The sequence below is a fragment of the Lissotriton vulgaris genome, chromosome 8 (genome assembly GCF_964263255.1).
Source record: "Lissotriton vulgaris chromosome 8, aLisVul1.2, whole genome shotgun sequence".
NCBI classification, from domain to species: domain Eukaryota; kingdom Metazoa; phylum Chordata; class Amphibia; order Caudata; family Salamandridae; genus Lissotriton; species Lissotriton vulgaris.
In genome coordinates, this window is record NC_141696.1 from 761,896,074 (window position 1) to 762,040,252 (window position 144,179).

Below are 144,179 nucleotides of genomic sequence, written 5' to 3' on the forward strand. Positions count from 1 at the left end.
TGCCAGGTGGTTTGGAATTGTTTATTTGATTAGTAAGTTATAACCTAGTAGTGTGATATTAGGTGTGTAGGAGAATAGAGTACAAGGTTAATTAAATAAAAACATGATTGAATTCCTTTTTGTGTTATATGTTATCAGTATTTTAATGTAATTATCTTTTTGCGTGGTTTTATTTATTTTTGCTTAGGTAATTTTGTTTAAATAATATTTGTATTGATTTATTTATTGGTGACATGTTGGGTTTTTTAGGAGAGTGGGAATAGTTTAGTTGTTTAAAAAATGTAAATTTTTTAAGTTGTTTATTAATGATGTAAATTGTTTAAAAAAATAGTTAATATATTATTTAAACAATTGGTTATTATTTGTTTTACCTGTTAAATTGATAAATAGATTATTGATGACGCCCATTATTTAATTGTTTTATAGCTTCATCCTTAGGTATTGCGCACTATTATATTTGTTGAAATATATTTTATGTTTTTTTATCTAAATTTAGTTTTATTTAATTGATGAGTGGGAATAGTAAACCTTAGCCATCCCAAGGGCAAACTTTTCCCTACTGTTGCTCAAGTTCGAAAAGGAATAGTAATTTTGACCCCTCCAAAATCCAACACATACCTACTATTGCTTACGCTGGAGTAGAAAAAGTAATTCTGGCCACACCAAAGTCCAACACTTTCCCTACTGTCGTTCATTTTGGAGTGATAATAGTGCGTCTGACCCCTCCATACTTCAACACTTTGCCTACTGATGGTCAGTTTAGAGTAGGACTAGTAAATCTGACCCCTTCCAAGCCCAGAACTATTTCCTCTAATTATGTTTAGCTTTATCATTTTATTTTTTTAGATGTATCTGAAATATATTTTTGAGCTTATTAAAAGGTATTTTATTTCTATTGTTATTTTTATTAATAAATATTTTAGTTATTGCGTATGTTAATTTGTAATACTTTTTCATATTGGTGTTTTAATATTCTGTATTATTAGTATTCTTCTGTTATTATTTATATTTATTTGATAATTGTATTTATTACATGGTTATTTGTTTACATTTATTTTCAAACTTATAGTATTATATTAGATTTTTAAGAGACAGCATGTATTTATCTATTTTCCATGTAAACTGTAAGCTTTGGGTATCTTTAATGATCTCAGCAGAGGCAGGCCAACATGTGAGCAAACTAAAAGCACTGTATTGTCAGCATTGTTGCAACACTTGGATCTGCTGAGGACCTAATTTAGCAGCCTATGATTTAACATTTGACCCTGCACTAATCAGGTCAGCAGTGAGGAGACTTAGAAGTAGGGAAGCAACCACTCACTCCTATTTTAGTCTCCTGTTGGTGGCAAATCAATCAATCAATCAATCAATCAGGGAATTTGTATAGTGCACTACTCACCCGTTAGGGTCTCAAGGCGCTGGGGGGTGGTTGCTACTGCTCGAACAGCCAGGTCTTGAGTTGCTTCCTGAAGGCGAGATGGTCCTGTGTCAGCCGGAGGTGGGTGGGGAGGGAGTTCCATGTCTCCGGCAGTCACTTTGCGGACACGTGGGATGGTGGCAAGCGCGAGGCTGGCGGAGCGGAGCTGGCGTGTTGGTGTGTAGAAAGCGAGGGGGTTGTTGAGGTACCTGGGGCCCACGTCGTGGAGAGCCTTGTGTGTGTGGGTGAGGAGTCGGAATGTGATTCTCTTGCTGACGGGGAGCCAGTGCAGATTCTTCAGATGGGCGGAGATGTGGCTGTGGCAGGGGACGTCCAGGATGAGTCTTGCCGAGGCGTTCTGTATGCGCTGTAGTCTATTCTGGAGCTTGACTGTGGTTCCGGCGTAGAGGGTGTTTCCGTAGTCTAGGCGACTGGTGACGAGGGCCTGGGTGACCGTCTTCCTGGTTGCGGTGAGTCAGAAAGTGAAACCCCACACCAAGCTTCAGCCTGACCCATGTCCTCATTCCCCATTATTGTATCATAATTGCTTTGAGAAACACTGATGAAATACCCTAGGAAGCCAGTATGAGACAGAGTAGACCTCTGTCCAGGGTTGTAGAGATGGTGTTGTAATAAATAAAGCAAACAAAGAGATGTTCTTTAAGGATGAGGATAGACGTATATGCCAACATGGCAATCACTAGTACTTTCTTAATTGTGCTACATTGAGCCCTTATACCGTCTGATAAAATGTTAGGGGTTTTCTTGTGTTAACCCATTTTTCATGTTCTCCAAAAGGAATGTGAGAATAAAACATCTGGCTTAGTGCTGCAAAGTAGAGTTAGATAGTAGTTGCCTCTTGTCAGGCCCCATTCAGAAAACTATGGGGCTGGCAAGGCCTACTGGACCACACCTGTGTGAATTGAGGCTTTTACCACTGCTGTCCAGGGGCCACCCGCCATGTCACTGCAAAATGGGCGTGAATCCCTTCCCAAACTTGACTTCCAGTGATAGTAAGGTCAAGCAGTCACAGACTTCAGAGAGATTAGTGTGGGCAGCTACTCAGACTCAGTAATAGACATCAACCCTCAGCAGCACAATAAGATCAATGGCTAACCCAATGATTTTATTTGAATAAACAACAAGTACTTTTTACATAAACAACATAGAATTCCACTACATGTACAATATTGCAGAGAAACTAAATTTACGGGTATGAGTCTTTATGGTTTCTGAGCCATTTTCCAGCTACCTCAGCTACCCCTCCACCAGTCCTTTCTGGGTCCCTCTAATTGTATGGATTTTACTGCTATCTTCATCATGCTTAAACGAGAGATGACAACCTTGTATCTTCAAGAGGCATCCTACAGGCCTGTTTATGACTTTGGTGGGCCTCCTGCGAAGCACCACAACAGCGCTTCACAGAAGGGCTGACAAAGCCTTTCTCTCACACCACCCGCTGGATTATGACTGTAATCCTTGGCAGGTGGATGTGCTGTGGTGGTCCCATGGCGGTGCTTATACAAGGCTCATAGGAGAGGCTTAGAAAGGCACCTCCGTCTGACCTTTGCAGTATGTTCATACAGTGGAAGAATGCACCAGGTCATGCATTCCATCCTGTCCAAGAGCTGGGGGGTGCAACAATACAGGGGGGGCACAAAATGTACCCCTTGCATGCACCCATATGTACAGAGGTACAAGGCCTCATTGCCTCCCTTTTCATGAACAGGCTGGCGGTGAGGCACCACCAGAATATTGCAGCCTCTGACTGCTGTGCAACCGCTGCAGGATCACAGATCCCCTGCGGTTGCAGCAGTCCTGTGTGGTACAACTGCCAAAGTTGTGATATGGCGGGTGAACCACCATTCTGGCGGTCCATGGCCACCACCATGACTATGGTGGTCTAATCGACCTTAATAGTCGTAATTAAGCTCGTAGTCTTCAAAACTGGTCCCGGGCCACCAGCACACTTTAGCAGTGCCACGGTCTTGCAGTACAATGGTAGTGCACACGGGCCACCAGCAGGCACTTATCCCTGCTTTGGTTGGGTCTATCATTCCGGTACATCGCTCCAGATGCTGTGGTAGCTATGACAGAGATAAATGACAAAGATTGCACTGCCGTGTCCAATAGTACTACAATTACTTCAGCACAGTTGCCTTGTGAGCCTCTATTATAGGGACTAGGGTAAATTATGGCAGTCCCTTCATTATCAGCTTTGCCTGCAGGGTGGGCTTTACCTTTCCTTGCTCACAGGCAGTATGTCTTGCCACCCAGGGCAGTCCAGTAATTCCTCCTTCAGATCAGACTCTAGGTTATGTTCCCTCACCATTGGTGAGTTGGCTGTCAGTGCGACATCATTCATTGGCTCCTTAGCAGTGTCTGAGTACTCTGAGGAATACCTTCTCCTTGGTAGAATAGATCAACAATGAGCACAGAGTTCCAATCTTTATACCAATTTCACTGATGAAGGATGTGTATACCAAGTATAGTACCTCAGTCGTCCTTTCATGTGTTCTATCTGGGACACATTCCAGCTGGCAAGACAGACCTCAGAACCCCCAGATATGGCACCAGCCCGCACTAAAACAGATGTAATGGCTGATCGGTGCTAGACTTTCAACTTCAGGAAAGAAAATACTCAGGACCAATAGCGCCTGCACTCATTTCTGATCGCCCTTGATTCAAATCTCTGCCAAATAGCCGTGGATCTCTTTTTGTCTGACGCGCCCTGCGCGGCAAAGATTATGTCTTACCCAGACTCAACAGCTACAAGCATCTGACCATACAGAGCCCCACTCTATAGAACAGAAATTTACTGTGCAATGCCCCTGTTGTTTTAACCTGTGTGGAGAATATACCTATATGTTATCTTGTTATGTGTTCTCCTTGGCCCTGAGGAAGGTGACATTGTCACCGAAACGTACGTCGGCCCAGCATCCACAAATTTGGATATAGTTTGGTCAAATCTACACAGATCAATTTCTAAACTGGTAGAACCACCTCATCTAGGTTCTTTTTGCAATCTACCAAGTACACCTTTTGGGTCTCTCTGTCTTATTGTGTCTAGTTTGTTTCCCAATGTTTGTTAGGAATGTTTTTTAATAACTATGATGGTATGTATGGTATGAAAGTGTGTAAGTGTGAATGTCAGGATTGAATATATTGTTAGGGGCACTTTCTCTTAATTCAAATTGTTTCACTTTTGTATTTTTTCTGTTTACACCAAATGTCTTTTATACTATGGTGAATTTCTGTATAATATGTTAACTGACAAAATGAAATATGCAGATGCATAAAAAAATTCTATAAATGATACAAAGTATATATAAAAAATAAATAAAAATATGTTTTGATAATACCTTCAAGTGTTAGCTTTCCTCTTTGACATCCTCCTCTGTATAAAGATTGTTTAAGATTTACTCTTGGTCAAAAAGCAATATAGGTCACTATCAGAGGTATTTCGCATATGTTGTTCGATCAGTAATGGTAGAAAACACTTATTCTGAAGGGAAAGGGGCAGCAAGTGAAATGGTCATCCTGCAAGGACAATGGAATCAAGTACGCCATTGCCAGCCAAAGCAGATTCCTCTAGGAGACAGGTAGAACAAAGAGCACTGAGGACAGGGTCCTTAGCTGACTCACGTTCTGACTTGAGGGTGTGGGAATCCCCAGTGAGAGGCCCTAGGGAAAGGATGATGGGAAGTAACAGTCAGGAAGTTTCAGGGAGTCAGTCTGTCTCATGGAATTTGATGGAAGGAAACCATCGGGAAGATCAGGGTAGTGAGAATGGAGAGTCGAGTAGTATGTCGAGGGACAATTAAAACTGATCTGAGGGCCAAGGTGCTGGATGTGGTGAGATTAAAGGCAGAAGCGGAGGAGATTATCAGTGGCAATTTGCCTTTAGACAGGATCGAACTATATGAGCCGGATGAATTGTTGCTTGTGGTGAAAGATGTAACTCACAAGGCAGGGAAAGCACATGAGAAATTGACAGAGTTGGCACAGAGGTATGAGGTGGATTTGTATAAAACTAAAATGTTACTGGAGAATGACGATTCTCCAATTTTCATGCAGAGAGAATCTTGATTTCATTAAAGACATACGGAGGCTAACATTATGCAAATACTTTTATTTGCTGCCCAACATTCAGCCCTTTAAAGAATGTTATAACATCACAGTAAAATAGAACTTTAACAACAACATAATAGGACAGTGCACACTCCCATCTTCCTCTTTTATTCGCTGCTCCTGACACAGCTAAGTATTCCTTTTATATTGACAGATTGATTTACTTGGTGTATAGCCTTATTGATAGTCTATTGTTAATACTTCGTTTTTTATAAAATGCTGTATATTGCCTTTTATTGATTTCTTGTCATTTCCTATGTTGATTACCTTTGTTAATTAACTAACTGACCCTTTCTTTCAGCTGCCATCTCCCCTGTCCAATTTATGGCGGGGAATGGTTCATATACCTTTATCTTTTCGATCGCTTTCCGATCGAGTTAATTGTCTGATTAGCATTTTGTTTTGTTTCTTTAATGTAGCCTGAAATGGGAATTAGTGTTTTAAATATCCCGGTTAATGTGACGGTACCTCTAACTGTCTGGGAGACACTCCGTTTACTCCAGAACAGGAAGTGGAGATTTCGGAAGCTTTTTGGCAAATCTTACACCCTTCGCCTCTCTATCGCGTCTCCTCGCAACCAGACAACAGCCGGATCAAGAGACACGAGAGCGAGACTCTGACAAGAGACGCGCGTCTGTCTAAATGCGTCTTTCCATTAATGGGAGGCAAGTGACGAGGGGCGCGTGCTCTTAGCAACGCGTCTTTTGTTCCATCTCGGCAGGTTACTGTAGTTACGTGTCAAACCCCGTAACGGTGCCTGCCGAGCCGGAGCTTCTCTCGTCCTCTTTCTAAACGATTTTGATCATGTTTAATCATTTTATACCACCCGGGGGCCGTTTTAGGTAACGCGCAAGAGCCTATTTATGCTCAAACAGCCTTAAGACAGCCTTAAGCAGCACTCAAGGAGATTTACCTCTCCAAGTTAACGTGAGTAAACCTTAGTTAAAGGACAGTATATGAGTGTATTTATATATATAGAGAGAGATATATATACATACATGGAGATTAATGCGTCAACACCACAACAGCCCCGTGAGGAGCTTTTGGGTGAATCCTTAAAAAAATGTATTGGACAGGAACTTAAGTCTTCCGTTCAGGAAGCTGTCAGTGCCGCACTAATTAGGAGGAAGCGGACTTCTCCTGTGAAGGAGATTTATTTCTCACTCTCGGATGGAGATTCGCCCTCTACCTCTGGCCATAAAAAAGTTTCACAAAAGAAAAAGCATACGAAGGAGGCATTAACTCATGCAACTGAGTGTGGTAGCCCTCGCGCTACAATAGATCATGGTGTTCTCTGCAACACAAAAGAGAGAGCCCACTTCCTTGGGGCAAAGAGGAGAGTTGTCCTTAGCGGCATGAAAGATTTGAGTAACCTTTACGGTACAAATGATTTTGACAATCCATTTACTCACGGTGATTATGAAGATTTTGAAAGTTCGGAGTTCGATGAGTTTGTTTTCGACCCTCAGGATACCCTAGAGGATCTTGATGAGGATCCGAACCATCCGTCTACTTCGACCTCTATTGTGAAAGATCCCCTTGGGGGGGAGATGTTTAACCCATCTAACATCCGCCATCCTCGGAGCAGTGAATGGTGGCCCATGGAGCACGTGGGGAAATATTTATCTCAAAGGGTTAAGAAACCCCTAGATAGGGAAACACGCAATTTGTTGCGTAATGAATGTCCTCGTCCCTCTTCGGAGGATAAAGTTTGCAACACCCCTAATCTGGACCCAGAACTGATTACCTTCCTGTTTAAGTCTGGCAGAGACCCTAAAAAGGGAATTGAAAGGTGTCTTAAGCAATGCCAAGACAAGCTACTGGATTTACTTGGTCCTTTGTCAAAAATTCTGGACATGACTGAGGAAGCTAGGAGTAATAATACTCCGGTCAACATCGATCTACTTAGGGGCTGGTCCCAGACAGCAATCTGCTTTATAGACAATGCAAATGCTAACCTCATCGCTGAGCGTAAGAAAGCGGTTTTTCTGAAGATGAATCCTAAACCTGCAGATCTATCTACCAAGGAGGATTTGAGTGACACCAAGGGTCTTCTCTTTGGAGACAACTTTGTTAAGTCCTTGGGCAACTACGTTTCGACCTTTAATACCTTTAGTAGAGCTCAATCGAGCATGCGCAGGGTCTTTGGGGCCCGCCCACTTTTTGGGAGGGCCGACAGAAGGGGGCAGTCTGCCGGCTGTGGCGCATATCGGTCCCAATTCTACCCCCAAGAGAGAGGCTCTTTCCGCTCAAGAGGCTACCGCTCAAATTAAAACTCCGATCTCCAGCGAACAAGGGGTGCGAGATCTTGTGGCAGAGGCAGAGCTCAAGACCAAATCTTCCAAGGTAAGTTCGGAGTCTTCTTTCCCACTAAAAGTGGTGGGAAGACTAAAACTTTTTGCACACAATTGGTTGAGAGTTACTCAAGACCCCTGGGTCTTAGTAACTATTGTTGGTTTCAAGATAGATTTCTGGAAAAAACATTCCAAAAGAGAGTCCCAAGAGAATTAACTTTAGATTCAGAGAATACAAAACTGATAGAGTTGGAAATTTCACAAATGTTAGAGAAAGGCGCCATTCTGAAGATTCCTTTTTCGAACATCGCAGAAGGTTTTTTAAGCACTATATTCTTGGTCAAGAAAAAGGAGAAAGGTTGGAGACCTGTAATAAATCTGAAATCCCTGAACAGCTTTTTAACCTACAGACATTTCAAGATGGAAGGTATCCATCTTTTAAGGGATATTTTACAAGCCAAGGACTGGCTGGTAAAGCTGGACCTAAAGGACGCTTATTTTACTATCCCCGTGGACGTAAATTGTCAAAAATACCTTTGTTTCACTTGGAAGGGGACTCTTTATCACTTCCAATGTCTTCCATTCGGCCTGTCCTCAGCACCATGGTATTTCACCAAAGGTGCTCAGACCAGTGGTCAGCTACCTCAGGGAAAGAGGGGTTCATCTAAATATTTACTTAGAGGATATTCTCATTATGTCTCAGGAAAAGGTGGAAATTTTGAAACATCTTCAAATGACTGTAGACCTCCTGCAAGATCTAGGGTTTATCCTGAATACGGAAAAACCTATTATGGTTCCCACTCAGGAACTGGAATTTCTTGGTTTCCAGGTAAATACAATCCTCTCCAACCTGATGCATCCTCACAAAAAAGTGGCAAAGATAAAGAAATTTGTTTCCCTTGTCTTATCAAAAGATTTGGTTTGTCTGTAGGACCTAGCCAGGGTTTTAGGTCTGCTATCCTCTTCTATCTAGGCTATTTCCCCCGGTCCTCTCCACTACAGTGGCCTTCAGAGATTGAAGGCTCACGATCTGAGGAAAGGACTTTGGTACGAGGACTTCATTCCCCTATTGGAGGACGCCCAAGAGGATCTTCTCTGGTGGCTGAGGAACCTCCAGGCCTGGAACGGGAAAGCTATTTTCGGGAACATCCCAGATTTTACCCTGGAATCGGATGCGAGCAAACGAGGTTGGGGTGCTCGCCTAAACAATTTGGAGACAGGCGGGAGATGGTCCTTAGAGGAGCATCCCTCCATATAAATTCTCTAGAAATGTTGGTGGCCCTGAACGCTCTCATGAGCTTCAAAGATTTATTGAAGGACTCAAATATCCTAATCCGTCTAGACAACTTTTCTGCAGTTTCATATATATATTGCTTAGGGGGCGCGAGCTCCAAGATGCTTTCGGATATTGCCAAACAGATTTGGTATTTTTGCTGGAATTAAAAGATTACTCTCAGGGCAGAATTTATTCCGGGATTCCAGAATCTGAGGGCAGATTGGAATTCCCAGTTTCTGCACGATTCCAGCGACTGAAATTGAATCCAACAATTTTCGCTCTAATAGAAGAATTATGGGGTCCAATTCAGATGGATCTATTTACCAGCAGGTTGATATATGATCTCGATAATATTGGAATACCTTGCCAAGTTTATATTTTTGGAGGCATGCAGTCTCAACACATGTGATTAAGCAGCAGGATTATACAGCATTTCAGAAATACTCTCAGAGTATTGAAAAGAATATATTTACAATATAGGAGGGGACCAGCGATAAGGGTTGATCCAGACTCTGTGAAGCCTTGACGAAGCCGTAGGTGTCTTGAACCTAGGCGAAACGCGTTGGCACAAGGAGTGGACTTTGTGGAATAAAAGACTTCTGTCATTAAACATCATTACTGTGGAGTGGAATTTTGGATTTATAATTTGCAATTGCATTGAATTTTCTGTGTGCTCCGAGACTTTGTGTTATATGTAGAGGCGGATATTGATGGTCACCCAACTACCTTCTTGGTTGACAATGGTGCTACTCATTCTACTGTGATATCTGCAGTTGTTCCTAACTTACCAGTCTCGGGACAATTGAATCAAGTTGTAGGAGTGGCGAACAGGAAAATGACTAATCCTCTGATTGAACCAATATCTGTAAGAATAAGGACCTTTCATGATCAACACCAATTTGTGGTATGCGACTCAGGTCCGGTCTGTCTGTTAGGTCGTGACATTTTGTGTAAATTGAACTGCACCATCTATTGCACGTCCAAAGGAGTAGAGCTGCAGACTAGTGATGTGGTAAATGAAAATATGTGCATAGAAGAACTTCCTATGTTAACAGTTGAGGAACTCCTGCTCAACCTGAGAGACTCTGTCTCTTTGGACGTATGGGATTTCATAGGGAAGAGATAGGACTGATCAAGGGAGTTAAGCTAGTTAAGATCCAAGTCAAACCTAATGACAAGTTTTCAAGAACATCTCAGTGTAATCTGTCACTGGAGAATTAAACATGTGATTGAATCTATGATCGAACAGGGAATTCTGAAGAAGATAATGGGGAGTCCATATTACTCACCAATCATGGATTTGCAGATACTGGGTGGGAAGTATAGGATTGTGAAAGAACTGCAAAATGGTCAACAAGATTGTGTTCCCATGTTGTCCCGTGGTACCGAATCCATCCGTGAGCCAGTTCCAGATCCCATATGAAGCTGAATGGTTCAATGTGATTGATCTGTGTCAGGAATTCTTTTCGATACCACTGCATCAGGAAAGCCAGTTTTTGTTTGCCTTCCGGCTGGAAGATCGTGTGCTAACATGGTGTTGTATTCCTCAACGGTATATGGAGAGTTCATCCATCTTTAATCAGCTGTTGAAAAAGAATCTTGGGAGTCTTGTACTGTCGCAGAATTTGGTTCTCGTACATTACATTGACAATCTTTTAATCGCGCCTGAGACTGAGAATGCTTTTTTTTTGTCCTCATTTTTGGGATCTTTTTGTACAGCTACAGGGTAACCTCTCACTAGACGCCCTCAGAGATAAGGTAAGAACCTTGGCTTGATACCAACCATTGCCAAATTTTGCATGAGTTACGTACCTCTGATTCCAGCCCCGTTAGAACTCATTAAGCAACGTGATCGCGTTGGTTAAATCATTGGACACCCCTTCCTGACCTACCACCTATATGTATCCCAGAACTCCCAGTGCTTTGTGCGCATGGAACTCCCTCTGATCTTCTCCAAATTTCTAAAGTTTTTTTACTGAACGATCCAGTCCTCAACCTTCGGAGGAGAGGGAAGAATCCAATTTATACAAATCTCGCGTCTGGCAATCAGGATAAGTATAAACAAAAGATATTTCAGATTTTTTGTTAAAATCGTGATAGACTCCTTAATATCCAAGATACCAAAAATAACATTGAAGGCTCTTACCTTAATTGTCGTGTTTAAGCTACTTTCAATGATCTTACCAACTTCACTCCAGAATATATCTAGGTGATGACATGAGTGAAACATGTGGATGTCATTTGCTTCCCTCTCGCCACATTTTGGACATTTCTTGGTCACCTGGGCATTCATTTTGGACAATTTTTTCAGGGGTCCGGTACGATCTGTGCAAAGTGAACAAATGATTTTTCCTAAGAGGTGTAGAAAAAATAATGTGCCATAAAAAAGTGCAGGATACTTGCCAAGTTTGCTGCAAGTCTTGAGCCGGGTAAATCTTCTTCCACAGAAGATCTGGAGTTTCGTTTCCACTTTCCTTCTTCTCCGCTAAGGGGCAATACCACTTCAAAACTTCTTTCTTCCCAAAGCCTTTATGCAGTTCACCCTCTAGGTTCTCAACTTAGTCTGGCCACGTCTTTTGATCTTTAGACCAGCTAGCCAACTGGTAGAACTTGAACCTAGGTATTTCGTTCTTCGTCCTTTGTGCTAACTCGTCCCAAGGTTTTAATTCCCCATCATCCAGTAACTCTCCCCACTTGGTAATCCCTGCCCTTTTCAAAGATTGTGCTAGTGAGTCTTTCAGGCAATCGGGGGTTCCTGGAGAGTTCCATATCGGTGCTTACAGACTGTAATACGGGAATCGCCATAGCTTCCTCATGTCGGACCATAGTTTAAAGGCTGATCTTGGCACCTTTAATCTGATTTTTTTTAAACTTTTGATGGCCGAACTTGTAAAGGCAGTGGTCATATTTGGTTACTGCTTTCCAGTAAGGAGGATATGACTCATATTCCTGAAAGAGATGCCTTATGTTCTTAAAGTGGAAGACTTTATAATATGACATAAGATCTGGGCTAGCTATCCCACCTTGGTTTTTTTTCTGGGTCAACCTCTTCCAGGCTATCCTAACACCCTTAGACACCCAAATGAAAGAATTTATCTCACCCTGTATTTTCTTTAAGCTCCGTGAATCAAACTCCAGAGGTCTTGTGTTAAAAACAAAAGTAAATTTTGGTAGGAGAGCCATTTTTATTACATTAGCTCTCCCCATAAACGTAAGAGATAAGTAACTCCAAGACTTCAATAGTTTCCTCATCTCCTTAGCTTTTAGATTCAAGTTTACCTGGGGATATCATCAGTATTCTCCAAGACTTGGATCCCCAGGTATTTGATTTTCCTTTTGAAATCAATTTGTGGAGCAGACATGTTCCAATGCATTACCTCGGTTTTATCGTGATTTATTTGATAGCCAGAAATTTCCCCAAAACCTAATAATATACTGCTTATGTTATTAAATGACATATTTAGATTATTCAAGTAAATCATCAAATCATCAGCATATAATGCAACTTTTAGGTCCCAGTTATTGAAGCTAAAGGGGATAATTTTTTCAGACATCCTAATCATGTTAGCAAGTGGCTCTATATATAAATTAAACAGATGGGGGGAGAGTGGACAACCCTGTCTCGTGCCTCTTTTTTTTTTAAAGCTGTTTGAGGTACTGCTATTAATGAGTACTTTCCCTGTTGGAGCCGAGTATATATTAGCTATTACACGTGAGAGGTTTTGATCTAAGTTATTTTGTAAGATCACTTTTTGTAAATACAACCAGTTAACACGGTCAAATGCCTTGAGTGCATCAAATGTAAATAATGCTAAGGGTACCTTTTCTTGATTTGCAATGTCTATGGCTTCAATCAGTTGGTGTGTGAGGTCATGCAGCTGTCTCCCTTTAATAAAACCCTTCTGATCCTTGTGAATTATTTTGTCAGATAAAGAGCCCAATCTTTTTGCTAAAACCTTGGTAAAAATGTTGTATTCTGCGTTAAGAAGCGAGATTGGCCTATAAAATTCACAGAAAAGGGGATCTTTACTAGGTTTTAGAATCAGGCTGATCGTCGCCTCATTTCAGGATTTAGGGATTTGGAGGCCCCCAGAAAGATAGTGTTAAAAAGCTCAGTTAAACTAAACGCCAGAGAGTCCTTCAAGGATACATAGAGTTCATTAGGTATAGCGTCGGGGCCAGCTGCTTTATTTATTTTAAGATGATTATTAGCGTCCAGCACCTCATTTACAGTGATATCTATGTCTAGTCTCTTACAGGACTCTTCATCTAGCTTTGAGACACATGCTTTGTTTAAGTATGTATCTACTGCTGTAGGTGAAGGTACTAGATCCTCTTTATACAGAGGCTGAAAAAAGTACTCAAAGGCTTGTTCAATACCTGCCTTATCCTCTGTTATTTGTCCCACGTTTCCCTTATGAATAGCTGTGATCTTGTTTCTATTTGAATCCGTCTTAAGCTTCCAAGCTAGCAATTTACCGCAATTTTCCCCAAATTCATAATTTGCCAAAGTGCTAGCTTGCCATTTTCTCCTCATATTTTCCTCTAGGTCTGAGGAAAGCTCTTGTTTCAGTTTCAATATTTCATCAATTAAGCTATTATGTTCTTCCTCAGAGGTTATGACTTCGAACCTGGCTTGTCTGTCTAATAAATCAGCCTCTATTCGAGATGTTTTAAGTTTCTTCGCTTTGTTTTTACCTATCGCTATGCCCGCTTGTGTACCTCTAATAAAAGCTTTATATGCGTCCCAAGACTGAGGATGCTTGTAGGATTGATACTGTTGCCTTATTGAATCATCTAGCAGAGAATGGAGACAAGGTGTCCCTGAACAAGTTACAGTACTGCTTACCCGAAGTTCAGTATTTGGGTCATAGAATAGAAAAAGACAAAAGGAAGTATCACCAGATCGAATTGAGGCGATTATGAAAATGATGTTGCCCACCACACAGTAGGAAGTCTGAATGTTTTTGGGAATGGTTGGATACTGCTGTCAGTGAATCCAAAATGTTTCCTTGAAGGCGAAGCCTTTACAGAGGCTGACGCACAAGGATGTTAGTGATCCAGTACTGTGGGATCAAGATTGCCTGGTAGCATTCTTGGAGTTGACACAGGATCTATGTCGTGCTCCAGCTCTGGGGTGCCAGACCATAACAAGTCCTTTTCATTGTTCTGCTATGAACGAGAAGATTGTGCTCTGTCAGTCTTAACTCAGAGTCATGGAGGAGTCTGTAGACCAACTGCCTATTTCTCAGATACTTTAGATCCAGTAGCTTCAGCGTTGCTTGGATGTCTCAAATGCGTTGCTGCAACAGGTGTCAGCATTGAAAGATGTGAAAATATTGTGATGGGTCATCCACTTACAGTTTATGTTCCACATTCAGTTGAGCTTCTGATGAGAGCCAAGACGCAACATATGACAAATAACAGACTTACACGTTATGAGCAGGCTATACTTGCCTCGGAAAATGTTACTTTCAAACGATGTACTGTTTTAAATCCTGCTACTTTAATGCCTGTGTCTAATATTGCTGATGAAGAATGTGAGGACCATGACTGTCTCGATGTGACTGAATTTTGTACCAAACTGAGGCCTGACATTGTAGATGAACCTCTACCTGAGTCCAATGAAATCTTTTTTGTAGACGGTTCATGCTAAGAGACAATGTAGGTCACTTGAGGGCAGCATTTGCTGTGTGTACCATTTCTGGAGTTGTGGAAGCTGCTTTGTTTACAGGGAATATACTCCACATAGGTAGCAGAAATCAAAGCTCTGACTCGAGCCTGTTTGGCTGCTGAACAAATTAAAATCACCATTTACACCGATAGTCAGTACAGGTTTGGTGTGGTTCATGACTTCGGACAGCTATGGTTACATAGAGGGTTTCGTGCGTCATCAGGATCTCCCATTAGGAACGGGAAATAAGTAAGACAATTGTTTGAAGCTTTACAAGGTCCTCGAGAAATTGCGGAGGTAAAATGTACAGCTCATAGGAAGTGACTTTGTCTCTCTAAGTAACAAGTATGCAGATGAGGCTGCACGTTTTTGCTCTGAACAAGGGTGCATACTTACTGGAGATTATACAGGAGAGAGCCCAGAAAGAACCAAACTCAGCATGATGTTAGCTATGGCAGACACCTGGGATGAGCTCAAGTGTCTGCAGGGCAGACCTCAGAAGAGGAGAGAGCTGAGTGGATCAGAGCAGGATGTGAAATAGGAGATGAAGGGATTTGGATTTCAAATGATGGTTGAGCAGTGTTGCCAGATGATTTATTGAGCCCTATGGCAAGACAGATCCATGGAGCAGTGCACCTTGGAAAGGATGCTATGGTGCAAGTGTTCAGGCAGATGTGGTATAATCCACGGTTTCCAGTGTTTGCTTAAACAGTGTGTCGTAAGTGTGTCACATGTCAGCAGATGAATGCTGGAAAGAAGACTGGTTGCCTTGAGTCATATAGGGAGGTCTGGAGGGCTTTTCAACAGAATACAGCTTGATTTTATTGAAATGCCTAGGTGCAATGGCTTGAGTTATGTTCTGGTTGTGGTGTGTGTTTTTTCACGGTTGGTGGAAGCTTATCCAACGAGAAGGTGTGATAGCCTGACAGTAGCAACGTTGTTGCTTAGGGAGCTGATCCTGCAGTTCGGATTTCCAACTTCATTGCAGTCGGATAGAGGATCACATTTCCACAGTGAAATCATGAAGTTACTTTGTGCTGCTTTGAACTTTGATCAAAGGCTGCATTGTAGATATCAACCGGAGGCTTCTTTGATCATAGAAAAGATGAATGGGACTTTGAAAATGAGGATGGCAAAAGTGTGTTTGTCTATGTCTTTGAAATGGCAGGATTCCTTGCCCATGGTGTTGATGAGTGTTCACAGTACACCAGATAGGAGAACAGGTCTTTCACCACACGAAATGCTGATGGGGGGGCTATGAGGTTACCAGCAGTGCCATCGACAGCCTTGATAAACATCACAGATGATCTGTTCCTTAACTATGAATGAATGAATGAAAATAGATTTATTGAGCGCAACTAAACCCAAAGGCATCAAGGCGCTAAAGATGGTAAAACTGTTTGGTCAGAAGGAGTGGGAGCAGGTTACTGGTAAGCTTCCTGAAAGAGCCAGGTCTTAAGTGCTTTGCGAAAAAGGGCATGGGAAGTAAGCTCCTTGAGGTCATCAGGTGGAGTGTTCCAGATTCTGGGGGCGAGAGCTCGAAAAGGCCCTTCTGCCCCATCTGGTCTTAGAAACTCGAGGAACAACAAGCAGATTTTTGTTGGAGGAGCGAAGTGCCCTGCCCAGGACATAAGGGGACACAAGTGACCGAATTTCTTCGGGCCCAGTGCCATTCAAGGCACAGTACGTAAGGGAAATTTATTTATTTTATTTATTTTAGCGATTTCTACAGCGCCTGGTGACCCAAGGGTATCCCCGCGCTATGTAACTTGAACCTATTGAGACGGGAGGTAGTCGAAGGGTGTTACTTGGGAAACAAATGGGTCTTAAGTTTTTTGCGGAACGCAAGGAAATTGGATTCCAATCTGAGGGCCAGAGGGAGTGCGTTCCAGCCTTTGGCCGCCTGAACGGAGAATTGACGGCCTCCCGTGCGGACTTTTTTGAATCTGGGAATGTGGACTCGATTCTCATTTTGCGATCGTAGCACTCTGGTTGCTGTATAGGGTGTAATCATGTTGCTGAGGATCGCTGGGCCGGAACCGTTGTAGAGCTTGTGTGTGATACACATTGCTTTAAAGTGCACCCTTTGGCGAACAGGGAGCCAGTGCAGGGTTTTAAGGGCTGGCTTGGCAGATGTTCTGGAGGGGGTGTTGGTGATCATACGTGCTGCCGCGTTCTGTGTCCGCTGGAGTTTCGAGATGGTAGCCTCGGGGGCTCCCAGATAGACTAGATTGCTGTAGTCTAAGCGGGACAGCACTAGGCCCTGGATAAGGAGCTTTCTGGACATAGGAGGGAGTAGGGGCAGGATTTTACGAGTCTTACGCATGAGCCCAAAACATGTGCCCGAGGTTTTGGTAGCCTGGGTCTTCATCGTGAGTTGTGGCTCTAGCCACACCCCGAGTGTTTTGATTTCAGATTTGGGGGGGGGGGATTTCACCGAACACATCGGGCCATATCGTGGGAGGGATAGTTGTCCATTGCTTACCGAGTAACATTACCTCTGTCTTTGTCCCATTCAATTTCAAAGATGATTCGTTCATCCAGTTGTGGATGTTTATGAGGCAGTTAGTCAGGTTTTCAGGATGGTCAATCAGCTGGGACAGGGAGACGACTAGTTGGGTGTCATCGGCGTAACTCACCATTTTGATGTTAAATGGTGTTACCACGTCCTCGAGGGGGGCCATATAGACATTAAAAAGCGTGGGGCTTAGGGAAGAGCCCTGGGGGACGCCGCTAGTGAGTGGGAGGGTGGATGAGTGGTGACTGTCATCCCAGACTTGAAAGGTGCGTCCTGTAAGATAGGATTCGATCCATCCGATAGCTGTCCCGGTAAGTCCTGCTTTTGCCAGTCTGCTCAGAAGGACACGGTGGTTGACCGTATCGAAGGCTGCACTTAGAAAGGGCTTTAAATGTTATCCTTGCCTGCATGGGGAGCCAATGCAGGTTCTTCCTGATGGCCGAACCTGAAGAGTGTTTCGGGGCATCCATGACAAACCGGGCGGCTGCGTTTTGCACAATCTGAAGGCGCTGGACCAAGCCGATGTTAATGCCTAGATAAAGTGCATTGCAGTAGTCCAGCCTGGAGGCTATAAGAGCCACTGCGACCTGTTTGCGGGCATCTTGTTAAAGGTAGTGGGTGATTTTTCTTAAAATCCTCAGGGCACCACAGCAGGTGGAGACTGTCCTGCTGACCTGTTTCTCAAGGGAAAGAGTGGTGTCCAGGATAACACCCAAATTACGGGCGGAGGGGAGGGCGTGGGGCAAGTGCCAAGGGCAGGGGGCCACCAGTCCATTGACCAGATCTGGTTTGGTTCCAAAGATGAGGACCTCGGTTTTTTCCCCATTTAATTTGAGGAAGTTCCTGACCATCCAATCAGCGATCGCCTCCATACAGTTTTTGAAGTTACAAGCTGTAATTTCCACAGATTGTGTAATGGAAACCATGATCTGCGTGTCGTCGGCGTAGGAAAGAACTTGTAGGCCAAAGGACCTCACAAGCCTGGCGAGTGGGGCCACATAAATGTTAAAAAGAGTAGGGCTCAAAGAAGAGCCCTGGGGGACCCCACACTTCACAGGCTTGATGGGAGAGATGAAGTCGCCAAGCTTTACACTTTGCTGCCGTTGGTCAAGGAAGGATGTGAGGAGGCTCAGGGCGGGGCCATCTACATCCGTACTGCTAAGACGACTAGCAAGGATAGATGGGGAAAGGGTGTCAAAAGCAGCGGTTAAGTCAAGCAGCACCAATAAAGTTGGTTGGCCACTATCAACCTTGGCCCAAATGCTGTCGACAACAACAGTGAGTGCTGACTCGGTGCTGTGTGCCTTTCGGAAGCCATGCTGAGAGGGGTCTAGAGTGCTGGAACTGTCAAATAAGGCACTCGAGTGGTGGTTAAGGTGTGCCTCCAGGAGTTTGGCAGGGGCAGGGAGAAGGGAGATGGGACAGAAGTTTTTTAAAATCCCCGGGTCTAGTATGGTCTTTTTCAGAAGGGGTTTGACAATGGCCGTTTTCCACGTCGAGGGATAAACCCCTTCAGAGATGGCTAGTTTCATTACCTCGGCAAGAGGGGGCATAAGTACCTGTCTACATTCTTTCAAGATTTTCACAGGACAGGGGTCAAGTGGGGATCCGGACTTAAGCCTGTCCAGGAGCGCACTAAGGTGATCAAGGGTAAGGGGGGGGGGGAAATGGGTGAACCGAGTGGAGAGCTCGGTAGCTTGATTTTCCAGAGCTACGGCAGGAGAGAGAGGGATCACGGGGTGGAGATTGAGGTTGAGGGTTTCCAAATCAGTGTAAATATCCAAGATTTTTGTGTGGAAATAGGTAACTATTGCAAAGGACTGGCTGATGTGGTCCATTCTGTGTCTCACCAGGGGGAAGCTGCAACTGCCCCAACCTCGAGAAACCTCTGCCATGACCTGTGTCTGGGCGATTGGGTGCTTGTCCGTAAGCACGTGAGGAGTGGTCCATATCAGGTGATCTTGGTGACGAATACGTCAGTGAAGTATGAAAGGTTACCGAACTGGATACATGCCTCCCACACTCACAGAGTTCCAGAAACCCTAGAAGAAACAGCCCCTTTTGTAGAAGAAAATCCAGCTGTGGCAATGGGGCCACTTGAGAGGGCAAGCCAAGCTGTGGGGGTTGCTTACGAAGCTGGTCCGCCAGAACAGGCTGAGTAGGGTTACGCTACACAAGACCCAGGTATTGACTCTGAGGGAGAAGGTAACATTGAAATTGATATAGAGTCAGACTCAGCTGAAGTAACTAGTGTGCAAGTTGGTCGGGACAGAGGAGGAAAGCTGAAGTCATAGATGAATCGTGGCCTGGGAGACGAGGAAGGCTGAATCAGAGACTAGCTCGTAAGAGAGATCTTGCTCTTGTGTCAGAGACTTCAGAATCCAAACTGAGTGAATGAGAGCAAGCTCAGGAAAGTCAAGGAAGTCAAGGAGAGTAAGAGTGACTTGTCAAAAATACACTACCCAAGAGTCGATCTATATGGTAACAGATGCAAGGAGTACTGGGGACCGGAAGACTGAGGTCTTCGCGAGTGATCAGCAGAACGCCTAAGTTGAAAATCGAGGTGGGGCTGATAGTTCCTGGACTGGAGAAAGTGGGACTGTTGACAATCACTGTTCTGAGACCTCTAGTCCTGAGCAAGGTGTGGATTTTAATCCTTCAGTAATTGTCTTTCGCGACTTTTGCTTATCAGTCACCTGCTCAGGAAATGCTCGCTGGATTACCCTTCTTGGCATTGATAGGGGACCATGAAGTACACTCATCCATCAGCAATATTGTTGTTTGCCGGCCTGTCTGAACAAGACATTGAAGCAGGCACTGCCATGAACAAAGAGACATTTCTTGTCACCTGTCTTTCACCTCACTGCGATTGCAAATACAAACACTGTCCACGCCGAAGTTTGGAGCAAACAGAATTGGGATGTTAGACTATCTAAGGTGGAATCAGAGATAGCAGCACTTTTATCTACCAACAATGAAAACTACTGCTCAATGCGACCATTATGTTACTGCGTTAACTGCTTCCAGTAGGTACAGCATAGTTCATGTGGGACTTGGCAGTTTTGGCAAACAGATGCACTGAACGACTGGCCACCTGACTGTGCTCCACCTAGGCCACCAACAGAAGTCATACTGGCACTTGCCTGGCACAACAATGCAACAAATCTACGTTATTATGCATATTGAGATGTCAATATGACTCTGCTTGGAGCCTTCATTGAGCAACCCCTGACGAAGAGCCCATATTGCTCGAAATACATTGGGTGGAATAATATGAGCTACTTCTTTTTGAATGTTTTGCATACACGTGCCACTGTGAAAAGTCTGGATGGACAGCAGGAGGCATTTGAAAATGTTCAAAAGCATCAACGTGGAACTACGCTGTCTCTGCAAGTGATTCAAAAGCATTGATTAACTTTGGAAATAAGCATTGGAATATTATTGGTTTACTTTGAAAAATGTGTAAAGAATGATTTACCATGAGGAAAAATTCCTACATTAAGCAGTGCGACGGAGAGGTGCGCCATATCACGTACCTGTTTTGCACACTTATGTATTTCACAGTGGACCTGAAGTTAAGCATTGCAGCAGCGCCTTGCTGCTGGGTGTGCGCGCTGTTTCAGCGTTTATAGCGTCATATGCTATTTTTAACTGCCCGTCTTGTATTTTATTTGAATATTGTTTACTTTCCCCTGGTTTTAGTTACTGGGTCTCTGGCCACTCACCTGCACTATAATTCTGGCACCCCACCGCTGTTTAGCGGGTCCGGTTTCCGGGGAGGCAGTGGGCAGGGAGCGCCATCTTTGTGCGGGAGGGGAACTGTGGGCGCCATCTTTGAGCGTTCTTGCGCTCAGGGACAGTGGGAGCTGCCTATTTAAGGCGGAGTATCCACCGGGACAGTCTGGCACAGTGGACCTGAAGTTAAGTATTGCAGCAGCGCCTTGCTGCTGGGTGTGCGTGCTGTTTCAGCGTTTATAGCGTCATATGCTATTTCTAACTGCCCGTCTTGTATTTTATTTGAATATTGTTTACTTTCCCCTGGTTTTAGTTACTGGGTCTCTGGCCACTCACCTGCACTATAATTCTGTCACCCCACCGCTGTTTAGCGGGTCAGGTTTCCGGGGAGGCAGTGGGCAGGGAGCGCCATCTTTGTGCGGGAGGGGAACTGTGGGCGCCATCTTTGAGCGTTCTTGTGCTCAGGGACAGTGGGAGCTGCCTATTTAAGGCGGAGTATCCACCGGGACAGTCTGGCACAGTGGACCTGAAGTTAAGTATTGCAGCAGCGCCTTGCTGCTGGGTGTGCGTGCTGTTTTAGCGTTTATAGCGTCATATGCTATTTTTAACTGCCCGTCTTGCATTTTATTTGAATATTGTTTACTTTCCCCTAGTTTTAGTTACTGGGTCTCTGGCCACTCACCTGCACTATAATTCTGTCACCCCACCGCTGTTTAGCGGGTCCGGTTTCCGGGGAGGCAGTGGGCAGGGAGCGCCATCTTTGTGCGGGAGGGGAACTGTGGGCGCCATCTTTGAGTGTTCTTGCGCTCAGGGACAGTGGGAGCTGCCTATTTAAAGGACTCCTCTCAACGCGCAGCGGTGACGCGCAGCGGGAGTGCCTTCTCTGCACCTGAGTCGCGCCAGAGTCCCGCCCGTCTGCGCTCGTCCGCGTCTCGGAAGCCGGCGAGGTAGGCATGTAGTAATTTTGCTGTCCTGTAGTTTGTTGTATGGTGGTTAAGACATATCAGCAGTTCCGATGCTCTCTTATTCTTCCATTGAGCTATTAGCGCTATGAGGATCTATTTCCTCCTGCCACCATGTTTTCCCAGGAGGTCGCTCGCTTAGAAAGGGTTGCGCTGGCTGCGGCTGGAATATGCCGAAGCGGGAAGGTTTCCCGCCTGTATCCACATCACCACGTGTTCTTTGTCACCTGCTTAACACCAGATCTCTTAGTAAACATTCCATTGACATCTGGAATTTGATATCTGACTCTAAAACCTTGTGTCTGTTCCTCACAGAGACCTGGCTTAGTGAGTGTTCTGGCCCTGATATTGCCACTGCTGTCCCTCCAAATTACACCATCTACAGGAAGGACAGAGTGGTTGGTCGGGGTGGTGGTGTAGCAATAGTTGTTGACAAGAGTCTCTCTTGTTCGACATTCCCTGTGGATAACATCAAGGGTAGTGAAGCCTTAGGCTTCACTCTCAAACTTTCTCCCCGTCAAACTTGTACAGGGATTATTATCTACAAGGCACCTGGCCCTTTAGGTTCCTTCTTTGAGGACCTTCAGGCGGCACTTTCTGTACCTTGCCTGAGATCGGAGCATTGTATCCTATTGGGAGATTTCAATCTCCATATGGACAACACTGTTGACCCCGATACTATTAAGCTCCAAGACATAGTCTGCCCGCTAGGGCTGTCCCCTTTCATTTTTAGCCCGACTCATATCAAAGGCCATACGATCAATCAGATCTTTTCCACTAGGTCTATCAAGGCTTCTCCACTGCTTCCTGTTCTTTGGCCAGACCACTTTTTAATAGAATTTTGCATCTCCATTATAGCCATGCCCATTGTTAGAGGAGCGAAAGATACCAGAAGGTTGTCACAGCCTTTTCATCGAGTCACGGCAGAAATGCTTTCTGCCGCTCTTGGCCAATATCCCTGCCTCCTATCAGGTGATCTGGAGCAAGATATTGAACTGGTCCAGAAATGTCTCGAAACTAGGTTTGAGGAGTTAGCCCCTGGTAAGCCAGGTAACTCGGTGGGTAAACACACCTCGGCCCCCTGGTTTACTCCTCTTCTTGGCAGGATGCGTCAGGACTGCAAGAGGGCGGAAATAGTCTGGAGGCGCTTGTATGACCCAGAAGATAAAACTTAATACAGGGAGTTAATCCGACTCTACCATAAGCAAATTTTGGATGCAAAAAAAGCTTATTTGGAACACAGAATTGACGCAGCAGATAGTAGGAGTAAAGACATTTTTAGAATTGTACAAGAGTTTATCTCTCCTGCCCGAGCTCTCCTAATCAATCTCACACCGAAGTCTGGATCAGCCAACTCAGTGAATTCTTTATTAATAAAATCAAGCTTATCCAAGGCTCCTTCCCTAGAGCGGGCATTAGCTCAGGTGACTGTCATCTGACTCCTACGCCTTTACTGGTGAAGGAGACAGGACCTCTGCTTTTGGATTTTCCTTCCATCTCTCATGCTTCCTCTCTCGACCTCCTGACTCGACTTAAATCAGGGTCGCCGCTCGATTCCTGTCCTGCTACATGCCTTGGGAGAGTGGCGCCAGCAATTAACACCTTGCTCAATCCACTGCTCAATGCCTCCCTGACATCTGGAGAGGTGCCCATGGCCTGGAAGCACGCCCTGATTCTGCCGCTGTTAAAAAAACCAACATCAGATCCCCTTGTTCACGCAAACTATAGACCAATTTCCCTCCTTCCCTCTCTGGCTAAGGTGATTGAGAAACACGTGCACCTCTCTGTTTCCAGCTTCATTGAGAATAACAACATGTTGCACGACTCTCAATCGGGTTTCCGTGCGAATTACAGCACGGAGACAGCTCTTTTAGAGATTACCGATGCCATTCGAGAGACTTTGGATGGAGGAGGGAAAGCCATCCTGGTCATGTTGGATTTGTCGACGGCGTTCGACACCGTCCCCCACGACGGTCTCCTTTCAAGACTCTGGGAGATTGGTTTTCGGGGGACAGTGTGGAAATGGTTTAAGTCATTTCTAACCAACCGCCGACAAGTGGTCTGGGCACCCCCATTTTCCGCTGAAATGCCGCCGCTGAAGGTGGGGGTTCCTCAAGGGTCCATCCTGAGCCCCACCCTTTTCAATATCTATATGGCCCCTCTGGCGGCGGTAGCGGAAACATTTGGTGGCCAGATCATATCCTATGCTGATGACACCCAGCTACTTTTCACGTGTAACAAGGGTGAAGATTTTGACAGCGGTCAGATCAGGGAATGTCTGGAAGCCGTGTTTGAATGGTTTCAGAGGCATAGTCTGAAGTGTAATTCGGACAAGTCGGAGTTGCTCTTTTTCGGAAGTCATCCGGACCCCGAGTGGAAGACTTGGTGGCCTCGTGACATGTCACCACCTGAGGATCCCTCGCAAAAAGCTAAAAATCTGGGTGTCCTATGTGATGTTGATCTTTCTTTTAGACCCCAGATTGTAGGGCTGACCGGAAAGTGCTTCGGCATTTTGAAAATGCTGCGGAAGTTTCTTCCCCTAATATCCCTCCAACATAAAAAAATCATTGTTCAGGCCTTGATAGGCTCGCGTCTCGATTACGCGAATGCCCTCTATCTAGGCCTTCCGAAATATCTTCTAGCACGTTTGCAGGTCGTGCAGAACTCGGCCGCTAGAGCCATCTTTGGTCTACCGCGAAGGGCTCGCGCATCGGAGTTGCTGGAGAGACTTCATTGGCTTCCGATCGCCAAGAGAGTCACTTTTAAGATCTTGACTCTGGCTTTTAAAGCTCTCCACTTGACCGGCCCTAAGTACCTCCGGAAGCGGATGGCTTTCTATGCTCCCAGGAGGTCTTTAAGGTCCGCACTACAAGCCAAAGCAGCTGTTCCCCATCATTAGACGTGCTCGTACTGGAGGCCATTCTTTCCGGTATTTGGCCCCTCGTTGTTGGAACGAGCTTCCCTTTGCCTTGAGAACTACTTCTAACCTGCTCGCTTTTCGAAAAGATTTGAAGACGTGGCTTTTTGCCCAGTAATTTTGTGCCGCCATGTGTAGGGCGTTGTGTTATGTACTTTCCTTCTATCTCTCTTTGCCAAAGCGCCGGGACACTCCATGGAGTAGCCGTGCGCTATAGGAGAGCTCTTCATAACATAACATAACATAACATAACATAACTGTACAGTTATCATTGTCCCGTCTATCTTTACCACCGCTCAGATTTCAGCATCCAACGATGACCGAAACTTCCACCCAGGATGTCTGTCCTTCATGATAACAGGTGTTCCAACTTGCAGATCGGGCTCCTGCGACTGACGACGCTGGCTAGCTTTGTCATTGGTGGTTCTTCTCCATAAGTGAGTGCTTCAACATCCATGTGTGTAGGACTCCACTCCGCATCAGCTAGGATACTGTCCTGTGTGGTGTCTCTCAAATTCTAGGTTTGCTGGAGCAGAGTTGGTGGCGCTGTGAGGGATTTGCCTATAAGCTCAAAGAAACTCATGCAAGCAACATTCAGCATCCTCTCCAAGACCAAAGCAAATTCTCAAGGCCTGTTCTAGTGTTTGCATAAAGTGCTCCACCCCACCCCATGGCATGGGGTCCCTGGGGGTGATCTTTCTGTGACAAATGGCCAGAGACTCCAAGTACTCCTGAAAGTCACACCGCTGGAAAGGTGGTTTGTTGTCTGACATCACATCATCAGGAAGGCCCATTATGACCCACATTTTTCGAGTAGGGGCTTGACGTGGGAGAACTATGTGGATGGCACTCGCTCCACCATTCGAAATTTGGAGGATAATTCAATGACCGCTACAGTGATCCGGCCATCCGGGATGTGCACAGGGAGATTCCATTTCAGACAATGCCCAGGTGGCATAGGGTACTGGGACCTACTATTTGTCAGACCCTTCTTGCATTGGAAGGGCCCCCAAACCAACTGTACTGGCACTTACAACCAGCTCCATCTTTCTCTGGGGTTGAAATTAGCCATGGTGACCTTGTTGAGGGTGGCTTTCTGGTGGACCAGAATGCTTTGCCAGCAGCTAGACTCCTGTCCCAGGGAACGGTGGTGTGCATGAGAGCCCTGAGTGATTCTGACATTGTTCTATGATTCAGAACGAATCTCCTGTAGTATGTTGCAATGCCCAATAAATTGCAGACTTCGGTGGGGTTTTGTGTTACTTTCACTGCCCAGATTTCAGTTGCCGTCCATGGATCAGCCTGGAGTCTTTCTCGTGAAACGAGATATCCAAATAATTCTACTGAGTTCTGGCAGAAGGAACACTTGCGTTTATGTAGCATTCAATTTCTGTCAGCGAGTCAGCAAAGGGTGTTTCTCAGGTGAGCATTGTGCTCTTCAAGGCTCTCAGAATAGATGAGGATGACATCATTTAGATTGATAACACCTCGTAATCCAGAGAGAGTTTCTTAGATGACAATCTGGAACACATCTGCCGCTGATGAAATTCTATTCGTTTTGGTAGAGCGCGACAGCTGCCCCAGCAATGAGGCGTCCCGGCGGCGGCGCTAAGAACTAAAGATCCTAGCCTGAGCAGGGAGAAACCAAGGCTGGAGAGAGGCTTTACAGGCAAGGGAATAGGAACGTTTTCACTGCTTTCCGGAATGCCGGTAGGCTGTCAATGGAGCGAATGTGTTGTGGGAGGTCATTCCACAGTTTGGCTCCGAGGAACCTAAAGGAGCGGCCGCCCATGCGGCTGAGTTTTATGCGTGGGACGCATAGGAGGTTTTGGTTGGAAGATCTTAGGTTCCGTGACGGCGCATAGGGAGTGAGAAGGGGTCGAAGCAGAGGAGGGGTGTTGAGTTTGAGGATTTTGAAAGACAAAATGAGGGTCTTGAATTTTATTCTAGAATCAACGGGTAGCCAGTGTAATTTTTTGATGGTCGCTCTGGCAGAGCATCTGCGGGGTAGGCCGACCAGAGTTCTAGCCGCAGAGTTCTGCACGCGTTGGAGCCGCGCTATCTCACACTTGTTGGCACCAAGAAAGAGCACATTAGCGTAGTCCAGGCATGAGAGGATGGTGGCTTGGATAATGAGTTGGCGGGTTTTAGCGTTGAAAAAGCCTAGTATATGGCTGAGGCTTCTCAGCAAGCCAATGCAGGTGCCGGCAACCTTTTTGGTGTGAGACCGAAAGTTGAGTGAGGCATCCATCCAAACGCCTAGATTTTTTACTAGGGTTTTGGGGGGAGGGATGGTGCCTAGGGAAGACGGCCACCAGTACTCATTCCAGAGGCTGGTGTCTTTGCCAAGGAATAGCACCTCTGTCTTTCCGCCGTTAAGTTGCAGACAATTCATTGTCATCCATTGGGCGACCGCAGAGAGTCCGTTTTTAAAGTTAGAGGATGAGCTGGAAGGGCCTTTTGAGAGAGCTATGGCCAGCTGTGTGTCGTCGGCGTACGACACTAATGTCAAGCCCCATTCTTTGGCCACTGCCGCCAAAGGCTGGACGTAGAGATTAAAAAGGGAAGGGCTCAACGCAGAGCCCTGCGGAACTCCCTGAGCAATGGGGTGGGGATTGGACAGGAAGTGGGGGGCGGAGACTCGAAAGGACCTGTTTTCGAGGAAAGATCTGAACCAATCCAAAGCCTGCTCAACTACTCCAAAGGTCTCCAAACGATTTAGAAGGATGTTATGAGACACCGTGTCAAAGGCCGCGCTGAGATCCAGAAGGATCAGCGCAGCACTTTGACCGGCATCTAAGATCGTTCGGAGATGCTCTGTGGTGGCTAGGAGAGCAGACTCAGTGCTATGGCCTGGTCTAAACCCATTTTGTGATGGGTCTAGAATGTTGTTTTCGACCATGTGCTGGGATAGAGCACTGTTGACATGCGCTTCAGCGAGTTTAGACAGCCATGGAAGCAGGGAGATTGGACGAAAGTTCTCCGGTTTGGATGGATCTAGGGTGGGTTTCTTGATGATAGGCGAAACCCACGCTTGCTTCCAGGCAGATGGTACACACGCTGAGGTGAAGGAGAGGTTCAGGATGGTGGTAAGTGTCGGTAGAAAGAAGTTAAGTGATTCTAGGAATTGAGCCGGGCGCATAGGGTCCGCAGGGGAACCAGATTTAACTTTTTTGCAAAGTCTGATGAGGATATCATCAGAGATTTCCGGGATGTGAGTCAAGGTCGAGTAGTTGGGGAAAGGGGAAGGATTGCTGGTAGGGCTGGGGGGGTGCTGAGGGAAGGAAGTGTAAATTTTCTGTACCTTATCAACAAAGAACCTGGCAAGGTCTTCGCATTGTTGCTCGGAGGAGATACTCGGGAGGGGGGCTTTGCTGCTCTGAAGTTCTTGTACGAGCTTGAAAATTTCTTTAGCAGGGGTGGGACTAGATTCGATCTTGTTGGAGTAGAAAGCGGTCCGTGCAGCAGGAATGGCTTTGTGATACGTTTTTTGTAAAAGTAGGTATTTAGTTTTATCTTCTACGTTGTACTCCCTACGCCAGAGGCGTTCTGCCTTTTTGCACTCTTTGCGTAAGTTTTTGAGAGTGTCGTTGTACCAAGGGTTAGAAGGGGAGTTATGACCTTTTGCCCATTTGGCAGGAATGAGACTGTCTAGTCCGCCCGTGATCCACTCATAAAACGCACTGTAATTAGCGTTGATGTCAGAGTTGGTGTCAAGGTGGAAGTCCCCTAAGGTCGAGTGGAGGGCGTCGCGAGATAGTTTATGCCATTGTCTTTTTAGGCGACGGGGCGGTGCCGTGTTGTGCCTGCTTTTATTGACCGGGATGGCCAGTTTAATGAGGGAGTGATCCGTCCATCCCATAGGAAGGGGTGTCTCTGAGGTGAGTTTCTCTAGGTTTGAGAAAACTGGGTCTAGGATGTGACCAGCAAGGTGGGTTGGAGTGGAGATAAAGGAGTTGAGTTGTAGTGCGGAGAGATCTGCAAGGAGTGTTTTGATCGTAGAGTCGTTTGTTAGATCAAAGTGAAGATTGAGATCTCCCAGGATCGTAAAGTTAGAGCTTTTGGTTATTAAGGAGGTTGTTGTTTCAAGAAGAGCCTCGATGAATTTTACAGTGGGGCCAGGTGGACGGTAGATATAGAGACCAGATACAGTGAAGTTAGGGTTTATAATAATTTTAAACTGGGCGCTTTCACAGTCTGGTAGATCTTCCTTAGTAAATGAACAGGAAAACGTTTTTTTATAGATTATAGCGATACCGCCTCCTCTTCCATCTCTGTTAATTGTCGACATGAGATAGTCATCTGGCAGCGTAAGGTTGGGAATGGTAGAAGTGCCATCCCGTAACCAAGTTTCACAGAGGAAGAGGATGTCAGGATTTTCGTCCAGGATAAGGGTATTGACCTCAAGGTGGTGTCTAGCTAGCGATCTTACATTGAGGTGAAAGATCGTAATGGAGGTGGTTTTCTCCGATGCCTGGAGCTGTCGAGTGAGGTGGGGTGTAGCAGTAGTAAAGCTGCAGCTTTGACATTGTAGGCATGTGAGACCGGGCTTACCTGTAGTTTTAGCGCAAGACCGTCCGGGGTTCAGGCTATGTAGTAGCTCGCTATCATAGGAGAGGGGTTGTGACAGAGTTAGGCCAGGGGAACTGGCGAGAGGCGATGACTTGGCGATGACGGGCGCAGACGGGCTTGCCTTAGGCGCGCCTTCGGCGCGCAAACGGCGCTCCCGCTGCGCTCGTCCGCTGCGCTTCCTGCCCTGGCACATAATGAAGAAGAAGGAAGGGGCGTGGCCTCAAGGGGGCGTGGCTAGCGAGCACGCCTGCGATGGCGGCCGCTGGATGTGATACAAACAATTGCCGTAGCAGCGCTCAATTGGCTGCGTGGCAAGAAGGTAGGATGCCAATAATGGTCAGCTTGATACAGGTTATTCAGTCAACACAGTAAAAACAATTTGTCAAAGTTTTAAAAAAATCGCGTACCTCCAGAGCCCGGCTTCCGCCTCAGGTCTGGGATCTGATTTCTGTGGGTGTGCTTCCAGGCGGCGCTTATAAGGGCAGGGGGCGTGGCCTCAAGGGGGCGTGGCTAGTGAGCACGCCTGCGATGGCGGCCGCTGGATGTGATACAAACAATTGCCGTAGCAGCGCTCAATCGGCTGCGTGGCAAGAAGGTAGGATGCCAATAATGGTCAGCTTGATACAGGTTATTCAGTCAACACAGTAAAAACAATTTGTCAAAGTTTTTAAAAAATCGCGTACCTCCAGAGCCCGGCTTCCGCCTCAGGTCTGGGATCTGATTTCTGTGGGTGTGCTTCCAGGCGGCGCTTATAAGGGCAGGGGGCGTGGCCTCAAGGGGGCGTGGCTAGCGAGCACGCCTGCGATGGCGGCCGCTGGATGTGATACAAACAATTGCCGTAGCAGCGCTCAATCGGCTGCGTGGCAAGAAGGTAGGATGCCAATAATGGTCAGCTTGATACAGGTTATTCAGTCAACACAGTAAAAACAATTTGTCAAAGTTTTAAAAAAAATCGCGTACCTCCAGAGCCCGGCTTCCGCCTCAGGTCTGGGTCTGGGTCTGCGAAGCTCAGCCACTTGTAGTGTTAAAGGCCAAAATGCATGGAAAATGTTGTGATACAGCAGCTTTCAGGGGCCAGCACCAGCTGATGGTCGCCGGAATTAAAGTCCAACTTTGATAACCATTACCCCTTTGAGGTCAGCTATGATGTTGTCCATCATCGGTGTTATGTGGTGTTCCTCTCTAATTGCTTGATTAGGAAGCCTCATGTCAATGCACAGGCATATTACACCTCTATGTTTCGGCTTAGGCACTACGACCAATGAAGATACCCAAGGTGTGGGGCCAGGCACCTTTTCAATGACTTTGAGTTCTTCAAATGTCTTCAGTTCACATTATACCTGTGGCCGAAAATTAAAAGGAACCCTATGATGTCTCAATTCTGTCGGCCTGACAGATTTGTTGATATGCAGCCTAACTGGATTTCCTTTCTATTTTCTCAGCCCCTAAACGAGTTGTGGGAACTCAGCAAGGAGGGCATGGACGTGTGACTCATATAACTGTTTTTTAAAGAACACCATCTGGAGGTCTTCCGCGGAATGACAACCTAGCAGCGTGCCCTTCTCACCTTTAGCGGTGCAGAATTTTGACTTAGTGTAGCGCCCATCACTTGTACTGTCGACATCGATCATTCCTCAGAGTGGCAGAGGCTCCATCTCACCATATGTGGTGTTAACTGTTCATATGTTCAGTGTCTATCACATTCACTGACGCTACTGTGTCGATGAGAGTGTTGACTGGGGTGCCGCAAAATTAGATCACACACATGAGAGGTGAGCGCCTCTTCTACACTGCACGGCCAGCAAAGGGCACCACAAAGACATGATCCTCCTCCTTATCCAGGGGAGTGTCAAGTCCATGGCTGCTAGGCTCACCAATCTCAGTAAAGTCATCCAGTGAAAGTTGGCACAGAGTAGCTGATAGCGGTCGTTGCTGTTCAGGAGTTGCAAAGTGGTTTGATTCCCATACTTTCAGCATGTCTTCCCTCTGACAGGGCATGTCCCTGCCACCTTGCATTCCAGGCCATAATTCCCACAGGCACTTCCTGGTTTGGGGGATGGCCCCTGATGTGTGGCTCCTGGCCCCCATTGAATGGCATGTGCTTGCTCATCTTTAGTGGCCGGTGGCTTCGATGAGACGGAAGACAACACTGTTTTGCCTGCACAGGCATTTGATAGTTCATTCAAGCAGGCAAGAATAGGGATGTCATCCAGTGAGATGCCTGGTTGACAAAGGGTCAGGCGTCACAGAACAGAGGACTGACACCCCTGTATGGTTTGCACTCTGATTTCTTCATGCTGGTTCATGTTAGTGTAGATGCTCCCAAGATTTCTCAACTGAGCATAAAATATATCCACTGACTCAGTGCTCAGTTATGTGGCTTAGTGCAATTTCAAACATTCGTAATCAGGGTTGAGCGGAGGGTCAAAATGATGATTCAGCAACCACACAGATGCGTCATAATTAAGCATGGGCGGAAAATCCGTTTCGCTCGCGGATTTTGCGGATTTTCGGTAAATTCGCAATCCGCGAGATTCGCGAATCTCCCGCAAAATCCGCAAATCCGCGAGCAGCGGATTTTGCTCGCACTGCTCGCACTGTTCGCGTGAGTTCGCGGCTTCCCAGTACAACTTCGCGCCCCGCGAATGAGTGCAAAATTGCAGAAATACGATCTTAGCAAAACTGAGACTACTTACCAGGTTCAAAAGTTCAGGCTCATCATTAGTAGCCATTTCCTGTAGTGCTTCCTGAGGGGCCCCTCCAGAGTTCAGTTGCCAGTTGCAACTATTATGTGACCCTGCTCTGAACCTCAGAATAGTTACACATATGCCACAAAGGTCCTGAATTACAGCTAAGGGAGACAAGCAGGAGCCAGGCTGGAAGTTCAAATCCATTAATCAGCCCCTAATTCATTATTGTCAGTTGGGGCAGGGCAGGTGTTGTAACTAATTTTGATACAATGAAAGCACTTAGCAAGTGCAAAAGATCAATAATCAGGAAGCACTAAGGAAGCAGGTGCCAGCTAAAAAAATATTCTGTGACACATTAATCAGCCCCAAATTAATTCAGGTCACTTGAGGCAGGGAAGGTGTGCTTGCGTTGCCACAATAATGTACACTGACTGGACAACCAGAGGGTGCTGTGATGAAACAGAGGGTGGCATGGGTGGGCCAGAGGGTGGCATGAGTAGTCAGAGAGTGGCAGTGGTGACAGAGAGTGGCAGTGATGAAGAAGAGTGTCCCAAACAGGCTGGACACGTAGAAACAACAAGTTCGCGAAACTTGCGACCCGACAGGTAAGTTCGCAATTTGCGAAAGTGTACAAAACCCTCGCGAACTGGCAGAAACCCGCACAAACACAAAAAAAAAAAAAATCCGCAAATTCGCGAGAATTCACGGATTTTGCGGATTGCGTGTTCGCAAATCCGCAAAATTCGCGAACGCGAGATTCGCAAAATTCGCCCATGCTTAGTCATAATCAATGTCACCCACTGTATTTGGTAGAGTTCAATGAGATCATATAGTTCTGTACCACCAAAGTGAAGAAGTAGAAATTGCTTCACAACTCCATCTGTTTTCCGCGTCACGTGGAAGTAATTCTGTTGGTGTCAACTCTAGGAACACCATCTTGGCACTGCCGTGGCAGGATCAGACAGCTCACTGAAAGGAGGCAGCGGAGTCACAGAGGCCTGAGCATACGGGGCTACGTCTGCTCGTGAGCAGCTGAAGGGTTGGCATTCTGAAGTGGCTCATTCATATTCTGGACCAGTAGGTACCGGTTGTGGATAACTGAGGTAACCATTGGTAATGAAAGGGTGTGGGCTCTTGGCAGGTGAATTGCAGTGGAGCACTAAAGGGTGTGCTTGCAGCCAGAAGACAACCACTATGCAGATTTGTACTCACAGTCAGTGACCCCAAACTTTTCTGTCCAATATCACCGTTGGGGTGTGTCAGGCAGTCTCCTTCAAAAGCAGAGAAGTTCCCTTCTCCCAGTTACCTTCAGAAGACTTGGTGGTCGGCGAAGGAGAGATTTGTTTTGCAGAGAGGCAGCAGCAGGGCAAAGAGCGAGGGATACACACAGCTATTGCGAGATATTTCCCAGCAGCCACTTTCCACCAACATCGGATGACAGCCACAAGAGGCTGCAGGCCTCACCCAACGTGACGGGGGTGATTTTTGTTGTAGGGAGACATCAGGAACTCCCAGCACAGGCCACACTTTGGCTTCTCCTACTGGAGCACAGGGCCGATGGCCCAAACCAATTCACTAGTCCATGAAAGGCCAATAAACAGGATGCAGTGGGTGGGACCCAGAGCAGGAGCACAGCTATGCAGCTGGACCAGAGGAGGCTACTGTCACAGCACAGCAAGAGCCCACAGAAGTGGGAGCAGCTTAGCGAAGCCAAGGCAGCACCTGAAATATGCCGCTGGTCATGACATTGACGATGGCATCACACGGGGCAGCCTAACACGGGCAGGACACCCAGCCCGCCATGAACTTTCCAAGGCACACCAGCATCAGCACAATGCAGGCAGCAGATATTACGCAGGATCGAAGTGGCCTTGTCACCAGTGTAGCAGGCCAGCCTGGACCTGGACCTGGCTTCTTGATTAGGCCTGGTACCCCAAGCCTTGGACAAACACAGACATGCACAGTGGATGCAGTTATCAGCAAAAGGTCACATGTGACCCAATGCCCAATAATTTATAACCTCGAGCCAAATCTGACCCTTGGCATGCAGTGGTGGATACTTTGTAGTGTAGAGGCTGGGCGGCACACTACAATAACCAACTTCAATTCAAATGAGGAGGGAAACCTAAGTGAATTAACCACAATAGCATCACAGTGCGCCCTTTAAATATCACCCAAGTCTTAAAATATAAAGATACCTATGTACTCACAAAACCTTCCAAATAGATTAACCTGCGCGAGAACAATTGACAGAATCAGTGTCTGCCTGACAAGCAATTTAGCTAAGCATATGTACAGATACTGAGTACAAAGATTCTTACCAAGACAACAATGCAGAATGACTACTTCACAGAAATCCCTCCCATGTCTATGTAATAGACATGCGGAATCGAGTAAGAAATGCTGAAGGAAACCAGGTCATGGTGTGCTAAGCACACTAGCTAAGTATCAACATGCATGCTGGGCGCAATGGTACCCGGGTGACCCACGATAAGAAAACAACTCTGAAATGTTGGAGTGGACACATATGGTGTAGTAAGCAAAGGATATAGGGTATTAAATAATACTGAACTAGCTTGCAGGTAAAGAAGTTAACCTAAATCACAGATGACAGTAAATAATGGTGTGTATAGCGGGTACCATGCCATTCGAGCAGACTGACCATAGTCAAATATGGAAACTAAACCACTGTATTGGATAGAACCTTACTGAAAACAGTAAATGCAGAAGTGATTCTTATTTCTTATGCAGTTTAGTGTCATTATGCTTGCTTCTTTCGGCATTCATATTATTTTTGTATGTTTTTCTTAGTTTTAGGTGTTTTGATCTACACCTATGTATGCCTTAGAAAGGCACCACCGCAAGACTGTGACAGCGAGTTCTAGCATGGCATGGACTGTGAAGTCCATGCCGTGTTGGAACTGGGGGTGCATGCACACCGGGGGGCTCAGCCTGTGCCCCCTGCATTCACACTTGTAGGGGGAATGAGGGGGCCCTGTAGGGCCCTCTTTGTTTCACGACTACCAGCAGTTTCATGGAGGAAGAACCTCCCTGACACCGCACCAGCACTCCCAGCATATTGTGAGACCCTGACCTCTGCTGGTCTGCAAGGGAATGTGCTTCCCTGGTGGTTGTAGCAGTGGAATGGCAGTCCAACTGCCTAAGTTATAGTATGGTGGTCGGACCACCGTGCCCCAGCGTGTCTGGTGCTCTTAGACCGCTATACTCATAATCCGACCCTAATTTCCTTACAATCTGTTTGATACTCTGTAGACGAGTTGACCTCTCCAATATTACGAATGCACATCCAGCATAGTTTTTGGATGTTTCACTTGCACTTTTTTTGTTTTCACTATGTTATTTCCTATATCGTGGATTCGTTTTCAGATTTGGCTACAATCAGTGTGCTCAGATGGCATGGCGCCAGCTATACATGCCATTATTTACTGTCATCTTTGATTTCAGTTATCCTTTGCTTGCTTCATCATATGTGTCCACTCCAATATGGGGGATTTGTTTTCCTAAAGTGGGTCACCTCGTGTTCTGGCACCTAGTATGCGCGCCATTCCATAAGTAGCATGCTGAGAGAACCATGGCCTTGTTTCATAAAGCATTTGTTGCTCTCTTCCTCATGTCTATTACCTATACATGGGAGGAATTTCTGGGAAGTAGTTATTCTGCAATATTGCCTTGTTCAGTATGTTTGTACTCAGTATCTTGACATATGTTTGGTTAAATTGTGTTTCAGGCAGACACTGATTCTATCAGTTGTTCTTCCTCAGGTTTACCTATTTAGAAGGTTATGTGAGTACAATTGTAACTTTATATTTTTAGGTTTGGGTTCTATTTATAGAGCACACTGTGGTGCTATTGTGGTTCATTTGCTTAGGTTTTCCTCCTCATTTGGATTTAAGTTGGTTATGGTGAAAGGTCCCCTTTCTGGGCTTTTGCTCACAACTTTTCCTCATTGTAAGTAGTTGGTATTATACCGGTTGGTGGGTTCATAGGTGATGGTGTTATCATGTTCCTACCATGGTGATTGACCACTGCTTTCACACTCTCTTTTGATCTGGACTTGTTGTGGGTGGGTTTGATCCAACTTGTGGTTTTACTAGTGGCGTACTTCTTTTTTCGATGTTATCAGAACTGTTCCTATTCTCATTGTATATATTTTCATACCGTTTTGCTGTTTTAGGTATTTTTGTTATCAAAACTTTGTCCTGAAGATGCTCTCATGTTCTCATTAGACAAATGGAGACTGAAATGTCGATGACTTGAGCACCACGACCTTAAACTCTAAGGACTTACAAGCCTCTCCATAAGGAAGCCCTATAGCGAGGAGGATAGAGAAGTTGTGGGTCGATAGATGGTCACAGGATCTCCTTTTGTGATTATAGCTATTTGTTGGTGACCTATGTTGGAAAGCGGGATAGTGCACTTGTTGCTGACCCTTCAGTACATATGTCTGCTGTTAAAAACCTCCCATTTACTATGCCATACACTGAAGTGTGCCATTTGGAATTAACCAGTATATGTTTTTTTATGTGTTAGACCTGGCATCTTTGGAGTGTTTTTCCCCTTTCTTTTTTGCTTCTGGCCTCCTGTTTTTGACTGTGTGCTTCATTTCGTTTTTTTGCTTGTTTTTCAATTCTGGGCACTTTATCACTGCTGATCAGTGCTAAAGTGTGAGGGCTCCCTGTGTGAATTGTGCTTGTAATTGATTATCCATGATTGGCATATTTTATTTACTGGAAAGCCTCTAGTAAAGTGCACTGTGTGTGCCCAGGACATTTAAATCAAATACTACTAGTAGGCCTGCAGCACTGATTGTGCCACCCACATGAGTAGCCCTGCAACCATGTCTCATACCTGCCACTGCAGTGTCTGTGTGTGCAGGTTTGAACTACCATGTCAACCTGGCAAGTGCACCCACTTGCCTGGCTCAAACCTTCCATTTTTCTGCATGTAAGGTACCGTTAAGCTAACACCAATGTAGCCTAATGGGCACGGTGCAGTATAAGTGTAAGATAGGTGATGTACTGGTGTGATTTACATGTCCTGATAGTGAAATACTGCGAATTTTGCTTTTCACTATTGCAAGAAATATTTCTCCCATAGGTTATCATTGAAACTGCCTTGTAACCTCCTACAAGTGTAGCTTGCAATTGGATAGAGATAGAGATTTGGAGTTTGGGGACTTTGAACTTTAAAAATAAATCTTTTAGTGAAGTTGGTATTTAAATTGTGTGTTTGAAAGTACCACTTTTAGTGGGAATTGTCTTGCTTTGTCATTCTGTGCTTCTTCCTAGCTGTGGATTCCAGGCCTGTTTAGACTGACAGTTGGGCTGTTTGCGCATTCAGTCTAGACAGTCACACAAAGGGAGCTGAGGTGTGCCCTATATAACCTGATGGCCCACACCAGGCCAATGGGTCTTCTAGAGTGGGGGGGAAGAGTTGTCGTTGACTACTGAATAGGGCTCTGCCTGACCTCACACCCCCTTGTAGTGTGTCTGGAGCCAGGTCAGGGAAAGGCAGGGTCTTGTGCACTACTACAAAGACTTTCCTTTGAAATTTTCCTACTTCAAAGGCAGAACCTGGTATAAGTACTGGAGCTGTAACACCATAACTTCAGAACACTTCTGAACTAAGAGGATATTCTGCCAGGAAGATGAGCAGGTTGCTGTAGAAGGGGAACTGCGACTCTGCGCGTTGCTTTGTTGTGCTGGGCTGATGCTTGCTGCTTCTGTCCTGGGAGTGAAAGGACTGGACTTTGCTTTCTATATCCTGCTCGTCAAGGTTCTCCAAGGTCCTGTGTGTGCTCGCCTCATGTTAAGAAGTCTCAGGGCCATCAAAGACTTCATTGACAGCCCTGAACTCTTTTGCTGTGAATTCTGACCTGCCAAGTGATGCCAATCCAGTTCTGGGCTCTTGGAGGTGGCTTTGCTGCAGAAGAACCAAGAAACCCCTTGCTTCGACTTTCAGGTCCTGTTTTGCCCACTGCAGCAATACTGTGCAGTTGAAAAACCAATACATCGTTGTGGTGCTGCCTAGGAATCGACGCAGAGCCTGTCATGTGGCTGAAAGTTCACCGCAGCCCGGTTTCCCGAGCACTGTGTCACCGAGGTCCGTGGCACCCGCTATGACTTCAATGCAGGCCCTGATGTGCGGCAGAAAAAATCGATGCTTCACCTGCTTCCTGGCTGAAAATGGACACAGAGACTGTTTTGCCACCTCTGCATTCATACAGCGCTGCATCCATACGGAGCTGAAGTTTGGGGCTTCAGAAATGCTCAACTAATCCAAAGTGAGGAAGATAAATTTCTAAAAAAACTGTTAAAACTTCCGCCGAGCATCCCCGCAGCAATAATACACAAAGAGCTGGGAATCACATATATAGCTGATCTGATTAGACTGAGACCTATACTGGCCTGGATCAAAATTTGGTCAAACCCCAATGCGGAACTATCCAGACAGATCATCCAGGATTGCCTGACGAAAGAGAAATGCCTTCAAATCCCCTGGCTGAAATATGTTAAAGATACCCTGGGAGAAATAGATGAACAAAGGCTATTCTTGGACCCCTCCACGGTGGATATATATTCCAGACACTCAGTACAAGGGCAATTGCTGGATAAATATAATGGCAGGAGGAGGGAGCTTGACTCTATTAAACCCTCGACAGTTGCTCATTCGCTAGTATCTAATCAAGCAGGCATGGAACCGTACCTCTTTTTAATGTATAGTCAGCACGAGAGGTTTTTAATGACTCGTTTTAGGCTCAATTTGTTGCACCATATCTTAGCCTATCCATCAGGGTTTACTCCAACAATTGAGCAGAAGGGTGCCTGCGGCTGCGACAATAGGTCTCCGCAGGACACCCTTCATTTTGTATTATTGTGCTCTTTTTATAAAACACAGCGTCAAAGATTCTTAGTAGGTATTTGAAAGACTCAAATATAATCCATGCCAAATCTGCCTTACTATTTTTGCAAAGAGCCACTGAAATGCGAACTCTATGTGCCATTATAAGTTTTCTTAAAATTGCTTTTAAATTAAGAAATACAAGGGGCTGATGAAATTGGTGGGTCTGGGAGGTATCTAATTGGTTATACGGGGTCTTGATTCACATTTGCACTTTGGTCCTATTACTCACAAAAATCCCTTTTTAAATTTGATGCCTTTTTTAAACAATGTCATGTCGTTCAGAAAGTTTTGTATTTGAGATTATGTATTGTTGTTATTGTGTATTTTCATGATGGTATTTAACCTTCGAAACAAATAAACGAAAAAAAAAAAAAAAAGACTTCATTGACAGCCCTGAACTCTTTTGCTGTGAATTCTGACCTGCCAAGTGATGCCAATCCAGTTCTGGGCTCTTGGAGGTGGCTTTGCTGCAGAAGAACCAAGAAACCCCTTGCTTCGACTTTCAGGTCCTGTTTTTCCCACTGCAGCAATACTGTGCAGTTGAAAAACCAATACATCGTTGTGGTGCTGCCTAGGAATCGACGCAGAGCCTGTCATGTGGCTGAAAGTTCACCGCAGCCCGATTCCAGAGCACTGTGTCACCGAGGTCCGTGGCACCCGCTATGACTTCAATGCAGGCCCTGATGTGCGGCAGAAAAAATCGATGCTTCACCTGCTTCCTGGCTGAAAATGGACACAGAGACTGTTTTGCCACCTCTGCATCCATACAGCGCATCTGGATTTTCAAGGCATCGCACCTGTTCACCGATTTCTTCACCGACGTCGCCCAGCAGTAAGGAACCGAGGCCGCATTTCCGGATCCAGATGCAACTCCTCCCATGACAGTAAGGAACCAACACATCACCTCCGCTGGCACTAGGGAACCAACGATTCACCTCCCCTGGGAGTAAGGAACCAATACATCGCTTTGCTTTTCCTGTGCCGCACCTCTCCTGTATCTGTATTCATCTTTGATTCTGACGTATCCCAGGTACTATGTGATAAAAGTGATGCATCCTCAGTCTCCCATGGAGTGAGCTATTATGAATCTTTTAAAATTTATATGTTTTGGTTGAATTTTTGTTGTCATGGTCTTCTTTTATTCTGCTGAATATTGTTTTTTTTCCAAATTGGTGTGGAGTCCTTTTGTAGTGTTTTCACTGTATTACTCTGTGTTTATGTACAAATGCTTAACATGTTGCCTCTGAGATAAGCTTGACTGCTTGTGCTAAGCTGCCGGGGTTATCTTGGGTGTGTAACTCCCTTACCCTGACTAGAATAAGGGTCCCTACTTGGACAGGGTGCAAACCACTGCCACCCAGACCCCCATTTCTAATATTTTGTATAGTTTTTTTGCTGATAGCAATGCTCACCAAAATTGTATGTAAGGTATACTGGGGTGCAGCTACGCTTAGCACTTTCCCTAAAATAAGTAACTGAGGTTTAAAGTTTCTCCAGCAGGAAAAATTGTGTTCTGTATATCTTGAACAACTGGCATAGATAAGGCCTTTCTCAACATATGTTTGACACTCCTGATATAGAGCTGTATATTGAGGGTAGGTAGTGGCACAGGGACAAAGTACTGTTATGTGTAAGAAACTAGAAAGCTCTGGAATAAGGTATCATTTAGTACTACATGCAGAATGTGTGGATGAAGATCCTATAGCAAGGGATGTCAATGTAGGTCTAAGAGGACAGTTCATTGCCAGATTCTCAGGATGTTCACGTAGGGTAAAATAAAAAATTTACATAACCAGTTGTCATCCTGAAATTTCACAGAGATCTGGTCTTCTGGACCTTGGTTGAGTACTTCTACTGTGGTGAGGGATTGCAGCCTAGACATCCTAATTGAGTAAACCAATAAGTTTTGGAAAAGTAAAGACAAAAAACTTACGGCCCTATTTGCGAGAAACTAATACAGCACAGTGTTGCAAGTCAATTGACTGTGCCGGGCTGCGTCAGCTTTGAAGTACAGGGATGTGCCATATTTACAACAATATGTTCCATCTCTGTGCTTTTCCCTGCACTGGCGCACAAACTGCTGCCATGGGCCAGCGCAGGCATCTTTATACCATGGTGCAAGGATGTCTGCGTCATGGGGAGATTGTTTTTGTGCAGGAAGGGGCATAAATTGAGGTGATTACTCTTCAAATGCATGCTGTAGAATGCAGCACACACTGAAAGAAGAGAAAAACGAGGAGAAATTAAATATTTCTCCTCGTTGCGCCCTGCTACGCCACCCCTGAGTCGGAGTAGCATTTTGACCAATTCTCAGATTTACGATTGCTCGTTTATTTATTTTATTTTTATTTTTATTTTAAAGGTTTTATATAGCGCTGGCAAGACCTGTAGGTATCAGAGCGTTTTACATGAGCATCAGATCATAGTTAAGGTTACATCGTTAAAAAGGTTACACAGTTATAAGAGCATGGCAACATAGTTACTTGTAAGGTTTGGATAAACAATAAGCACAAATGCGTAAGGGGCAAAGCAGGCAAGGGGAAAGATTTAATGGATGGGGAAGGAGCTGGGGAAGTAGACAGGTAATGAAGGCGGGAAAGAGGAGGGGAAGGGTGACTGGGACACAAACCGGTAGACGAGTCAAAGCAACGTCCAAAGTCCAGTAAGCTGTGATCCCAGGGGAAGTGGTATCACTTCCCTATCTCTGTTGCGGGAGGCTCCCTTTATGCAGTGGACTCTCTCAGAGGGGTCTCTGAGACTCCAAGGCCTACATACTGGATCCTTCCCCAAAAAGGGGAGAGGGAGTGCTTCGGCAAGGTGTGCCATACCATATCTCAGCTGTGAGTGACGCAGTGGACTCTCTCAGCGGGTACGATGAGACTCCAGAGTATAAATATTGGATCTTCCCCCAACAAGGGGAGAAGGAGTGCTTAGTCAAAGGGCACAAAGGACAGGGGGCTAGGCAGACTAGCAGGCAAGGTGAGAGATTCAGAGGAAAGTGGATAGGAGCTAGGAGCTAGGGAGGAAGGCAAAGAGAGAAAGAGTACTAAATGGGAACAACATTAATTAATGAGTTATTATATAGCACTGGCTAGAGCAGATGGAATCGGGGCGCTTTACATGAAGGACAATAATGTTGCAATTTACATCAGTTAAAAGTTACATAAGTATCAAGAAAAGCATTTAAAGAACATAGGGGACAAGGTGAATGGAGCAAGGAAGGGTAAGGGGATAGGGTAAAGGGGTAGGAGGAAGATAGGACGTAGAGACTAGGGGAAAATTTGCCCAATGTCTGGCTGGGTAGGTGACGGCAGGGAGGGGGAGTCCACAACCCATCTCCTCTTTAGCTATATGGTAGCTCCACCGGGCATTAGCCAAATCGCTAGATCTCCACAGTCTGGGGTAAGTTACGCAGGTTCCAAGTCCTGATGTGTAGGCAGGTTAGGGGATCGATTCAAGGTCTGGTCAATGTCCAATTGTTGTCCCAGGGAAGTAAAACAACATGTAGGGGTCCACTATGGAAGCCATCTTGGGATAAGGCAGGGGACTGTACCGTACACTGGTGGCCATCCTAAGGTCAGGCATCAGGCAGTTAAAGTTACTCTCCAGGACATCGGCTGCCAGAATATAGCAAATCTAGCATGCACACACCATCACACGCACAGACATACATATGCACACACCAATATGAGCACACACTCTCATATGCACACTGATGCACACAGACACGCACATAGCCAGAAACATCCAAGAACACAATCACACATAAAATCCAAGGCACTAATACAAAAACACCCAAATACATGCATGCACAAACACCATCACATGCACAGACATGCACAAGCACACACAAATGTGCTCACTCTCATACACGCACACACACAAACACACAAGCACACATACAATCACATGCTCCAGTACAAAAATACCCAAGGACGTACACACAAATACATGCCCACACACACACACCATCACACGCATCAGTGGACATGGGTGTTGCCTGGCAACACCCACAGCAGCACCCATATCATGCCCCTAACACACAAAGTGTTGCGTGAAAAGGGGTGATATTTACAAACACACGTAAAGCCACGCAGGGTGACTTTACATGTGATTGTAAATATCATGCAGCTGGGTGCGCTACCATTGCGTCATGCAACATGACGCACCAGCAGCGCAAGGGGCTTAGTCGCTGGATGTTCATCTGCAAATTTTGACCTGCCTTCTATATATCATTGGTTGTGATCATAGACCTGGTAAAAAGGACTTTAATTTATTTTAATGGAAGCAGGCAATGCTTCACTCTGAATTTTATGGAGGGGGGCCATTGTTTTGCATTTTGAAGTGGGCCTTGTCGAACCTTCTGCCAGCCCTGAAAGGAAACAAAGCAGCTTAGCCAAAATGCTGATAAAAAATCTAAGTTTATGTAAGTTGATTGACCTGCTTCTTCATTAATAGGTGCCATTGATACAATTATTAAAGAAGGGAAGTAACACGGGCAGTCCAACGAGTGACCCCAAAAAATGCAATATTTTCTTCCATAGTCAGTCCACAACACTGTGTGGTGATAGACAAGAGCCTACGAACATCAATTTCATTTTTATGGAGTTTAGAGGTGTCAGTGACTCATAGTCTCTTATCCAGGAGCCACATCAACTTCATGAACTCCCCCTCTGCAAGTCATTAAGGGAGATTTGGAGCTGGGTGTCACTAGCCTAGACATGAAAGCCTAAGCCTCTCACCAGCAACAGGTTTTTGCCAGATCACAAGCAGACACTGAATACCGCTGGTGACAGAAGAGTAGTGTATGAAACTCTTCAAGATGACTTTTCTGGATGCCCCATGCTACCCCTACTCTTCAGACCGGGGTTGCTCATTAAATAAAAGTAAGTTGAATGAGCCCAAAGATTAGTCTGAAACTCCCCTATTTTCTTGTCATGATCTACTGTGGCAGAGATGGAGAAAAACAACTCAGGGCTGCCAGTTTCAAAGAGTTTTCTGCACTACCTGAGTGCAGTCTATTTGTTTTGCCCAGTCCTCAATCCTAAATACATACCCACTTGCTGTTCACCATCTCCCAGGTAAGATGAGTGTTTACAGATCTATCCATGATTTGAATTAGGAATAGGACCTGAATAGGACCTGAATGAAAATGTCACTTCGGTCCTTCGGTCCATTGGAATATTTTTTATTACAAGTTTTATTTTGCCCTTTCTGTGAAGGCAGGACACAACCTATACAACCTATACAAATGTAAAGTGTGAACGCCCCTTTCTCTCACAGCCCAGGAAGACCTTCAGTACGCAGATGAATGCAGATGTAACCCTGTCACACCCAACACTTTCTGTGTGACGAAAATATGCACCAAGTGTAGCTGTCAAGCCGTCCCAGATGTGGCATGGTCAGGCTGCAAAAGCGCAAAGAGTCATAAGCACAGACAAATGTCCACTTTCTAAAGGCATTTCTAAAATAATAATGCAAAATCCAACTACACCAGTAAGCAGGATTTATTACTACCATTCTAAACACACCAAACAGGGCAACTCTACTTCTCTCACATCAGGAATTATCACTTAAACACACATAAGGAAATTCCCCATGCTAGCATATGAGAGGAGTAAGCCTCACAGTAGTGAGTTACAAAATAGGTTGTTTGTCATTACCAGGATATGCCACACAATAAAGGCACATATCCTAATACTTACACAGCACCCTTCCCATAGGGCTACATAGGACCTACCTTAGGGGTGACCTATGTGTAATGAAATAGGAGTGTATATCTTGGCAAGAAGTTTTGAATGCCAAGTCAAAGTGGCAGTAAACTGTGCACAGGGTCTGCAGTACCAGGCCTGAGACAGGTTTGAAAGGCTATGTCTGTAGTTGGCACAAGCAGTGCTGCAGGCTCATAAGTAGCCTTGAATTTACAAGGCTACTTATTAGATACTACTTTATAAGGGACTTATAAGTAAATTAAATATGCCAAACAGGTGTAAACCAGTCATACCATATTATAGGAGAGAGAGCACATGCACTTTAGCACTGCTTGGCAGTGGTAAAAGTGGCCAGAGTCCTAAAGCCAACAAAAAGGTCAGAAAAATAGGAGAACGTAGGCAAAACATTTGGGGATAACTCAGCAAAAAGGGACAAGTTTAACACATCTCCCTTCCAGCCTAAAGACAGGGTAGACTAATCAATACCTTGATGGGCTTCCCTGCTTATTGATATACAACGTGGACCCAGGTCCACTACTGCAGGGGCACGTTCCAGTACTCCCCTCTGAACCCAATTGGCTCCTTCTGTCTATACTCTCAGGGTTCACTAGGTTAACTCAGGGGGAACCTTTCTGCTCACCTGTGGACCCCAACCAGAGCCAGGCCCCAGGCCACCTAGGGCGTTCTGTCCTCCGTTTTCCCTGAGTGGGGAACAGTAGCCCCAGGTACGTCTTATTTCCACTCCACTTCCCACCATTTTATGAGTTCTATCCTGCAAATGTCTTCCGACCCAGGGTCTGTACCCTTGGGTTGAACCAGGGTCAGAGGTGAATCTCTCCTCCCCCTCCTGCCCTCCTACTGGGGTTCCACACACTCTATCAAGGAGTGGTACCCCCAGAAGACAAAACTAGGTTATCGTGTGTCAGCAGCCCATTCCCCCAGGTCAGGGGTGATACCCTGATCCTGGGCCAGTATGGCATACCTCCCGTCCTCTGGAATATAGTCCCCAGGCCAGTTCCCCAATCCTCCTCAGAGATCCTGTGCACTGCCACAGCTCTCTCATGCTCCCTCAACCACTTACATATGTCACCCCCCTCCTTGAAGCTAGCCACCAAGTTTGTTGGTATGTTGGTGGTATTTTTTGCACTAAACTCCATATTGCTGCCACCACTGGACTCCACCTGCAGCACTGGTGACTCCAAAATTCTAAAACTGCTCTCATGGGCCAATTTCCTTTCCTCAAGAGCAGGTTTTTCCCTGGCGAAGGCTCTTTCAGCATCTGCCATCCTCTCCCCAACTGAGCCCCTTTCAACCTCAGCCCTTCTCTATTCTACAGCCAGCTGGGCCAGACGCACCCTCAAGTCCTTCTCAGCCTGTCTATCCTTGAGCTCATCAGGCAACAGGATGTGGGATGTGACACTGCTCCTGGCACTAGACCAAGCAAAGGACTTCCTATCTACAGGGTCCTCTCTCTATACCAGCATCCCTGCCCAGTCACTTTCTCCTTCCTCCTCAAACTCTTCAGGGCCACTGTTCTCTTGGGGTGGTGGTTGGGAACCCTCAGAGTCACACATTACAAGATTATTGATTGATTGATTGAACTCTTCCATATTATAAAACTCCAGTTCATTGAGATCAAACTTTGACTTTATTTTGGCTAGTACTAATAGTGCAAACAACAAGATTCTGAGGTGTAAGAGATGAAGAAGAAGTAAAGAAGAACAATGATCACTCAGAGAACAGGAGAAAAAACACATAATGGTCTAAGTGCAGAGTTGTATTGCAAAAATAACCCCTTTTCTCCTTCCCAACTAGGAGCGAGAATAAAATATTAGCTCACTAGCTAGGTATTTTTAATATCACTTTCACCACTCCATGAACACTGCACTACACATTTCTTCACAAAAAAGTGCTCCTACATAGTTCTGCAAGTCACAGCACGCCCCAAGTAGCAGCTGTTTGGTATGGCCCCAAGGATGAAGCATGTCACCTAGGGGCAACCCTGGGTGAGTGAGGGGACTCAAGAAAATAATTTTCTTTTCTTTGACAGGGGTCTTTTTTCACGCATTCAGCGGAATCCTCATTCCCTGAGTTAGTTTTTTTTTAATCTGACCTTTACAGATTTTTTTTGAACTACATGTACATTGGAGGGTGAACCTAACCAGTACCTTCATCTCTCCCCCGTTTTTGATTGTATATTTTTGGAGCCATCAGTATAGCTTGGTGGTTTCCTGAACCCAGTTGCATCCCCAAAAACGCTAGGACGGAGGTGAAAAAATATTTTAAGGACCACTGTGCAAACATTGGGCTGAAACACTAATTATCGAAACCCTCGGTGTTGCACTTTTATAGCTTTTTATGCACAGTAGTTTCTCCACTGTACTTTTTAATTTTTACACACTTATTTCCAACTGGTTTTACTGTAAAAATATTTTTATTTCATGAGTACTTACAACCATGTGCAATATTCTCTATGTACTTTTACGGTCCATCATTTTCAGATCGAATAAAGTTATATTGAATTGAATTGAATGCAGATGTAACCCTGGGACACCCAACCCTCCCTGGGTGATGACTGCCTCGAAAGTATGCACCAAGTGTAGCTGCGACCCAGGCCCAAACGAGGATTGGAGTCATGCTGCTAAAGCACAAAGAGTCCTAATCACGGAGCCTTTCTAAAAGAGGCATTTCTAAAATAGTAATGTAAAATCCAACTATACCAGTAAGCAGGAGTTTTTCACTACCATTCTAGACATAACAAACATAGCATTGCTTTTCCTTTCAGGTCAGGAATACCCACTTAAACACGTACAAAGGAATACCCCATGCTAGACTAAGAGAGGAGTAGGCCTCATAGTAGTGACAGACAAAATATGCTATTTGTCACTACCAAGACATGCCACTTAATAAAGCCACGTGTGCTACCTTTTACTTACTCAGCACCCTGCCTATAGGGCAACCTAGGGCCTACCTTAAGTGGGACCTATGTGTAATAAAAGAGGAGTTTAAGACTTGGCAAATAGTATTGAATGCCAAGACAAAGTAGCAGTAAACTGAATTCAGGGTCTGCAGTGGCTGGCCTGAGACAGGTTTGAAAGGCTATGTCTGTGGGTGCCACAAGCAGTTCTGCAGGCTCAATAGTAGCATTTAATTTACAGGCTCAGGGTATATGGGATTAGCCGCGGTTCGTGCAGGTAACAGCGGTGGGGCAAAGTAAGGGGGATTTCAAGGGACAATGCAGATCCCCCCTTACCCGGTCCCTCCGCCCCACCCCTTTTACCTACATGGACCACGACTGTATGGAATAGCACTTTACAAGGGACTTATGAGTAAATTAAATGTGCCAAACAGGTATAGACCAATCACACCATGTTTTTGGGGAAAGAGTATGTGCACTTTGCACTGTTTAGCTGTTGTAAAGTGTCCAGAGTCCTAAAGCCAACAAAAAGCAGATTAGAAAAATATGGGGGGAAGATGTAAAAATGTTTGAGGATAACCCACAGGAAGGGCAGGGTCCAACAAAACGTTTGTGTTTTTTTTAAAGTGCTCTATAGTATTTATACCTGAAAATAATGGCGGAACAGGCACTTCCCCTGACTCAATTAGATTTTCAAAAGCACAGCTATTTCTGCCTATGCTCTTCCTGTACAAGCATGTAAGTGGCACCGTGAAACAACGCGGAGTGCATCTGCGTGTTGATCAGTTACCCTATTTGCCTGTCGAAAAGACAGAATTCCTTATTCTGCTGGGGATTTCATGCCTCTCTGGATTCTGACTGTGAAAGCAGACTCTTTCGAGTTCCATCATTTATCACAATCCCCGTCTATTTCATGATAGATTGCTTTCAGCTAAAGCGCCCCTACTGTTGATTAAACGTGTGATGTGCATGTTTCAGCACTTCATAATTTTGCAGGCAGGGAGCAATGCTAGTGACAAAGCATCAGGTCCCATTTTTCTGTTTTCTTGTTTTTTGTTTTTCCTTATCAGATAATAAAGCAAAAGAATATAACCGGTTACGTGTAGTTTTATGATACAATCTGCGTTTGTTTCCAAGTGGCACCTGCAGATAGCTCCATTCCCAGGCAGAATTAATGCGGCTGTCACAAAAGCACAATTAAAGAGGGGATACAATCTGGTAAAAGGTGGCAAGCTATCTTCTAAAAGGTAAAGGTTACATGATTTATGTCTGGACAGGACATGCCTTCGTGCATTCTACTCACCCTCTCCGGTCCATGTCTTTCTTCTGAAAAGATGAAAGATAGAATGTCAAAAATAAGATTCAATGCAGCTAGGAGGGAAGCCTTTCTCAAATGTCACATTTTACTTTCAAATTTTGACGTCCAATTATGCAGCGCGTTTTCAAGGAAAGCGGCAACAAGTGGAAAACTGACAAAAAAGGGATAAGGAAAGATGAGTGTGATATCAGACCAATTATATGACATGCAAAAAAAATTACCTCTCCATAAATTCATTCTGAAACTGCCTTCCAGATTCCGATTTGTGCGTCGTGATCCGCATTCTCAATGCCTCTCCCATTTTTCGCTTGCCCTTCTAAACCACTTACACTTTACTGGAGGAAGTGTGGAAATATAATTGCAGTTCTTGCTGGCAGGCAGCGTACTTCTCAACAGTTTTCTGATGGGAGTTTATCTGTAAGAAGTTTCTTTTTTTTCGCTCTTCAATTATCGTGCTCCATTGTTTTTGTTCAATTATGCTCGATGTCAGGCCGGAAGCTTCGGTGTTGCTTCATCTCGCGCAGCACAAGGAGCTTGCGCGTCTCCAGTAACTGGAGTCTGAGACGAAAGCAGCACCATGCCCCGAACAGAGCTGTGAGAAGCATTTCACACACTGTCAAATCAGGAACATTTCAGGCGCTCACCCTCCTTGTGTGTCTCTTGAAAGCAACAGGGATTTTCATTGTACTCTCTAAAGGTAAAAGCGTTTCGACATTTACAGGAAACTTTCCATTCAACTGCATTATACTCGGAGGAATGAAAACCTGCCAAGTGTTCGGAGCCTGGAGATGCAAAGGGGGCATAACGCAAAAAAAAAAACAACTCTGTTCCAAGCCTAAATAATTTACTATCCCTTCGGGTCTAATGAATTTAGACTTGAAAAATGTGTGTTCACGGGTCTAAATCCCGGTTGGCCGACCAAGACTGTCATCCTCCCAATGTCAGTCAGTATAGCGGGGACCTATCAGCTGGATAACAATGAATGATTTCATGTAACGAAGAGACCGCTTCAGCAGTAAACATGATTATATCAACAAAAAAATTGACGTTATTCGCTACTGACCAAGAAATTGGATTGAAAGAGCAGCACAAATGGGCCGGTTTACAGGGGAATGATCTGGCTGTAAATAGTCTCTTTCTATCTCTGGGTGCACAAGACTTAGGGGCATATTACCTTATCGCTATTGCTTGGTTAGAGATAAAAAATTTACCGCTGAGCTGCGGCGATTTTTATCGCAAATAAACCTTGGTATTACCAAGGTTTATCTCCTAAGCGATAAAAATCGGCCGCAATGCATGAATATCGCTGAAAAGTCAGCGATATTCATGCGATACCGAGCTAATGCTCTTAGCCATGTTATCCACCTCCCATTGGATAACATGGCTAAGAACTGCTCAGGGCAGGTGTTAGCTTTTGGAGATATTCGCGCTTAGCGCGAATATCTCCAAAAGTTGGTAATAGGAGATAGCGATGTTAGCGACTGTGGGGCATATTACCAACAACTAGCGATAATTATCGCTATGTTGGTTTAGCGGCGATATTTTTATCGCCGAGCTGTGGCGATTTTTATCGCTTAGGAACCTTTCTATTATCAAGGTATATCTCCTAAGCGATAAAAATCGGCCGAAATGCATGAATTTCGCTGAAAAGTCAGCGATCTTCATGCATTACCGAGCTAATGCTCTTAGCCATGTTATCCACCTACCATTGGATAACATGGCTAAGAACTGCTCAGGGGCAAGTGTTAGCTTTTGGAGATATTCGCGCTTAGCGCGAATATCTCCAAAAGTTGGTAATAGGAGATAGCGATGTTAGCGACTGCTTCCAGTCGCTAACATCTTGGCACGCCCACTTTGCATGTCATTAGTGATAAATATCACTGACTTGCAAAGCTGGGCCCAAGATGGTCGCGTTCTCCTACTAGCTGTCGCTAACTGGTGTTTGCGACAGCTAGGTAATAGTGAGATAATTTTATCTCCGCTTTCTTGGATTTTAAAGCCAAAAAAGCGGAGATAAACCCCCTTAATATTATGCCCCTCAGTTGGCTAATTACCAATGAGATTCCTAGAGTCAGATTTCCAACAAGGGCTTTCAACCAAGCATCAGATACTTATTTAGGGAGCCTCTTCCTCACCTTCCTCACCTTCCTCACCTTCCTCACCTTCCTTATATTCATAATCAATTGAGGCCTCCTACCTCCAAGACACACCTTTAACACCCCTTCCTTCAATGTAGAAGTGTTTTTGCTTGCTCTCTTGAGTGTTTGCATTGCTGAGCCTATTTGCACTACTTTAACAGCCTCGAAGGCAGATTTTTGTGTCTGTCAGATCATTAGCGGAAGCAGGGAAAGGAGGCTTGCTCGTGTTGGGTGTCTTGCCAGTCTCTTCATTGTGTAATATATGTTTCACTTTCATGGACATTGTTCCTCCTGCTGTAGCACCTGGCCAGGCAATGAGAGTGGTGTCACTGTCAGGCAGCAGAGAAAGGAAGTTGAATGGTGGTGCTGAGGCTACACTCCACAATGGATGGAATGAGGATCTTCTTATTTGTGTAACAGTGTGTTGGTGGCATGTGGTTCCCCTGTGGCTCATGCCCCTGTTACTTACCGGTAATCTTCATTATGCCGCATCCTGGTCTTCCTGGATGCAGTCATGAGACCCTCCTTTCTGCCCGGCCATGGCTGTTGACTATTTCCTGTTTTACTGCTGTTTTTTTTTCTTTCTGCCAGAAAGGAGAAGTATCTCATGCGTAAGGACTGTATGCAGGAAGAAGGACGAGGAGGTAACGGCAGTGTTTGTGGCACGTGAGGCTTTCAAATTAATGAGGAAGTCTTCTGAGGATTAGATGGGATGCCACAGAAAGTCCTACCTCTCCTCATCTCCTTCTCCATAACAGGCAGCATAGATTTGCTTCACCAGTGGGAGTGTTTCTGCCAGCAGCGTAACAGCAGCCGATTATAGTTAAGGTAGCAGTTTCTCAGCAGTGGCATCTCATGAGCAATACAGGAGAATGTCTTCTTCCATGTCTGACTTGGATGATAAGATCATTTATGGCATGTAGTAACGCTTCATGATGAAGGAGTTGTGAGAAGTTAGCTTGGCATATGATGTCCACTAGTTCTAGTGGGCACCTTGCACCAGTCTAATCTCCTCTTATTATTGGTGGTTGTAAAGTCAACCTCATAGAAAGCTATCCTAGTGGTAGCATGAACCAGCAGTCATCAGGCTAAAACTTCAGAAGGCGAGTTAAGCAAGTTGTTTTACCAATTATAATCTCTTGAGTACCAAATGAAAGTACACCACACAAGGTATATATCAAATATATATGTATTTATTCTAAACACAACCCCTCTGCACTCTTTATGAGGTCAGAGGTAAAAGTACAATACAAGAATCTCAATTAGCATGCAATAAGTTGCACAATATACAGTATGCCCCAGGGGCCTCACAAACCATATACTAAAATAGTGGTACAATAACCTCATCTGGAATAGAAAGCAGGCCAAGGGCCTATCGAATCGCTGGGGCTTCTCTAACAACCAAAGGTTATGAAGTAGGAGACCCACAGGAGACGTGTGCAGTGTCTAAACACAGCCGCTGGTTACCACTGACTTTCTATGGGAAACGAAGAAGATACAAATTTACAATTTAAAGACACTTCTGGATGGACTACGATGGAACCCTTTTTAACTAGGACACTTCGAGAGTCAAGACCCACGGGAGCACCGGAGTACTCGTGTTACCTCACTCAGGGAAGACGGTGCATAGGTGCGTTTTGGTGTCGGGTTTCGTCATCGTTTTCAATGGAGAGCTGCAAAGAAGAGCTGCATGCGACCAGAGGAAAAGTGTCCAGGTGGGTCCAAGGGTGGATCAAAGATCTGAAGAACCTGAAAGCAAAAGAGACAGATTCTGGGTCACTTGCCGGTGACCAGGAAGAAACCAGGAAGGAACCAGGCGATGTTGGGTGATTTTAGGTGAAAAGGTAAAGTTTGTCTCTTCAGCCACGAGGTCCAGGAGGCGTCGACGACAACCAGGAGCTGGATTTGAGTTGAGCCTCAAAGGATCTAGTTGACTGCGGTGTTGGTATCCCGATTGGGCCTAACAAGCCTTGGCAAACGCAATCCATGCAGAGTGTTAAATTGGCTTTGTTGCAGACCAGCAAGGTCTGTGGAACTTCTCCTTTGTAGGGAAGCTGGAGCAAGCCTGGAGCAACCAAGAAAACAAGTTAAATTCAAAATGGAGTCTTCAGGGGGCTCACTAGCCAATGGGCAAGGAACCAGTAAGACGCATCAAGCTGAAAATGCAAAAGCGGGGCCCACGGGACACTCGTGGAGTGTGGGGGCCTGTGATTTGGTGCCAATGGTGCTCAGGAGTGAGGTTTCAAGCACCTCAATGCACAACTTCAAGATACATCGAGAAAGGAGTGCAGCTTGTAAAATGTAGGATGTCCAGGAGTTCCGGTCCCACGTCTTTCGTGTCCGCCACGTGTCTTAGCTTTGCTGTGAGCAAAGGTCGCGGTGAGAGATGTTCGGAAGTCCATGTGCTGTGTCGCTGATTCTTCGGGATCCGGCGGGAGCCTCAAAAATGCAGACCAGCAAAGTTGCTATTGGTGCCTGTTTGACCAGGGTGGTCACTCCTTGACCACAAGAGCGATGTCTTCCGCCTTCCAGTCGAAATGGAATGTCGAAAGTCCAGGATGTATGTTTCAAAGTTTCGTCCAGGGTAATCTAAAGTCCTAGGGACACAGTCCCTATACTTATACTTAGTTTAGGGGCTGGACTACACCTTAAGGTCCCTCCTGTGGGTGGACCTGGGAAGGGGGTGGTTACACCCCTTTACCTTTGTCCAGCTTTGCGCCAGAGCTGGGGCAGAGTGGCCCAGCAACCAGTTTGAACTGGGAAATGCATGGAGCACCTTGTGTGCCCCAGGCAGTGTCTGGAAAGCATTCACTGAATGCAGCCCTTCCTGCCCCAATACACTAAAGCCTGTCTGGGGAGGTGCTGGAACCTCCCTGGACAGGAAACCTATTGTCCAGGACTCCCCTGCCGGAGTTTCGTCCAGCAACAGGAGGTCAGACTTGTGTCTGTGGCAGCAGCTTCCATTTTGTGATGCTGAGGCTCTGTTTAACTTTAACCGGGGAAACCAGTAACTACATATCTTCTCCCTCTAGAAGGTTGGAATGCTACCCCCGCCGCCAGGACTGGCGGGGGAGGGGGTAGTATTCCAAAGTGTTTGACACCTTACACGACATGTTTTCATAAAGCCAAACCAAAGTTAGCATTAACCGGGAGGATTAACTTGCACTTAAGAGTATATGGTATGGCTATATCATAGAACAGCCATAAGGAGATGGTTCCGAAAGCTGCAAAGGGGCTCAGCTCATGCTGGGGCACCCTCTTACATAAAACCAAGCACTCTGCCTCCAGGATTGTCAAGGCATGCCATAGGAGTGACTTATATGTGTCTATATGGATACATAGATATAGGTATACTATATCTTAGTAAGGGGTGATTACACCACCTTACCCAGGCTGTGTGAACAGACCTGTGGTGTCAGTTTGGAAGGAAAAGGAGGGGCAGAACAGTACATGCTGCAGCCCCTGGTAGGCCTAGGGTGCACCTATGCCCTTGGTACATACGGCACACTATACAGGGGCTCACAAGGGTGACCCAGTAACCAATCTGGTATGTACCTAAAGTACATGGTATCAATTTAGAGAGAGAACAGCTGGGCTGTGGGCCTGATTAGCAGGTCCACAGCCGCACTAAAGTCGAAAAACCAGAGAATCACAGCAAAAAGTGGAGGTAACCATCCTACAGGAGTGTATCCAGCAGGTCTTGAATCAATGTTGGTCTCACCACTTACCTGGTGAAGCCAACGAATGGAGAGAACACTTTTTTAAAATAAATATAACCAACAATCTAGTTCTCGTTTTCCAATACAGTACTCTATGAAGAGCTTGGCAATGAGGTAATGATGAGCAAATGCAAGGACCCTGAAAAGCTAGTCATACCTAAATGCAAGGCAAAAATATTTCCTGTGGATGGGGAGTGTGGTAATTTTTGGACATTCAATTGCACCATACATGAAAGGTCGAGATAGTGTAGGCTTAAGTACTTAGAAGGTTGTCTAGGTCCTGATGAAAGCCTTGTGATGTTTCTGCCACCCCCTTTGTACCACGTTAGGAAGGGCAGCAACATGTTGACCATGTAATAGAGACAAGGAAGGTATCCTAAAAACCACCGTACGGTTTCAGTTTTTAACCTTCTATACGATAATATTTAGCTTAAATACAATTAATTAAGTCTGTTTGGTTTCTATATTGCTCTATAGGTGGAGAGAACGTGCTGATGTCCTTTTTAGAAGCCTCACTGGAAGTGATGAGGCAGAAATGTCCCCTGTATGACTCTCAGAGTGTGCATCTCTGCCCTGTGTTGCTTAGAGAGAGCGCTTCTGTTGTGTTTGAGTCGTATTTCATTTGCCTCAAGAAGCACAGCAATCATGTGTATGCAGAGATCCCAGTGTTTCAGGGATTTCAACTCAGAGTGGGGCTGTGTGGTCTATAATGGAGCATGACTATTATCAGCTCACCGGGTTGCAGCAGACTTACAGTGATGGCATGATCTGTTGACCTGCTTACTGCAGAGGATGACTCATTGACATACTCCAGCCTACTGCTGCAGTGTGGAAGATATTCAATGGGGCATCCAGCAGGGAGTCTGAGGAAACTCCGGCGCTCCCACCGGAGCCTTCCTTTGATTTGAGCACCTGTGGGCGCTGCTGTGTATTTGCTTCTGCGTTTGCCCCCATGCTCCGCTGGTCATCAGTGACATCAGTGCAATACAGTCCCCTGAGGTACCAGTTCCCACCGGATGGTCCAGTGAGGAGCAGCTACGAACAGATCCTCATGTGTCTGGTGGGATATATCCACCCAGCCTTTACCTCGGCATTAGAGGAAGGCATCGATGGAGGGAAGAGAGTCTCTTCCTGCCAGCAATGCCCTTTTCAAACAGATTCCTTCTCATGGATTGTAGGTGCACCACCATCGATGAAGATAGATTGCGCTAGACACCAGGGAGTCAATGTTTTTTTGGAGGGGTCAGCCCCACTGGCATGGGTTGAGCCAGGTGGAGGCAAAAATAATTTTAGTGCCTATTGACTTTGCTTCTGCAGCCCAGGGCCTTTCAGGCACACCTGGGGAAGCAAAACGTTTGAATGTGGCAACCTCTTCCCAGGGATGCTTCTATGAGATCCCTGCTAGTGGACAGAGGGTGTGCCTCAATCCAAAGGCAGGGATCTCACTGAACACCAGGGGCTGAAACCCTAGGGGCAATATATGATTTATCGATTTGCCTGCCCTGGAGGGGCTGGTCAGGTTCGGGGGGTGATCATCCCCTGCAAAGGAAGGGAAAATGTGGGATTTCATTTTTTTGATTCTCTAGTGAGTATGGCCTTTTTGGCTTTTCCCCTGCCCCCACCCTAACAGGTGGTACAAAAGGGGGAGGTAATGGACGGAGCATCTGAATCAATCAAACACTCACACCCAGTCAAAAGATCTGGGTTTAATCCATCACCGTTCTCTAGCCCACTCTGCCACCCCTGTTCAGACATGGCTATATGCAAATCAGTCTGACCCTGTGCCTCATGGGAACAGTCCAGCCCGAACTGCCAAGCCATGTCTTCCCTGGACCGGAAACAAGCTTCCGAGGACCGGTTTCTGGCATTCCAGCCGTCTTAAGCCCAGCTTGCTTGAATCCAGTGGCCTGGTTGACTGGGTCTGAGTGTTTGATTAATTCAGATGCTCCGTCCATCTCCACCCCCTTTTGTACCGCTTTTGTCCACCATATGTGTGGCAGGGTATGCTCAGACATGAGTCCCTTGCTCACTTTGACACTTGATTCAAGCAAGCCGGGCTGAAGACGGCTGGAATGCCAGAAACCGGTCCTCGGAAGCTTGTTTCCGGTCCAGGGAAGACGTAGCTTGGCAGTTCGGGCTGGACTGTTCCCATGAGGCACAGGGTCAGACTGATTTGCCTATAGCCATGTCTGAACTGGGGTGGCAGAGTGGGCTAAAGACCGGTGATGGATTAAACCCAAATCTTTTGACTGGGTGTGAGTGTTTGATTAATTAAGATGCTCCGTCCATCACCACCCCCTTTTGTCCCACCCTAACAGGTGACACAGTAAAAATAAAAAGAGAGAGGGATAGCTCATTGGCCCACTACATATTATAGAGGGTGAAAGTAAAATATGAATAACACAATAAATGATCAATGGCTGAAGCGGGCTAACCCATTTCCCCATTATGTATTCAGAGGGGGTGGAAGTGAAACATGAATTGTACATTATCTGATTAATGGCTGCAGTGTATCAGCTGGCAATAGAAAGTAAGCATTCTGTCAACAAAGATAATGAACCCCTCGAATAACATTTTTATTTCCCTGCAAAAATTGAAAAGGGCCTCCTGTCAGTTTGAATGTGTGTTCACAGCTACTAACCCAATATGCTTAGTTTTTTCAGGTGTTTGTCTTCTGTGCGTGCAAATTTTCCTATTGAGTTAACTGTCAAGTCCCAGTTTAGGATAGACCATCTACTTTCTAAATTCATTTTCCTCTTTCCTCCAAGCATTCTCTAAATTATTACTCTTTCTGTCATTAATGCGTTGTAGAATACTGGCTCTGCATATACCATACCAAAGTAAGGTACAGTGTACATAGAGTCCTGTGGATTCCCAAAGGTAGGCAGAGGTAAAAATAGATAATACCTCGTTCTGTGGTAGAGTGGGCGAGCAGTAAGGCTTTATCAGAGGGTAGTGTTAGCGTTTTTTGTACACACTCAGGCAAGAAATGCTTTCACACACTTAAAGACCGAACTCTGACCCATTTGTTTTGTAGAAAAATATTACTTAGTTGTATTTTATTTCTAAAACCAAGCAAGACCTGGCAGAGGTAAGTGTAATAATACTTTGCAAGAATGATGCAGCTGAATACAGTTGAATGCAATTGGCTTGGTTACAGGTGTGTCAAATGTTCATTAACAGTTGAATTTACTGTGCAAATACTTGGTAATCACTTTTTTAGATTACTTTTCAGAATACATTTTCTACTTAGTGGGATATGCTTAGATTTCACTATCACACTAGGATATTTCCTGGATAAAAGGTGAGTAAAACAGTTTTTCTCAAAACACAGTGGCAGACTTACAAGAAAGTGACACATCTGTAGAGATGCATCCCTTCGCCTGCACCACCCTGTGAAACCCTTGAACCACCATGGATGCACCGTAATTACAGCACATCAAAGTACAAGGATTAACAAATTCTGACGCAAATGTTGGAGCAAAAGTCACGCATTGCTGGAGTCGTTTCGCAAGCATGTTGCAACTCCAGCAATGCATTCTGAGACCTATTCCCACTACACTGCGTCACTCCTTACGCCATGCTTCAAGTAAGTGTAAGGTTTTGACGCAGTGTTGGTGCAGTGAAATCTTGTAGATTTAACTGCCTCACTTTTACGAGGTTTTCCTGTCTGAGGATACCAACCCTGCAAATATTATTCCTGACGAGGTATATTGTGACGCAGGGCTTTACAACGTGACGCATCACCCTAGATGCGTCACATTGTAAATTGGCTGCACTTTTTAGGCCACTGCTGCATCACAAAAGTGACGCAACAGCAGCGCAAAAGTGTTACAAGGGGCATGTAAATCTGCCCCACAGTTTCTTAGGTTTCAATACAAAATACCCTCAACACTTAGAAGTTTATCAGAGGTAAACAGTCAATGCAATCCTATAGAGAAAAATTAGGTTATCGTTTTGCAGGTAAGTAAACTGTCTTGCGGGTTGAGTTTCTGGCGTTAGAACAAGGGTTCCCCCAGGTTCAAGGATGCACACTCAGCGGCACTAGGGCAGCCCTGTGCAGAGTGCTGATGCTCAATATTATCCAATTGGGGATTGAGGGCCTCTGGTTGGTGGCTGATGACGAGCAGGCCACAAGGTGAGGGAGCGAAGCTCCTGGTGTTAAGCTCAGGGCAACGGAGGACCTGAGTTAGCACATAAAGTACACCCACAGCATCACAGGGACGGGCAGGTGTAGAGTGCTGATTTGGCATTGTGTGCCCTGTAGTTTTCAATGGAAGTTGCAGTTTTTGGATTTTGGCTGCATGCTCAGTCCATAAGTATTCTGGGAGGAACCAACACCTGGGCAGGTAAGTTGGAGGGCTCGGGCTGTAGGTGTACCTCGGGTTCTCTTCTCCAAGGTGGCTGGATGCAGGGGTACTTTTTGAGTTCGCATTTCACCTTCCCAGGCCACTCACGGTTGTGGAGTCTCCGTGTAGAGACTGCAGGCGATGTCGGGGAGTCCTGGAGGGGTAAACCCACAGTGGACTCAGACTCTGGAATGCTGGGGGACCTCACTGGGACATGTGAGCCACTCGGACTCGAGCCATAGGCATCGGGTGCAGTGGTGGTTCCAGATGTTGAGTTTCCTTGTCCTCAGCAGGCTGAGTCTTTTTTGGGTGATTCTTTTGAACAGAGCTGCTGTTTACAGGAGATCCGGTCTGTATTGAAGGCAGTCAGTCCTTCCAGGGGTTCTGGAGGTCACTGGCTGCAGGACAAGGTGATTTTTGGCACAGGATCTCTGGAAACTGCAGACTGGATGGTAGGGCTGGGCCCAGTCAGTTCGTCTCTGCAGTCTCCTCTGCTGTGCTTCTCCCTTTGTCCTTCTTACTAGGTTGCCAGAATCTCCCTTTGGGATTCAAGGCTGCCCCCTAAATAAAGTATTTAGGGGCATTTTAGGGTTCTCATGTCAGTAGCCAATGGGCTACTGACCTTAGGGTATCTACACCCTTGGTGTGCTCACCCCACATGGGGAAGTGAGAAAAATTCCTAACACTGATTAAAGAGTGCCTCCCATCTTCAAGATGGCAGGCACTGAAGAGCAGGCTTCACCTCCTCTCCCCCACGGGAGGGGTGGGGTTTGCAGAGGTGGGCACACCTTCTGGGATGTTCTAATTTTTCCTACCTGTCTTCCTGCAGAAAAGGAGGGGAGATAGGAAGGGGACCTGCTCCTGATAGCAGGAGAGGCTGAGGGTTGCTTTACAAAGACCATTGAAGTTCCCCTGCCACAGATGGCTCTTCCTGACCTGGGGGAGGTGTGACCACCTCCGCCCAGGAAAGGATTTGTTTCTGGGCTCAGGGAGTGAAGGCTCCCACTCCAGGGGTCCAGAAAAATGTCTTGTGGTGGAAGGCTGGTGTTCACCAGTCAGGGAACCCATCAGAGGCTGGTAGCTTTTCAGGGGGCATCTCTAATATGCCCTCTGAGTGCATGGTATTATAAATCCCACACTGACATCAGTGTGGGTTTATTATGCTGAGAAGTTTGCTACCAAACTTCCCAGAATTCAGTGAAGCCATTATGGTGTTGTGGAGTTTGTAATGACCAACTCCAAGACCATATACTCTTTATGGCTTTACTGCACTTACAATGTCTAAGAATGGACGTAGATACTGTAGGGGTACAGTGCTCATGCAACTGTACCCTCACCAGTGCTATGGTGCACCCAGCTAGAGGGGCGTCTTACCTATACCATAGGCAGTGGGTTGCAGGTATGGCACACAGGTGTGTGCGCTATGGCGACTCTTCATTTTTTTTTGCACCAAAACATGCAGCCTGCAACGGCAGTGTGTGTGTGTGTTAAGGTACAGGACCTCTAAGGGTGGCACAATATATGCTGCAATCATTAGAGGCCTTCCCTGGTCACAGTGCCCTTGATACACATGGTACCTTTTATAAGGGACTGCATGTGGCCCGAGAAGTGCCAATTGGTGTTACAAAGGTGCAGTTTTGGTAAAGAACAGAGGCCCTTGGAACCTGATTGGCAGGGACCCAGGACACATCATGTCAAAGTGCATCAGTAGTCTGGCAAAAAGTGTGGAGGGGATTACTGCAAGAGAAACCCACTTTCTTAAATGTGTGTCATGTTAGAATATCTTTCTTCTAAAATCATCATGTAAGCCTTTTCTATGGGTCGCATTAAACTGGTTAGATTGTCTTTGTATGCCTTTACACTATCTATAGGTCAGCTGGGAAAGAAATTGTACCAGGCTGTATCCATTTCCTTTGCTTGTGAGTGTAAGTTTGTGCTTTCCATTAATGTACTTGGGAACGTATTAGCTCATGATTAGAGTAAAAGTACTCAAAATGTCCTCTCCTATAAACTAATGACAATAAGATACTGCAAGAAATAGCACAGGATAAAGGTATGCTATGGTAGGAAAACTCTTCCGACACCGGTGCAGATAAGTATGTGCAGACGTAGCAATCTTTTCCGTTCATTGCGTTAGTTGATTCTTGTACTAACCTAGATTCGACGTTAGTAGAATAATCATTCTTCTTGTAGCTTACAAATGAGTAACCAAAGGGATCTTCCCTAGCACTGTAAGGATGGAAATTAGTAATGTGGGGGGCGTGGCTTGGATGCCGAGGAGGTAGGCAGCGTGAGCTCGGAGCTCCGTGCTCGATCCCGGAAAATATCCTGAATATCTGATCGGACCCCGATGTAACCAGTATCATCCGGTACTGGAAGGCACTGCGGAGGGCCCGGGGCCCACGGAAGTCGACACCGAGCCATTCCACAGCGATAGTTTGGCTTTGAAAGTTGGACCCAGGCGAGAAGTCGCGGACCCCAAAATGGCGGCGAGGGCATGAGGCTCTGAAGCGACGGAGACATCTGCCTGGAGACCTGCTAAGGACTGCTCCCTGGTGACACAGGGGTGTTGACGGCTGCATCGCGCCTCTCCCCCCAGGTGCTGAGTGGACCTTGGGCGCGCCCTCGGGCGGTGACTGGGGACTCCCCCTGGTAGGGGCGACGACAGTGCGATAGTGACCCAGCAGCGAGAACCCTGGGCCCCTGGCACGACTGGCGCCGGCCGGGCTGCGATCACTCAGTGTTTCCTGCATCTTGGAGATAACTTCGGACCTGGGAGCCCTGCTGTGGGGTGGAACCCAACGGCAAACGGAGGACGTCCAGGACAGTGCCCGAAGGCCACCGAACGAGCCGGCCCAGATGGGGAAGACGAAAGGGAAGGGAGATGGCGCGACCGATACTGAGGCCGCGGAGGGAGCGGAGCGAGACCAAGCGGCATTGCAGCGGATGCAGGATCGTATCCTGGAGGCCATCGCCACCACAAAGGACGCCCTGCAGCAGGATATAGCTCAGGTGGCGACGGGTTTGGGCCTCCTGAAGGCCGACCATGACAAACTTAAGGACAGAGTGAAGTCCGTGGAGACCACGTTTAAAGAATTAGCCCCGGGCCAAGCCACAATGAAGGCCCAGATGGCGGACGTGATGGATCGTCTGAAGGTGCTAGAAAGGAGGGCCGAGGATGCGGAAAACCGAAACAGGCGCAACAACGTTCGCCTAGTGGGCCTGCCGGAAAAAATCGAAGGCGACGACATGGTGGGCTACCTTGATAATTGGTTGCGGACGGAGGTGGCACCGGAAGGATTGTCCCCCTTCTTCTCCCTGGAGCGGGCACATAGAGTTCCAGCGCGCCCGCCAGCCTTGGGCCTTCCTCCTCGCCCAGTGGTGTTTAAGTTGCTCCACTACCGGGACAGAGACTGGCTCCTACAGAGGGCGAGGGAAGTGGGGCCGTTTCAAGTGGATAACAACAGAGTCACCATGTTCCCGGACTATACATTTGAGACGCAGCGGCTCCGGGCAAACTTTCTGTCCCTCAAACGGGAGCTCCGCCAGGAAGGCATTAAGTACTCCCTGTTGTTCCCTGCCAAGCTACGAGTGGTGGTGGATGAGAAAACATTATTCTTCACGACCTCTGCGGACGCCTGGGACTGGTGGGACACTTACAAAGCGGGTACGGATGGTGCTAAGGCCAGGGAGGAGGAGGCTAAGGTGGCGCAACCGGTCAGGCAATCCCAACGGATCAGGAGGAACCGCAAGAGGACCGGAAAACCATCGGTGTCGCAGACGGAGGCGGAGAGGCAGGCGGCACTGCAGGCGGTAGTGGACTTATCTAGGACCGCCAGGAGTCGGTCCGGGAAGGGCACGGAATCGGAAGACCCGGGCACGGGCTCAGAGACTGGACAGTCGGAATTCGGTGGAGCCCGGGGCCCCATTGTGACGCCGCAGACTTCGGGGGAGATACTGGAGGCGTGTTGAACTGAACTGGTGGAGGGACCTCGTTGGTTGGACACCGGGGCACTGGGCCCGCAGCAATGGAACGTTATTGATTGAGGTTTTGGGGGGCTGTAAGGTGGGGGATTGTGGGATGGAGTGCACGGGGCTGATTTGTTTTGAGGTTACATTGCATTGAGCCACGCCTTACTGGCCCCTAAGGTCACCGCAGTGGGGACTGCTACTATTGCCGCCTTTCCTTGAGGGGTGGTCGGGAGTGTTGGTTTGGATGGGGGTACTTCCAGTTGAGGGGGGGCCTGTCCTGGGGGGGTGGGAGATGCGAGCAGTTGGGGTTGCTCGGGGGGTAGTTGTTGTTGGAGGGGTTCAGCTTCCTGTTTGGAGAGGGTGGGTGGGTGGACCCGTGGTCGCGGGACTTATGCAGACATTGTTCTTTGCTCTTTGGTCCGGTTGTGTAGGGGGGGATGGCTAGTACTGGGGCGCTGAAATGTGTGACCTGGAATGTGCGGGGTATGCAGTCCATGACGCGCAGACATAAAGTCCAGGCGTACCTCAAACGTAGGGGGGTTCATATAGCTTTCCTGCAGGAGACGCATCTTAACAAGAAGGAGGGGGCTGCTCTGCAGAGGCGCTGGAGGGGGCAGTTATTTTACACGACATTTTCGGCTTTTGCAAGGAGGCACTGATTTGGATACGGGCGGGGGTCCCCTTCCAGGTCTCGAAGTCAGTGGTGGACCCGGAGGGCAGATATGTAGCGGTGGAGGGGAGGCTGAGAGGCAGGGTGATATCTCTCTGCAATGTGTATGCTCCTAATGTAGACCTACCCGCCTTCTTGTCTACCATCTCGGGCAAACTGGCGGGTTATTTGGCAGGGCCGGTCCTTTTGGGGGGGGACTTCAACTCGGTTGAGGATGTGTTACTAGATAGATCCCACCCCCGCTGCGCGCGTCCCCAGTGCATAGGGTCGCTAAGCGTAGGTTGGAATGGCAGGAAAGCTGGACCCTCACGGATGCATGGAGGGCGTTGCACCCCACCACTAGGGACTATTCCTTTCACTCGCACCTACATGACCTGCACGTGAGACTGGATGCGTTTCTTTGCTCGGCGTGTGTGCTCCCCGCGGTGGGAGGGGCGGAATACTTGGCCAGGACGCTATCGGACCACAACCCTTTGTTGATATCTCTGGAATGGATGGTGACTGTTAACTGTGTGCCAACATGGCGCCTGCAACCTGACACCCTGGATGACTTGTTGTTCAGGGAGGCCCTGGGTGAGCGCATTGAGAGATATTTTGAGGTGAACAGTAGCTCGGCCTCCACTAGGGCGGTCAAATGGGATGCGTTTAAAGTGGTGGTGCGGGGACACTGTATTGGTCACACGGCAGGGGCTCGGAAAACACTGCTGGATGACTTAGATAAGGCTGAGACGCGGCTGAGGGACCTGGAGAAGAGGCGCCCGAATCACCCTGAGTTGCAGGAGGGGCTTAGCGGGGCACGGGAGGGACTGGCGGTAGAGCTAGAGCGGCTGCGCAGTTTTGATCACAAGGAGTACATGGCAAGGGCGCATGCGGAAGGTGATAAGGCGGGGTCGATGCTGGCTTGGCTTGCTAACCCCGTCCGGAGGGGTGTGCCGATCATGGGGATCCAGGAGCCAGGGGAGGAGCCCTGCCACACTCAACCCGGGATCCTGAATAAGTTTCGTGCTTATTATGAGGGGCTCTATGAGAGTGGTGGAACGGGAGGGGCGGACGAGCTTGAAGAATTTTTAGACGGGTTACAATTGCCGCGAGTGTAGGACTCGGAGGCGGAAGAGCTAGGTAGGCCCATCTCTCTTGGGGAAATAGGTTGTGCTGTAAAGCAGATGGCTAGGAATAAGACCCCGGGACTCGACCGACTGCCAATCGAATTTTATGGTAAATACCTAGAGCACCTTGCCCCACGGTTGCGCGAGGTGTACAACGAGGCGCAGGCGAAGGGCCGACTCCCGGGCTCCATGCGCGAGGCCCTCATGATCCCGCTCCTGAAACCGGGCAGAGAGAGTGCGGCTCTGTCCTCGTATCGTCCGTTGTCTATGCTGACGACGGACTACAAGATCCTCAGTAAAATTCTGGCCAACAGACTGCTGGTGCACATGACAAGCCTGGTTCACGGTGACAAGTGTGGTTTCATACCAACACGTAACACCACTCATAACATTCGTAGGCTCACGAGACTGATGGGTGCGGACTGGCCTGACGCCGTCTCCCCGTTTGTCCTCTCCATTGATATTGAGAAGGCATTTGACAGCCTTGAATGGGGGTACTTGTATGAGGTGATGCGTCGCTTCGGGCTGGGGGACGGATATATAAAATGGACCAAGGTCCTGTACACCGAGGCGGTAGCGAGGGTTCGGGTGGGCACACTGATCTCGGGACAGTACCCGATTAAACGTGGCACTAGACAGGGTTGTTCCCTATCCCCGCTCCTATTCGCGTTGGCGATGGAACCCTTCGCGGCGGAAGCCAGACTGGGCCGCCACTACGCAGGCTTATCATTTAGGGGGAGACCGCACTTCATATCCCTGTACGCAGATGACCTGCTGATGTTTTTGGCCGATGCGGGCCCCGAACTTCAAGGGGCGCGGCAGCTACTGGGGCAGTTCGGCCGGTTGTCGGGCCTGAGGGTCAACTGGCCTAAATCCTGTCTGTTCCCCCTGAGGCCGGATGAACCGTGCCCGCTCACTGCTCAGGAACTCCGGTGGGAGCCGTGCTGCCTGCACTATTTGGGGGTCTATGTTTACCATACCCCGTCCGACCTCCTGGATGGCAATATCACTCGCTGCATCAACGCTCTGCGGGGGTCCATGGACTTCTGGGCAACTCTGCCGTTGTCCTTGGCGGGTAGAATCTCCCTGCTTAAGATGATAGCACTGCCCAGACTTTTGTACTATTTTAGGACGCTCCCGGTGTGGGTCCCGAGTTCTGTTTTCAAACGCCTAAGGTCATTGGTCATAGCCTTTTTGTGGGGCACGGGAAGGAGGCGCATAGCGCTCGACAACCTGTTGCGCCCCAAAGATGATGGAGGGATGGCGGTGCCGGATTTTGAAGGATACTACTTGGCCGCGCAGCTGCAGACCTTTACTCAGGAGGTGGCGAGGGTGTATAGAGGCCCCGAGGACGCGAGGATGGAAGGTACCCCGCGACATGTGCTGGCATATATTACGCTGCACCAGAAGCTCCGGGTGGGGGACCTAACGGCCGAGGAGCAGACGTTCCGGCTTTGCTGGGACCGGGCCCGTAAGCGGGCGGGTGTCCGCTTTATGTATGCCCCCGAAATTCCGCTGGGGATGGTCACCGCCCTCCCGCATGGAGGCGACTGGTCGCGCTTACTAGGATGGGAGGAGGCGGGAATACAAATGTTGGGTGACCTTTACGAAGATGGGGTGTTGCTGCCGTTCCAGGGCCTGCAGGAGCGATTTGACCTTCCGAGGGGCGACTACTTGCTGCACGCAGCAGTCACAGGCGCCATGCAAGCTCACTGGGGGGAAGGGCTGCAGGAGCCAGGCACCTCGATGGCCTGCCAGTACACCATGATGGCGGCGGGAACCTTTAAGGCTGTCACGTGCTTGTACGCTAGGATGCAGCGGGAGGCCTTGCAGCCTTTGGCGGCCCTAAAGGCCAAGTGGGAGCTGGACCTTCAGGTGGAGATACCAGACACGACCTGGGGCCAGTTGCTAAGGCGGGCACGGAAGAGCTCGAGAAATGCCAGGTTTCAATTGATTCATTTCTATATCATCCACAGGGCATACCTCACCCCCGGGAAAATCCAACAGTATTTTGGGGCGACCGACGCTGCCTGCCCCAGATGTAATACAGTTGGGGCGGATTTGTGCCATATGCTGTGGGATTGCCCCTCTCTGGGAGACTATTGGCAGGAAGTTGGGCGGGCCCTTAACGTCGCGACAGATAGGGATATCCAGTTTACCAAAGCGGTCGGTGTCCTCCACTGGTTCCCGCACACGCCTAGGAACAAGATGACTAGTAAATTTATGGACTTGGGGCTTATTCTGGCCAAGCGGGAGATCACAAGGAACTGGAAGTCCAAAGCGGGGCCCACGTATAAAAGATGGTATGGGGAATGCCTGAGATGGGCCGCGTGTGAAAGTACCTTACGGTACCAGATGGCATGGAGGTTGAATGATGAGAAAGCTCTGGAAAGGGCGACTGCATGGGAAGTGATGGTGCAGGCGCTCCGGGATGTGGACGATGAGGGGCAGGATGATGAGAGCGAACTGGACGGGGCGGACCCCATCACTACACAGGAGAACACACATTAGTGAAAGATTACTTCCTCCTGCATCACACCGGACACTTCAACACTGTTAGTCCAGCGCAGAGCGACCACGGGGGAGGGTGGGTAGGAGGCTGCTTTGGAGGGACGTTGGGGTACCGAAATTTGGGGAGGGGGAGGGGAGAAAACAGCAAAAGCAACCCAGGGTTATTTGCTTAAGGAATCGATTAGGCATTGTAAGGAGCTACAAGAACTGGGCAGGGATGATGTCAACCGCGCCAAGGCTGAGGTGACCCCCCGAATGGAGATCGAATGGTTCATACTAAGCCTGTGCATGTTATATTGTAACTGACAACTGTATTGTCTGTACATTTATATTGGTGATGCAATAAAAATGATGTTAAAAAAAAAAAAATGGAAATTAGTAATGTTCCTGTCTTTAAGCTCTGATTGTGGTGCAGAGTAAAATCCTATCAGTTCTATAGGGATCATTATTACAGTTATTAACCCAATTGAACCCAAAATATATTTACATTTATTTCTAATGCATCACATTCTCTGTGTCAGTTCAAAGCACATGGTCAATAGCTTGTGATGAAGTTTAGTATATAGTTTCTTTAGTGTGGTTATTTATTTATTTATCTTCTTTCTTCTTCTGCTAAGCTCCTATTCCAGACAATCCTTAACCCTACTCTGCATTCTTCTACAATTTTAGCCCTATGCTTCTGTAACTTTCAGCTTGGACCTAGGTTAGTTTTCTGTAAAATAACAAACTAAAATAACAAATATCTAATGGACACAGTTCAAATCTCTTCCTTTTTCTGTTTGTTCACTGATTTTTCTCAATAAAAGATTCCCTTCACTTTATTTTGTTGTCCTTTTGGGGAGGTTTAAACAGTTCAGGGTCACATTGCACATGTCATCCAATGTAACGTTCAAGGTAGTGTTCACAAAGTCCGACTATTCAGGTGCTGAATACCTCTGAAAGGCACTCAGGGCCAGATGTAGGTAGCCTAATACCGGTCGGTAACAGCCGGAAATCAGTAATTTAGGCTGTTACCGACCGGTATCCATGAAATGAGATATAGGAGCATATTATTTACCGAATCGGAAAACATGAGCCGGTAAAAATCTGACTCGGTAAATATGAGTCGGTATTTTTACCGAGGCGGAAAATACCGAATTCATAATTACCGATTTCTTATTTTCCGAATTGGTAAATAAGAAACTGTAAAAAATGGCCATGGAGATGTAGGAAAGCTCAAAAATACCGAATTCACAGAAATTCGGTATTTATGGGTCGGTATTCACCATGGATTGAATGCAGGTGGTAACCAGGTGAAGGCCATAAAAAGAGTCCCAAAATGCACCTGTGGAACCATAATGGCGGCTTTCTACGTCATAGCAAGGCGGCAAAGACTACAGGCAGCAGAAGAGAGAGAATGGCAAAGGGAGGAACAAGTGTACAGGCAGAGGATAACACTGTTCCAACTGACAGAGCCTGAAATACTCCAGAGGTACAGGCTACACTCCGACACCATCCAGGACTTGATCAGGGACCTACACCCACTCCTGGAGCACCCAACACCCAGGGCCCACGCCATCCCACCCCATGTCCAGGTGCTATGTAGCTTACACCTGCTGGCCTCTGGGAGCTATCAGAGTGTGATAGCTGCAGTGGGTGGTGTGTCCCAGAGCTGCCTGTCCCGCTTCTTCAGGAGGTTTCTTGACGCCATGATGCAGAGGATGGAGCATTACATTTCATTCCCTGATACACCAGCGGAACTAGCAAAAACCAAGACAGACTTCTATCACCTGGCACACTTCCCTCACGTGATAGGCTGCATTGATGGCACCCACGTGCCACTCTGTCCACCTGCAGCCACAGAGCACATATACAGAAACCACAAGTCAACGTACTCCATCAACGTACAGGTCATATGCAACGCAGGGAACATCATCACAGACATCGTTGCGAAGTTCCCTGGAAGTACCCATGATTCGTACATATTCCAGAATAGTGGAATATACACACGCCTACTTGCCGGGGAATTTGGAAATGGATACCTGCTAGGTAAATCACATTGACACACCATGACACTCACAGCAGATCTATGTATCATGTACATGCAATTAATGTCATTCTTTTCCCCCCTAGGTGACAGTGCATATGCCCTGCGGTCCTTTGTGCTCACCCCCTACCTCAACCCATCCACCAGGAGTGAAAGGCGGTACAATGTGGCTCACAGATCTACACGCAACGTTGTGGAGCGCACATTTGGACTCCTTAAGAGGAGGTTTCGCTGCCTCCACAAGAGTGGAGGGGCACGCCAGTACACCCCAATCGTCTGCTGTAAAATCATTGCGACCTGTGCAATGTTACATAATCTCGCCACCAAGGAAGGCACAGAGGTGGAGATCACACATCATGAGGACATTGATGATGACACAGAACTGGCAGAGCCCCATGGTACAGTAGCAGCAGCAGCTACAGATGGGAGACTGAGACGGGAAGAGGTCACACAGCAATATTTCGGAGTGAGTAATGAGACACAGCCAGGCAAAGTTCATGACGTACGTAGTTTAATATTCACTACGCAATTGCATTGATAGCACACATTGCTCACACGATATTAAAATGTCCATAACTGTGTTGACACGGTTAACACCACCGTGACCTGTTCCTTGGGTGGAGGGCATAGTCAATGTTTACGGCCACGGACAACAGGGCGGGACTGCTGTGGCTGTGTGTCAATGTTCTCGGTGTGGCCTGTATCAGTTGCCTGACGCCTGCCGCTCCTATGTACTTCTTGTACAGGAGTGCTTGCGCCACTCCTGCTGGTGGACTCCTCACTTTCCCCCACACATGTGTCACCCCGAGTGGCAGTCTGTTGTGCGAGCATGAGCTCCATTGCAGAGGTCATTCTGGACATTCCCACTGATAAATTGCTGCAGCACTGCACAATGGCATCCTGCATCGCCACTGACCGTCTGCACAGCACGGTGGTAGCAGTTGCAAATCTGTTCAGGGCTTTTGTCTGCTGTGGCACATCAACACGAGCCTTGCGTCTCTCCAAATGGTCCCTGTCCAACTTGTCACACAGGACAGTCATGCACTGTGTTATGTCGGACATGCCAGACGCCATTGACTGCATGCTCTCGGATATGTCTCCAATGCCCTTGCCTATTACATCAAGCTTGTTGTTTGTTGTGCGTGCCTGCCTCTGAACCCCCATCATTGCTTTCGCCTGCAGGCGCTGTACTTTGACCATTGTGGCCTCCAGTCCGCAGACGACCCCCTGATCCTGACGCACATCATCTGCCTCCCGTGGCCTTCGTCCTCGGACACTGGCTCGCAAAGCTGTGGGAGTGGGCAGCTGCTCAGTGTTGGCTGTATCCTGTGTGAGGATGGCCATGTCACCCTCCTCCTCCTCCTCCTCCTCCTCCTCCTCCGATGTTTCCAGTATTCGGCGAGGGGGCACATCAAGGCGCCTTGCCCTTTCCAGCACTGGGGATGGTGTTGTGGGGGTGGGGGACTGTGCAGCCGCTCCTGACTCCTGACTCCCAAATAACAGAGGGGACTGTGGCTGTGGTGCTGTTGCCTCCTCAGGTGACTTGGCTGCCTGCTCTTTGTCCTTCCCTCTGTGTAATGTGCTGGGTCCAGCTTCTTCCCTCCTCTTCTCCCTGTCCTTTGCTGTGCTGCACATTGACTCTCCTGTGGACAGACATGGACATTGTGTCAGTGGAGTGGTTCACCTGTGTCTCATGATTAAACACACTACTATTGCACATTTGCCTGTCTCTCAATTTGCCTATGCTAGTAGTCTGCTGCTTCCCTTGCTGCATGGCATGCAGACTGCTTAGAGGTATCTACCCATGACTACATTTCCCATGATGCATTGCAGGACATTGGTAAAACCTGTTCTGGAGTATGATGTAGGCACACAGAGTGTGTGAGGGAATAGGTAAATGGAAAAATGACAATGTACTTGCATCTTACCTTGTTTCTTTGCAGCTCTTGCAGAGCTGTCTGCGTCCCCAATGCCGTGGATGCATTCAGGCTCAAGGGTGGATTCCACCAGCTCCTCTATGTTGGTGAGTCGTGGGGCTCGGTTTCTTCCTCCCCCTGTTGCAGCACATTCCCTGCAGTGGGCAGCTAATTTCTTTTTAGAGATGATGCGGATGTCATACCACCGTTTTTTCAAATCTTCTAGTTCACGGTGGGTGACACCAATGGCATTTACCTTGCCTTGTATGTCTATCCAGGTGCTGCGCTTGATGGCCTCAGCTTCATGCAGTGATTGCTTCCCAAATATCTTGCTGTAATTTCTCACAACCTCTGCAACAAGCACCTGCAGTTCTTCATGGCTGAACTTCTGCTTCCTTTTGCGCTCTGCAGCATCCTGACTCTCAATGGTGCTGTGTTGGTTAGCTCAGGGAAGCCTGCTCCTCACTCTGTCCTCCTGCTCTCCTGACTGTTGGTTTCTGCTCCTGCATGGGCGTGGCCAGTCCCAGGTACTGGGGAGGGGTGCTTGATTCTGATTGGTTGATTCCCCAGTACCTTAGGGATTGGGTGTGGTTGGAGTTCCTGATTGGTTCACAGGCTCACATGTTTGTCAGTTTCGAATTTCCGATTCGGAATTTACCGATTTGGTATTTACCGATTCTGTAAATTCCGATTCGGTAATACCCATTCATTCCTATGGGCCATGGGCCCGTTGGAATTTATGGGTTTTACCGAATCGGATTTTACCGACTCGGTATTTACCGATTCGGTAAATACCGATTTCAGATACCGAGTGATTTCGAATTGGTCATTTTTACCGATTTTTTATCTACATCTCATTTACCGATTCTGAAATACCGATTCGGTATGACTCAGTATTTTAGAATCAGTAAATTACATTTACCTACATCTGGCCCTTGGTGCTCAATATGTTCAAGTTATGTGTGGCAACGTAAGTGAGAAAGTGAACAGCGACGGACGGCGCAGGGCGAGCAAAGTGAAATATTTACAGTGAATGGCTCAGAATTTTGCTAATTGGTTCACAAGGAATTAGGATTGGGTATGCCTTTTGGGGGGCACATACGGTCCAGTTCTCTGTTCTTTACGGTCCTGATAAAAACCTGGTATTTTCCATCTCTGATGGAAACATAAAGACCAGCACACATATAGAGATACTTTTGGCCTTAATTACCCTCACAGTATCTCGCCTCACCCTTTTAATATTGTCCAGTTACTTGTAAATAAAATTTATCTTCCCACTAAGTTAAACCAGGACAATTTTTAACACACCTTTTTTTGCACCTACACTCACAACCTGCTCCACTGTATTTCAGGTGTTGTAGCACACCCTGGTGACGCTAGGCCGCCAGGGTGGACCCCAATGATGAAGCATGTCACCACTAGGATGGTGAGTGAGGGGTTTTTAACAAAAGGATGAATTTTTTCCTTTTGTTAGCCAACCACCCCATTAGGAACTCTCTTGGTCCTCTAATGGTGGTACTCCTCTCTAACCTTAGAAATATCCATATCATGCAGAGGTTGCTGATCCTTAAAGCCCCCTGCACCACTTGGCTCGGTACTGAGTCACTCATTGTCATCTAGACCACTCAGTGCTTCACATCTATTATGCATTACAAAAGTCGGGGCGCAGTAGGGGTACGAACTTTGGTTGGGCCTCTCAGTTTGAAAATCCAATGCGCCCTTGTGATCTTGGTCAATATACCTCAGGTGGCGATAAAAAAAAACAATGGGCGTATTCTCATAGCTGCAGGCTCGACAGGTATAATCCCTGACCTATTAAGAATACTTCCTGCACTACTGGCATTTCAAAAATTGATTATAACACACACATATAATCTATTGCCAATGGGCAAATCCACCCTACTCTCCTTGTGAGCAAGATCTTGTTGACTCTAGGGTGAATAGGTCTTTTTTGCTTAACCAGTGAACCATTTTGTGAGTCAAGCATTCTGTGGTTTCCATAGACCCTTCATTAAGTGGAGTAACATTAACCAAAATTACCACATATGGACAATTTGCGGTGGTAGATTAATAGTAACTAGGTCTTGTGGGGGTGAATTCTTCTCAGTGCTATGAGGTTATTGGTTAGGACCTTGGTGAGGTACTGTCTTCCGCCTACCCCTAATAGCATTACTGCTGGATTTAGATACATCACTGGTCCTTATCACATCTGGTCTGGATCCAGTGGCTCCTTCAAACTGTGGGGCTGGCCACAAGGGATTACACTCAGATCCTTACCTAATTTTCTACGATTCTCAACCTGTTGGAATCCAACACCCTCATTAACTTTTTTCATTTCTTCCTCCACCCTACTCAGCCTTTCTTTAAGTGGATTTACTATTTTACTAACAACAGTAGATAATTTGTCCAAAAAGCGTGTCCAAATTTGTGAGTCCACTTGATTGTGGTCTTCAGAGCCTTCTCCCAATGATATGAGCTCATCTGGGGTTCAGGGGGTGATCGGGGACTTTTGCTTCCGTTTGGCGGCTGATTTTTAGGCTCTAGTCAGGACTCTTTCTGTCCTTATAGATGTCACTTCCGGGGTAATGTGTAGCGGTCCCTGTTCGCCTCTGGTTTTTGTTGGAATCTGGTCATTGTGGGCACTATCAACTCATACTTGTTCGACTTGGTCTATTTGTTCGTTCACCATAGCCTCGCCAATATTTACAGTATTTATGCTAGTAGCGCATCCCCTCTCATCAGACCCTTCGTCGAGGCCCAATAAGGTGATCGACAGGCGCCATATCAATTTCTTAAGTTACAGCTCCTTCAGCAACTGCCTGATAGCTGTCAATGGTGGTGGGCCGCTTGGGTGTATTTAATGGGTCAGTCACTAGTTGCTTACTAGCCAAAATATTTTTCCAGCCCATCTCTTAAACACGTAGCCCCTAACTGGGTCAACAGGTATGTTTAATTAAAACTTGCTCTCCTTTGCGACTTTGTTGTTTCAAGGACACAAGCACTGCAGGGGTGTATAGGGGTTAGGTGACAAATCCTAAGATTAAACAGGTAATGTGTGTTTCTACTCACAGTTTGATGGTACAGCCTGCTGTGTTTTCACTCTGCATATCACGGACAAGGGCCGAAAAACCAAGGGAGGTGGCCCTGCCCTGCCTCTTCCTGGCATAGGACAGGCCCGCCCGTGTGCGTCCCGCGCTGTGGGAGTGCTGGCGTTATGATAAATGCGCTGGGAGGGTGTCGTCACCTCCTGTGCCGTGTGCTGCTGGGGGACTGGGTCCCACTACAGCCAGCCTGGTGCCTCGTGGAGTTGTTGATGGTACTGCCCTCCGGTATTGGCCCCCAAATGAAGTAGGTACGAGCGTTGGGGCTCACAAGCCCTTACAAATAATTCATTTCAAATTCTGGACCTGTAGAATTAGTTGCATCGGACTGCCTGCTGCTGTGGCCTGCTGTGCGCTCCACAAGACTGCTTTGCTGCACCTGGAAGTACTGCTTTGCTGCCCAGACCCTGCCTTGAACCAATTCATCAATTGAACTCAAGACTACCTGACCCACACCAAGGGCCAGTGTCTGGCCTCCTGATCGGAGCCTTAGGGACAGAAAAGGCTCAAGCCATCTTGAACCTATACCTGGACCTGGCCTGAGTGAGTCCTAACCCCCTTAGTGATGTCCCTCTTGTTTTTGGACCTTTGGTGGTGGTGCTTCCTAGACCCTTGATGGTGATACTAAGAGTGCCCAGATAGCAAAATCCAAAATGTGGGATTTAAAAATGTTTGGTTAAGAACTAGTGTGAGAATGGAGAGAAGTCCTGGACTAACCTGCTGTTCTGTCCTCCCAAGGTGCATCAACGGTTGGCCTGAATTTAAGCAGCTCCTGCTATGTTTTTCTCTGCAGCAGTAAATTATTTGGCAAAGGGGTATATGGTCTCCTGGAACTCTTGTCAAATACAGGCTCCCACTTCGTCCTGCTGGTGGTTTTCGGCTTCCATAAAAGAGAATAAGTCCGAACATAGAAATGTTCACTGCGACTTTGTCTACCTGCTCCATAACGATGATGCCTCATCCTCGGACACCACCTACAGCCTTGCCCCGCTGAACTTTATCTTCTCAAAACACTTTTCTTCAAAATTTCTTCTAGGTCCGAAGGTAAGCTCCAGCTAGATCCAATCCACTCTTTGTATCCGACCAGTGTTCCATTGCGGTCAGGTATATATTTTGACTATTAAATGCTATTGGTTCTCTGAGCCTGTGCAGGGCGGGTAGCATGCTTATTGCCAGGAAGGCGGATATATGATGTTACAACGCGTCCTTTTACAACGCATACCATGACCACGGATCCATTACAACGCAGGTCATGTTACAACGGATCCCATTACAACGCAATTCACAACAACGCAGGTACTATTACAACGCAATACCATTACATCGTAAGTATAATTACAGGTAAGTAAATAAAATTAATATTTAAAGTAAATAATTATTAATGTATTATTAATTTAAATTATTTATTATTAAAAAAATAAAACATATTAATACAATTAATTTTAATTTTTAAAATTGTAAATATATATTAAAAATAACCCTGTTCCCCAAAACCCAACCCCAGCCCTAAAACCTAAAAATACCCCTGTACCCCAAAACCCAAACCCAGCCCTAAAACCTAAAAATACCCCTGTACCCCAAAACCCAAACCCATCCCTAAAACCTAAAAATACCCCTGTACCACAAAACTCAAACCCAGCCCTAAAACCTAAAAATACCCCTGTACCCCAAAACCCAAACCCAGCCCTAAAACCTAAAAATACCCCTGTACCCCAAAACCCAAACCCAGCCCTAAAACCTAAAAATACCCCTGTACCCCAAAACCCAAACCCAGCCCTAAAACCTAAAAATACCCATGTACCCCAAAACCCAAACCCAGCCCTAAAACCTAAAAATACCCCTGTACCCCAAAACGCAAACCCAGCCCTAAAACCTAAAAATACCCCTGAACCCCAAAACCCAAACCCAGCCCTAAAACTTAAAAATACCCCTGTACCCCAAAACCCAAACCCAGCCCTAAAACCTAAAAATACCCCTGTACCCCAAAACACAAACCTAGCCCTAAAACCTAAAAATACCCCTGTACCCCAAAACGCAAACCCAGCCCTAAAACCTAAAAATACCCCTGTACCCCAAAACCCAAACCCAGCCCTAAAACCTAAAAATACCCCTGTACCCAAAAACCCCAAAAAAGATAAACTTACCTATAATTATACTTACGATGTAATGGTATTGCGTTGTAATAGTATTTATTTATTTATTTATTTACTGGCATTTTTAGAGCGCAACCAAATACCCGTGGGTGTCTCGGCGCTAAACTGCAGTAATGTCTATCCTGAGAAGTAGGTACGGAGGGCTGAGGATGTGAGTTACTGGTCAAATAACCACGTTTTTAGTTGTTTCCTGAACTGTAGGAGTGAGGAGCTGGATTTGACGTAGTAAGGTAGGGAATTCCAGATCTTAGAGGCTGCAGCAGGAAAGCGACGGTCGCCCCAAGTAGCTGTTCTACTGCGTGGAGTGATTAGTTGATTGAGTGTAGAGGAGCGGAGTGTTCTGACTGGATTGTAGGGTTTTAGTTGATCTTTAAGGAAGCGAGGTCCCTGGTCCTGCATTACTTTGTAGACTATACACATGGCTTTAAACTTTATCCTATTTTGGATAGACAGCCAGTGATAGGTTCTCAGGGTATCTGAGATGGGGGTGAATTTGGGTTTTTTGGATAACAGGCGAGCAGCCGCGTTTTGTACAGTCTGAAGTTTTTTGGTGACTCTTTTTTGTGCATTTAGAAGGAGGCCATTGCAGTAGTCAAGGGAGGTAAGAACCAGAGATGTAACCAGGGTCTTGGCGGCCGTGTCAGGTAGAAAAGGCAAGATTTTTCTAATCATCCTGAGTTTGTAATGGGCCGTGGAAGCTACCTTGTTAGCATGGGTCATAAAGTTGAGTTGGTCATCAAACATGACTCCCAGATTTCTGGCCTTCGAGGCGGGACAAGGTGGGGTGCCAAAGGTCGATGGCCACCAGGCTGTGGGCCAAGATGGTGTGAGCTTGCCAAAGATGACCACCTCCGTTTTGTCGGAGTTTAGCTTTAGGCAATTACCTGCCATCCATTCACCTATCGCCGTCATACCAGCTTGGAACCGTTCGGCCACCTCCTGACCATCACCCTTGATGGCCAGTACCAGCTGCGTGTCGTCAGCGTATGAGGTTAGGCTCATCCCATGTGCTTTGATGACACTAGCAAGGTCCGACACGTAGATGTTGAAAAGTGTCGGACTTAGGGATGAGCCTTGAGGAACCCCACACGGTAACGACCGACTGGCAGATTGGAATGGGCCGAGAGAGTGACCGCCTGGGTTCTGTTAGCCAGGAAGGAAGTCAGTAGATCTTTCGCGGTGGACTGGATGCCCATTTTTTCGACACGGTTGACCAAGATCTTGTGGTCAACCGTGTCGAATGCTGCAGAAAGATCTAGGAGCACCAGCAGGGCTGTCCCTCCCTGGTCCCGGATGGTTCTAATATCATCCGCTGCCTTAATGAGAGCGGTTTCCGTCCCGTGGTATTTGCGGAACCCAAACTGGGTGTCATCAAGCAGGTTATTTCTCTCTATGTGGTCCGATAGCTGTTGGTTCATAGCTTTCTCCGTGATTTTAGCTAAAAAAGGGAGACTTGCTATAGGCCGATAATTTTTCAGCTCTTGTCTGTCCAGATTGACCTTTTTTAGTAAGGGCTTAATCAGTGTGTTTTTCAGGGCATCCGGGTAAGACCCGGAGCTCAGTATTGAGTTGCAGACATGGGTGATGACAGGAATAATGGTGTCTGCGACCGAGGTTAACACAGAAGTTGGGCAAGGGTCCAAGGCTGATCCTGATTTAACTGAATTCAGTATGGTCCTAGTTTGATCGGTGGTTAGGGGAGTGAAGCTTGTCAGAGGATTGCTCAGAGTGATCAGAGGAGGGGGGGTACTGGTAGTGCTTGGTTCTGAAGTAAAAGTTTGGTAGATGTTATTTACCTTCTCAAAGAAAAACTCAGATAGAGCATCGCATAGTGATTGCGATGGTGGAGGTGTTAAGTCTGGTGTGTTACCTGATAATGTTTTAGCTATATTATATAGCTGTTTACTGGAGTTTTTGGCTAATTCTATATGTTTAGAGAAGAAGAGCTTTTTTGCTGCTGTTATCATGGATTTATAAGTGGCTAGGGCCTTTTTGTATTTATCCTTACTTTCGCTATCATAATCTCGTCGCCAATGTCTCTCCTTGTTCCTTGTTAGTTGTTTTTGTGTTTTTAATTCTTTAGTGTACCATTGGGCAGTTGGGGTATTCCTATTTCTAGAATGGGATTTAGTTGGTACTAATTCCGAAGTGGCGACACTCAGCCATTCATGAAATTGATGTGTGGCAACACTGGGATCGTTGGATAGGTCTGGTTTGAGTTTAGTTAATAGTATGTTTAAGTTATCGTAATTTAAATCCTTCCAAGCTTTGAAAGGACCAGGCTTGAGGTGGGGGGTCTTTTTACTCAGCGAGTCTTTGATGGTCATGCTAAAGAATATGGCTGAGTGGTCTGTCCATGTCATTGGGAGAATGTCGGTCACATGTAGATTTTCGATGTTAGTGAAGATGCCATCTAACGTATGTCCTGCTTGATGGGTCGGGGCGTCAACCAATTGCCTAAGACCTATTAATTCTAGGTCTGTCGTGAGGGAGATAGTATCATTGTCGTATTGTTGCTCGAGGTAGAAATTAAAATCGCCCATAACCGTGGTGGACTCATCTGTGGCTATAGATTCAGTTATCGTCCCCAGGTTGGTCAGGAACGCTGCTCTGGACCCCGGAGGACGGTATAGGAGCACTCCCTTGAAACTAAAGGACGGAGAGAATTTTATTATAAAATGTAGGGCTTCGCATGACAAAGCCGGGATGGGAGAGGTACGAATTTCGAAATGATCTTTAATTATGATGGCCAGACCTCCACCTCTGTTTTTCACCCTGTCCTGCCTATGGACAGTGTAACCAGGTGCAACTGCCGTAACCAGGTCTGGGGCCGATGCCTCATCAGTCCATGTTTCAGTTACGTACAGTGCATCAAGATTGTGATCAGTGATAAGGTCGGCGATCTCTTGGCAGTGTTTAGGCAAGGATCGCGCATTGATGAGGGCCATGGTGATATGATTCTCCTTAATGCGCTTAGTGGCAGGAGTAGTGGTGGTACTGTTAGTAAAGTGAATGAGGGTATTGCAGTGAAGACAAATAAGGTTAGTACCTGTGGGCATGAGTGCCGGGTCAATGATGGTGCAGCGGGAGGCGGGCGAGGGGCGAAGTTGCAGCAAGGTGCTCCGCTGATACGGTAAGGGACAAGCAGGGGTCATGGCCCTGGGCCCGGTCCCGGCGCGGACGGGCGCAGACGGGCTTGCCTCTGGCGCGCCTCCGGCCCGCCGTCGGCACGCCCGCTGCGCTCGTCCGCTGCGCGGACGGGAAGCCTTCATCTTATATCCGGCGTGAGGAGGGTGGGAAGCGTCCTGCATCTCGAGCGCCACCCCTCCCTCACCCAAGATGGCCGAACCCTTCTCTCTAGGCGCCCCGGATACCAATGCGCTCTGGGAGTCGGTTCTAGTGGCCAGGGATCCGAGAAGTTTTTAATCAACTACCACATTAAATCCCTATATTACAAAAGGTATTAGAACATGTGCAGCAAGTTTTTTAAAATCAACTTCGTTGTTGTGAATAGCGTTGTAAAAGGATCCGTTGTAACATGACCTGCGTTGTAAAAAATCCGTGGTCATGGAATCCGTTGTAAAAAATCCGTGGTAACAGTTGTACACCCAGGAAGGCAGCACACTGTTTTTCAACAACCAGGACTCGTGTAACACGAGATTTGGTTGCATGGAAATCAGTATATATAGAAGTGCTAATGGTAGCACTGCTTACTTTTTGGTTCTTTGGGCCAAATCTTGTTTCAGAATGGATTCTTCTCCTGCAAGAGGCAAATCAATACAAAAAACAAAGAATGTAAAAGTTTTGAATTAAGACAATATTTTACAAATATCTAAGGCACAACTTAAACACATGATTAACCAAGTGGAAGCAGCGCTATCTGACCCACAAGCAATGAATGAGAAAGTTTCATAAAGATGAAGATCTTGATACTTTCTCTAACTGAACACATGTGCAAGGAACTCATTTTCAAAACTTGTTAGTTCATATAAGGGAGGTACTGTGATTTCTACAAAAAACCCAGGATGAGGAGTTTTTTTAGGCACAGTTCAAGGGGACTACAGTAGAGAATCATCGACTCCATGCTGTCATAAAGAAGATTGATTGCAAAGAATGGAGAGACATCGACAAGAAAAATGTACAGAGGGCTTCAAACTTTGCTGCACCAGTAAAAGCCCTCATAAGCCCCCGGAGAACATGTTAGAACACTGGACAGTATATTTTCGTTTCTCCAGTGCTATGAGTACGAAGTGCAGCAGAAGTTACTGCTCTTACCCAGGGAGGTTGTGACGGTCAACATTGTGTTCTTCCCAACTGTTTCCTTTGGTAATCCCTGTTGGTTTGGATGGGTGGCCAGAGGCATGCTTTGTACCTTGCATGACCCCGCACTCTAGAGCCAGCAATGCTCAGAGCTCCATGGTCTCGAGATGCTCAGAAGCTACATAGGGATTGGCGTATCTTAGCTCTGATTGGTTTCCAGGGCACCGCTGGCAGCGTCAGCACTAGTTGGCGGCTCTCGAGGCACACAAGCGCAGCAGTCCAGTACGAGGCAAAGCAATGATCTATGAGTCCAATATGAGGAACTAGATCTATGGCCAAAGTAACGTGCCTAGAAGTAGCCAAGCTTTCCACTGCAACAAGAAAGGATCCAGGCAAAATGATAGCCTGGCTAAATTAAACAGGAACCATGCATACAGACTTAGCAAGACCCAGAAGTAACAAACATAGATACACAACAAAGAACAACCATTTAGGTTTAGAATTGCTCCAAAACAAGTGGAGAGAAAGTAGTGGTAACCAGCAGAGCAGGGCGATAATCTCCCCCAATTGTAGCTCCAATTGTAGCAACTACCAATCAAGTGCAAGAGCTATTGGTTAATATACCGCAGACCTCACCACTATCTGCCCCAGTTCAGGCTCTAAGGGCACGATGCACAGAACTAACTTAAGACAAAATTCTAAACTTACTACCATTTTGGTATTCACAGAAGGCACATACTTATTTTAGTATTCACTGAAGGCACTTACTCATTTCGGTATTCACAGAAGTAAGGAGTCCTAACTTTACGACTCCTAAATGCCTTCTGTGAATAACGTAAGTCTTAATGTTAGGATTTTTCTCAGTTTAGGAATTGTAAAGTTAGGAGTCCTAATTTTACTACTCCTAAAATTAGAAAAATCCTAACTTTAAGACTTTCGGTATTCACAAAAGGCATTTAGGAGTCCTAAAATTAGGACTCCTAACTCACAAAATGAGTAAGTGCCTTCTGTGAATACCAAAATGAGTAGGTGCCTTCTGTGAATACCAAAATGAGTAAGTGCCTTCTGTGAATACCAAAATGAGTAAGTGCCTTCTGTGAATACCAAAATGGTTGTAAGTTTAGGATTTTTCCTCAGTTAGTTCTGTGAATCGGGCCCACAATTATGCACATAAGCCAAAATACAGTTGAGAAGCATCTGTAATTCCAGGAGGGAGAATTAGAGTCACTTTTTAAGGTTAAGGCTAAGCAAGACATTGACAAATACCCTAATCCTAATAATTCAGAACAGATTTTTCAAACTAACACCCACAATATGGAACAGCATAGCAGAGTTCACCCAAATCCAGGGCCAGACAGAGGATTAGTGCTGACCAACAGATTTCAGGTTCTGGGTCATGCTCCCATTGGGGACAATATAGAAGGGCAGACACAATCATCACCTAGGGAAGGAGGGCGGACAGAACACAAATCTCTACAGGGTGGTCAGATATAGAATGCCTATTACTCACACTAATTTCAGAATGCAATCACGCCAGAATACAAGGGGCTTGTGATAGCCTTGAGCTCAAAATGACTGACCTCATAAGAAACTATGCACCATGGAAGCTTCCTTAGAGGCACTACATGAGGAGGTAGAGACCAATCGCAAAGATATTCAGGTATAGAAACTGGAAGAAGAGAACTCTGAGAGAAGTTGGAATCCTTAGAAAATATCTCCAGGAGGATTATTTTAAGAATGCTAAACATTCCAGAAGGAGCAGAAGGTGGGAATGTGAAGGAGTATATCATAAACTTAATTTAGGAATGTATCCCCTTGGGTAATGTTAAGGACCTTGATCACAATCACGATATACAGAGGGTCCACCAGGGCTCTTTCAAAAGAAATCCAAACAAAGAGAAACCTAGGAAGATCCAATTTAATTTTCGTTTCTATTTATTAAAGAAGCTGACTCTCTTAGCGGCCTTGAAGACAAACAGATTTAAGAAAGACGAATGGTCCTTCTGTATTAGGTTGGATATTTCTAAGATGACCCAGAATCAGCAATGGGAGTTGGGGAAATACATTCAGGTGTTAGGTTCAGTAGGTGCCACCCCACACCTGAAATTTCCAGCTACTCTAAGGACAATATAGAATAACAAGATGCACAACATAAAAGAACCTCTTCAGGTTGAGAGCTCCTACGACAGATACAAATGAAACACTAGTAGACATCGGAGAGACGAGGCTCAAGAGTATGATGAACTACCCCTCATGGTCATTGGGAATGATCCCCAGGACTGCAAGGTGCAGGGGATACTAGGGAACCAACAAAACAAGTAAGTGTAAAAAGTAGTTTAGTTAGACACAAGGTGGGGAGCATGAGGGAGAAAATACTAAAACAAAGTCCTCATTTGCGATTAAAGGTACTAGGAAGAACAGGGAGAACACCAAACACTAAGACAAATGTACCAAGAATAAAATAACAGAATTAATTAAATAAGAAACACAGCTCGAGGGTTCAAACATGAAACATAAAAGGTCTTAGGGTATCTACTAGGAGGAGGAAAATTTTAGAATCCCAAAAACATTCAGGTAAAAACACAATTCTGCAGGAAATGCATTTACTACAAGAGGAATGCGAGAATATTCTAACAGGCCAAAAATTGATTAAATGTGCCTGCACAAATCAAAGATGTAATGTGAAAGGGGTGGCTATGCTTCTGAAAAATGCACCCAAGCACGGCTGAAAAATTACATTGCTGACCTTAGGGGAAGGTGGTTGAAAGCTAACATCAAAATTTGCGGAATAGGATATTCACTGATAGGTTATAATGGCCCAAACACCAATGATCCAACCTCACTCAGGGAGGTCTGTAATCAGTTAGTTGAGACCTGGAAGTACATTTTGATTGGCGGGGATTTTAATGAATTGTTGGATCCCGTCCTAGATAATTCCACCTCTAGATCAACAGTTAACTCTCACAAGATGGGGAAATGTATTTGTCATTTGATGAAGAATTTAGGCTCAGTAGATGCCTGGAGGCAGACAGCTGGACATAACATGGGTTTTACATATCACAACAATAAATATGGCAATGACTCCAGAATAGACTTCTTCTTTACAGACACAAAGTTGGGGAATAAACTAAAGGGAATAACCCACTAACTGAATCATCTCTCAGATCAATCCACAGCAAAGTTAGAACTCGCTCTTGATAGAAGTCCAACCCCTTCCAAATGAACCCTCGATAGGTCGGTATTTGGGGATCAAGGGATTATTCAGCCTTTGAAAAGGAACACTACAGATTTGTTTTTTACTAAATAGAGACCCAGCTCCCTCACATGTTATATATAAAGCTTGCAAAGCTTTAATTTGAGGGAGAATGTTAGATATGCAGCAAATAAAAGGAAGGAAATCAACCACAAATAAAGGACTTAGAGCTGAAAGTCGGAGAGATCTATAAGGAGTTGATTAACTGTAATGACACCCAACAGCAAATAGACTTAAACAATAAGATTAAAGAAACAAAGGGAGACTTAGTAGACTACCTGGAAGAAGTGGTGCAGAAAAGAGGAATGCTAGTATGCTGGCACGCTATGTTTATGTAGAGGGGTGCAGGAAGTTACTAGCCTGAAAGATTGGGGTGAGTTGCTCTAGAAATCTAATCAGAGAAATTGAAATTAAATAGATCAAAGGCTGTTGTCTAGATGACTCTGGGCCCGATTCACAGAATGAACTTACTACTTTTGGCATTCACAGAATGTACTTACTACTTTTGGTATTCACAGAATGAATTTACTCATTTCGGTATTCACAGAAGTTAGGACTACTAACTTTAGGACTCCTAAATGCCTTCTGTGAATACTGAAAGTCTTAAAATTAGGATTTTTCTCAATTTAGTAGTAGTAAAGTTAGGACTCCTACCTTTACTACTACTAAATTGAGAAAAATCATAATTTTAAGACTTTCGGTATTCACAGAAGGCATTTAGGCATCCTAAAGTTAGTAGTCCTAACTTTACTACTACTAAATTGTGAAAAATCATAATTTTAAGACTTTTGGTATTCACAGAAGGCATTTAGGAGTCCTAAAGTTAGTAGTCCTAACTTCTGTGAATACCGAAATGAGTAAGTTCATTCTGTGAATACCAAAAGTAGTAAGTGCATTCTGTGAATGCCAAAAGTAGTAAGTTCATTCTGTGAATCGGGCCCTTGGACACTAGGCGGGCCTTTGTTAATTTCTCCTAAGATCTATATACTAATGATTCAACAGCTCCAGAGTAACAGATAGATAACTGGCTGGAAGAGGATTCTCTCCCCTCATTAGACAAGGAACTGCAGCAGTACCTAAATCAAGAAATTACTATAGAAGAAGTAGAAAAAACATTTAGAGGCTTAATAAAGGGGAAGGAACCAGGCCCAGGCTCTAAAACACAAACCTATTTTCGACTAAACTATGACATCTCATATATGTGAAAGCCACTCCCTCAGTATCTTCATGGCATGAGGCAACAGTAATCATAATTGTAGACCAATATCTTTGCTTAGTAACAATTACAAGATCTAAACACAGACATTGGCAAAAAGGCTAAATAAAGTGATTGGAAGGCTTGTCCACAAAAATCAATAAGGTTTCATGAAAAACAGACAACTGTATGAACTGACCCATGACTCGGTAGTGCGATAGACATGACAATAGAAACAAACTCTGAATATTATGATAGTTGATGCCGCTAAGGCCTTTGGCAGACTTTCCATAAGCAGTTATCAAGCAAAGTGGCTCAGGAGATAATTTCCTCAAGGCAGTAAGATCTATTTAAAGAACACCAAGAGGCAATTTTCTAGTCAATGAAAGTTTAACACAGCAATTTCAAATTGAAAGAGGAATTTAACAAGGGTGTCCATTATCCCCTTAGTTGTTTGACTTATACATTGAACCACTTGCAAGAAGGATCAGGAAAGAACAGAAAATCCTTCCCTTTTAATGTCATGAGTGGATTAAAACGGAAGCACTCTACATAGATGACCTAATGATTTACACATGAGATTTCAAGAGTTCTTTACTTGGAATTTTAAACATTTTAAACAACTTTGGGAAGGTCTCTAGTTATTTGGTAAATAAAGATAAAACAGAACTTATGACATGGAACAACCCTTCTGACGATCCCTTGTAAAAGAAAGAAATTAGGTAGCTTGATGAAAGACCTGGATAATATGGCCCAAATAAACTTTAACAAACTTTTGTTGGAAACTAAAAAACTTTAACCTTCGTGGGCCTATCTTCTGCTCTCAATACTTGGCAGAACTAAGCAAATCAAAATGATGATCCTCCAGAAGTTTACTTTTATTTTTAGGTCATTACCTTAACACTTCAGGGCAGAGTGGTTAAAACAATTACAGGGGGAGCTGGGTAGCTTTATAAGGGCCAACAAGATTGTGATAATTGCCTGGAAGAAATTATGCAAAAAGAAAATAGATGTTGCATAGCCCTTCCAGACTTTTAGTTACACTGCTGGGCCTTCCAAATTCAAAATTTCAGGCTACTATTAACAAACGTTAACATTTCCTCAATACACCACGCCTTTACAAAAGATCTCTCTCAAGAAGGAAGCTACTTTCTCTTCAAATTTGTTTATCTGCAATATTTTAAAAATATTAGATGTTGGGTGCTGCATGCAAAATATGTATCCAAATTAGAAGGATTTGAGGAATCCCACATTATAGCAATAAGGCCCAGATTTGGGAATCACCAGAAACAGTATAATTGGGACAATTGTTTGAGGAGGGCATCTTGAGATCATGGGACTCCTTATCTCCACTGACAAATAATAGGCTTTCCATATTTAGGTACCACCATCTAGTGAGCTAGTCTCGGGAGCAGGCTAAGGTGGGGGATAGAACAGAATGGGAGGAGTAACTAGAATTCACCTGTTCACAGAACAAAGAGGTATCCTATTGACATTGGATCTTGGTACAAGTAGAAGACGGCCCGCTTCTATGCCAGAGGAGATTTGCAAAGCGACCTGCCTTCGTCAAAAATACCCCATCTATGGCAGTTGTCACTGTCTACACTTTGGTCTTCTGTGAAATAAGCACTTCTTAGGAGAAATCACCAATTCACCATGTACAGGGCGCATTGGTCTCTGAAAAGCTCTAGAAACTGGAAGGGCAGAAGACAAAGTGGTTCCCAAAGTGTGGACTTTAGAAAACAGATGAAGTCCATCTACTTTGGTAGACTCCGGACATCCAACTATTCTGGGAGGAAGTGGGTAAGACATTAACAGAAGCAAGGAAAAAAAGAGATAGAGGTAAGCCTTTTATTGATAATATCAGGTATACAAGAGGGTGATTGGTTCAAAGGAAAACTGGGGAAACTGCAGTCACATTTCTTTTTATGCTAATAATAATTGAATGAAGAGAGATATGTAATAAATGGATAGCCAATGCCTCACCCTTTTTGCGCTGATTGGGATAGTTCAGAAAAAGCATATTGGTAAGAAGGGTTGCATTATTGGTTCAAAAAATTTTGTTAAAATGTGATTGAATGACAGTATAAACAAGTAAGGGGGAAACTACCCCAACAGCCTGTCGGTCTGTGACACCCAGCGGCTCTTTGCACCTCGCCTACCAGCGATGCTCTTTTTGCTTCCAGCAAAAGACTTTCCAGTGAACTGGACTCTTGGCACAATTTTTGAGAAGGTAAAACTTCAGCAAGACTTATCTTGGACTGTATCCATTCCACGCTCCATCGTGGTAGGCCTGAACTTTTGGATTTGACCCAGATATCCCAAATTTCACTCTCTATTCCTTTAAGTTGCATTTTACAGTTTATTCTTTAAAAACTTCGATTCTAATGGTTGGATGTTTGTCATTTTGGTCTTGTCTTGTTCCTTCAATTAAGCTCTATCAGGCACACGCATCATTGTTTAAGATCGCGATTCTTTATTTGCGATTTTTGAGGAATCGCAAATAAAGAATCTCAAAACCCGATGCAACCAAAAAATTGCGAAAAATTAAAGAATTGCTTTAAATCGCAAAAATAATAGCGATTTCGGTAATTGCGAAACCGCTAATAGCGATTTTGCAAATACCGAAGTCGCTTTTTGATGCATCTTGATGACATCAGAACCAGGAAGTCAGCAGCAGAAGCCTCATTTTCTGTGCACAGTCATAGGGAGAGGAGGAGCTAGATCTGGGAGCTGAACAGGAGTGGGATTGAGACATTGGAAACACCTGGCATTTGTAAAAAAAATGGAAACTTCACAAACAGCAGACGACAGCCAAGCAGGAAGGAAGAGGAAAATGAAATTGTCGGAAAAAGAAACTGACACCCTCATTGAGGGAGTTGTCCACAGCCATGATAAGCTGTTTGGGAAATTATCATTAAAAGTGGCAGAGCAGGAGAAACGCAAAATGTGGATACGGATCCAAAACAGGGTGAATGCCATTGGGGTGACGCACCGCGCTATCGATGAGTTGAAGAAAAGATGGTACGACTTGCGCAGTCGGGCTAAGGTGCGCATTGCTGATCCGCTGAAGGAAGCAAGGAAGGCAGGAGGAGGAACACCGACAGACACTGGGAACACTCCCATGAAGGGCATGGTTGAATCCACAATACAGCCTGAAGCTGTTGTTGGTATGACACAGCTAGACACGTCAGGAGCAGCAAACACATTTGAAGGTAAGATAAATGCATGTTACAGTTGTCCTAAATTATAAAGGTAGAACATCACCTCAGTACAGCACAAGTGCACACTTTGAACATCCAGTTCACAATGTATTTCTAAATGGAAGTGCATTATGGGAGATGTAGGCAGGTCAAGCAGTTACAATGACAAACACACAAATAGGAAAAAATCAACTCAAAATAGTGTAATATATTCTCAATTTAATAACAAAGCAAAAAATCGATTACTGTGACATGACATCACAGACATAAATTAATGTTGTTTTGCACTGTTAAACCTCACAGATGCAGAACGTGTAGAAGCTAAGGATAGTGACTACCGGGACATACAGGACACCAGCGCAGTTGAAAATATGGACACACCGGTGTTGCCAGCAAATCCATCACGTGCCCCAAACACACACAGTCCCACTACTGGTCACCATGGATTCTGATGATGAGACAAATACAACACCAGCGGCCAGCCCTGGCCAAGCTACTCCCATTCTAAATCCACATACACAGGTCCGCAGAAGCAATGTCAGAGTCAAATGTCAATGTCAAAAATAACCCTGTTCCCCATAACCCAACCCCAGCCCTAAAACCTAAAAATACCCCTGTACCCCAAAACCCAAACCCAGCCCTAAAACCTAAAAATACCCCTGTACCCCAAAACTCAAACCCAGCCCTAAAACCTAAAAATACCCCTGTACCCCAAAACTCAAACCCAGCCCTAAAACCTAAAAATACCCCTGTACCCCAAAACCCAAACCCAGCCCTAAAACCTAAAAATACCCCTGTACCCCAAAACCCAAACCCAGCCCTAAAACCTAAAAAAAACCCTGTACCCCAAAACCCAAACCCAGCCCTGAAACCTAAAAATACCCCTGTACCCTAAAACCCAAACCCAGCCCTAAAACCTAAAAATACCCATGTACCCCAAAACCCAAACCCAGCCCTAAAACCTAAAAATACCCCTGTACCCCAAAACGCAAACCCAGCCCTAAAACCTAAAAATACCCCTGTACCCCAAAACCCAAACCCAGCCCTAAAACTTAAAAATACCCCTGTACCCCAAAACCCAAACCCAGCCCTAAAACCTAAAAATACCCCTGTACCCCAAAACACAAACCTAGCCCTAAAACCTAAAAATACCCCTGTACCCCAAAACGCAAACCCAGCCCTAAAACCTAAAAATACCCCTGTACCCCAAAACCCAAACCCAGCCCTAAAACCTAAAAATACCCCTGTACCCAAAACCCCCCAAAAAGATAAACTTACCTATAATTATACTTACGATGTAATGGTATTGCGTTGTAATAGTACCTGCGTTGTTGTGAATAGCGTTGTAAAAGGATCCGTTGTAACATGACCTGCGTTGTAAAAAATCCGTGGTCATGGAATCCGTTGTAAAAAATCCGTGGTAACAGTTGTACACCCAGGAAGGCAGCACACTGTTTTTCAACAACCAGGACTCGTGTAACACGAGATTTGGTTGCATGGAAATCAGTATATATAGAAGTGCTAATGGTAGCACTGCTTACTTACTGGTTCTTTGGGCCAAATCTTGTTTCAGAATGGATTCTTCTCCTGCAAGAGGCAAATCAATACAAAAAACAAAAAATGTAAAAGTTTTGAATTAAGACAATATTTTACAAATATCTAAGGCACAACTTAAACACATGATTAACCAAGTGGAAGCAGCGCTATCTGACCCACAAGCAATGAATGAGAAAGTTTCATAAAGATGAAGATCTTGATACTTTCTCTAACTGAACACATGTGCAAGGAACTCATTTTCAAAACATGTTAGTTCATATAAGGGAGGTACTGTGCTTTCTACAAAAAACCCAGGATGAGGAGTTTTTTTTAGGCACAGTTCAAGGGGACTACAGTAGAGAATCATCGACTCCATGCTGTCATAAAGAAGATTGATTGCAAAGAATGGAGAGACATCGACAAGAAAAATGTACAGAGGGCTTCAAACTTTGCTGCACCAGTAAAAGCCCTCATAAGCCCCCGGAGAACATGTTAGCACACTGGACAGTAGCTTCTCGTTTCTCCAGTGCTATGAGTACGAAGTGCAGCAGAAGTTACTGCTCTTACCCAGGGAGGTTGTGACGGTCAACATTGTGTTCTTCCCAACTGTTTCCTTTGGTAATCCCTGTTGGTTTGGATGGGTGGCCAGAGGCATGCTTTGTACCTTGCATGACCCCGCACTCTAGAGCCAGCAATGCTCAGAGCTCCATGGTCTCGAGATGCTCAGAAGCTACATAGGGATTGGCTTATCTTAGCTCTGATTGGTTTCCAGGGCACCGCTGGCAGCGTCAGCACTAGTTGGCGGCTCTCGAGGCACACAAGCGCAGCAGTCCAGTACGAGGCAAAGCAATGATCTATGAGTCCAATATGAGGAACTAGATCTATGGCCAAAGTACCGTGCCTAGAAGTAGCCAAGCTTTCCACTGCAACAAGAAAGGATCCAGGCAAAATGATAGCCTGGCTAAATTAAACAGGAACCATGCACACAGACTTAGCAAGACCCAGAAGTAACAAACATAGATACACAATAAAGAACAACCATTTAGGTTTAGAATTGTTCCAAAACAAGTGGAGAGAAAGTAGTGGTAACCAGCAGAGCAGGGCGATAATCTCCCCCAATTGTAGCTCCAATTGTAGCAACTACCAATCAAGTGCAAGAGCTATTGGTTAATATACCGCAGACCTCACCACTATCTGCCCCAGTTCAGACTCTAAGGGCCCGATGCACAGAACTAACTTAAGACAAAATTCTAAACTTACTACCATTTTGGTATTCACAGAAGGCACATACTTATTTTAGTATTCACTGAAGGCACTTACTCATTTCGGTATTCACAGAAGTAAGGAGTCCTAACTTTACGACTCCTAAATGCCTTCTGTGAATAACGTAAGTCTTAATGTTAGGATTTTTCTCAGTTTAGGAATTGTAAAGTTAGGAGTCCTAATTTTACTACTCCTAAAATTAGAAAAATCCTAACTTTAAGACTTTCGGTATTCACAAAAGGCATTTAGGAGTCCTAAAATTAGGACTCCTAACTCACAAAATGAGTAAGTGCCTTCTGTGAATACCAAAATGAGTAGGTGCCTTCTGTGAATACCAAAATGAGTAAGTGCCTTCTGTGAATACCAAAATGAGTAAGTGCCTTCTGTGAATACCAAAATGGTTGTAAGTTTAGGATTTTTCTTCAGTTAGTTCTGTGAATCGGGCCCACAATTATGCACATAAGCCAAAATACAGTTGAGAAGCATCTGTAATTCTAGGAGGGAGAATTAGAGTCACTTTTTAAGGTTAAGGCTAACAAGACATTGACAAATACCCTAATCCTAATAATTCAGAACAGATTTTTCAAACTAACACCCACAATATGGAACAGCATAGCAGAGTTCACCCAAATCCAGGGGCAGACAGAGGATTAGTGCTCACCAACAGATTTCAGGTTCTGGGTCATGCTCCCATTGGGGACAATATAGAAGGGCAGACACAATCATCACCTAGGGAAGGAGGGCGGACAGAACACAAATCTCTACAGGGTGGTCAGATATAGAATGCCTATTACTCACACTAATTTCAGAATGCAATCACGCCAGAATACAAGGGGCTTGTGATAGCCTTGAGCTCAAAATGACTGACCTCATAAGAAACTATGCACCATGGAAGCTTCCTTAGAGGCACTACATGAGGAGGTAGAGACCAATCGCAAAGATATTCAGGTATAGAAACTGGAATAAGAGAACTCTGAGAGAAGTTGGAATCCTTAGAAAATATCTCCAGGAGGATTAATTTAAGAATGCTAAACATTCCAGAAGGAGCAGAAGGTGGGAATGTGAAGGAGTATATCATAAACTTAATTTAGGAATGTATCCCCTTGGGTAATGTTAAGGACCTTGATCACAATCACGATATACAGAGGGTCCACCAGGGCTCTTTCAAAAGAAATCCAAACAAAGAGAAACCTAGGAAGATCCAATTTAATTTTCGTTTCTATTTATTAAAGAAGCTGACTCTCTTAGCGGCCTTGAAGACAAACAGATTTAAGAAAGACGAATGGTCCTTCTGTATTAGGTTGGATATTTCTAAGATGACCCAGAATCAGCAATGGGAGTTGGGGAAATACATTCAGGTGTTAGGTTCAGTAGGTGCCACCCCACACCTGAAATTTCCAGCTACTCTAAGGACAATATAGAATAACAAGATGCACAACATAAAAGAACCTCTTCAGGTTGAGAGCTCCTACGACAGATACAAATGAAACACTAGTAGACATCGGAGAGACGAGGCTCAAGAGTATGATGAACTACCCCTCATGGTCATTGGGAATGATCCCCAGGACTGCAAGGTGCAGGGGATACTAGGGAACCAACAAAACAAGTAAGTGTAAAAAGTAGTTTAGTTAGACACAAGGTGGGGAGCATGAGGGAGAAAATACTAAAACAAAGTCCTCATTTGCGATTAAAGGTACTAGGAAGAACAGGGAGAACACCAAACACTAAGACAAATGTACCAAGAATAAAATAACAGAATTAATTAAATAAGAAACACAGCTCGAGGGTTCAAACATGAAACATAAAAGGTCTTAGGGTATCTACTAGGAGGAGGAAAATTTTAGAATCCCAAAAACATTCAGGTAAAAACACAATTCTGCAGGAAATGCATTTACTACAAGAGGAATGCGAGAATATTCTAACAGGCCAAAAATTGATTAAATGTGCCTGCACAAATCAAAGGTGTAATGTGAAAGGGGTGGCTATGCTTCTGAAAAATTCACCCAAGCACGGCTGAAAAATTACATTGCTGACCTTAGGGGAAGGTGGTTGAAAGCTAACATCAAAATTTGCGGAATAGGATATTCACTGATAGGTTATAATGGCCCAAACACCAATGATCCAACCTCACTCAGGGAGGTCTGTAATCAGTTAGTTGAGACCTGGAAGTACATTTTGATTGGCGGGGATTTTAATGAATTGTTGGATCCCGTCCTAGATAATTCCACCCCTAGATCAACAGTTAACTCTCACAAGATGGGGAAATGTATTTGTCATTTGATGAAGAATTTAGGCTCAGTAGATGCCTGGAGGCAGACAGCTGGACATAACATGGGTTTTACATATCACAACAATAAATATGGCAATGACTCCAGAATAGACTTCTTCTTTACAGACACAAAGTTGGGGAATAAACTAAAGGGAATAACCCACTAACTGAAGCATCTCTCAGATCAATCCACAGCAAAGTTAGAACTCGCTCTTGATAGAAGTCCAACCCCTTCCAAATGAACCCTCGATAGGTCGGTATTTGGGGATCAAGGGATTATTCAGCCTCTGAAAAGGAACACTACAGATTTGTTTTTTACTAAATAGAGTCCCAGCTCCCTCACATGTTATATATAAAGCTTGCAAAGCTTTAATTTGAGGGAGAATGTTAGATATGCAGCAAATAAAAGGAAGGAAATCAACCACAAATAAAGGACTTAGAGCTGAAAGTCGGAGAGATCTATAAGGAGTTGATTAACTGTAATGACACCCAACAGCAAATAGACTTAAACAATAAGATTAAAGAAACCAAGGGAGACTTAGTAGACTACCTGGAAGAAGTGGTGCAGAAAAGAGGAATGCTAGTATGCTGGCACGCTATGTTTATGTAGAGGGGTGCAGGAAGTTACTAGCCTGAAAGATTGGGGTGAGTTGCTCTAGAAATCTAATCAGAGAAATTAAATAGATCAAAGGCTGTTGTCTAGATGACTCTGACACTAGGTGGGCCTTTGTTAATTTCTCCTAAGATCTATATACTAATGATTCAACAGCTCCAGAGTAACAGATAGATAACTGGCTGGAAGAGGATTCTCTCCCCTCATTAGACAAGGAACTGCAGCAGTACCTAAATCAAGAAATTACTATAGAAGAAGTAGAAAAAACATTTAGAGGCTTAATAAAGGGGAAGGAACCAGGCCCAGGCTCTAAAACACAAACCTATTTTCGACTAAACTATGACATCTCATATATGTGAAAGCCACTCCCTCATTATCTTCATGGCATGAGGCAACAGTAATCATACTTGTAGACCAATATCTTTGCTTAGTAACAATTACAAGATCTAAACACAGACATTGGCAAAAAGGCTAAATAAAGTGATTGGAAGGCTTGTCCACAAAAATCAATAAGGTTTCATGAAAAACAGACAACTGTATGAACTGACCCATGACTCGGTAGTGCGATAGACATGACAATATAAACAAACTCTGAATATTATGATAGTTGATGCCGCTAAGGCCTTTGGCAGACTTTCCATAAGCAGTTATCAAGCAAAGTGGCTCAGGAGATAATTTCCTCAAGGTAGTAAGATCTATTTAAAGAACACCAAGAGGCAATTTTCTAGTCAATGAAAGTTTAACACAGCAATTTCAAATTGAAAGAGGAATTTAACAAGGGTGTCCATTATCCCCTTAGTTGTTTGACTTATACATTGAACCACTTGCAAGAAGGATCAGGAAAGAACAGAAAATCCTTCCCTTTCAATGTCATGAGTGGATTAAAACGGAAGCACTCTACGTAGATGACCTAATGATTTACACATGAGATTTCAAGAGTTCTTTACTTGGAATTTTAAACATTTTAAACAACTTTGGGAAGGTCTCTAGTTATTTGGTAAATAAAGATAAAACAGAACTTATGACATGGAACAACCCCTCTGACGATCCCTTGTAAAAGAAAGAAATTAGGTAGCGTGATGAAAGACCTGGATAATATGGCCCAAATAAACTTTAACAAACTTTTGTTGGAAACTAAAAAACTTTAACCTTCGTGGGCCTATCTTCTGCTCTCAATACTTGGCAGAACTAAGCAAATCAAAATGATGATCCTCCAGAAGTTTACTTTTATTTTTAGGTCATTACCTTAACACTTCAGGGCAGAGTGGTTAAAACAATTACAGGGGGAGCTGGGTAGCTTTATAAGGGCCAACAAGATTGTGATAATTGCCTGGAAGAAATTATGCAAAAAGAAAATAGATGTTGCATAGCCCTTCCAGACTTTTAGTTACACTGCTGGGCCTTCCAAATTCAAAATTTAAGGCTACTATTAACAAACGTTAACATTTCCTCAATACACCACGCCTTTACAAAAGATCTCTCTCAAGAAGGAAGCTACTTTCTCTTCAAATTTGTTTATCTGCAACATTTTAAAAATATTAGATGTTGGGTGCTGCATGCAAAATATGTATCCAAATTAGAAGGATTTGAGGAATCCCACATTATAGCAATATGGCCCAGATTTGGAAATCACCAGAAACAGTATAATTGGGACACTTGTTTGAGGAGGGCATCTTGAGATCATGGGACTCCTTATCTCCACTGACAAATAATAGGCTCTCCATATTTAAGTACCACCATCTAGTGAGCTAGTCTCGGGAGCAGGCTAAGGTGGGGGATAGAACAGAATGGGAGGAGTAACTAGAATTCACCTGTTCACAGAACAAAGAGGTATCCTATTGACATTGGATCTTGGTACAAGTAGAAGACGGCCCGCTGCTATGCCAGAGGAGATTTGCAAAGCGACCCGCCTTCGTCAAAAATACCCCATCTATGGCAGTTGTCACTGTCTACACTTTGGTCTTCTGTGAAATAAGCACTTCTTAGGAGAAATCACCAATTCACCATGTACAGGGCGCATTGGTCTCTGAAAAAGCTCTAGAAACTGGAAGGGCAGAAGACAAAGTGTTTCCCAAAGTGTGGACTTTAGAAAACAGATGAAGTCCATCTACTTTGGTAGACTCCGGACATCCAACTATTCTGGGAGGAAGTGGGTAAGACATTAACAGAAGCAAGGAAAAAAAGAGATAAAGGTAAGCCTATTATTGATAATATCAGGTATACAAGAGGGTGATTGGTTCAAAGGAAAACTGGGGAAACTGCAGTCACATTTCTTTTTATGCTAATAATAATTGAATGAAGAGAGATATGTAATAAATGGATAGCCAATGCCTCACCCATTTGCGCTGATTGGGATAGTTCAGAAAAAGCATATTGGTAAGAAGGGTTGCATTATTGGTTCAAAAAATTTTGTTAAAATGTGATTGAATGACAGTATAAACAAGTAAGGGGGAAACTACCCCAACAGCCTGTCGGTCTGTGACACCCAGCGGCTCTTTGCACCTCGCCTACCAGCGATGCTCTTTTTGCTTCCAGCAAAAGACTTTCCAGTGAACTGGACTCTTGGCACAATTTTTGAGAAGGTAAAACTTCAGCAAGACTTATCTTGGACTGTATCCATTCCACGCTCCATCGTGGTAGGCCTGAACTTTTGGATTTGACCCAGATATCCCAAATTTCACTCTCTATTCCTTTAAGTTGCATTTTACAGTTTATTCTTTAAAAACTTCGATTCTAATGGTTGGATGTTTGTCATTTTGGTCTTGTCTTGTTCCTTCAATTAAGCTCTATCAGGCACACGCATCATTGTTTAAGATCGCGATTCTTTATTTGCGATTTTTGAGGAATCGCAAATAAAGAATCTCAAAACCTGATGCAACCAAAAAATTGCGAAAAATTAAAGAATTGCTTTAAATCGCAAAAATAATAGCGATTTCGGTAATTGCGAAACCGCTAATAGCGATTTTGCAAATACCGAAGTCGCTTTTTGATGCATCTTGATGACATCAGAACCAGGAAGTCAGCAGCAGAAGCCTCATTTTCTGTGCACAGTCATAGGGAGAGGAGGAGCTAGATCTGGGAGCTGAACAGGAGTGGGATTGAGACATTGGAAACACCTGGCATTTGTAAAAAAAATGGAAACTTCACAAACAGCAGACGACAGCCAAGCAGGAAGGAAGAGGAAAATGAAATTGTCGGAAAAAGAAACTGACACCCTCATTGAGGGAGTTGTCCACAGCCATGATAAGCTGTTTGGGAAATTATCATTAAAAGTGGCAGAGCAGGAGAAACGCAAAATGTGGATACAGATCCAAAACAGGGTGAATGCCATTGGGGTGACGCACCGCGCTATCGATGAGTTGAAGAAAAGGTGGTACGACTTGCGCAGTCGGGCTAAGGTGCGCATTGCTGATCCGCTGAAGGAAGCAAGGAAGGCAGGAGGAGGAACACCGACAGACACTGGGAACACTCCCATGAAGGGCATGGTTGAATCCACAATACAGCCTGAAGCTGTTGTTGGTATGACACAGCTAGACACGTCAGGAGCAGCAAACACATTTGAAGGTAAGATAAATGCATGTTACCGTTGTCCTAAATTATAAAGGTAGAACATCACCTCAGTACAGCACAAGTGCACACTTTGAAAATCCAGTTCACAATGTATTTCTAAATGGAAGTGCATTATGGGAGATGTAGGCAGGTCAACCAGTTACAATGACAAACACACAAATAGGAAAAAATCAACTCAAAATAGTGTCATATATTCTCAATTTAATAACAAAGCAAAAAATCGATTACTGTGACATGACATCACAGACATAAATTAATGTTGTTTTGCACTGTTAAACCTCACAGATGCAGAACGTGTAGAAGCTAAGGATAGTGACTACCGGGACATACAGGACACCAGCGCAGTTGAAAATATGGACACACCGGTGTTGCCAGCAAATCCATCACGTGCCCCAAACACACACAGTCCCACCACTGGTCACCATGGATTCTGATGATGAGACAAATACAACACCAGCGGCCAGCCCTGGCCAAGCTACTCCCATTCTAAATCCACATACACAGGTCCGCAGAAGCAATGTCAGAGTCCGGCGTAGAAGAGCTAGATCACTCAGAACACAGCAGGAGGACCAACCAAATGATGTCTGGGGTGGTCTTGAGGGACAGATGCTCCGTATGCAGCGCCTGCAGGCCAAAAACACACATTCAGTACAGATACAAATTGGGGAGATGGCAGCCGCCATTGCAGTACTGTCAGATTGTGTGCAGCAACTGACCAAGGTTATGCAGGAGGGACATGTATTGAAGAAAAGAAACCATTGTCAACTAATGCAGCATCTCAACATCTATGCTAAATCCAATAATAAGTGGCCACGACAACTGCACTGCTGGCACGTAGGTCTGTGACCATGCAAACCGATATGTCCCATTGGAGAGGGGATGTGGCTAAGGCACTGGACCAGGTGACCGATGCAGTGGAAATGATGCATGCTTCCACAATTGAGGCCAACATGTCCACACAGGTAGAGGGTAGTGAGGAGGCCTCAAGCATGAGTAGTATAGCTATGCCAGTTGCCTCTGAAGGAAGACGCAACACTTGCAGCAGTGCCCCCTCCGCTACCAACAAGAGGGATGAAGATGCTGGCTCTGACAAGCGTCTGGGTGTTCGTGGGAGAAAGCGTTAGACCGCCATGTACAATGACATTCTGATATGGTGACATTACCATTGTTGTAATCAAACATTTTGACTGACTTACAAGTCATTATTTATTTTCATACCACTTATGTCCATTACTGAAAATCCTGTGCCACTGGTCACATTACAAGTGTGCTTCAACAATAAATGACATAATTTTTAAAAATAAAACATACTTTGATTGCAATATATACTTTTTGCATCAGCATTACTCTCCTCAAAAATAATTTTGTGTGATGTTCAATCTTCTCTTGCGCCCTTATGCTGTGCTTGCCCCTTGTGCTGCACAGCTCTGTGGCACTTGCTCGTTCTCATCCTTCAAGTCGCTTTCAGACACCTCGATTTCCTTGCCTCCCTTTGTCGCAATATTGTGCAGCATGGCACATGCCGCTACTATCTTGCTGCATTGCTCAAGGTTGTACTGAAGTGTTCCACCGGTCTTATTGAGGCATCTGAATTGGCTCTTCAGCAGCCAAAATGTGCGCTCTATGATATTCCTTGTTGAAAAATCCGCTGCATTGTACCTCTGTTGGTTGGCAGTTGTAGGATTGAGTTAAGCGCCAAAAGGTAATTATGCAAGGCGTATGCGCTGCCACCTACATGTAAGTAAGCAAAGGGTCAGTGGCAGTTTGACATTGGCATACATATAATGACTGTGAGAATCAATTACACATATTTAGCAAGCAGATGTCCCTCTCTAAATTCTCCCCTGACATGACGGGTGTCTATGCCACTTTGCCTGTGGTGAGAAAATTGATGTGTGACCCGATCCGGGCCATCATGGTATCAAGGAATGCTTTGAATATTCTTGAAAGTGCGCTTTGCGACACACCTCCAGCTACTGCAATGACCCCCTGAAAACTACCTGAAGACAGTAGGTGTAGGCAACATAGGACCTGCACATGCGTTGGGATAGCATTGGTCCTACGTATCTGTTGTTGCAGAATGGGATCCAATTCATTGATTAGATCATGGATCATTGCTGCATTGAGCCTATACTTATTGTATATCAAATCCTCTTGCTGTCCTAGCAAAGTTATGTGGACTCTGAAAATTCGCTCATTTATTCACCTCCGTCTGTGTCCAGCAGCCTGCAGCCTCATCCTCCTCGCCATCAGATAAATCCCTGCCATTGTGAAATGTGGTAGCTCATTCTGGGTATGTTTAAATAAGTTTAAGATGATTTTTATCTGTATCTGAATTGCACTCATGATTACCACCTGGTTTTGATCCTTCTTATTTAGCACTTGCAAACTTGCGATTTTCTGTATAATCACAATTTGTGAATTTTCCTGCATATATTTTGCAATTATTTATTTGCAATTCGCTATTTAGGAGACACAAATATAGAATTGCAGTAATATTCGCAGATAGTTTAGCAATTCTTTATATTTGCGAAAACTTGTGCCTTCGCACATATGCAGTTGATGCATTGCAACACAGTATTTTGCGATCGCAAAAGCCATTTTTTAGCAAACCGCTAGTTTTGCGATTCTTTTAACGTTTGATGCATGTGCCTGTATGTTTCGAACCAGGTGTTGAATATTTTTGGGGCTGTGTTTTTACTGTTTTGCTGTTTGAAGTGTTGCATGAATGCTTTACACATTGCATCTGAAGTTAAGCCTGACTGATCTGTGCCAAGCTACCAGTGGGTAAGAATAGGTTAATTTTGGGTATGTTTGTGACTTACCCTGACTAGAATTGTAGTTACTGCTTGACCAGGGCTTCCACCCTAGTCAACCAGGAACCCAATTTCTAGCAGTGTCCCTTTTCACTATCCATCTCCCCTTCATCTCCCAACATATACACGGCTCTAGTATTGGGAGTGACTATAGGAGACATAGAAGGCAAGAGTCAGTGGTCAGAGGAGGACCTATCCCACTCCTCCAACTGAAGGGAACTGGCTGCTTTATGGGTGGCACTGCATATCTTCTCCCTCAATTACAGGTCAACAGTCTTGTAGTCCATTCAGGTAGCACAAGGCTACATGAATCACCAGGGGGGAACAAAGAGTTTTCCATTAAGCCTCTTGGCAGCCCACAAATGTGCCCGGGTGGATTTAAGCCTCAATCTGTCCTCGCCAGTTATTGATCACCTGTTCCATCCTCTCCTCAATCAGATTCCATTGGTTGGGACACCATGAATAGACATATTTGCCTCCCTGTTCAATGTATGGTTCACATATTTTGCATGAAATAAAATTGTTAGTAGGCTTAGGCAGTGGATGCCTTATCAGTTCCATTACCCAAGGGCCTTCTATATGCTATACCACCGATCCCCTCCTCCCAAGGGAGCTTCAGAGGATTTGGGAGGAGAGGGTATCTGCAATTGTGATGGCTCCTTTCTAGCTAAGATGCCCTTGGTTTACTTTGCTGTTCAGTCTTCCCAGGGGCAGATTCTACAGACTGCCTCTCATGCCATCTCCTTTCCAGTTTCTATTTCTGTCATTCAGCCAGCTTCATAATCTTAAACTCACTACTTGAAACTTGAGACAAGAGCCTTAGAACAAATGCGTTGTTCCAAAGAGAAAGCAAAATATATCAAATTGTCTTGAAAGAAGTCAACTTTATCTTCTTATAGGAAGAACTGAAATTCCTTTTTTATGTGGTCTGGAACTGGTGGTATGGAATCTATTTAGAACACTTGGGGGCATATTCTCAAGGAGCTATCGAAGTGGGAACAGCACTGTCATGCAGTCAAAGTCAAGATAAAGTTATCAGCCCTTCACAAGCTAGTGCTAACAGCCCATAGCACCAGTTTACCCGCGATAGCAGGCGCAAAAAACATTGCCACAGACGACCCTGGCAACTATCTCTAATGAGATGCAGAGTAGGTGTTCCCGGGCAAAAGGCTGTGACAACACCACTCTGCAACATTCTCAACAACCAGCCAGGTCGGCGATATGACCACAAAACATGAGATAAGGTGCATTAGCAGCAGGAAACTAAGACCTGTTCTGACCTGGTGCAAAGTCAGACCACAGCCTGCACCATAAAAGGGAGCCCAGCCCACAGACACACCTGAAGGGCAACAGATGCCATGGAGCCACTGATCATGCGGCTCGAAGCCCCAACAGGACCACAACACCCACCACCACCACCCCCGGACCAACACTGAGGCAGCACAGACAAACACAGAGACCCCAGAAAATGCACCAACCTCACAGCCCCAACAGCAGAGAGTATCATTTTCCACTACAGGCCCAAAGGGACAACCCACCTCCGCATCCTGACCACCATTTGTCACCGGCTGATGGTACCAACACAGAGGACAACCAACATCCCCCCTCAGACAAAGCTGCTGCCCGTGATGCACCTGTTGGCTTCTGGCTCCTTCCACCCAACAACCGCCTGAGTTGGCGGAGTCACTCAGCCAGGCCAATCCAAGTCCCTCACAATCGTCATGGATGACACCATCAACTTGGTACCCAAGTATTAATACTTCCCCCACACTGCGCAGGATCCGCCAGAGACCAAGCAAGGTGTCTATGCCACATTGGCTTCCCACACGTGTCAGGGGGAAATTGGCTGCAGACATGTCCCAACTGCGCCCCCTGACAAAACTGCAGACAATAAGCGCAACAGAAAGCGCATGTATCCCACCAATGTGCACACACTAGTGGACCACCGGAGAATCACCGCCAATGTCGCAGCCAACAACCCAGGCAGTGTGCATGATGCAAACACCTTCGACAGTCCATCATCAACCTGCGCTACCAGGATGCCACCCGTGGAAATGCATAGCTCGCTGGCAAATACCAAATGCACACACCTCAAACTCACAATCATGCAACTCACAACAAAGGAAATGCCCACGTCACAAGCTCACATACAACATGCACACCCCCCAGATGAACCATAGCACAACTCACTGTGGGAATGTGGCCCAACCATGTACATAAGCCATCAACAGCATGGCACCTGAGCCACACAATACCAGAATGTTGGAAGAGGTGGGGACCAGGCATGTGCAAAGGAGGCCAGTGTCCAATGAATGAGAATGTACACAGTGCCAAGTGTGGCGTAATTGAGAGGGCCAGACTGCATTATGCAGACCACAGATGAATCCATGTCGACATATACTGCTGTTGTTTGGAGTGCACTGGACGGTGGACGCAACCATGTCACACCAGCCAGTGGGAAAGAACGAGGAAATGTAGCTTGTAACGCCCCCCCCGTAAGTGTGAGCGGAGTGGGCTGTCCCGGCGTATGACAGACCAGCATAGGGGTGTGAATAAAAGGCAAATCACTCTGGGTGTGGTCCTCTTCTGGAATGCCCAACGTCTCTGCCAGGGCGGTGCCTCTCACCCTGCCATGAGGCTGACGCTGTGTGCGGCAGGCCTGCGATCCTGTGCACCAGCTGCAACCAGGGCAGCTAGTCCCTGAAGCAGTCCTGCCCGCCCACTGCACACCCATGCCTCAATGCCCACCTGCTGACTCCGGTGTGTGTCGAAGAGGGCCCACCACATGCCAGTGCAAGCTCCAAGGTCGAGGCCTGCAACCTTGGCAGCCTCCTCAGACCATCACGGCCTCTGCAACACAGGCCCGCAGTTCTCTTGTCTCGTTGATGTCCTTCACCGGCATACACAGCGGATAAGTAGGTCACACATTTAGAACTGAGTCTTGATTACACCATGGCATAGAACATTAATTGTGGCAGAGTCCATGTCACTATACTCCCTGCGATTAGTGGTGCCACCAAGTCTGTGCATAGCATCACAACCACACATGCATGTGGGCCCATGCGGACTACTGGACTCGGCCGTTGCTGCGCTCGAGTAGGTCACACATTTGGAACTGAGTCTTGATTATACCATGGCGGAGAACATTATTTAAGGCAGAGGTTAAATCACTGTACTCCGACTGGATGAGGAGCAGACGTCTGAAGCTGAACTCAGACAAGACAGAGGTACTCATCCTCGGACCCACCCCGTCAGCCTGGGACAACTCCTGGAGGCCGACCACACTGGGAACAGTACCAACACCTACCGACCACGCACACAACCTAGGATTCATCCTCGACTCCTCCCTCTCCATGGCTAAGCAAGTCAGCGCAATCTCCTTCTCCTGCTACAACACCCTCTGCATGCTCCGCAGGCTCTACAAGTGGATCCTGACTGAAACAAGAAGAATGGTGACACAGGCCCTCGTCAGCAGCAGACTGGACTACGGCAACGCACTCTATGCAGGATCCCAGCCAAACACCTATGACAACTACAATGGATCCAAAATGCCTCCGCCACTGATCGTCAACATTCCCCGGTGCAGCCACATCACCCCCCACCTGAGAGACCTGCACTGGCTTCCCATCGACAAGAGGATCACCTTCAAGCTCCTCACCCATGCACACAAAGCACTCCACAACGCCGGACCAGCCTACCATAACAGCAGACTCAGCTTCCACACCCCGACCCGCCAGCTCCGCTCCGCCAGCCTCGCCCTCGCCGCTGTCCCCCGCATCCAACAAATGACCTCCGGAGGCAGATCTTTCTCCTACCTCGCCGCCAAGACCTGGAATACCCTACCTACCCACATAGGGAAGACCCAAGACCTACTCGCCTTCAGAAGACTCCTCAAGACCTGGCTCTTCGAGCAGTAGCAGCACCCCCTGCCCTCAGAGCCTTGAGACCCTCACGGGTAAGTAGCGCACACTACAAGTACTCTGATTGATTGATTGATTGATTCGATGTGGTGCCAACAAGTTTGTGTATAGCATTCCAACCTCATGTGTCTGTGGGCCCATACAAACTACTGCCCGCGGCCTACGCTGCGCACTAGTCGGCCACAGAATTGGAAGTGGACATCGATTATTCAAAGGCAGAGTACATATCATTGCACACAAGGAGAGGCGTAAGAGGATGGCGCGTTGCATGTGGGAGGAAAAAAGGATCATCGTTACAGAGGTAATCGAACACTACCGACAACTGCCCTGGTGTCAATGACACTGTGCATCACGAACCCACGACACGTGGCTGTGGGCCACTGCTGACCGCTGCCTCCGGCCTACACTGCGGTCCAGTAGATCACAGAGTCTTGATTTAACAATGGCTGGATTCATATCAGTGTACCGGCATCATCGCAGACTGCATCCCCTCAGCCTACCATAACAGCAGACTCAGCTTCCACACCCCCACCCGCCAGCTCCGCTCCGCCAGCCTCGCCCTCGCCGCTGTCCCCCGCATCCAACAAATGACCTCCGGAGGCAGATCCTTCTCCTACCTCGCCGCCAAGACCTGGAATACCCTACCTACCCACATAGGGAAGACCCAAGACCTACTCGCCTTCAGAAGACTCCTCAAGACCTGGCTCTTCGAGCAGTAGCAGCACCCCCTCCCCTCAGAGCCTTGTGACCCTCACGGGTAAGTAGCGCACACTACAAGTACTCTGATTGATTGATTGATTGATTGATTCGATGTGGTGCCAACAAGTTTGTGTATAGCATTCCAACCACATGTGTCTGAGGGCCCATACAAACTACTGCCCGCGGCCTACGCTGCGCACTAGTCGGCCACAGAATTGGAACTGGACATCGATAATTCAAAGGCAGAGTACATATCATTGCACACAAGGAGAGGCGTAAGAGGATGGCGCGCTGCATGTGGGAGGAAAAAAGGATCATCGTTACAGAGGTAATCGAACACTACCGACAACTGCCCTGGTGTCAATGACACTGTGCATCACGAACCCACGACACGTGGCTGTGGGCCACTGCTGACCGCTGCCTCCGGCCTACACTGCGGTCCAGTAGATCACAGAGTCTTGATTTAACAATGGCTGGATTCATATCAGTGTACCGGCATCATCGCAGACTGCATCCCCTCAGCCCTAGTGCCACTGAGTCTGTTCCCCGACATTCATGGAAACTCTCTGATTGTAAATTAGCGGCGTCTGAGTCTATGGACTAGGGGTTAGTTTTCATCCTCATGTAGCTGATACTGAATTGGTGGTGGTAATGAGGCTGTTGCTTTTAACTCCCCCATTTGCTGTTTCTGGATAAGATCATACCTCTGCATCATGTCCTGGAGGACACCTTCCACGGTCCCCTGCAACCCTCTGCCACACTCACCTTGGACCTCAACGAGGACCCGCTCAGTCCGCGTGGCCTACCTCAGTGGACAGCAAGTTACATCCCGTGGCGGGTGCCTGTGCCGGCCGCTGTTCATCCTAGGCCACTACCTCTATGCTAGTCAGGTCCAGGACCCCTTCTTCTGAGATATTGGATGGTCTCTGAGGGGATGTTCTTGGGGTCATCAACACCATGTGTCTGTAGCCCACCAGGGCTCAAACATCAAATCGAGTCCATACCGGCCCGGACATGGCATCACAGCAGGAGGCACACACCACTATTGCCAGGACCACCTCCAACCACCATCTGTCAGAGTCAAAACTGTGGTACTGGCAGGCTGACGGAGTTGCTCACACCTGTCATGGATGCCATTATCTGTCTGATCCCCTGCTCAGCACTCCAGGTGCCACTAACTCAGTGCACCAGGAAACATCTTTTATGACTGTTTTGGATTATGTGCTGTGGAGAGCTCACAAAGCAATGTCACCTCAGGCAGTGTGGGAGACCTTGGACGACGATGGTGAATATGATGCAGGTGTGACACGCCCCCCACAGCTGGATCAGGAATGTCCAGGAGGGACACTTTCCTAGACATTTTCTTCACAGGAGCGTGCTCAGCTCTAGTGCCCCAACCTCAGTGCACTGAAACTCACGGACACTTTCTGTTAGTATGTTGGGTGTCCTTTGTACTTTACTTACTCCGGCTCCCTCCATGTTGATCAGCATTTGACTCTGTTATGCAGGTGTTGTCTGTTTCCATTGCACTTGAGTCCACTGTTCAAGTTGTTGCCGGCACCAAGTACTCCGTGCGGGCTGGCTCACACTCACCCCAAACAAATCCAGCACAGGCGTCACTGTGCATGTGGCCCTGCCAACAAAGGGGCCGGCTGCTGGAGCCTGTAGCCAGTTCAACATAATAACTGCGTGTGTCCCCGTGGTCTTGTTGTATGCATGAGGGCCCTGGGCCCTACGACATTTTATTGTGCTGTGTACAGAGGACGCAGACATGTAACCACAGGCAACAGGCTAGTGCTTGGACATGTAGCTTTGTCATCACCCACTCAATTCGTAAGGGGAGTAGCCTGGGCCTTTGTACACAGAGCCAACGTGGGTTTGTGACTGATATGCTTGTGCCCCTGGGTGTGGTTCTGTACTGGAAATGTGCATCTGCATGTGTCTCTATGGCAGTATGGGTCTACTTTGTGGGGTGTAGGTGGTCCCTGAGGTTAATGGACACCCACGTATGTGATCTAGTTCGCCTTCCATGGGTCCGGACCACACCCGCACCTGTTCGCCCACCTCCTTTTGGTATTCTGACACCTGGCATTGGGGTGCCATGTGTAGGTCGGGGAAGTGTTGTGGGCCTGCCATGTTTGCGGGTGCTTCATGCTGGGTGGTCTGTTGCAGGGCCTGGGTTCTCCCCTAAGTAGCTCGGCTGTCCTGGTCCTGGTGGTGGGTTGCATGGGATGTCCATAGGCTGTTGTAGGGCATTGTTATCGAAGGTGTGGTGGTCCTCTCCGGCATCACTGATAAGTTGTCTGGTATGCTCTGCTAGAGGTGTTGTGTGTCCCTCTGCATTGTGAAGGGTAGATGCATGTTGACATTGTGTTGACATGTATGTTGGCGCATTGTTCTTGTTTACATGCAGACTGTATGACAATGTACATTGTGACTGTTTTGGAGGTGCAGGATTTAGATGTGGGAGTGTACATTTGGACTACATGATGGATGTGAGGTTGTACGCATGCCTTTCCATTTCACAGTTTCCATCTCTGTCAGTTGTAGGCCTGTTTATGCGCATGTGCGGAGCCAGTTGTGTCCTCTGTTCTCCAGTGTCGGGGTTGCACATTGTACAACATTGTCGGCAATGTGGATGTGCAGTTATTGCTATGTGTGTGTTCTGCAGTGTGTCACGGGATGAGGGACATGATCCTGGGTCATTGTGGGTGTGCAGTGTGCTACACATCATTGTTCATATGTGCCCTTGTGCCCATGTCCCCCCAGTCCCTGGTCGTTACTCACCCTGTTGATGATGTGCCAGGTCTTCCCGAGCTGTGTCCAGACTCCCGACTACTTGAACCGTCTCCACACTGTTGACTTTGGCCTCCGTTTCCTCCAGCTCCTCCTGTGGTGCAGGAATCCCACCTTCTGTCACTGTTGCTGCCTTCCTGTTGGCAGCGCCTTTGTGCCTGGTTTAGATTTTCACATCATGCCAGCGCCTCTTGGCCTCCTGTTATGTTATGTTATGTTATGTTAAATTGTATTTATAGAGTGCCAATCACCAGAAGGTCTCTAACCGCTGTAACATAAATCAGAAGGTCCAGAATCCTTTTGCGCAGCTATACTCAACACACAGCGGGCTAAACTTATCCAAACGCCTCTGTGAATAGGAAGGTCTTAAGTCTCCTCCGGAACGGTAGTAACCTGGCTTCCTTACACATACCATCTGGTTGCTTGATCCAGATCTGGGGGATAGTAACTGAAAATGTCCGGTACCCTAGAGTTGTTCTATTAAAACGTGGGCAAACTAACAAGCTTGACTGTGACGACCAGAGACAGCATCCAAGTGCATAAGACCTCAGGTGGTCTTTGATGTATTTGGGTGCCTCTCCATACTGAGACTTGTGTGCAATGCACAGACCCTTAAATCTAACCCTTTGCTTAATGGGAAGCAGGTGTAACTGTTGTAGCAGAGGGGTGGGATGGGCTCTTCTTGGAAATGTATAAATTAACCTTGCTGCATCGTTCATGACCACTTGGAGCTTCCCCAGGAGTTTTTTGCGAAGCCCAGTGTAGACTGCATTGCCATAGTCTAATCGTGACAAGATTAATGCCGTCATGACTGTCTGCATGGTGGAGAAAGACAGCAGGGTCACCAGTTTCTGAAGTTGACGCATCAAGCCAATACAGCTCCCCACAACAGCAGAAGGAGAGCTTGTTTTCCCCTCTAAGTTATTGTGTGTACCATGGGGCCTCCTTCATGCTATTCGTTATTCTTTCCCTGCGGGCTGGAGCTACTTAATCAAAGGCTAGCCTCAACCCGTGTAAGAATTCTTTATACTTCAAATCCGGGTCCCCGGACGGAGATCCAAGATGTAGTGTCTCATTCAATACTTCCCTCAGCTTGGGGTCTTCTATCTTACACCAATTCCGTACCACCCTGCAGTCTGCGGATACATGTTTGGGGCGGCTGTCTACAGGGATTGAAAGGCTGATCAAGAAATGATCGGTCCAGCTACATGATCTGGAATCAGTATGTAGTTTAGCTGATGACATGGTCAACATAAGGTCCAAGGTATGGCCCTTCTCATGTGTGGAAAACTCCACGATTTGGTGCAAACCCAGATTGGTCATAGTTTCACCAAACCTGCTAGACATACAGTCTGTTGGTATCCGATCCCAATGGTAGTTAAAATCCCCAAGGACCAGGATCTGTTGATAGCTTGAACACAGATCACTCATAACTTTGTGGAACAGGTCATTGAACAACATGGTTACGCCCGGGAGGTGGGTATACCACTACCACTATCAGGCATGAGGAAGTAAGTCCCAACTTAATCCCCTGGACTTCTGCCCCATCCAAACTCTTCTCCACTATTTTCTCAGTGGTAAATATCCTGCGGCTAAGTAATGCAACTTCACCTCCTCTTTTATTTACCTGCTGATTATAAGTTAAGGCATTGTACTCAGGAGGGAGGAAAGTCACTATATCAGGCCCTGAAATATCCTCTAACCATGTCTCTGATAATGCAAGGAGGTCAGTCTCCCTCTGCTGAAGCAGCGTAAAAATGTCTAGACCGTGCTTTGTAAGTGATCAAGTGTTTAGCAGAGCTACCTGTAGACTAGAGGGTACATTTGAACCAGTGTCTCTAAACATCTGAGCCGGCACGCAGGTCATCGGAGGATTCCTAATGCTTGCTAGCAAGTTTTCTGACCAAAGCTGCTCTACAACTGGATCCAGGAGGGGTGGCATGTGGGGTGCACTCCTTAATTTGCTGAGTTCTTCCCTGGTATAAACCAGTTTTGGACCAGGGGTCCTGGCCCCTAGCCACGGTCGGGCGTGGACGGGCGCAGACGGGCTTGCCTTAAGTATGCCATCGGCACGGCAGCTGCGCACCCGCTGCGAGTCAGATGCAGCATTGGTTTTAAAACCGTGGGTGGGCAGGAAACTGAAATGCTAACCTGCCTAGAGCGGTAGTGAGCCAAATGCTTTCTCCACTCAAACAGCAACAGCTGCGGTGGAACGGAAAGCGGCTCAGCAATGAGAAATGCAGGCATAACTGGCAAGTAAGCACAAATCTGGTGTATGGAGATGCAAAGTTTAAAGTACATTGGCCTCCTCGACACTCTGACTGCATTCCTGGTGGTCTGATTGTGGGTCAGTTGATGGTAGTGTTCTGTCACCTCCATGACACTGATCTTGTTTTGCTGCGGACTGCACACCGTCTTCCTATCCCTCTTCGCCTTGGCCTTCCCCGACTCCATTGTTTTCTTGCTGGTGGTCTGTGGGGCTTGTGGGGTTCGGGTCGATCTCTGCGCTCGGTCAGGATACACCCATGTCGCTACGCACTTTGGATTGTTTCTGGTGTGTTGTTTTTGAAGCTGTGAAAAGTTCAGATTGTCAAGTTTCCTTTTTGTTTATTTTGGAAGTGTGAACAAAGGAAAGAAGGTGACTGCATCCACCTTGAGAAAGTGGGTCTACCGAGCTATATGTCAAGCCTATAAGTCATTGAATGAAGTCCTTCCAACTCAAGTACAGGGTAGGTCAACTAGGTCAGTTTCTACATTTTGGTCAGAAGCTCGCTCAGCATGAAACATGCTAAGCGGCCACCTGGGCATCATACCATAAATTAATTAATAATTAAAGATTAGACATAGCTGATCCATTTTTTGACAACTGTGCAGTGAAGTCATTGTTGTTCATAATAAAGGTTACCTTGCATTATTCTGATTGCTAAGGACCCAGGCACCCCATAGTCAAGCTCAATGCTGCAATGCTGTAATTAGTCTAAGCGCCGTGGTTCGGCGCTCAGTCAGGGAATGCGAGCTTGGGCATGTTTTCCACCCATTCTGTAATGCAGCTTCGGAGAAAAACATGTTACGTTCACATGGTGCCAATGCATCATGCACACTTCATTGTGTCCGCCACTCCTCCCCTGCTCTGCGCGCATTGCAGTCCCGCCCGCCCCACAAAGCTGCCGCAGGAGGAACAAATAAAATGATAATAACATCAAGTTATTACCATTTTATTTTTCCTTTTTTTCACTGCTGTAAAGCGTTGGCACGACGCTCCTCCACCTTTGTGGAGGAGCCGCCACTGTGTATACTTGTCAGTAAACATATCCCATAAGGATATACAGTCGACTTGAATGTACCCTTGCAGAATGCTGAATACATTTCAGTGCATTCTGCAATTTGGATCTGAGTTCCCATACTAAAGTCAGATAAAAAAAAATCCGGACCTCGCGTTACTACAAATTTCCATAGACGTTGATTGCTTTTTAAAACTATCAAGTGTAGTATATTAGGTCAAAGATTAAATCAATTGAGATATATATATGGTAGCAGGATTCTGACCTGAACAGAGCAGTCTTGTTCATTATTACCAAATAATTGCAATGTTGTGCAGTTTCCCTTTCTTTATATTGAAAGAGGACAAAGGGCTGTTATTATGATGTACAAAAAAACATAAATTCACTATCCTGACGTTACATCTCCAGAGAATCTACTTCCAGACAAAAAAGCCCTCAGCATATTCTTCATAGGGTTTTGGATACTGCCACAATTGTATTGTAGATTGAAAATCTGTGAGGAAATCTCTTGCAAGAAAAACATATTATTTGCTCGGGATTCGCCAAGGATATAAAGTACATTCTGTTGCAAGAATGCACAAGTTTATTTCTTCGTGGTGAAAAAGATTGGGTTTTTACAAAATGGAAATGCTGCATATGCTCCAACTTGTTGGGTCAGCCAAAGTGCCGTCAGCCTGGCTCAGTGATTTGGATGCTGTCTGGAAAATAGGTGGTGATCTACAGGTCATAGGTTTGAATCCTAGCAAGGTCAGCTCAGCCTTCCATCCTTCCATGGTCTGTAAAAATTGGAAATAGTACTCCCTGTTAACAGTGCTTAACAATGGCAGATGAGTGGCATTAAGCAGTGCCTTAGAAAGACAGGGAGGTCACTGTTAGGGTGGCCATGTGTTGGGAATTTACCTCTGACCCAGTAACAAAATGTTTTATGTTAGGTCGAGGCCCTCAACATAGGCTAACTAAAGTAGAATGAAAAGACATGGAGATTGAAACGAATAGGACTACATCAAAGGGAAGGGCCTTGCAAGAGTACTTGGAGTATCAGGATGCTGCTCATCCTTGGAGCTGGGAGTTGTAAGTGGCTGATGATTACCATCTCATTAATGCCTTCTCACCAGCACATTTGGAAAGGCCTTTGATTTCATTACAAGACTAGAGACTACCATTATGCATCAACCTTTGAATTGCCACTCCTGCAACACCTTTAAATAACTTTTTATAATAATAAAACAATCCAGAACTGGAATCTTAACAATTCATAAATAACCCTGCAATAGAATGTTTCTCCTCTTTTAAATGCTGCTCTTGTTCAGATAAGTACCTTACTTTTAATATTATATTTTGGATAATAGATGAGGATGAATGAATATAAATTAACAAGCTTCTAACTTTTAGAAGCAGTACGAGCGCATGGGTTATATTAGGTATGAGTTGAGCACATCCTTTCTATGCAATAATTAACATTTTATGGCAGTGGAAAATAGTATTATGTCTTTTTCAGAAGAAGAGCTTTTAAAAACTGTACTATGCACGTGTAGGTGTATTAGGATAAAGGATGCTTGGGTTTTCGTGAGACAGTTACATTGAGCATTTGTTATTTCTTTTCAAGCAACAACGCAAGGTCAAGCTTTCTGCATGCTGCCAATCTTTTGAATCGGCAATGCACGGACTAGCGTCTGCCATGGTTCCTTTGTGCTGCTAAGTACTGGACGAGGACTAACACTTACCATGGATTCCTGCTTGAAGGCAAGCCTTTCAAACGGCTGCGTGCGGACAGGCGCGTGCAGCTACTTCTCGTGTACAGTCAGTTTTTCAGTGGTGAGCTGGTAATGTCAGAAGCATGTGATGTCACGCAGATATTGTGTGAGTTGGCAGCCATTTTGGATTGGGCAGCCACAAAAAGGATACATTGAAATATATAAAAGCGCATAGGATGCTTTCACCGTTGATTGACAACGAACTTTAGCTGATCAGCAAAGGAGTTAGGAGAGTATTACTCTAGTAAGGAAAGGTTGATCACTGGTCAGGAGAAGATAATTTCTAAAAAAAAGACAGGTGTTTAGGTGAAGCAGAATGGCATCAGAGAATAGTAGTTTAGAACAGGGTGTGTCAGAAGGTAGGATGTGTGAGGACATTATTAAGCAATTGATACAAAAGTAGGTAAGGGCTTCTGCAAAGGAAGTAGTAGATAATGTTATGGAAAATAGAAGGAAGCATTTTGGATCAAGAGAGGTGTTTTGGTCTTTGTTAGGCGTAGAGGCTGAAAAGAGTGTGAGAGTTGGGAAAAGGCAGAAGTGTAAACATCTAGAGAATACATCTTTGAACAAAAGGAGGAAAGATGGAAGTAACTCCATAACAAAGAGTGATGTCTGCAAAGGTGTCCTTGGTGGCTCGTAAGTTTTGTCTCATGACAAATTCATTAATGTTGATAGTGACATTGCACAGGGTTTAGAAAAGATGTATGATGAATGAATATTCGATTTAAATCAGGATGACGATTTAAATGATGCTTTGAAAAATGATGTGGGTTGTTCATCGAAGGTGACAATTAAGAACCCACTAGTTGAAGACGTGTTTAGTCCTTGAGACGTTCATCATCCTAGAACTGTTGAATGGTGGCCTCAGGAGTTTGTAGGAAAATTAATTAAGGAACGTATAAGAAACCCCTTGGAGCAAGAGGTGAGAAACATCCTTTGGGCGGAGTGTTCACAACGTGTGATTGAAAATAAGGTGTGCAATACTCCCAACTTAGATCGTGACATGATAACTTTTTTATTCAAAATGGAAAACGATCCACACAAAGGTATAGAGCAATCTTCAAAACAATGTCAAGATCAACATTGTAGGATCATTAGCAAAAAAAATGGTAATGGCAGAGGAGACCCATCTAAATGAGAAATAAGTGGATAAGGATCTGTTACGAGGTTGGAGCAAAAGGGCTACAATACTGCTAGGCTACGCCAAGGCTGGGCTTTTAGCTGAACACAGGAAGACAATACTCATGAAGATTAATCCCAAATTGGGGTAAATGGCAAATAAGGAGGCTATTGCTGATGCAAGAGATGTGCATTTCAGTGAGGTCCTTGTAAAAGGCCTAGGTAAGTATGTGGCAACATTTACTGTACTAAATAAAGCTCAAACTAACATGAAAAAGGTGTTTGGCAGTGTTTTTGGAAAGGCCAGCAGATGAGGACCTTATGCTGGCCAAGGTCTACAAAGGTCCCAGTATAATAGTACCATCAGAGGTGCTGAAAGAGGCTTCCAAGGAACAACAGTTTTTTTTCCCTGCAAAGAATAAGATCAGAGAGAGTTTCTGAGGAAGAGGCAAGTCTTCTTAACCCCTTCGACGCTCATGACGAGCTCAGCTCGTCATGAGGTACACCTCCATACACTCATGACGAGCTGAGCTCGTCATGAACAATGGGATTTACAGATTTTCAGCGCAGGAGGGTAAAACCATAAGAGTTGATGGTGTTAAGGGTCCTGAGGTGAGTATGGAGACATATTTTGGTTCTTTCCAAATAAAAGTAGAGGGTCATATAAAAACGTTTGTTGATGAATGCTGAAGGATAACAGATCCAAGGGTGTTAGAAACAGTCAAGGGTTCATAATAGATTTTGAATAACTGCCAATTCAAAAAGAAGAACCGATGGGATTGCATATGACACAGGTTCAAACACTGGTGGTCGACAGTGGAGTAGCTTGGTGGCTGCGGCGAGCGTATGGTACGTTTTTTTCTCCCTCATCGTCTGTCGCCCCCTGCTCATTGTCGTCTGTCACCCCCGTCGCTCTTACCTCCACCAGCCATCCCTGGGCTGCACTCTCTGGGATGGCCCTGGGCAGAAAAAGCTCTAGCTACGCCACTGGTGGTCGATGGGGTGGTAAAAGCGATGTTACAGAAAAGAGCAATAATGCCAGTAGAAGAACAGTTTAAAGGGTTTGTAAGCACTATGTTTGTAGGGGACAAAGGACAGGGACCGGTGATATATTTTGGGTCTCTGAACTAATTTCTCGTTTACAGGCATTTCAAAATGGATGGAATCCATCTTTTGAGGGATATTCTTTTGGAAAGGGAATGGTTAGTAAAACTGGATCTGAAAGATGCTTATTTTACAGTACTAATGGATGAGGAAATTTTGCAATTCAGATGGAGGAGTCAGTTATACCAGTTCTTGTGTCTCCCATTTGGTTTGGCATTAGCGCCATGGTACTTTACTTAGATGATAAGGGTTGTGGTAACTCATTTTACAGAAAAAAGGATTCCGTTTGTTTATTTGGATGACATACTATTGATGTCACAGGATGTAAGGGAATTGAGAGAGTGTTAGACTTGGCATCCATGATGTGGTTTTCCCCTGTATTTTTGCCTCTGCCTCCTGTGTTTGTGCTGTGAGTTGGACTTCGTTTTTGCTGATCTTGATGCGTTGAACACTTAGCCACTGCTGATCAGTGCCAAAGTGCACTGTAAGTTTTGACGATGGATTGGTGTTTCCATGATTGGCTCGTTTGACTTACTACTAAGTCCCTAGTACAGTGCGCTGTGTGTGCCCACAGCCTGTAAGTCAAATGATGCTCGTGGTCCTGCAGCACTAATTGTGCCACCCACCCAAGTAGCCTTGCAAAAGGTTTTTAGAACTGCCATTGAAGACAGCCACTGGGGGGATTAAGGTGTGTCCTCCCTTTCCTGAATGAGTCAGGGCTGGGCTGAATAGACCCGGGCTGCCTTTAAAGTAGGGGGAGGAGATTTCCTTTCACCTGAATGGGCCTGGTCTGCCTTATGCAATGCTGTCTCCATGTCCTGCCTGGAAGCTACACCAGAGAGGATAGAACTGATTTGGACTGAGCACAGAGCCTATCTGACACCAGAGAACAAAGAGAAATAGAGTATAAATTTGGACCCTAGACCCCTGCACTATAGCTTACTTCTGGAATTCAAGAGGAGCCTCTGCCAAAGAATAGAGCTGGGAAAACTGAAGAAGTACTGCCCCTTTGCTGTGTGCTGTTTGGGGTTGGCCTGCAGTGGCGGTTTCTGCCAAGGACAGGATAAAGACTTTGCTGTGTGGTGTGTCTCCTGCTTGAAAAAGATCTCCAAGGGCTTGAAGTGGATCTTGCCTCCTGTTTGTAAGTCTCAGAAATACCAAGACTTCATCGACAGCTCCCCTGAACTTCCTTGCTAGGATTTCTAACCTGCCAAGAGGTGCCTGTTGCTGAGTAGGGCCTCTGGAGGTTGTGCCTGCTGTAGGGAGCTGGGAAACAGAGGTATCTACAAGAAGCGAGACGCATCTGCACCTGTTTCAGACGCATGGCATAAGAAACCAACGCAGAGCCTGCCCGCGGATGGAGAAATTGCTGCACGCCAAATCCCGTGCAGCGACTTCGAAGTCCGAGATCTCCGCACACATTCCAATGCAGGCCCTCCTTAGCGGCTGCAAAAACCAACGCATTGTGGAACGGTGGCAGGAGAAACCAATGCAGCGTTGTTGCTGTTGTCACATCGAGAACCGACGCATCCCTGATTGCTACGCATTGCATCTGGCGTCAAGTCTACAAAGACACCGGAGCCTCAGTAAGAAACTGATGCATCACCTCCAGCACAGTAAGAAAAAGACGCATCACCTCGGCTTCAGTAAGGAACTGACACATCACCTCCCTTGCGTGGCAGTAAGGATCTGACGCACCACCTCCCCTGGAGTTAGGAACCAGCGCATCACCTTCACTGCGCTTAAGGAACCGATGCATCACCTTTCCTGCGACTGTTTTTGTTTGTGATTGTGATGCCTTTAAGGTACTTTGTGTTGAAAGTGTTGCATCTACAGTTTGCTATGGACAGAACTGTTTTTGCCTTCTAAGAAGTACATTTTTATTATTGTATTTAGGATTTTTGTCACTTTGGTCTTGTTTGGTTTAGATAAAGATAGATAGATACTTATTTTTCTAAACTGGTGTGGTGTCTATTTGTAGTTTTTTCACTGTAATACTGTATGTCTGCACAAAAGCTTTACACATTGCCTCTGAGATAAGCCTGTCTGCTCGTGCCAAGCTACCAAGGGGGTTAGCAGGGGTTAATTTAGAAGTGTACCCCCTTAACCTGACTAGGAAGAGTGGTCCCTACTTGGACGAGGGGGGAAATCATTGACAACTAGAGACCCCCATTTCTATCAGAGAACAATTTAAAAAGATGAGGAACCTCTTAGAGAGTAGAGGGTTTCTGAGAAACGAAGAGATTTCTATCATAACTCCATCTTAGAATTTGGAATTTTTGGTTTCGAGATAGATACAGTGAAAGTTATATTATTGTCACAGAGAAAAAAGAAAAAGATGATAAAGAAGGAGGTTTGCATGTTTTGAGGAAAGCAACTTTAACATTGAGGGATTTGGCTGGAATAGTGGCTCTGTTTTCCTCATCAATCCAAGCGAAATTTCCAGGGCCACTGCATTATCGTGCACTACAGAGAGTGAAAGCAGATGCATTAAGGAAGGGCTTATGATGTGGTGACAAAGTGGAATTGAATCAGGAGGCGAAAGAGGAATTGTTTCGGTGGCTGCACAATATGGAAGCTTGAAATGGAGGAGCGATTTTTGGGTGCAGTCAGGGTTCTGTGCTAGAGACACATGCCAGTCTGATTGATTGGGGAACTTGGCTGGAGAGGAGGCAACACATAAACTGTTTTGGAATTGACAGCGGGCCATTTGCATTGAAGAGTTTCAGAGGATTATCACAAGGCTAGACTGTGTTGATGAAAATGGACAATGTATCTGTGGTATCGTACATAAATCGATTATGTGGGAGCAGATCGCTGAATCTTTCGGACATAGCCAAAAAATATGGTATTTTTCTTTAGAATACAGTATAGATTTGAGTGAAGAGAATCTACCAGGGAACATGATTTCTATTGTGGATTGGAATTCAAGACTTAAAAGACTACAGCGATTGGAAGCTGGAGAGTTCCTATTTCAGGATAATAGATTGGTGTGGGGTTTGTTTGAGGTGGATCTCTTGACCAACAGGTTGATTTTTCAGATCGACAGGTACTTCAATTGGTTGCCAGACCGGATGCAGTGACAGTAGATGCATTTCAACCGGATTAATCCGTAATGAGAGGTTATGCATTTCCACCCTTTTCATTAATGCAGAGGGTGCTTTTGAAGGTAAGGAAGGAGAGATATCTCTTGATTTTGGTGACTCCTTTTTGGGTTTCACAGCGTGGTTCCCAACAGTCATGGAGTTGGCATGCGAGGTTCAGATGTTAATTCCAGCAGAAAAGGGCCTGCAGAATAATGGAGAAGGAGAATAGTATCTGTTGATTCTCAATAAAACTTTGCACCTTCTTGTTAGGAAGGTTAAAGGAAATCTAGAGCATTCAAGGGACTTTCGTAAGGGGCTGCAGAGTTATTCAAAGAGTTTTGAGCACCTGGAACTAGGCATAGGTACAAAGGAAGTTGGAGAGTGTGGTATGTTTATGTGTGGAAGGATTCCAGATTGTGTGGAGACACCTCGGAGGCACCTTTGGTGGAAGTAGTGAATTTGAGGGGAGGTCTAAGTTATCGAACATTGAATTGTTATAGATCAGCAGTTTCAGCAGATCAAAAGCATGTGGGAGGAAGGTCAGTAGGGAGTAATATTCCTGTGTGTAGAGTATTGCAGAACATTAGACTAAGGAGACTACCTAGAGCTAGATATGACACATTGTGGGATATGAATTTAATCTTGAAGTTGTTTCCAATTGGTCAATAACCAAAGACTTGAATTTGAAGTGTCTTAATCAAAAACTGTCAACATTACTATGTTTAGTTTCTTGTAGAAGAGTTTCTGATGTCAAGAACTTGGAGGTGAGTAATACAGTAGTCCAGATGGTGTGTATTTTGAGATTTGGAAAATAACAAAATCTGTCTTCCTCAAATTTCTATCCAAAGTTTGATGAATGCTAGAAATTATGTGTAGTGAGCTGTTTAAAGGAATACGAATGCAGAGTGCAGGAGAAATGGACTGAACAGCAATTGTTGATTCGGTATGTGAAGCCATTCAAAACTTTAAGTTCCACAATGATTGTGAGGTGGATTAAAGAAGTAATGGGTAACACTGGTTGTGGGAAATGGCCCTTTTTGCAGGGTTATCCCCAAACTTTTTGCTTCTTACTCCTTTGTTTTTCCTGACCTGTGGTTGTTGGCTATAGAACTCTGGGCATTTTACCACTGCTGATCAGTGCTAACGTGCCTATGCTCTCTGTGTAAATTGTGATTGTGATTGGTTATCCATGATTGGCTTATTTGTTTTACCTGTAGGTCCCTAGTAAAGTGCACTGAGTGTGCTAGGGCTGGTAATTCAAATGCTACTAGTGGACCTGCAGCACTGATGATGCCACCCACATGGGTAGAGAGGAAAATAGGTCTCAGGCCTGCCACTGCAGTGCCTGTGCACAGTTGGTTAACTGTCATGTTGTACTGGCCAGTGTACACACTTTCCAGGACGTACCCTTCCCTTTTCTTACACATTGGACCCCCCTATGGTAGGCCCAAGGTACCCCCCTGGGTAGGGTGCAGTGTATGTAAAAGGTAGGACATGTACTAGTGTGGGTAACATGTCCTGATAGTGAAATACTGCCAATTTCGTTTTTCACTATAGAAAGGCTATCTTGCCCATAGGACTGAATGGGGAATGCTGTGTAGCATGCTTAACTGCATATCTTCCCATAGAAGCAAGATATAAAATTGGAATCTGGTATCCCTGAACTCAGAATTTAATAACACATATTTTAGGAAGGATGGTTTTTAAATTCAGTGTTTGAAAAAAGCACTTTTAGAAAGCGGCTATTTTCTTGTTCAACCTTTCTGTGTGCCTCTGCCTGTTTGTGGATTGACTGTCTGTTTTGTGAGTGGCAGGAGCTGGGGTGGCTCCAGGAGGCTGGGAGATCAGCACTAGGCTGAATAGACCTATCTGCATGTAGAGTGGTGGGAGGAGTAAGACCTGGGTCGGAATAGGGATGTGCCTGCCTTCCACAATGCTGGCTCCACCTCCTGTGGTATGTCAGATAGCCCTGGCCCACACTCACAAAGGAAGAAGATGTACACTGACAGAGTGCACTCAGAACGGGGTTGGACTGGGTGCAGGACCCCTCACACATGAAGAATAAATACTTTTGGGGTATAAATATCTGAGCTGAAACCCCTAAACATTAGACTAGGAAACTTGTGATCAAGAAGGAATCCATGCCAAAGAAGAAGACTGAGGAAAAGTGCTGCCATTTCTGTGTGTCTGGGGACTGACCTACAGTTGCTGTTGTTGCTGAGGAAGAGGACTAAGGGGCTTTCTGCTGTGTGTTATATCCCCCTACTTGAAAAGGAACTGTGCTGTGTGCTCTGTCCCCTCTGAAGTGTAACAGTCTCCAAGAGCCTGAGAAGAGCTGGCCTCCTGTTGAAAACTCAGGGATACAAAGGTTTTTCCAAAACTCCTGAAACTCGCCCTGCACTGCGCTCAGCTGTTTCTGCTGTCCCTGGGGATAATTGTGTGCCCCCAGGACGTCACTGGTGCCACCGTGACGCCTACCTTGCTTACACGTCTATCAACTCTCAAGAATCACAGAGAGCACTGCGTGTATCACCGCCGCTGGCCTGTGACTGGAGTAAAGTAAAGAGGGTCGGTATTTTGTCACCACTGGCCCACGATCTCCAGAAGTGCTGCGTGCATACTTTAAATTCACTGCCGCTACCCAAACTGACTGCTGGGTTCGCTGTAACGAGGAGCCACGCACCAGCTGGAACAGATCCGGAGGGTCGCCTAGCAACCAGGACTCCAGCACCCACATCATCAAGACGCAGAGCGGAGGAAGGAAGTCACTTCTTCGCAAGAACCGTGCCACAGGAGGAGAGGGGCTCCCATCGGAGGATTACCAGGAGTGGCCGCCAGTTCAAGACCAGCCCCAGGTAAAACGCTCCCAGACGCGCTGTCAAAGAGCGAGGCCAGAAGCGGGTTGGGAACTCGCAGGGCTGCAAGTAACTGTGCGGGGCATATTGCATCTGTGGAAGGACAGCGTTCTTTCCTACAAGTGAATGTGCGAACGCACTGTGATTGACAAAGGCAGCAGTCCTGGGCTACGAGAACAGCAGGGGCATTGTTGCTTAACGAGCAACATACGAGGCCAGCATTTTTGGGCTACAAGCGCAGCGGGGCATACTGTCGTCCGTGAAGGACAGCGTCCTTTTGTTTATACAAAGTGCAGCATTCTATGCTACGAGTGCAGCGGGGCATACTGTTGTCCATGAAGGACAGCGTTCTTTTCTACAAGTGCCATTGTTGATAGGAGCATTTTTCAAGTGACTTTCCACACGTTGGAAACAGAGTCTACAGCCATACTGACTCTACAAGTTCCTTTATTGTTAAAAGTAAATTTATTTTTACAAGAGCATTCCAAATTACACTTCTTGAAGGAAGGATTAATTATGTATGTGGGTTTTTTGTTGTTTTGATCTGGCCTAATCAGATAAAGAGATTTATATTTTTATAAAAACTTGTGTGGCGTCCATTTGTGGTGTTTCACTGTACTTTACACCTTGTCTTGGGGATAAGCCTGTCTGCTCATGCCAAGCAACCACGGGGGTGAGCAGGGGTTATCAACAGTGTGTTTCCCCCTTACCCTGACTAGAAGTAAGGGTCCATATTTGGTCAAAGGTACCAACTTCTGCCAACTAGAGACCCCCAGATCTAACACTGGTGTAAATGTGGAAATATTTAAAGCACATTCTTTGAGTGGAGTTGAGGCATGTAAAGCTTGATGGTCAGGTGGAACATTGTAAAGTATTATGAAGGCAGCTGATTGGTCTAATGTGAGCAGGTTTGCACAACATTATTTTTGACCAATTGAGCATATGTTGAAGGTGGTGTTGAAGGGCTTTCAATATACCTAATGGTAGCCTCCGGTCTTGAAATGAAAAAGCGATTCTCAGATTACCATGATTAGAGAATCAGGATTTCATTAAACACGTGGAGGCTAACATTATCCCGCCCTCCTCTCCCTTAGGAAAATAATATTTTAAAAATAGCAGTAAAGGGTGGTGTATTTGAAGGAGTAAAGTTATTTAGCAGAATAAAGTAATGTTTTATTCTGAGTTGCATTTTAAATGTGGAGTCCAAAGATTTGGGTTCAAAGATTTGTTCCTTTGTTCTATAGTCCCAGTCTTAAAAAAGGATAAGAAGTGGAATTTCGTCACAGTTTTGCATATAAAAGAGGAGGAACATTCTATTGCAGAGTTATTTATGGATTGTTAAGATTCCAGTTTTAGATTGGTTTTATTGTTGTGAAAAGTCCTTTAAATGGGCTGCATGAGTGGCAATTAAAAGGCTGATGCATATTGTCAGTCTCTGTGTCCTTAATGAAATCCTGATTCTCTATTCATGGTCATCTGGGAATCTCCATTCCATTGGGCATTTCCCTGGTGGAGTTGAGACATTTCAGGCAGGTTTTGAAAGCCAAGGCTGCTTCTAGTGGCTCTGTCTCATTCCCCAGCTCCATGAGGTTAATTGCAAAAGACACAGTGGGGCATCAAGAGTCAGAAAGTGAGGGAGGTGTAGAGAAAAAGATTGGAAAAAGAGGTAAGAGAATGGGTGATTGGGAAGTGGAAGCTAAAGATAGGAGAGGAAGGGAGCGGGGCTTGTTTGAGATTTTTTTGCCAGGGCTGCTTTTGGTTTCCAGTCTGGCCTTGCTCACCAGAATATGCAAAAGGTCATAACCTAACAGTGAAATTCTCTGTAAAGCACCTGGGAACAGGTCCAACATGTCTGCACTGCCGAGGTGTAACTCTGAATATACTGAGACAGTGAAGTGTCACTCTCGGGTGTCCCGTTTTACATGATCTGCGCAGTGGCCTTCAAGATGCACTTGAAGGCCTTATCAATAAAAAAGCTTGAACCATCCCAGAAAAAGGCACATGAAACAAGAAAACATTCTGTTGCCTTACATCGTCTCTTAGGATGAATTCTTAATCTTTATTGATGGTAGTGGACACAGGGACATCTTAAGGATTTTGGGGGCCCTGGGCAAAATGTATTTTTGGGGCCCCAATTTGGAACAACTTTGAATATATGATACAATTTAAATTCTTTCATGCCCTCTTTGGCCGGTAACTGACAGTGCACAGGCACATTCGTTTTAATTCTAAATGTGTTTACATATAATATTCAGAGATATTGACATGTGTTTTCAATATTGTAACACAGCAGCAGCGCACTAATATTACTTCACATAATCTCTGTGACACCCTCCCATTTCTCAAATGTGAGGTACTGTTTTGATGTAAAAGAAACAGTTTTTTGGATGTTGCATGAAACATAATCACACATTTATCTGCAAAATGTCTGTGATAGTCTCTCACATTAAAAACAAATCAAAGTAAAACAGTATTTAAAACAATCGATTTAGTAATTATTAAACGTCATCAGGGCACGAATCTGCAGAACAGAGCTGGCTCTATTAGGGGTCCCCCTGAAAGACTTGTGCCATGGGCCAGGGCCCACTGTGCCCATGCCTTAAAACGTATCTGAGTGGACAAAGGTTCTGGTAGCAATCTATCCCGTGAATTAATCAAACAGCATATCCCATTTTCCTTGCTTATTGTATTCTATACTCTGAAAGCATCCTCCTTAGTCTTCATTGTTGCAGTTGCTTCAATGCTTGTATTTAGGAAGCAGATCCTGTGACAAACACTATTGCTGTTTAAACTGACCTTCCTGTGACGGACATTCTTTGTTCCCATACAAATAAGATGGTTGAATAGGCAGCTGAGGACCAGAAACGGGTGCTTCCGTTTAGGTCCAGGTCATGACTGCATTCATGGAACTATCCTGTGATATGTATCTTCTCTCCTCAGAGCTTTATCTTTATTGTCTCACTGTAAAGAAAGATTTTGTTACTTTCCTGGTGCCACATGGCGAGTCCTCCTGCGTCATTTTTTTTTTAAATTTAATTTTAAGCAGCTGTTGAAACCAAGGTGGTTGCTCTCATTTCACCAAATAATAATTACTGGTCAGTACTTGATTCCTTGACTTTTGCCAGTTTTGGAAAGTGACTGTGGGATACCAAGCACACACTATAGGCACCTGCGTTGCTATGGGGGTGGCGGTGGGGGCGGTCCGCCCCAGGCGACACTATTTTCGGGGCAGCGGCCACGTGGCACTGATGGCCCATGACCATTTATTTGGGGACACTGACAGACTGTCAATGTCCCCAAATAAATTATAAAGGCCGCCGTCATGGGTCAAGGGTGCCCCTACAGTGAGCTATGTACAGTGCACCCCCACACACACTTGCAGCTGTGACTTTTGCAATAACTGCGAGATGGGAGCAGTCGGCTGCGGCCCCCACGTAATGCATTTCAGGCGGGAAACAGTGGATTGGCTGGCTGGGTGCGGCTGAGACGACGGCGTGGCCCCTGTGAAGCCTGTGATCGGGTTGCCGATGCCGGGAGGCCTAACTGTTTGTTGATTGCGATTATGGGGCCAGCGAGATGGAAGCGGATGGCTGCAGACCCCATTGAGGCATCCTGCTCGGCGGTGGGAGATCCGGAGCGGGTGCGGAGGCAGTGCAGCTGCCTAGCCAGCGGGGTGAGTGAGGCTAAGGGACACGCCGTAGTGGGACCCCAGGGATCTGGCGTTAATGCCTGTGTGTGGCTGAGCGCCTGGAAGATCTGGCGAATTAATAGCACTGAAAACCAGCCTATGTAAGAGCCGCACCACCGGCTGGTGGTGCCGCGGCTCTGCCGGGGGGGGGCTGCTGTATTGTGAACACACGTGTGCCGCAGCTGCAACGTATACCCTGGGGTGAGAAGGTGCAGTGATTTGCGACATGCATTGAAGTGTGGGAAAGTGTGTGTCTGAGGCCTTCTACCCAAGGATACATATTTTTTGCCTGCCGTCTGAGTGTGCGTGTGGGAAGACTATCCCGCTAAGCTGCAGGGTCTGGAGTCAACTCATGCTGCAATAGCAGGATGTGTTTTCAGTATCCTCCCAAGTTCCAACAGACTTGGGCCCCCAGGAAATGCTGCCGCCAGCCGAGCTTGACTGTGCCCACTAACCTAAACACCAGGACATTTCAGGACAGCCCTGGGCATCAGGCCGCTGCCGCTCAGAGTTGTTAAACTTTGCACTTTCTGGGAAGATTGCTGCAGGCTTCCCTTGTCTACAAGCGCAAGGCCTCCCTCCTTTTCACTATAGTTTTTGTTGCTTCAACAGCCAATGCAGGAATTGTTTGGCTTTTCTTTTAATATCAACAGTATTGTTTGTTTCTGCTGTTGTGGTGCAGGTGCCCGGTGCACATAGCGTGCACCAGGTTTCCCTCTCCCGACTGTATTTCAGTTTACTTTTACATCAGGCAGTGGAGAAGTCTGTGTGCTTTGTGTATTACAGTAAGCGATGCAGTGCTGGCCCGCTTACTTTTCTATTCTGGCTCCATCTGCAAGTCAGAAGCATGCTATCATGGTTCATGTTCTCCTTTCTCTTTGCTCAGGAAGCAATTTAAATGCCAAGATAACTCTCATGAATAATATTCCTGCTGGAGCCAGATACGCGTTTTGTCTAGTGGCAGTTTCACCCATCATCAAGTAGCGCAGATGGTGAATGTGCCTGCTGCATAGAACGTGTGCCAGACAGATCACTACACTGCATTTTATGTGGCAAGCTCAGGGGGATACTGCTCTTGTCACAGAGATCCTTTTGTTACTTGAAGTTCATAAGTTACAATCCTAATATAACATATATACATTTGAAACGCAATCAAAGAGCTGCATCTAAACTGCATGGATATAGGTTTGAAATGTATTTTTCCCCCAGGTTTTCATTATCCCAATGTTGCTAAAAGGGTTAGGTGGGGTAGAAATACATTTTTTTAATAAAACCAACCACGGTGGTTCTTTCCAAATCCTGCGTTAGTGCCTCTCTGGACCTCACACACTTAATATATACTGCCTGCTAATAAGGGTGATGTGTGATTCCTTCAACTTTAATCCTCACTGTTTTACATAACATTTCCTATAAACTGATTTGCACATGTATGATTTGTTCTCTCTGTATAATGTTTGTATGATGTAAAGTGCTCTGACACCCTATACTGGTATGAGGAGAGCTATAAAAGAAATGAAACACGTGAAAAAGAGAGAGATTAGTGCCCTCCATTTCAGGGGCTTTGTAGCAGTTTGAAGATCTTACAGTTTTTCATCGCTCATATGGGTTTTGCTTGTGGTATTTATCTGTTTCCATGGACTTCTTTGCTGGATTTTACTTGCCAGAAAAGTGCCACTCTTAAGTGTCACACGTTTGCCCGTTAAATGTCACTCATAAGTACACTGAAACTATGAAAATGTCACACTAAGCAATCTTAAGCCTTGGCAGCTATGAGTACCCGGAAGGTAAACATACTGCTGCCACCACTGCTCCTTAAAACACAGTGATAGTCCTGAGGCTTATCTTCCGTATGGTGCGCAGTCCGCTCAAATAAAACAGGAATGCATGGAATTCCATTGCTGATACTGTGTGCATGTGTCTTTGTATGCTCCTCTTTTTCAGATGGTCTCTTCACAAGTGTGACCCATTCCTCAGCTGCGTTTATTTGTTATGGTGTTTAGTTTGCATGGTTGCTGCCAGAAGGAACATTAACTATCCTCAAAGTATAACATCCAACTTGCCCTACAGTAGGGGCCCTGCCTCTGCCACCACTGTTGAGTCTACACAGAAGAGCCTGAGGCAAGCGCTGAATGGACATGTCGCACCTCACTCAGACCTGTCCTGAAGAGCTGGGCCACACATGCTGTGGGGCCGGCCCAGGATTTAAATTGTCATGCGACCAGGCCTGTGATTTATTACCAAACATCAAGAGAGCCCGGGCCGGCCCGGCCGACACAATGCCACTGAGTGAAGGAGAGTGCTGCGTCATGCACTCAAGAGACCGCGGTGAGAGACTGAGGGCCGATTGTCACTGGTAGAGTCACGCTGGCTCAGCCAAGGGGAAGAAGAACGAACACTGTAAGTTAGCCAGCTACTGCCACTAGTTGTCAGTCACAATAGCACAATTAAATTAATTAGATTTTCGGAGAGAGCACGACGTTTCTATTCTAGTACTGCTGCAGCAAACTGTGCATTCATTAGGGCGGTATACAACTGTTACAACGAAGTTTTTACAACGCACTACCATTACAATGCAGGCATTACCACGCATACCATTACAACGCATTGCGCTGGGGGGCGCTCTAGGATAGGGAATAAGTATAATTTTATATCCAACACCTTCCCTAGTGTCCACGGGGACTGGAGTTAGAATATAAAATTATACTTACCACTATCCAGCACCTCTAAGCGCTATGCGTTGTAACGGTATTCGTTGTAAATACCGCGTTGTAATGGTATGCGTGGTAAAAGTATGCGTTGTAACGTCATACATGCATTAGGGCTCCCATGAGGCTGAACATTGAGGACAGCAGTAGTCTGGCTCCCCCGCACAGGCACCAGCTGCATTCACTGGTGCACAGTCAGGAGTTGGAGGCAGCGTAGAGCACGATTGTGGGGGTTATTCCCAGCTAGGGATACAGTTGGATGCAAAGAGGGACTCTGGTTGGGGATGGATGTTACGTTTAGCTTTAGGATTATTACTGCTCAGTGTCTCGAAGTGTCTTTTTGAAATAATGCAGCATAGATATCTAGGCTATGTGTACCTCAGTCAGCCTCTTCTCCTGAGGCTTGACCACCCATCATGCCTCATTGTATTGTAATGTAATTACTTAGACTAGCCATGCAACTTACTTTCAGTCTCAGGTTAATATAGCTGGTGGCGCTGTACGCAGTGCTGTAATCAACTAATTGATTTTTATTAAACTGCTCAATGTGTCTTTTGAAATAAATAGCATCATTATGCATAGCTGCCTAGGTTTCAGATTGCTATGTGTGACATTTATAGAATTTCAGTGTATCATGAGTGACATTTCAACAACTGTGAGTGACATTTCCACATGAGCAAAATCAAGCAATGAAGATGATGGAAACATATAAAAATAATAAATTACTCCCATTTGAGCAACACAAAACTATAAGAAGATCTTAAAACGGCTGGAAAGCACCAGAAATGGATGGGCACGCACATAGCTAGGGGTCACAACCCAAACTGAAAGGTACTGAATGTGGTGATGAGGAATGAGGTTAAAAATACATGATAACGGAGTGGAGTAATGGAGTATGTCAAACGTTATGACGTAAAGCATGCCAAGAATGTCAGAACACAAAAGCAGTGTGGGATTTCGCTAAGTCACTAGGCCTTGTGTGAAATGAACTTCTATATATCAATAACAAGCTAGAGGTTTTTGGCGCGATAGAGCCAAGCTACACAGTTGACTTCATTGGGGGCTCCAGAGCAAATATGTCCTCTTTTCCGCAGCCCCCCTCTCCCCCATCCGCTATCGGCCTTGGGCGGCAATCTGAGGGATAGCCCCAGGCGCCAGAAGCTCTAGCTACGCCACTGACTATGGGGTTTGTTCGACTGCCTTAGTAATCCAGAACTGTTATAGCGCCTATCTCCTCCAATCTGCAGCACTCTATTTCCTCATCAGCCCTCCCTTAGCGTTTTCCCTTTTTCTTTCACTTCTCCCATTTCAGTTTTCCGTAATCGCTATTACCTATATTCCTAAAACCAGACTGTTCATTCGCCTTCATTTCTACAGCTTTCCCATCTCCTGGGAACCTCTTAACAAGCCTCTTTCCATTTTATCTCTCAGTTTCCCACGTTTACTTCCCACCTCTCTTTTTCATCTCACTCTTTTTATTGCCATTATTTGTTCTGGAGTCCTCCCTTATGCCTGCAACTTTCCTTTTCTCTTTCTCACCTCGTCACCTGAAGATCTCCCCTCACCTTGGTCTTTTAGCTCATCCTACTTCTTTTCCACTCTCCAGAAAACCTCCTTAAGCCTGTTCCCTTACAAGGTTGTCTCCACTCTTTTCTTCTCTGCAACTCTTTGTGCACATGCTCACCTATGCAGAGACCCACGTCCATGACTTTCTTATATTTTTTTGATGTAGTAAACTTATAATTTCCATTTGGATTTCGTAAACACAGATATAATTGTATCTTTGTGTATGTGTATTATTGCTTTGTATGACCTAGTTTGAAAGGTACCAGTGTTCCTTTATATTTGCTGGTACCCTAGGGGGCAGATTTATGTTAACTGACGCATCCCCAGGGATGCGCCAGTTAGCGTGCGCCACAGCTCCGCCACCCATGGTGCGCCGCATTTATAATGCGGCGCACCATGGTGCAAAAACGGCACAGATGGGTGACGCATCTGTGCCGGAAATGTGGCGCATTGCTGGAGTTGCGTCGCAAGCGCGACGCAGCTCTAGCAAGGCTCGGGGGTACACCATCTGCACAATGCTGCGTCAAGACCTACGCCTGCTTCAAGCAGGGGCAGGGTTTTGACGCAGCATTGCCCTGAAAGTGACTGAGTGAAATCTCATAGATTTCACTCAGCCACTTTCAGGAGGCGTTCCTGCGTAGGAACGCCCCCCTCACTGCGCAGGAACGCCTCCTTATGGCGCAGTACTTTACAACGTGACGCATCTCCTATATGCGTCACATTGTAAATAGGGCGCATTGTTTGCACCGCAGTTGCGTCAAATAAAGTGACGCAATTCCGGCGCAAAGAGGTGCAACGGCCTCATAAATCTGCCCCAAAGTCCCTATTTTTTACTTCCTGGGTTCCCTTGTTTCTTTAAAATACCCTTAGATAGGAGGCAACAGGTAAGCATTTACTAAATATATCTTCAAGGCACCCATAGTAAATTCATCCTTTGGTAGAAGGCAACAGATGAGTATTTACTAAATATTTCTTCTAAGCACCATCTTCATCCTTATGGAGAAAGCAACAGGTGAGTATTTATTAATATTTCTTCTAAGCAGCAAAAATAATTTCTTCCTTGTGTGGAAGACAATAGGTGAGTGTTTACTAAATACTCAGGCTAAGCCTTGATTGAAAGGGAAATGTAGAATTATATGTACCCACTATCCCAGAGTACCAGCTTTCTACTGAGAAGTGCTAATACTCTGCTGCTAAGAATATGGCACCTGCTGATAAATCGTAAGGATCCATAAAAACGTCTGTTTTCGTCATATGCTTTAACGCATCATGACTACATCATTAGCAATGAAGACAGTGCGAAGACAGAAGTACAACACTTAAGCAATGAAAAAACTGTGGGGGGGGAGTATTCATAAAGGCAGTCATGAGTGCGTGAATGAGTGTATTCCTGTGGCAAGCTTTTACATGGTTTTACTGTCCTTTATGAATCGGCCCCAAAACCTCAAAAATGTAAATAAAATGAAAATAGTCGAGTCATATTAATATACAATTACTAGAAACAGAAAGCACGGTGCCTCTTATGCACTTATACACTTTTAGTAATAGGGAGTTGGACGTGTAGGCCTATTGATAAAGGCATGTAAAAGTATGCAGAAGAGTACTTATGTAGTACTACTAATCATACTCATGAATAGTTCTGTGAATTGGTCTCTTGATGATTTGTATAATTCCACTGCTTTGGCAAAGTCATAAAAATACAAATATATTCAAGGGGCCTTATTTATGAAGCACTTGCGCCGCCGGTGCGCCACTTTTAAGATGGGAAAAAGTGACGCACCGGCGGCGCAAGGCCTTCATAAATAAGGCCCAAGGAGTTTAATGTGAATGCACGCAAATTTGGCAATGATTTAAAAGAATTAACATTCAGTCAAAAACGTTATTATTTTCGTTTGCAGGCGCTGTTTGCTTTATCTGCGTATGGCTACCCAGACAAAATTGCAGCCATTCTAACCACTGGATATTTTTTTTTCCATTTCAAGGCAATTAGAACTAGCTACGGAAACACCAGAGCCCGAGGACCTCAGCCTGAACCGAGGGACATGACACTATCAACATTTATAACAAGGTTTTTTGACGGCTGATGGATGAATTCAAACCTACAACCATCCCCTGTTAAATGAGTCAGTTTTGGTCCTCGGGCAGAAGAATAGAAATTGTTTTTTGTTACCTTCCTCTTGTCTGCAGCCTGACTGTGATGTTAATGGGCCTGACGGATGCCGCTGGAGGCTACCATATCTCATCATTGATTACAGGAGCGGGATAATGTTTGCTGCAGAACTCAGTGCTCAGTGCTTTAAAAACATCGCCCTGGCTGTGTTTTGTTTTCTACCACCAACTTCAAGTTTCATACTCAATTAAGTCCATGTGCGCATATGTCTAACTTTAGACTACATACACACACACATATAGAAATGTATGTGGGTTTATATATATATATATATATATCCAAAACGAAAATTCAGTGTTGTACGCTCTCAGAAATCAAACACAGTCCAAGTATAAAGTGGAACCTTGGTTTTAATCACACAACGCGTTTCGGCGACCTGCCTTGATCACGTGTGACATCGATGTGAAAAAAAGTGTGCTATTTACAAAACAATACAGTGAAACCAAAGAAGGACTATGGGTACAACAGCACATATGCGTCGGACATATTGGAATGGTAATCATACGTTAACACTGCTGGTTAGAACATATCTAAATACACATTGGTAATACATTTAGCAACTGTGGTATTAATAAATCATATCACATTGCCCCCCGTCTAATGGGTGAAATAATGACAGTTTTCATCATCTCTACCACATGTCCGTTATTCAAAGACCACATAAGCATAAACTTTGCATGTCGGACATATTGTAATGGTAAGGTACATCAGGGATAATAATTGGCATTGAGTACTGTGTATCTCTTGAAGTTTCAGAGATGCGCGATGCGCGACCACAAATAACCTCTACTCATGCACATCCAACTAAAGAGCGGTAATGACAAGTGTCCAAATTACCAACACTGATAGGTGGTATGCCAGGCGGGTATCGTGGTCTTACCCACATGATAGGGAGACGGTAATGGGTTTTTACCCCTGCAGTCACTGCAAAGCGTGTAGTAACAGTGTATATAAAAATGAACTTTCGTATAATGGAGTCAAAAGAAAAATAACCCAATTTCTGACTTGTAGCACAAGTTATGTTGTTTATGTGATTGAATGTCCATGTCACCTATGGTATATAGGAAGTACTAAGTGTAGTGCGAAAAAGAGAATATTGGAACACCGGAGAGCGATAACCAACCATGACCCTAAGTATCCGGTGGCACAACATTTCAGGGAAAAACATTACTCGGATGCCAATTTATTGAGTTATATGCTCATTGAACAGGTTCAAGCTAAACCCAGAGGAGGGGACAGGTTGTTATCCCTAAGACAACATGAGTCGAGACATATTATTAACTTCCAAAGCAAGTACCCGGGTGGGCTCAACTGGGATGAGGAGTTAGAAATACATCTCAGGGTTGACTCTTAATATGTGCCTTTCTGTCCATTGTACTCATGAATAATCTATGTAGCTTACAGGATTTTGCTGTAACAATGAAAATGTGCTGCTTGCTCTTCATTTTGCTTGTTTCTCTCCAACATGTTTTATGTGTGCTAGAAACATAATTCCTAGAACATTATTTTAACTATTATCTTTTGTGTATTCATTTGCAGGTGTACAGGCAGGGTTTCCCAGTATGAATGGATTCCAGAATGGGGCACCACTGTCATTGGCACTTCCGGTTTGCACTTCTATTTTTAGACACCTTTTCACGGTCAGTTATCGTTTACTCACCTGTTCTGCACAATTGTTACAGTCGCCAGTAGGACTATGCTGAGTTGGATTCCAAGCACCCTAAGTTGGAGAATGTTCATGACATTGGCACAGATTTTTGAACTCTGATCCTTTATTACCCCCTTATCTATGCCGTTACTGATGTGAGAATGAGACCGAACAGTATTTACCTTGCAGGTCTCAGCAGATTTGCATGTTGCACTTGAGCACTTTTTTCACTGATTGAAATTTCTGCCAGGGGGAAAGGGGTCCACAATGAACTGTATATTGACCGGACGATCTACCTTGATTGCTTTCACCCCTTGACACATTTAGGACTCCGTCGTAATTTATTTTTGTACGCAGTCCTGTCCTTGAAGTTGTCTGGTTTGGTCTCCTTGGACACTGGTCATTACCGTCTCCCTATCATGTGGGTAAGACCACGATACCCGCCTGGCATACCACCTATCAGTGTTGGTAATTTGGACACTTGTCATTACCGCTCTTTAGTTGGATGTGCATGAGTAGAGGTTATTTGTGGTCGCGCATCGCGCATCTCTGAAACTTCAAGAGATACACAGTACTCAATGCCAATTATTATCCCTGATGTACCTTACCATTACAATATGTCCGACATGCAAAGTTTATGCTTATGTGGTCTTTGAATAACGGACATGTGGTAGAGATGATGAAAACTGTCATTATTTCACCCATTAGACGGGGGGCAATGTGATATGATTTATTAATACCACAGTTGCTAAATGTATTACCAATGTGTATTTAGATATGTTCTAACCAGCAGTGTTAACGTATGATTACCATTCCAATATGTCCGACGCATATGTGCTGTTGTACCCATAGTCCTTCTTTGGTTTCACTGTATTGTTTTGTAAATAGCACACTTTTTTTCACATCGATGTCACACGTAATCAAGGCAGGTCGCCGAAACGCGTTGTGTGATTAAAACCAAGGTTCCACTTTATACTTGGACTGTGTTTGATTTCTGAGAGCGTACAACACTGAATTTTCGTTTTGGATATTGATTTTCCGGTTGCTTCACCGGAGTGTACGCCACTTGTCCACGGGTCACCGCGTTGCAGCAGGAGCAGCTTTTGTTGGTATATATATATATATATATATATATATATATATATATATATATATATATATATATATATATATATATATATATATATATATATATATATATATATATATATATGTGTGTGTGTGTGGGTGTGTGTGTGGGTGTGTGTGTGTGTGTGTGTGGGCGTATATATATATATATATATAGTTAGGACCTAGTTTCCATAGGGAATCAGCAACATTCTATTTGGAATAACTTTGGCGCCGGTCGATCAATCCTTGCGAAATTTTCCAAGAAGAGGAGGCGCTCCGCTCCGCTCCTATCCTGAAAGTTTTGGGGTGATTCGTCAAGCGGGGGCTGAGAAAAAAGGGGGGTCCTAAAACGTGTTTTCCCATACAATTTTCCATAGGGAGCTTTAAGTGAGGCTACAGCCCGAACTGCTGAACAGAATTACACCAAATTTGGCAAAAAGGTAGAGTTTGTTTCGCAGATTATACTTTTTGTTAAATGGTGTAAATCCATTCAGTAGTTTCTTATAAAATCAAAAGTAAAATCATAGATATATCTATAGACGAAATACTGTATGAGTACTGTCTGAGGATAGTACGCGTACCATTACGAGCACGAGCTGCATGCTAATTGGTTGTCATTTGTCTGTCAACATTCCAATGCAGGAAGTGTTGGCAGCCCTCTTGTGCTTCGGTAGAACCGAGGCACAAGAAAACAGAAAAATAAACGCGAAAAAGCAAAAATGGGGCAGGGTAGAAACACCCTGACCCCCTAGGCCTGCTCAGGGGGTCCCACAAGGACCCCCAAGGACCCCCCCAAATTTTTTTGTTGAAAAAATCGTAGGATACGTTTAGGGTACGCATACCCTGCCGACCCCCCCCAAAAAATTAAGGCACCACTCTGCAAATGGGTCCCCTTGAATACTGGGGGTCCCTGGTGGCCTTGTAGCCTACCAGGAACCTCCAGTATTTGCCAGGGGGCTGCGTTGCAGAGATGTGTAAATAGGCCACACCCCTTTTTACACCTCTCTGCAACGCAGCCCCCTGGCGCATACTGGAGGTTCATAGTGGGCTAGTTGGCCCCCAGGGACCCTCAGTATTCAAGGGGAATTACTTCCCCCTCTGCAAATGTGCCAGTGGGCGCATTTGCAGAGTTGTGAAGGTAGTGGCGGGGCTTGAGGTGAAGGATTGCACCACTCTGCAAACACACCCCCTGGTGTGTTTGCAGAGGGGGGACTAATTCCCCTTGAATACTGGGGGTCCGTGGGGGCCAACTAGCCCACCAGGAACCTCAGGAATGTGCCAGGAAGCTGCGTTGCAGAGACATGTAAAGAGGCCACGCCCCTTTTTACACCTCTCTGCAACGCAGCCCCCTGGTGAATAATTGAGGTTCCTGATGAGCTAGTTGTCCCCCAGGGACCACCAGTATTCAATGGGGCTTAATCCCCAACTTAGAACGTGCCATAGGTGCGTTTGCACAGTGGTGAAGGTAGGGGGTGGGGCTTGAGGTGATGTGTGTGCAAACACGCCCTCTGGCGCGTTTTAAATTGGGGAATTATTTCCTCTTCAATCCAGAGGTCAAATAGGGCCCAACTCTCCGACCAGGTACCTCCAGTAAGCACCACGGAGCTGCATTGCAGAGTGTTGTAAAAAGGGGCATGGCCTCTGAACACCTCTCTGCAGCCCAGCTCCCTGGCGCATACTGGAGGTACCTGGTGGGCTAGTTGGCCCACAGGGGACCTCAGGAATGAAGAGGAATAAATTCCCCAACTTAAAAAGCGCCACAGGGTGTGTTTGCACACATGTCACCTCAGGCACCGCCCCCGTCCTTTAGCATTGTGCAAATATTCCTCTAAAATCAGCCGAACTACGAATTCCGATTTACTCACCTGTTATCAGGAGTGACCTCAGTGCTGCAACTTTAAGCCCAGTAGCGATCTTGAAAAGTAATTTTAACCGTACTTACCAGTTACTTGAATTTCCTTCCATAGGAATCCATTGTGTAGTTTTCACCAGAAAAGTTTCTAAGTGTGGAGTTTTGGAACTTAAAAAAATTCTTATAAAATCAACCGAACTACGAATTCCGATTTACTCACCTGTTATCAGGAGTGACCTCAGTGCTGCTTCTTTTAGCCCAGCACTGACCCTGAAAAGTAATTCTAACCATACTTACCAGTAACTTGTATTTCCTTCCGTAGGAATCTATTGTGTGGTTTTCAGCAGAAAAGGTTCTGTGTTGTTTTTTGAAATGTATAAATATTCCTCTAAAATCAGCTAAACTACGAATTCCTATTTACTCACCTGTTATCAGGAGTGACCTCAGTGCTGCTTCTTTTAGCCCAGCACTGATCCTGAAAAAAAATTCCACCCGTACTTATCAGTAACTTGTATTTGATTCCATAGGAATCCATTGTCTGGTTTTCACCAGAAAAGTTTCGAAGAGTCTATTTTCACAAACTAAAAATATTCCTAAAAAATTGCCTGTATGACTTAAACACATTCTTTCAACTGTTTACAGGAGATGCAACAGTGCTGGATCCAGGATCCACCACTGAGTAAGAAAAGTAATGATAACACTACTTACCTACTAAGTGAATTTCCTTCCATAGGGTAACATTGAGTTGTTTTATTTGGAAATTCTTCTAAGTGTGGAGTTTTGGAACTTTAAAAAATTCCTCTAAAATCAGCCGAACTATGAATTCCGATTTACTCACCTGTTATCAGGAGATACCTCAGTGCTGCATCTTTCAGCCCACTACTGATTCTGAAAAGTAATTCTAACCATACTTACAGTAACTTGAATTTCCTTCCATAGGCTAACATTGACTGGTTTCACTTGGAAATTCTTCTAAGTGTTGAGTTTTGGAACTTTAAAAAATTTCTCTAAAATCAGCCGAGCTACGAATTCCGATTTACTCACTTGTTATCAGGAGTGACCTCAGTGCTGCATCTTTCAGCCCACTACTGATCCTGAAAAGTAATTCTAACCATACTTAGGGTAATTTGAATTTACTTCCATAGGATATCATTGCCAGCTATATAAAATATATTTAAATAAAAAAATATATTAACATTTCAATATTTTTAAAAACCTTTGTTTCAATTTATATTAAAAATATGTAATGTAATTTAAAAAATAAAATATCTAAAAATAGTTTAAAAAATGTAGTAAATCAGTATGAAAAAATAACAATTAATACATTTAAAAATTGTCATTTACAAAACCTTCGAAATTCACTGAAAAAACCATAGGTTTCAGGCGTGATATAGTTAGGAATTAGCATTTAAAAAACCTTAAAAATTTACTAAAAAAACTATAGGTTTTAGGGGTGTTATAGTTAGCTGGACATTTCACTTGTACAAAAAAATTGAAATTCCTCTGATATAGTTAGTTGTACTAACTATAACTCGCACACCCGCAATCCACTGCTGATGATGTCACATATTACATCATTCATGACATGGTCAGTGACATCACTGATGACATCTCAAATGACATCACTAATGACATCACTGATGACATCATCCACGTGAAAATCACATACACCTCTTCAAACACTAGTAAAATCTTTCCTCACTAATTGTAAAATACAGAGTATCATATTTGAATCCATTGACACAGCAATACAAGTATCTAAAAACCCACTCAGTGATTCCTATATGTATACACACATATAATTACTTACCTATAGATTCACTCTTACATGAGGTCAATGAACAATAGAACACTATCAAAAATACCTATACACCTACATCGACATTACACGCCAGCACACATCCTATTCACTTATGAAGTCATCCTACTCACTTATGCAAACAATGGATCATACTTACATACTTACTTAGCTACACAGTTATACAAAAACCACTTCATCTATTCATATAGATAGTAACTCATACTAAGTGTATTATAAAATCACTATTACAAGTATACAGTTATCCATACAGTCACTCATACAATCATTGAGTCTTATGTATACTTATTTGTATACAACAACTGACACATACACAACCTTTTATTTTTCTAGTTTGTTGGACCTGTACCATTGAGAGATATATTTGCTCATTACCAGATCCATAAAGATATTCACTCAACCAAACAACTGTTAGAACATGTAGTTTTAACTTCATATACCTACTGAATCAACTATTCACACATCTATGGTATCTTTGGGCAGTCACACACACCCCCACCGAACCACACATTCACTCTCCCACACAAATATTTACGTCATAAAATTTTGCAGGCATTATCTAATTTCATTGCATCCATTATTATTTTCCTGTTAAGGCTAGTACTAGCCAAAGTCCATATTCTATGCCGCAGAAATACAGGTTGAACCTTAATTAAATCAGAGATATATACAACTCCTAATTCACTGTGACAATTAAGAACTGGGGCACTAGCTGAGACGGCTAAAATAAACCTTAAAAAGGCGTTTTCAATACGTTGAATTGATGTGCATTTTTCAAAACCCCAAATGCCTGTCCCATAAACTGCTATGCTCACGCATTTTGCTTGATACATTTTTTGTAAGATTTCAGGCGGCCTTTTCCCCAATTTTTTTGTAAAGTTTATTAGGGCTGTGCTGGAGTCCAAGAGCCAGTTCTATTAAGAAGGACACCCAGATAACTAAACGAGTTGATGGTTTCCACCCTACTCCCCCCTGCCTGGTAACTTCTATGCTTGTTTTTGCATCTACCACATAACATAACAAAGCTTTTCTTTGCATTCAGTTTTAAACTGAGCCTATCCATAAAACTAGTATAAAAGGAAAGAGCCCTCTGTAAGCTGATTTGGGTGCGAGCCATAAGTACTGCATCATCGGCATAGAGGAGAGAGGCTATCGGGTGAGTATTTACAGACGGCGGATCCCTAGTGTGTGACACCAACTCCTGTTCCAAAGGATTAGTATATAATGAGAACAGGAGTGGTGCCAAAACGCAACCTTGCCTTACGCCCCTCTCCACTTTAAATGGCGCAGTACACTCAACCTTTATTCCGTAACGGACTTTTGCAGTGGCTCCAGAATATAATTGCCTTAAAAACTTAATTAAAACAGGGTCAACTTTTAGTTTGTTAAGGACACCCCACAGCTTACTGTGAATTACGCAATCAAAAGCAGCAGTTAGGTCAACAAAAGCCAAATAAAATTTCCCTGTTTTAGCCTGCTTATATTTGCCAATTAAAATACTAAGATTCAAAATCTGCTCGTTAGTTCCTACGCCGGCTCTAAAACCATACTGGAAGTCACTTAAAATACCGTTTTCTTCAGTCCATGCCTATAATCGATCTAAAACAATCCTGTCCGCTAACTTCATTAAAGAATCCAACAAAGATATTGGGCGGTAGCAAGAAGGATTCTCCCGCTCACCCTTTTTTAAAATGGGAACTATAACTGATTCAGACCATGTACTTATAAATCCCTTTTTGCAGCACGCTTGTAAAACCTTGGTTAAAATGGGGCCCCATATCTCCAGGTTTGACTTATAGAGATTGATTGGTATCCCATCTAGGCCGGCAGCCTTGCCACTCTTGCTTGCCTTTACTGCCGCATAAAGTCTTGGAGTGAAATGTGAAAATTGATACGCATGAAATTCCGTTGTGTCCTCCCTATGTTTTGACTCTAGGGTTCTTCCTTGGTAGCTCTCTGTTTCGAGTAGACATTTGTAAATAAGTCTACCCAGGTTCTTTCCTCTATAGCCACCTTAATTGATGGTGCATCTAATTTAATATTGAGGAAGGGGGCATTCACTGCAGACCAGAATTTCAGGCTATCTTTACTCTCAGCAGCAGCACCAAGGTTCTTCCAAGCCTTGTCTTTCAACTCATTCATCCTGTTTTTCCTGGCTGCATTATACAACTTTCTACAGGCCCTGATCTCACTATTGTCTCTTACCACTCTGTGCAGGGCGTTCTTAAGGTTTGAATATCTTTAAGTGCAGTTTTTGTCTAACCATCCCTTCATGGAGTTATGAGTGCCTTTACATTCCACTGACAGCGTGCTTTTGACCATCTCAGTGATACAACTAAAAGCTTTTAAAACATATTCATGTGTTGGACTATTGCTTAGACATATTAGAATTTGGTCTATTGCCTTTAGAACTATTTCTTTACTTAACTCCTCAGAGTCCCGGCTCGCCCAGCAAATAGCATAACCATTTGTTCTTCCCAATTCTATATTCTGCACCCATGCTGCTTTATTACATGTTTTCCTTGATGAACATTTTGAAATGGCTATGTTCACGCTAATTGCCAAATGATCACTCATAAGATTTTGATGGAAGTTATACTCTTTCACGTAACTTGCATGGCGATTTGACATAATAATAAAATCAATGGTTGATTTAGCACCTCTACCTATAAATGTGTGACCAAACTCCGCTTTAGGCGTGCATAAACCGTTTGAAAATCCAAAGTCGTGTTTAAAAATAATATCATTAAACAACTCGCCTTTGTCTGTGTGTTGGAAGTGAATCGGGGGGTCATCCTTATCCAGAGCTAAACCACACTTCACTATTTCAGCAAATGGACACAAACTAATGTTAAAATCCCCACCCCAAATAGGAATGGTATCAATGTCCCCCTTTAGTTTTAAACTGCTGATATCCCCATTAAGCTTCTCTAATATAACTCACAACAGGCCTTTTTCCACGTTATTATAAAAGTTAATCAAAACCAATGTACTGTTAGAGTCCATATGTATTAGGACAATTTGATAGTAAAGTTCTGAGCTGATCATCTCGATGTTATGTGCCCATAGCAAATTTGAGATATATACGCATAGCCCCCCTTTTGGCCTTCTGCTAGATGATTGAATTGCATTTGTATGATATGTTTTAAACTCATTAATATGTACATTGTCAATGTCCCAGGTTTCTTGCAGGCACAAAACTTCAAAATTACTGATGAAGTTCAACCAAACTGGGTTGTTTATTCTTTAGGCCTGCAATATTCCAAAAAAGGATTCTGCATACTCCTGCCCGATTGTCAATTGTTTCCATGTGATGCCCCTCAGAAACCTCTTCACTATTTGGGTTATTTTCCCCTTCATCCACTCGCTCATCCAGGACCAAGTCCTGGGGGGTTAATACACTTGGGTTTTCAGCGATAAAGACATTCTTATTCCTAGGCAGATACCTACTAGTTGGTTGTCAGTCGTTGTCATCCAAAGTAGTTAGGGGCCCAAATCTATTTGACACTGCTAGGTTATAGCAGGGGCCATCCCATATCCGTCTATGAGGGCCATGATTTTCGGGGATATTTGTGGTTGATGGTTGATAAAAGAAGCCCAGTGGGGAACTTGGATACTAGTGTTGGTTAGGTTTGAGTGATGTATTCTCGATAGGATTTCCCTAACCAAAGCCAGTGATCCTAACAAGAGGACTATGCAGTCTCCTTTGTAGAATTTACTGATGTTCTCTACCCAATCAATTCTCCTCACCATCTTAAATTCCCTAAAAAGTGCATTTGTTAAACCTGTCCTATTTCCCAACCAATTTATAGTTTTATTTCTTACGGCAGGCAGGTTTCCATTGCTGCTAAAGGAAGCTGGGGAACATTGGCTAAGATAATGGTGTACAGTGTGGCTGCACTAAAGTTGTACTTTCCCCACCCTTCCATTTTTCACTTGATTTGTGACCCTCCACGTTCAACTCTTTGGGTCTATGTGCCTTACTTTCTAGTGCGGTGCTATTTTCTGTAATCGCTGGTACATTTTGTCAGGAGTCCTGACGCCCACCCTGTTTACTTAATCCTGGTGCTCTCTTGACTGGCCAGGGCGTCATTTTTAAAACTCCTTTTTTAGGATGTACATGAACACCCAGTATTTTCTGGTTTACTGCACCCTTTTCTTGTGTGGCCTTAAACTGGGCTGCTAGCACTTTATCTAGGCCTATTTCTATTTTATCCAGTCTGCTCACAAGAGTTGTATTTGTTTGTGTAACAAACTCCTTTAAGTCTTTGATGACTGTATGCAAATGTACCGATTCACTTATAGGTTCATTACAGGTCTTTTTCCCCCTCAGGGAGCTTACAATGTCCACTTCCTTCTGCGTTTTATTTTTAGCCCCCTGCAATTTCCCATGTGGCTTTCTTGGGTGGTTCTTGGTTAATCTGGGGGTGGAAATGGGAATGGGATGAATTACAACTGTATCTTCTACAGTGTTATTGGCTATTGTCAGATTAGGTAATTTACAGTTTTTTTTTGAAGGAGGTAGTTGAACATTATCTATTGTCCCAGCAGAAATATCATCGGGAATTTCCTGAATACACCTATTTGTTTCGCTGCACATGGGTAACGTTGTCAGGGAGATCTTTCTCTACCACCCCTACATCTCTTGGCGCAATATTATCCATTGTTTTTTGCTGTGATAGTAATGGGTCTATCGTTTCAATATTTAGTGTTTCCTCCACGGAGGAAATCTGTCTTTCTATATCCACGACGGCCCCTGTTAAATAGTTCAACAGGGTCATATTGATCTTCCTATGTTTACTTGGTGCTTTCGATATAAGACTCGCCGCCTGCTTCCTTTTCCTCATTATGATCTATCAATTGTTTACCTATGATGTGTATAGGGCTTATAAAGCTATGACTGAAAAACCTCAAAGGAGTGGGCGCCCTACCAATACGCTATCTAGACGCTTCATCGGCCCCGCTTAGTGTAAAGTGAAAAGTGCTTTACCCTTTAATAGAGTATCAAGGTCCAAATAAAGAAAGTGCTAATATTGCCCGTAAATTATAATTTTCATCCACTCCTTATTAAAATATGGTAATTACACAGGGATATACCAAAGCTATTAAAACTCTTAAAATACTGTTAAAAAGAATTAACCGTACATGTGCAAAGGAATGCAAAGTCCAAATATACTAGCAGCAAGTGTCTTTGGGGTGCAAATTGCAATTTGTTTAGTCGCGCCAATGTATGTCAAAGTTCAGAGTCTTCGGCCACTTACAGATAAAGGAACGCTCAAAGAAGTTAATCACAGTAACTTGCTTGTCGGTCCAGGTTTAATGCAGGGACCTAGAGGTTAGCCTGGGTGCTGCATGCGCGCATCCCGCGCTGCAGGAGCATGCTCGGCTTTTTGTGCTGACGCAGATGATGACACTTCTGGTGCGCCCTGTGCAGAGGTGCAAGGCACCCTGAGGCAGTGAGTACTGGCCCCATCTGGTACCGGTAAGGCTGCTTGTGTTGACGGGCATCCCATTGTCACCATAAGAGGTAGTGTTTGGACGCCAGACAAAAGTCTGGAGCGGTCAGCATCCTTGTAAGTTTTCAGACATTGAGTATCATGTGTTGATTGATTAGCTTGGCCAGTTAATTTTATTCACCAACAGGTGCGTGAATCTCTGCCGTCTATACCAGAGGGACATGGCCATGATATCCAGCCCGGTGATTATATATTATTGAAGAATTTTCAGCGAAATAAAAGTTTGGAGCCACCCTGGAATGGGCCATAACAAGTCCTGCTGGTGACCCGCACTGCTGTAAAGGTTGCTGGCCGGAAGACCAGGGTGCATGCTACCCATTGCCGGAGGGTTCCTTTATCTCTAACCTATGATCAGTTGGTCAAGAATGTCATCGGGGACTACGAGACTGAACAGGTGCCTCAGTTTGTCCCTTTCAGTGATGCCCAAATAACGTGGACATAGATGGATAAGGAAAATGAAGATATGCTGAATGCAGCTGTCCCACAGGAAATACAAGCTATTGAAGCGCCTTTGCTTATTGAACCTACAGTGCCTGTGGCTACCAGGTACAATGTTCCCCTTTGGCAGAGGGAAATTGCTTCTAAGGAGAAAAGAGATTAGGGATGGACTGTGTAGGATAGGCTGTACTGAGTTATAGTACCATCGGAGATTTATTGAGCTTGGTGTAGAATGTTGCTTACTGTAGTTTAGTTGATTGAACATTAGATAGGGAAGACTGAAGTATACCATGGAGGTATACCATCATAATCGACGTGGGATACGACCTTAGGACAGAGCAAGCTCCACCGGCAGTGC